At 40.9% G+C, this 144179-nt stretch overlaps 2 protein-coding genes across 2 annotated transcripts; both read right to left on the reverse strand.

Moving 5' to 3' along the window:
* Positions 1-48033: 48033 nt before the first annotated feature.
* Positions 48034-107940, reverse strand: LOC100862202 (PRAME family member 8-like). Its single transcript, XM_006542771.2, has 4 exons — positions 107902-107940; positions 50876-51189; positions 49623-50213; positions 48034-48655 (listed from the first exon to the last, which is right to left on the reverse strand). Exons 2-4 carry the CDS (start codon positions 51160-51162, stop codon positions 48088-48090), a joined length of 1446 nt encoding a protein of 481 aa, XP_006542834.1. The 5' UTR covers positions 51163-51189; positions 107902-107940; the 3' UTR covers positions 48034-48087.
* Positions 107941-137413: 29473 nt separating this feature from the next.
* LOC100862180 (PRAME family member 8-like) lies at positions 137414-140166 on the reverse strand. The gene is made up of 3 exons (XM_011251125.2): positions 139861-140166; positions 138805-139395; positions 137414-137981 (listed from the first exon to the last, which is right to left on the reverse strand). Exons 1-3 carry the CDS (start codon positions 140145-140147, stop codon positions 137414-137416), a joined length of 1446 nt encoding a protein of 481 aa, XP_011249427.2. The 5' UTR covers positions 140148-140166.
* Positions 140167-144179: the final 4013 nt, after the last annotated feature.

Raw genomic sequence — 144179 nt, forward strand, 5'->3', positions numbered from 1 at the left:
GCTACAGGGTGTGGCCTTGGGGGTCTCAGATCAGGGGCTGCCCCTTCTCCATCCCCTGCTAACTGGGACAGAAGCTATGCTCACCCAGGGCCAAGTGGAAAGTGTCCAGCAGCCCTCCAGTGCCTGCGTCCTGCCCAGAGCACAGGAACTCTGGCCAGATATGGGCCCCTTTTCCCTTCCCCCTCCTCCCAGGGCCTTCCCCTGCGCCCCCCCCCCATTTTTTTTGATCCCAACATGTCCCTAGCTGAAATAAGGAACAAAGGAGAGATAGAACCTTAAGAGACTACCCACAGTGCATAGGCATGGCTCTCAGTTGAGCGAAGCAGCCAGTCAACCATCTCGAAATTTTAACCCTGAGCTGGGCAGTGGTGGCACACACCTTTAATCCCAGCACTTGAGAGGCAGAGGCAGGTGGGTTTCTGAGTTCGAAGCCAGCCTAGTCTACAAAGTGAGTTCCAGGACAGCCAGGGCTATACAGAGAAACCCCATCTCTTGAAAAAATGCTCAGCATCCTTAATCATCAGGGAATAGCAAATCAAAACAAACCTGAGATGCCACGTCACAACAGTCAGAATGGCTAAGGTAAAAAATTCATGTGACAGTAGATGCTGGAAAGGATGTGGAAAAAGAGGAACACTCCTCCATTGTTGGTGGGATTGTAAACTTGTACAATCACTCTGGAAATCAGTCTGGTGGTTCCTCAGAAAATTGGACATAGTACTATCGGAGGATCCAGTAATACCCCTCCTGGGCATATATCCAGAAGATGTTCCAACTAGCAATAAGAACACATGCTCCACTATGTTCATAGCAGCTTTATTTATAATAGCCAGAAGCTGGAAAGAACCCAGATGTCCCTCAATAGAAGAATGGATACAGAATATGTAGTATATTTACAGAACGGAGTACTTCTCAGCTATTAAAAACAATAATTTTATGAAATTCCTAGTCAAATAGATGGATCTGGAGGGCATCATCCTGAGTGAGGTAACCCAATCACAAATAACTCACGTGATATGTACTCAGTGGTAAGTGGATATTAGCCCAGAAACTTAGAATACCCAAGACACAATTTGTGAAACACATGAAACTCAAGAAGAACAACAACCAAAGTGTGGATACTTTGCCCCTTCTTAGAATTGGGAACAAAACACCCATGGAAGGAGTTATGGAGCTGAGATGAAAGAATGGACCATCCAGTTACTGCCCCATCTGGGGGTCCATCCCATAATCAGACACCAAACGCAGACACTATTGCATACGCCAGCAAGATTTTGCTGAAAGGACCATGATATAGCTGTCTCTTGTGAGGCTATTCCAGTGCCTGACTAACACAGAATTGGATTCTCATAGTCAGCTATTGGATGGAACATAGGGCCACCAATGGAGGAGCTAGAGGAAGTATCCAAGGAGCTGAAGGTGTCTGCAATCCTATAGGTGGAACAACAATATGAACTAACAAGTGGCCCCAGAACTTTTGTCTCTAGCTGCATATGTATCAGAAGATGGCCTAGTTGGCCATCATTGGGAAGAGAGGCCTCTTGGTCTTGAAAACTTTATATGCCCCAGTACAGGGGAAACACCAGTTCCAAGCAGTGGGAGTGTGTGGGTAGGGGAACAGGGGTGGAGGGAGGGTATAGAGGACTTTTAGGATAGTATTTGAAATGTAAATGAAGTAAATACCTAATTTTAAAAAATGGAAAAAAAACCCTCTCTCGAAAAACAAAACAAAACAAAACATAAAAATTTAACCCTGAATTGTTCCTGTATAAATGAAAAATAGTTACAAAAAAATGGAGCAGAGATTGAAAGAAAGGCCATCCAGAGACTGGGATCTTGGGATCCATTCAAATAGCAGACAGGAAACCCCAACACTGTTGATGATGCCAAGATATGGCTGTCCTCTGAGGGGCTATGTCAGCATCTGTCTAAGACAATTGCAGACACTCACATCCAGCTAATGGATTGACCTTGGGGACCCTAATGAAGTAGATCTGGAAGGACTAAAGGAGCTGAAAGGGATTGTAACCCCATAGGAAGCAAACAACATCAACTGACTGGACTCCTCAGATTTCCCAGGGACTAAGTCACCAGCCAAAGAGTATACATGAATTGGTCTATGGTTCATGATACATATGTAACAAAGGATTGCTTTATCTTGCATCAATGTGAGAGGAGCCCTTTGTCCTTTGGAGGCTTGTTTCCCCAGTTAAGGGGGATGCTAGTGGGGATGAGACTGGAGTGAGTGGGTAGGGTACACCCTCTTAGAGGTAAAGGGGAAGAGAATGGAAGGGGGTTTGAAGGTGAAAACTGGAAGTGAGAAAACTCCAGCTGCATATGTAGCAGAGGATGGCCTCTGGGGAATCAATGGCAAGGAGGTGGGAGTGGGTGGCTGGGTAGAGGAACACCCTCATAGAAGCAGGGGGAGGGAGGATATGATAGGGTGTTTCCTGGAGGGAGGAAAACTGGGAAAGGGGATGGATAAAATTTGAAATGTAACTAAAGAAAACATCCCCGAAAATGAAAATTAATATAATATTCAATAAAAAAAGGAAAAAAATGGCGAGGAATTATGGGATGAGGAACAATAAGAGCTCAGACCAGCATTGGGATAAGGACTGTACTGTAAATAAAGAATTTAAGGAATATTAAATTTATTAATAAAGAAAAAGAAAAAACGTAAAATAAGAAAAAAACAAAGCAAGCAACCAACAAAATCAATAAATCCAAACCAAACAAGCTAACATACAATAAAACAAACAAATACATCCTGTGTTGAGGATCAGTATTGAATTCCCATAAGCAGGTTGATGACAATGGGTTTCTACAATTTTCAGGCATTCCTGGGTCGCAAAAGCATATCATATCCAAAAAAGAAAACTTTGTTTAAATGATGCAAAGACAAAGGTAAGACACATGAGTAACACGCAAGTTTCATTCTAGCTATTGGGAATGGAAGGAGATCAAAGATGCATGGTCTACAATGTGAGTAAGGGTCTCACAAAAACAAATAAAGACAATTACTTCAGTGAAAGGAAACAGGAGGGCACATGTTAGTCATAATGATCTGATTTCTACCTTACCAAGACTCACATGGTTAACAACATAGAGCATACTTGTCTCAAAAAATTATATGGAGAACACCAATGAAATATACATGCTATCATAGAAATATATTGGTGATGAGGCTAAAACTTTATTTGGAATGAAAGCCAACATCTTCAATGTGTTCTTCTAAAGAAATGGAAATTAAAATTTGGAATCCTATCCTGGAGTCTAAATTTCTCTACTTCAAACTGCATGACTGAAGGGAAAATCATGACATGCCTATTGTAAGCACAGCAGATCAGTCTCTGAGTCTCAGATGAACCAGGCAGCTATCCAGGCTCCAGGTCTCTGAATATTATCTATGTCTCCACTGAAGCCTTTATAAAACTCTCTGCCTACTCCTCCCTGTTGCAGCCATGCCTCCAAACACAAACTGGAATTGAATTAGATCTTTAAACTTCACCCTTTAAATTGTATTCATAACATCCATTACACGGATTGATTCAGAGTTCATTGTGAGTATATCTCCATGTTGCCCCGCCCCTCAAACATTTCACTTATTAATTAACATCACATCACTTAATTTGTGATATTTTTCCTTCATTTGCTTAATTATTATGTAGTTTTGAGTTTGATATGACAGGTCTGTGTCTTGCTCTGAAGCTATGATTTTATAAATCTAAGTTCTAGCAATCCTCCTGCCTCAGCATCCTTTTTCCTGCTAGTATTACTGTTTTGAATCACTGTACCTAGGTGAATGTTGTTCATATGATTAAATCAGTCTGATTTGCCTCAGAACAGTGTTTAGTCTGTTGCTGATAATAGACATAAAATAATTCATAGATATTACTGTCACTTGATTTGAGAAAAACAATTTTCTAATAGTCAGGAATATGTTCTGGAGCTCAAGGACTGAATTAGATGCTTTTGCAATAAACTTCAGTAATACCTGCACAAAAGTTAGAGGACAGGGCAAGGCTTGATTCCATTAACATTGTCCCAGGATTCTGGGTGTGTATTCAGTTTGTAAAGAGTTATCCAGCATACAGGAAGTCCTCTCTCCAGCACCGCATGCAGCAAACAATATGGCCATGCCTAGAACATCACAATTCAAAAGTTGGAAGCAAGAGGATCAATTCAAGGCCATCCTCAGCCATATTGTTAAGAGAAGGATAGCCTGAGCCTTATAATTGGGCCCACTTCTTAACAGAGCCAAACACAGTCAGAAAATGGTAGGTCTGAGAGAGATGCTACCCTTAGCAGACAGAAAACAGATAATGTGCCAGGAAGGATCAGGCCAGCACGCTTGCTCAAGATGAAATCAGGTGTGGGATCGGTGCTGTGGAGTTAGCTGCCCAATAATGAGCACCTGTTAATCTTCTATTCCCAGCACCTACTTGATGATGTGACTCCAGTTTTTTGAAATCTGAAGCCTACTTCTGACCTTCTTGGGCACTTTCTTGGCATACATGTGGTGCACATTCATATATTCAGGGAAAACACCAAAACAAAGAGAACAAGTCATTAATAAAATAAATCTGTAAGTAGAACAGTGGCAAACCCCTTTAATCTCTCAAATCTGGAGGCAAAGGTAGCCTGGGTTCGATGAGTTTGAGACTAGCCTTATGTAAGTAGATATGTATTAACTAGTGAAGCCTATGGAGTAAGCATCTGTTTTAGAATTTAACTAGAGCTGGCTGGGCTGGCACATAATTCTAATCCCAGCTCCCTACAGACAGAAGGAGGTGGACCTTTAGAGCCCAGACCGATCTACAGAAGGAAATGTGAGATGGGGAAACTCTAAAATAGAGAAATACACTCTCAAAAACCAAACCAAAACAAACAACACAAAAATCTAATTTAGCTGGGAGGTGCTACTACAGGCCTTTAATTCCAGCATTTGCGAGGCAGAGGTAGGTGGACTTCTGAGTTTGAGCTAGCCTGGTCTACCAAGTGAGATCTGGGACAGCCAGTCCTGTTAAACAGAATGCCTGTCTCAAAAGTGTAAAAACAAAAAATGAAAATTAAATGTTTTCTAAAAAAAAAAAACCAAAAACTTTAAGAGATCTTAGTAGGCTGTGAGATGGCTCAGTGATCAATGGTACTTCCTACCAAGCCTGAATGCAACAATGGGACCACAGGTGTAAGGAGAGAAAGCACTACAGGTTCTAGTGCTCCCAAGTCTACATGTAAAGTCCTCTGCCAACACACCAACACATTCCTCACACCCAGGTAAAATATGAAGGCCTAGATGGAATTTAAGGCCTAGGTAACTGTTTCCTGTCTGCCAAGTATAAGGAAACTTTCTCATATGTTCCTGCTCCCACTAGTAAAATTTCTAATCCCAAAATCAATTACATATTCTGTTATGTACTGTGCCAATAGAAATGGATCATGATAGAAGTCAGTAGATCTGTTTTGTATAGTTACCCACAATAAACTAGAACCCAAACCAACCACCCAACAGCACTTCATGCACTTATGTATAAAATTTATAGTACTTTCCTCTGTAAGCTTGCCCTGGGATGGACCCCAACATAAGAGAAGCACTCATACTGATATAAAAATTATTTGGGATAAGATTTCCATTTTGAGTAGTGGCTCAGTTTAGTGTAAGTTCCCAGGACCTTCCTGGCAACTAACATCTTACTTGGCAGATGGAGACACGTACATGTATGTGGGTAACTGACATCCTGGTTGGCAAGTTAAGATATGAAGGTTAGAAAGTCCCATTCTGGAGTCCCATGCTACAGTTCAATACTCCAACCCATGGAGCAGGACAGCTGTATAACAAAGACATGTTCTTTTAGGAATCCTTTAACCCTAAATCTTGATTGGTGAAATATCTCGGCACAGATTGTTGTGGATTTTGTGCTTGAGAACCCTGTAGGATAGAAGAAAGCTCTGGCTGGCTTTAATGAGTGACAGGCCCTGTCATGGGTTCTTGCTCTCCCACAATCCTGAGTGTCACAGCTCTGATATTCAGTGCTTGTACTGTTTTGCCAGGGAAATGTTAGTGGTCCCCCAATGTACACACAGGAGCTGATCTGATAAAACTCACAGCTGGGCCATTATTCTATTCAATCTAGTTTGGCCCCTCCTTCACCCCCAACTAACTTCCATCATGCAGAACTGTTTTAGTGGTGGTTGAAGGCCTAATGTCTATTGAGGCAAGACTGTAATAGTAAGCAGTAAACAGGGAGTACATGTGCAAGCATCTAATTGAAAAGCTACTGTGGCCTTTAACATAATTGGCTGGTACTTGGAGTCATATCACACATAAACCTTCTGTTTCACTCTGCAGTAGTGGTTGTTAGGCAAAGTGTGGGCTTATAACCTGGGGTTCAGGATTTTGGGGGGAATGAACTGGAGACACTGGCCTTGTTGAGGGTGTAACCTGAAAACTCTGTTCTTGTTGGGAATTAGCCTAGAGATGGAAGCTAGACTCAGGTTTTGTTGAGGGCAACTTGGAAACTAATGCCAGGTAACATAAGTTTACCTGAGTTCAAACTTAGGTCAGGTTCTCTAAAATGAAGTCTGAACTTAAAATATTTGGCCTCTCATCCCCCTTTCTCTTGTGACTAGAAATCTCAATCATGGAACTTTCTGAAGCTTCATGAAATCAGTAATAGGGTTATGTCTTTTTTGGTGTCCCTGGGGCATGGGTAGGGGCCCATCTGTGGGAGATAGGAAAGAGTTTTGAGGCTGAATTCTCCTCCTGCTGGCCAGGGTCTTCTTCAAGTGCAAACAAATGCTTGGTGAATCCGTGCTCCAACTCTGTAGCACAGGGACCCTTTTAGGGAAGCTCTGGCAGTGTCTCTTGACCAAGGTACAATCTCTGGGTAAAGTTGGTGGAACTCTAGAGGTGGTCATGTTTTATGGGAAGCATAAAGGTTAAGCCAAACACATTTATGTACCCATTGGACACACTTTAAATTGTGTTACAATTAGCAATCATCTGTTTTTGTAATAATTTCTGTCAGTAAGTGAACTAAACATAACTTCAAAAGGGGGAAGCCCTATCAGGTACAGGAAGTTCTATACTCTATAAGGATGAAGGGGAGAATTGTCACCCAGTCACCATCAGTCTTTAAGGTTAATTTAGTTAGTGTCTCCTTTGGGGTTCTATTTATCTTCTCTACCTGGCCTGATTTCTGGTGTCTATAAGCACATGAAATTTCCAGTCAATCCCCAGAATATTAGCTAATCTCTAACTTACCTAGGACACAAATGTAGGTCCATTATCTGACCCTATAAACTTAAAAAATATATATCTTGGAAGAATTTCTTTGTTACCATCTGTATAGTTTCATGTTAATTGGGAAAGTCTCAATCTATCCTGGTAAGATATCTATAAATATCAGCAAATGTTTGTACCCAGATTTATTTGGTTTTATTTCTGTAGAGTCCATTCCCTGATAGACTCTTGGCTTGGTGATATGATATTGAGTATCAGGGTCTTTCTCATTGTCAACCACATTAGTTAATTGACAGGCCTCATAGTTCTTAACAATGTCAACTGGTTTCAAATTGGCATCCTCTATCATTAATTATGACACTGAGACATGGGCCAGTTTTGGCCTAGATCACATCTTCTGACTGGTCAGAGTGTGTGGGATCTCCTGGGTCTAGTGAAATCAAGGACATGAGAAGTCCAAATTCTAGGGCCATCCACTGGGCTGACTTCTTTCCCACTGGTTGGAATCTAGTCATTGACAGTGAATGATGGCCAGCTTTTTAGGCTCCTATAGAAGCCTTAGTATGAAGAGGATATCCTCTATATTTTTGATAATCCTTCCTGGGTTGGTGAGTAGGCCTCATTCTTATAAATAGGCCTACAGAAATGAGCAGTAGCAAAGGCACCCTGGCCGTCTGGGTCTCTTGTCTTTTCTCAACTCTAAAGCATTAGTCAGAGTTGCTAGTTCAAACTTCTGGGCTGAAATTCCTGCCAGGAGTGGCTCTTTCCATATGATCTTGGTGTCTGAGACAACTGCTGTTCCAGCATACCTCTGTTTATCTTGAATGAGGCTGTTGCCATTGGTGAACAATGCCATCACTGCATCCATCTGAGCAGTCATGCAGAGGCCCAACCACTGTGGTGAGGATCAGGCAATAGGCTAGCTGAAAAGTTATCCTGGGGACGCTCAAGAAAAGAGGCTGGTAAGGAGTCATTCTGGCATCTTCATTAACCAGGAGGTTGTTTCTGTACTGATGTGTAAACAGGGCAGGTTCCAGCTTCTGCCAGTTGGTGACACATTAGCCATTGGCTAATAGAGGGCCCGAATTTTGAATATGTATCCCCAGTTCTAGGGAGCTAACCTGTAGCTGACAGGGTAAATCCATTTTAGTGGAGGATTAATAGTCCAAATTTGTCAAGGTCTCTAAGAGGTCCTGGATTTTTGATTACTTCTGTTGTCACAAGAAAGTCATTTATACAGATGAAGAAACTTTATCTTCAGCCTTTAGAAGACAAAATGTTGAAACTTATTAATTATCAACAAAAAGCTAGTGGCTTTTCCTTTGACTTTAAGTTTACCCTGGGCTTACGGAGGGGGCACTTTTGATCTTTAGGGCCTCCTTGCCTTCTTTTTCTCAGGCTATTTGTTTTTGGCATCTCTTATGGTCTTCTGGTAAAAGCTAGAGTGATTGCTGTCTTGGCTTCTAATAATTTAGGGTACATGGATGTATATTATTGAAATGCTTCTATGACCCTCTCTAAAAGTCTTTTACTGTCTAATATCATACACTATGGCCAAATTTGGGGTCCATTTGTGGCTGCATTGAGACCTTCCAGTAGAGCCTATGGTAGACCAAGAGCCTCTCCCTTCCTTCAATGGTGTTAAAAAATCTCAATCTGGGCAAATAAGGGGAAAGTAAGCACATTGTGGGAGGCTCCCCTGTGGGGCCAGGAAGCTGGTTCCTGTCCCCTTCTGTGGTGGAGGGAACCTGTAGAATACACCCTGTAGAATATGATAGAGGTAATCTGTCTCATATTAATACATCAATCAAAGTAAAAAAAAAAATCAGTCACTTTGTCAAAGTCACCTGTCAAAGTCACCAGTCAAAGTTATCTCATCAAAGTCAGTTATTTTGTATCAAAAACCACAAATACAACACACAAAACCACAAAAACTTCACTGTCTACAGGGCAGTAATAATAATGACCAGAACTTAATACTTTTGAAAAACACCTCTTTATAACACCACAAACACAAATCCAATCGTCTCTCCTTATTAGGTAGGAAGGAAATATAACCAGAAGCAATGCACATTCACAAGAAAGAAACAGATTGGTGGGGATTTGAGCCCATGCCCACCCAAACCTAGGCTCAGAATGGTTCCTGGCCCTGCACCCAGATACATCTTTCCTCACCATAACAAACCACAAAAACAAATTCAAGGCCTTGTACCCAGAAGGATGTTACACCATTTATAGTCAGTGAACAAAGGAACCAGAAACAAAAATCAATCAAACTAGAAATAAATAAATAAATAAATAAATAAATAAATAAATAAATAAAATAGAGTCTGTAGTAACAAGAATGAACCAGAAGATGGCACTCACAGAGAGGGATGTGCTGCCACTCAATTGTGAACAGTCAGCCAGCAACAAAAACCAAAACCACGAGGGAAGTGGAAAACCCGGACCTGACCTGGGACACAAGCCCCTTCCGCTCCACTCGAGCCCCGAGGTACCTTGCCAGTGGAGTCTCGCACAACACCCGCAAGGGCACACACAGGATTCCCCACGGGATCCTAAGACCTCTGGTGAGTGGAACACAGAGCCCCTGCCCCAATCCAATCTCGCAGACCCTGAGACTGCGGTACATAGGGAAGCAGACTACCCGGGCCTGACCGGGGCACAAGCCCCTTCTGCTCCACTCGAGCCCCGGGGTACCTTGCCAGTGGAGTCACCCAACACCCGCAAGGGCCCACATAGGATTCCCCACGGGATCCTAAGACCTCTAGTGAGAGGAACACAACTCCTGCCAGGAATCCGGTTCGAACACCAGGTATTTGGGTACCTTCCCTGCAAGAAGAGAGCTTGCCTGCAGAGAATACTCTGCCCAATGAAACTATGGAGAGTGCTACCCTCCCAGGTCTGCTTATAGAGGCTAACAGAGTCACCTGAAGAACAAGCTCTTAACAGAGACAACTATAAGAGCTAGCTTCAGAGATTACCAGATGGTGAAAGGCAAACGTAAAAATCCTACTAACAGAAATCAAGACCACTCACCATCATCAGAACGCAGCACTCCCACCCCACCTAGTCCTGGGCACCCCAACACAACCAAAAATCTAGACCCAGATTTAAAAACATTTCTCATGATGATGATAGAGGACATCAAGAAGGACTTTCATAAGTCACTTAAAGAATCACAGGAGAGCACTGCTAAAGAGTTACAGGCCCTTAAAGAAAAGCAGGAAAACACAACCAAACAGGTAGAAGTCCTTAAAGAAAAACAGGAAAACACATCCAAACAGGTGATGGAAATGAACAAAACCGTACTAGAACTAAAAAGGGAAGTAGACACAATAAAGTAAACCCAAAGCGAGGCAACTCTGGAGATAGAAACTCTAGGAAAGAGATCTGGAACCATAGATGCGAGCATCAGCAACAGAATACAAGAAATGGAAGAGAGAATCTCAGGTGCAGAAGATTCCATAGAGAACATCGACACAACAGTCAAAGAAAATACAAAATGCAAAAGGATCCTAACTCAAAACATCCAGGAAATCCAGGACACAATGATAAGACCAAACCTACGGATATTAGGAATTGATGAGAATGAAGATTTTCAACTTAAAGGGCCAGCTAATATCTTCAACAAAATAGTTGAAGAAAACTTCCCAAACATAAAAAAGAGATGCCCATGATCATACAAGAAGCCTACAGAACTCCAAATAGACTGGACCAGAAAAGAAATTCCTCCCGACACATAATAATCAGAACAACAAATGCACTAAATAAAGATAGAATATTAAAAGCAGTAAGGGAGAAAGGTCAAGTAACATATAAAGGAAGGCCTATCAGAATTACACCAGACTTTTCACCAGAGACTATGAAAGCCAGAAGAGCCTGGACAGATGTTATACAGACACTAAGAGAACACAAATGCCAGCCCAGGCTAATATACCCGGCCAAACTCTTAATTACCATAGATGGAGAAACCAAAGTATTCCACGACAAAACCAAATTCACACAATATCTTTCCACGAATCCAGCCCTTCAAAGGATAATAACAGAAAAGAAGCAATACAAGGACAGAAATCACGCCCTAGAACAAACAAGAAAGTAATCCCTCAACAAACCAAAAAGAAGACAGCCACAAGAACAGAATGCCAACTCTAACAACAAAAATAATAGGAAGCAACAATTACTTTTCCTTAATATCTCTTAATATCAATGGACTCAATTCCCGAATAAAGAGACATAGACTAACAGACTGGCTACACAAACAGGACCCAACATTCTGCTGCTTACCGGAAACCCATCTCAGGAAAAAAGACAGACACTACCTCAGAGTGAAAGGCTGGAAAACAATTTTCCAAGCAAATGGTCTGAAGAAACAGGCTGGAGTAGCCATTCTAATATCGGATAAAATCAACTTGCAACCCAAAGTTATCAAAAAAGACAAAGAGGGACACTTCATACTCATCAAAGGTAAAATCCTCCAAGAGGAACTCTCAATTCTGAATATCTACGCTCCAAATGCAAGGGCAGCCACATTCATTAAAAACACTTTAGTAAAGCTCAAAGCACACATTGCACCTCACACAATAATAGTGGGAGACTTCAACACATCACTTTCATCAATGGACAGATCGTGGAAACAGAAACTAAACAGGGACACAGTGAAACTAACAGAAGTTATGAAACAAATGGACCTGACAGATATCTACAGAACATTTTATCCTAAAACAAAAGGATATACCTTATTCTCAGCACCTCACGGGACCTTCTCCAAAATTGACCATATAATTGGTCACAAAACAGGCCTCAACAGATACAAAAATATTGAAATTGTCCCATGTGTCCTATCAGACCACCATGGCCTAAGACTGATCTTCAATAACAACATTAATAATGGAAAGCCAACATTCACATGGAAAATGAACAACACTCTTCTCAATGATACCTTGGTCAAGGAAGGAATAAAGAAAGAAATTAAAGACTTTTTAGAGTTTAATGAAAATGAAGCCACAACGTACCCAAACCTATGGGACACAATGAAAGCATTTCTAAGAGGGAAACTCCTAGCTGTGAGTGCCTCCAAGAAGAAACGGGAGAGAGCACATACTTGCAGCTTGACAATACATCTAAAAGCTCTAGAAAAAAAGGAAGCAAATTCACCCAAGAGGAGTAGACGGCAGGAAATAATCAAACTCAGGGGTGAAATCAACCAAGTGGAAAAAAGAACTATTCAAAGAAGTAACCAAACGAGAAGTTGGTTCTTTGAGAAAATCAACAAGATAGATAAACCCTTAGCTAGAATCACTAAAGGGCACAGGGACAAAAATCCTAATTAACAAAATCAGAACTGAAAAGGGAGACATAACAACAGATCCTGAAGAAATCCAAAACACCATCAGATCCTTCTACAAAAGGCTATACTCAACAAAACTGGAAATCCTGGACGAAATGGACAAATTTCTATACAGATACCAGGTACCAAAGTTTAATCAGGATCAAGTTGACCTTCTAAACAGTCCCATATTCCCTAAAGAAATAGAAGCAGTCATTAAGTCTCCCAGCCAAAAAAGGCCCAGGACCAGACAGGTTTAGTGCAGAGTTCTATCAGACCTTCAAAGAAGATCTAATTCCAGTTCTGCACAAACTATTTCACAAGATAGAAGTAGAAGGTACTCTACCCAAATCATTTTATGAAGTCACTATGACTCTGATACCTAAACCACAGAAAGATCGAACAAATATAGAGAACTTCAGACCAATTTCTCTTATGAATATCGATGCAAAAATCCTTAATAAAATTCTTGCTAACCGAATCCAAGAACACATTAAAGCAATCATCCATCCTGACCAAGTAGATTTTATTCCAGGGATGCAGGGATGGTTTAATATACGAAAATCCATCAATGTAATCCATTATATAAACAAACTCAAAGACAAAAACCACATGATCATCTCGTTAGATGCAGAAAAAGCATTTGACAAGATCCAACACCCATTCATGATAAAAGTTCTGGAAATATCAGGAAGTCAAGGCCCATACCTAAACATAATAAAAGCAATCTACAGCAAACCAGTAGCCAACATCAAAGTAAATGGAGAGAAGCTGGAAGCAATCCCACTAAAATCAGGGACTAGACAAGGCTGCCCACTCTCTCCCTACTTTTTCAACATAGTACTTGAAGTATTAACTGGAGCTATTCCACAACAAAAGGAGATCAAGGGCATACAAATTGGGAAAGAGGAGGTCAAAATATCACTTTTTGCAGATGATATGATAGTATATATAAGTGACCCTAAAAATTCCACCAGAGAACTCCTAAACCTGATAAACAGCTTCGGTGAAGTAGCTGGCTATAAAATAAACTCAAACAATTCAATGGCCTTTCCCTATACAAAGAATAAACAGGCTGAGAAAGAAATTAGGGAAACAACACCCTTCTCAATAGTCACAAATAATATAAAATACCTTGGTGTGACTCTAACTAAGGAAGTGAAAGATCTGTATGATAAGAACTTCAAGTCTCTAAAGAAAGAAATTAAAGAAGATCTCAGAAGATGGAAAGATCTCCCATGCTCATGGATTGGCAGGATCAACATTGTAAAAATGGCTATCCTGCCAAAAGCAATCTACAGATTCAATGCAATCCCCATCAAAATTCCAACTCAATTCTTCAACGAATTAGAGGAGCAATTTGCAAATTCATCTGGAATAACAAAAAACCTAGGATAGCAAAAACTCTTCTCAAGGATAAAAGAACCTCTGGTGGAATCACCATGCCTGACCTAAAGCTTTACTACAGAGCATTGTGATAAAAACTGCATGGTACTGGTATAGAGACAGACAAGTAGACCAATGCAATAGAATTGAAGACCCAGAAATGAACCCACACACCTATGGTCACTTGATCTTCAACAAGGGAGCTAAAACCATCCAGTGGAAGAAAGACAACATTTTCAACAATTGGTGCTGGCACAACTGGTTGTTATCATGTAGAAGAATGCAAATCAATCCATACTTATCTCCTTGTACTAAGGTCAAATCTAAGTGGATCAAGGAACTTCACATAAAACCAGAGACACTGAAACTTATAGAGGAGAAAGTGGGGAAAAGCCTTGAAGATATGGGCACAGGGGAAAAATTCCTGAACAGAACAGCAATGGTTTGTGCTCTAAGATCAAGAATTGAAAAATGCGACCTAATGAAACTCCAAAGTTTCTGCAAGGCAAAAGACACCATCAATAAGACAAAAAGGCCACCAACAGATTGGGAAAGGATCTTTACCTATCCTAAATCAGATAGGGGACTAATATCCAACATATATAAAGAACTCAAGAAGGTGGACTTCAGAAAATCAAATAACCCCATTAAAAAATGGGGCTCAGAACTGAACAAAGAATTCTCACCTGAGGAATACCGAATGGCAGAGAAGCACCTGAAAAAATGTTCAACATCCTTAATCATCAGGGAAATGCAAATCAAAACAACCCTGAGATTCCACCTCACACCAGTCAGAATGGCTAAGATCAAAAATTCAGGTGACAGCAGATGCTGGCGTGGATGTGGAGATAGAGGAACACTCCTCCATTGTTGTGGGATTGCAGGCTTGTACAACCACTCTGGAAATCAGTCTGGCGGTTCCTCAGAAAATTGGACATAGTACTACCAGAGGATCCAGCAATACCTCTCCTGGGCATATATCCAGAAGATGCCCCAACTGGTAAGAAGGACACATGTTCCACTATGTTCATAGCAGCCTTATTTATAATAGCCAGAAGCTGGAAAGAACCCAGATGCCCCTCAAAAGAGGAATGGATACAGAAAATGTGGTACATCTACACAATGGGGTACTACTCAGCTATTAAAAAGAATGAATTTATGAAATTCCTAGCCAAATGGATGGACCTGGAGGGCATCATCCTTAGTGAGGTAACACATTCACAAAGGAACTCACACAATATGTACTCACTGATAAGTGGATATTAGCCCAAAACCTAGGATACCCAAGATATAAGATACAATTTTTTAAACACAGGAAACTCAAGAAAAATGAAGACTGAAGTGTGGACACTATGCCCCTCCTTAGAAGTGGGAACAAAACACCCTTGGAAGGAGTTACAGAGACAAAGTTTGGAGCTGAGATGAAAGGATGGACCATGTAGAGACTGCCATATCCAGGGATCCACCCCATAATCAGCATCCAAATGCTGACACCATTGCATACACTAGCAAGATTTTATCAAAAGGACCCAGATGTAGCTGTCTCTTGTGAGACTATGCCGGGGCCTAGCAAACACAGAAGTGGATGCTCACAGTCACCTAATGGATGGATCACAGGGCTACCAATGGAGGAGCTAGAGAAAGTACCCAAGGAGCTAAAGGGATCTGCAACCCTATAGGTGGAACAACATTATGAACTAACCAGTACCCCAGATTTCTTGACTCTAGCTGAATATGTATCAAAAGATGGCCTAGTCGGCCATCACTGGAAAGAGAGGCCCATTGGACACGCAAACTTTATATGCCCCAGTACAGGGGAACTCCAGGGCCAAAAATGGGGAGTGGGTGGGTAGGGGAGTGGGTGTGGGTGGCTATGGGGGACTTTTGGTATAGCATTGGAAATGTAAATGAGCTAAAAACCTAATAAAAAATGGGAAAAAAGAAAATATCTAATTAAAAAAAAAGAAAAAATAAATTAAAAAAGGTAAAAGAAAACAAAACAACATAAAATTTGGGGCAGTGGACTGTGTTTAACATGTACATTAATCCCTTCTTAAGGTGTGTGTGTGTGTGTGTACATACATATACATATAAATCATATACATCCCTGTGCAGATATTCCCCTGCTGCGATTCTGCTCCCCAGTTATGATTATTCTGCAGGTCTATCTCTACAAAAAGAAGAAGACAGCCCTGCATTCACAGGCTTGGCAGACACCGACCAGCCATCTCCTTGGACCTGCCTGGGGCCATGAACCTGACTTTGTCCAGACATATCATCAGACTGGAGACTTTTGAGACATGCAGAAGCTGAGATCCATAGATGACAGACAGTCTTGGGTCCTTCCAGCAACAGATAGAATCTCTTGCCAGAGCCTAATGGCTACTAGAATTGGGGGGGGGGGGGAACTTGCATGATAGTAAGGAAAAAGATCTCTACACAGATAAAGCAAATGTTGTCTGAGACCAATGTTAATACTCTAAAAAAAACTTGTACAGACTTACTCTTGATTTCAATCCACTGAGCAATTAAGTTGGTTCAATAGCCCCCTGTCTTCCCAGCCCCACCCGTTTCCCCTCTAGTTTATGTTGTGCTGTATTTTAATTGTTACATTCCACCCCATCCAAAATTTTAACTACAAATAACAGCCAACAGTTACTCCAACAACACCTCTCCTTTATAAAAAGGAAAAGGAGTTGTGAGTCAGTGGACCATGCCAACAGACAGAAGAACTTTTAAGGCAGTAGCAAAGTTCAGAATTCCCATAAAACTCATAATTAAGAGCAGCAGGAGTTTGAACTAGCTCCTGACCAGATTCCTGTCCTGGAGCACGAGATAATGACACCCCACTAAGGGACCATGATAACCTGTAATGTAGCATAGAACTTAGAGTTCTTGCAGCTAATGAGGTATCTAGATAGGCCCCAAGTGTTTAGCCAATGAGCACCACCCCTGAACACCCCTTCCTGCAAAAGGTATTTAATCTCTAGTTTGCATCCTCACCCACCATGAATAAAGCAGTTTGGACAAGCAAAAAAAAAAAACAAACAAAAAACAAAAACCACATGAGACACAATGAAATCAGTGGTAAGAGAAAAACTCATAGCTCTAAATGCCTCCAAAAAGTATATGAAGAGAGCTTACACTAACAGCTTGACAGCACCCCTAAAATCTCCATAATGAAAAGCAGCAAATAAACCCAAGAAGTGTAGATGGCAGGAAATAATCAAACTTAGGGCTGAAATCAACCAAATAGAAACAAAAAGAACTATACAAAGCAGCAACCAAACTAGGAGTTGGTTCTTTGAGGAAATCAACAAGATAGATAAACTTTTAGCCAGACTAACCAGAGGGGGCAGTGACAGTATGCAAATTAATAAATTCAGAAATGAAAAATGAGACATATCTTAAAATAATTATGTTTGTTGAATATTAACAGTTGAAAACTTTAAAATCATGTCCTACTAAAAAAAAAATACAGCAGCTGGAAATAACAAGAACCAACCAGAAAGTGTTGCTCACAGAAGGTGGAAGTGGCACCACTCAGATCTGGAAGAAAAAATATACAGCCCTCAGTAACAAGAACCAACCAGAAAGTGGTGCTAACACACAAATGGCACCCCTCAGTACTGCACAAATGTTTCCTCAGACCTGGAAAAATCACCATCGTAGTGTGAGTCAGTTATCTTTACACAGGTTTTCCTTACACTCTTGATCTCACAGAAAGTTTCTAACATTCAGACAAATTAGCTCTTGCACAATTCACAAGTTTTTGCTCCAACGAGCAAGTGCTCACCTGGTCAGAGCACACAGAAAACTTCTGACACTCAGGTTCCTCAGCATGGCTCAAACCTAGAAGTATTACCATGGCAACACAAGCCACCAGGTTCCACACAAATAAATTATCTCAGCTTGGTTGGAAACATTTATCTCCACACAAGCTGGCTTCTGTTCTGCTCTGTAGATCTCCCACAGAAAGCTCTGACAAATTCAGCACTCAGACAGGGAAAAAGCAGAAAGTTTAACACAATGTCACAAACATAAAATGCAAATACCTAGACTAGTTTGCCACCTTCAAGACCCTCTACATCAGTAGTCCTAGATGTCATGGGAAACTTCCCAACCAATGCACCAAAATGTTGTGCCAGGTATATGTTAGTGATCCCCCAACACATACCCAGGAGCCAGTAGGGTGCTACCCACAGTAGGGTTTTTATTCTATTCTAGGTAGCTCATGACCCCCAAAGCACCTTCATCATGCAGGACTGTTTTGGTAGTAGGGGAGCCCTGAATGTCTATGGGGCAAGGTTTTCTAGTAAGCAGCAAGCAGAGAGTATGTGTGCAAACATCTAATTGGAAAGAGTCTGTGGCCTTTAATAAAATTTGCTTGTGCTGGGTGTCATATCATAAACTTAACTTCTGTTCCCCTCTGCATTGGTGGTCATTAGGCAAGGGGTGAGCTTGCAACCTGTGAATGAACCCACGTCCTCTGGAAGCACATCCAATGCTCATAACTGCTTAGCCATCTCTCCAGCTCCTATTATATGAATCTTAAGAAAACAATCAGAAAGAATCAGTAGGTGCAGGTTTGTTGGGGGGAATAACTTTTAGACACTGGTCTTGTTGAGGGTTTAACCTGGAAACTGGTATTGTTGTGGATTAGCCAAGAGACTGGAGCTAGACTCAGGTTTTGTTGGGGAGCAACTTAGAAACTAATGAGGGGTGCTAGCCTATAATTTTACCTGATTTGAAACTTAGGCCAGTGTGACTATAATGAGCCAAGGTCCCTGTCTATGTTGCTTGCTCTTCCCCAATCCGGAGTGCCAGAGCTCCAACATTCAGAGCTTGTATACTTGTACTATCTCACATTTCAAGTCTGGATATTGAGATGCTCAACCCAGTACATATTATTTAAAGGTGTCTAGGTGAAATACTTCCAGTCTATACCACAGGCTAGACTCAAACTAGATAGGATCTTGTTTCTGCCTCCTTGTGTAGTATGAGCCTTAAGCCTGTCTAGATCCCATATTTGGTACCACCAGCTCTAGACAATGTGCCAAGCTGATTCTTTCTGGTGGTTTTCTTAAGATTCATATAGTAGGAGCTGGAGAGACAGCTAAGCAGTAATGAGCATGGGATGTGCTTGCAGAGGACATGGGTTCATTCATAACACACTTATCATGGCTCACAACTGTTTATGATTCCAGTTCCAGGGCTTCCAATGCCTTCACACAAACATACTTGCAGGCAACATACAAACGCAGGTAAAATAAAAGATAATAAAGGACATAAAAGTCAAAAGCAGATTTACATAATTTTTAAACTTCTTATTTTAATTTATTTATCTTTGCACTATGTAGTACTATGTGTATTTTATGGATATCAGTAGTTAGGCTCATAAATGGGGTTACAGATATTTGGGAGCTTCTTTGTTGGACACTGGAAAATGACCTTTGGTTCTCTGTAAGAGCAGCCAGTGCTCTTGACTCCTTAGACATCTCCCAACCCCCACTTTGTGTTCTCCATATGTCGAAAATAGACTTTTAATACAGTATGCTCTGATTATATTTGTTCCACCCTCAACTCTTCTTAGATCCTCTCCTACTTCTCCTTTATCTCAATTTATGCCCTTGCTGTCTCTTCTCAAAACAAACAGGTAGCTAAAGAATACAAGAAGGAGCCAAGTGTGGTAGAACACACCTTTAATCCTAGTATTTAAGAGGAAGAGGCAGGCAGATCTCCATGAGGCGGTCTAGCCTAATCTACAAAGTGAGTTCCAGGACAGCCAGAGTTACACAGGGAAAGCATGTCTTAAAAAACAAACAATCACACTTCCGGTCCGAGCAACACCAGGGTAGCTAGGGTGCACAGTCGGCTGACTACCGCCAGCTACCCACAACACCCGCCAAGCGATCTTAAGACTTCTGGTTGCTATTAAAAAGAATGAATTTATGAAATTCCTAGGCAAATGGATGGACCTGGAGGGCATCATCCTGAGTGAGGTAACACATTCACAAAGGAACTCACACAATATGTACTCACTGATAAGTGGATATTAGCCCAAAACCTAGGATACCCAAGATATAAGATACAATTTTTTAAACACAGGAAACTCAAGAAAAATGAAGACTGAAGTGTGGACACTATGCCACTCCTTAGAAGTGGGAACAAAACATCCTTGGAAGGAGTTACAGAGACAAAGTTTGGAGCTGAGATGAAAGGATGGACCATGTAGAGACTGCCATATCCAGGGATCCACCCCATAATCAGCATCCAAATGCTGACACCATTGCATACACTAGCAAGATTTTATCAAAAGGACCCAGATGTAGCTGTCTCTTGTGAGACTATGCCGGGGCCTAGCAAACACAGAAGTGGATGCTCACAGTCACCTAATGGATGGATCACAGGGCTACCAATGGAGGAGCTAGAGAAAGTACCCAAGGAGCTAAAGGGATCTGCAACCCTATAGGTGGAACAACATTATGAACTAACCAGTACCCCGGAGCTCTTGACTCTAGCTACATATGTATCAAAAGATGGCCTAGTCAGCCATCACTGGAAAGAGAGGCCCATTGGACACGCAAACTTTATATGCCCCAGTACAGGGGAACGCCAGGGCCAAAAAGGGGGAGTGGGTGGGTAGGGGAGTGGGGGTGGGTGGGTATGGGGGACTTTTGGTATAGCATTGGAAATGTAAATGAGCTAAATACCTAATAAAAAAGAAAAAAAAAAAAACAATTGGAGGACAGATTAAAAAAAAAGGGGGGGGGGACGTAGCATTAGGAAGGTTGAGAACCAACGGTTTAGAGAGTATTTCCTTCCTGCTCGGCATAGTCTAAGCTGTTTTACAAATGAGGACATAGACTTAGGGCCAGACCTGGCTACCTGACCTCCAGAGCTTGAAGTGTTATATCTATCAGATTGTACACTGAAACCCACAAGTAGGTAGTTAAACCAGCTAGGGATATAGCCACTGACCATGTTTCATTGTTTGGGTTTGGCTTTTTTTCTACTAACAGGAAGAATTTGGCAAATTTCCAACCCATCTGCCCATAACTCCACTTTATCTAATAAAACAGAAATAATACTCTGAAGATTGAATGAAATACATGCTTATAACAGTGTCTAGCCTGTGCTACAATTTGCTGCGAATTTCCATTGTATGTTACCATCAATAAATGCGGTACTTACTGTTTCTTTGGGAAACAAAAAAAAAAAAAAAAACAAAAAACAAACAAACAAAAAAAAAGACTTCTGGTGAGTGGAACACAGCATCTGCTCCAATCCAATCGCGCGGGACCTAAGACTGCATTAGTTAGGAAAGCAGAAAACCCGGTCTGAGTAGGGGCACAAGCCCCCTCCGGTCTGAGCAGCACCAGGGTAGCTAAGGCACACAGTCGGCTGACTACCACCAGATACCCACAACACCAGCCACGCCATCTTAAGAATTCTGAGGATTGGGATCTGCCCGGAGCAGGAGGGCTTTGCCTGAGCATCAGCAGCAGACATCTTGGTTCCTCGACCCTGCCGAGTGTATCCTGCCCAGACAGCTGGCCATTTTCCTGGCCAGAGGATAGGGATCTGCCCGACGTGGGAGCATTTTGCCTGAGCATCAGCAGCAGACATCTTGGTTCCGGGATCCTGCCGAGTGTACCCTGCACAGACATCTTGGTTCCAGGACCCCGCTGAGTGTATCCTGCACAGCTCCAGAGAATACCAGATGGTGAAAGGCAAACGTAAAAATCCTACTAACAGAAATCAAGACCACTCACCATCATCAGAATGCAGCACTCCCACCCCAACTAGTCCTGGGCACCCCAACACAACCGAAAAGCTAGACCCGGATTTAAAAGCATATCTCATGATGATGGTAGAGGACATCAAGAAGGACTTTAATAACTCACTTAAAGAAATACAGGAGAACACTGCTAAAGAGTTACAAGTCCTTAAAGAAAAACAGGAAAACACAACCAACATATCAAAATTTATGGGACACAGAGAATACAGTTCTCAGAGGTAAATTCATAACACTAAGTATCTTTATAAAGAATTAGATTTCTCATACTAGCAATTTAATACTACACCAGAAAGCCCTAGAAAGAAAAGAAGTAAACACATCCAATAGTTGTAGACAATAGAGCTGAAACCAATCAATTAGAAACAAAAAGAACAGTACAAAGAATCAAGCTAACAATTTGGTTTTTTGAGAAGACCAACAAGACAGACAAATCTTTAGTCAAACTAACAAAAGGCAGAGAGACACTACCCAAATTAACAAATTCAGAAGTGCAAATAATGACAACAGGCACCAAAGAAATCATTAGGTTTTACTTCAAGAACTTGTACTCCTCAAAACTGGAAAATCTAAATGAAATGGAAGATTTTCAAGACAAATGCAACTTACAAAAGTTAAAACTCAATGTCAGGTTAACTGTCTAGTCGTATAACGCCTAGGGATATAGTAGTAGTCATTAAAAATCACTCATCTGCATATGTATCAAAAATGGCCTAATCGGCCATCACTGCAAAGAGAGGCCCATTGGACTTGCAAACATTATATGCCCCAGTACATGGGAAAGCCAGGGCCAAAAAGGGGGAGTGGGTGGGTAGGGGAGTGGGGGTGGGTGGGTATGGGGGACTTTTGGTATAGCATTGGAAATGTAAATGAGCTAAATACCTATTAAAAATGGAAAAAAAATCACTCATCCAAAAAATTCTTATGGTCAGATGGCTTTAGTATAGAACTTTACCATACTTCGAAAGAAGAGCTTATGCCAATAATCCTCAAATTATTCCATATAATAGAAACAAAAGGAACACTGACAAACTCATTCTAAGGCCAGAGTCTCCCTGCTGCCTAACTTATATAAAGCCTCAACATAAAAGGAGAACTTCAAACTAACATCCCTTATGAATATTTATACAAAAATACTCAATAAAATATAGGAAACTGAATCCAAGAACACAACAAAGACATAATTCACCATAATCAAGTAGGCTTCATCCCAGGGATGCAAGGAGAGTTCAACATATGAAAATTCACCAATGTATTTCACCATAAATACAAACTTAAAGAAAAAATATCACATGACCATCTATATCACTATATGCTGAGAAAGCCTTTGACAAAAACTAACAGCCTATTATGTTAAAAGTCTTAAGGTTATCAGGATTCATGTTGGATATGTAAACATAAGAGAAGCAACATACAACAAACCAATAGGCAATATCAAATTAAAAAGAGAAACCTAAAGCAATCTCAGTAAAACCAGCAACAAGTCTTCCCACTCTCTCCCTATCTACTCAGCACAGTACTTGAAATTCTAGCTAGAGCAAAAACCAAAGGATTTCAAGGGGACAAAAATTGGGAAGAAAGAAATTAAAGTATCACTAGTCACAGATCATATCGTAGTATAGATAAGAGATCTACAAAATTATATCAGAGAATCCCTACAGCTGATAAACACCTTCAGCAAAATGGCTAGATAACCAAACTCACTGTAAAAAAAAAAAAAAAAAAAAAAAAAAAAAAAAAAAAAAACCTTTTTTAGACAAATGATAAACTGACTTAGAAAGAAATTAGGGAAACATCACCGTTTATAATACTTACAAAATATCTTGGTGTAACTCTACTCAAGCAAGTGTAAGACATGAATGACAAGAACTTCAAGTTTTTGAAGAAAGAAACTTGAAAGAAATTGGAGGAAGAAATTTAGGAAGATATCAGAACATAGAAAAATCTCCACATACATCGATTCATGGCCTCAATCTAGTGAAAATAGCTGTAATACCAAAAGCAATCTACAGATTCAATGCAATTTCCGTCAAAATTCCAACACAATTATTTACAGATATGGAAAGAACTATTATAATCTTCATATGGAAAAATAAACAAGATAATTAAAACAATCCTGTATAATAAAAGTTCTGGAGTCATCACCATCTTTGACTTCAAGTGGCTCTAGAGAGTAATAGTAATAAACCTTGAATCATTGGTATCAAGACAGAGAGGTTGAATCAAATTGAGGACCCAGAAATAAACCACTATAATTATGGACAATGGTTTTTCACAAGGAACTCAAAAGCATACAATAAAAAAAGAAAAGATCGCCGGGTGTGGTGGCACACGCCTTTAATCCCAGCACTCGGGAGGCAGAGGCAGGTGGATTTCTGAGTTCGAGGCCAGCCTGGTCTACAAAGTGAGTTCCAGGACAGCCAGAGCTATAAAGAGAAACCCTGTCTCGAAAAAACAAAAAAACAAAACAAAACAAAAAGAAAAGATCTTCAACAAATGGTGCTGGTCTAACTGGATGTCTGCAAGTAAAAGAATTCAAATAGTTCCATATCTATCACCATACAGAACACTGCAGTCCAAGTGGACCAAAAACCTCAACCTAAACCTAGATATATTAAATATAATTAAAAAGTGGGTAATAGCTTTGAAACCATTATTACAGGAGCCATCTTCCTGAAAGATCCAACATCTCAGTCGCTAAGATCAAAAAGTAATAAATGGGACCTCATGAAACTAAAAAAAATCTCCTGTATGGAAAAGGAGATTTTGTCAAGGACAATGGTCAAAAGGACAAAACAGTAGCCTAGAGATTGGGAAAAGATCTCCACCAACCTTCCATCTGAAAGAGGGATGATATACAAATTACCTAAAGAACTAAAAAAAGTAGACACTAACAAACCAAGTAGCCCAAATTTTTAAAATGGGGTAGACAGCTAAATAGAATTTTCAACAGAGGAATATTTAATGACCAAGAAGCACTTACAGAAATGCTCAACATCCTTAGTCATCAGGGAAATCCAAATCAAAAATGACTCTGGAATTTCATTTTACACCCTTTAGAAGGGCAACAGTTCATGCTAGCTAGAGTGTGGAGCATGGGGAACACTCTCTTTCTTTGCTGGTAGGAGTACAAACTTGTACAACCAGTCTGAAAATAAATTCAGTGCTTTCTCAAATAATTGGAAATAATTCTCTCAGAAATGATTATACCACTCCTGGCCATATACTCAAAAGATGCTGCATCATACCACAAGAATAGTGTTTTAACTATGTGCACAGTTTTTTTTTTTTTTTTTTTTTGGAAATAGCCAGAAACTTGAAACAACTCAAATGTCCCTCAACTGAAGAATGGAAAATGAATATATGGTACATTTACACAACAGAATACTACTCAGCTGTTAAAAACAATGACATCATGAAATTTGCAGGCTAAACCGAGACTCAGAAAGGCAAATGTGGCATGTACTCACGAGTGAATATTAACCATAAAGTACAGGATAACCTTGTTATCCAGAGACCTAAAGGAACTAAGAAGGAAGGCCCCGCAGAGGATATTTGGATCTTACTAAGAACATAAATAAAGTATACATCAGGAGTAGATGGATGGAGGGAACTATGTGTAAGGGAAATTCTGGAATGTAACCAGAGTTGTCACATGTGGTGAAGATGAGGTGATAGAGAAGTGGAATCTGTGACTTTGGAGAATCTCTGAGATGAGCTAGATAACTAGGACAATGGAAACTCCCTTGAATCTATGAGAGTGACCCTAGCTATCTATGACTTCTTGCAATAGGACCTATGGAACATGAACCAGTCACCTCTTGTAATTAGGCAAATCTTCTGATGGAGACAACAACTCACCCACAAACTTTTTTTTTCCTGCTTATAAATATGCATGGATAAAGAAGGAGCAGAAATTGAGGGAATGCCTAACGAACGACTGGCCCAATGTGAGACCCATGCCATGAGAGAAACACGACCCCTGATGTTATAGTAACAATAGTGTGGATATTTACAGACAGGAGCCTAGCATACATGCCATTTGAGAGGCTTCATCCATCAACTCATGGAAACACATGCAGAGACCCACTGCAAAACATTAGGCAGAGCTTGAAGAATCTGTGGAAAAGGGGGAGGTAACATTGAAGAATCAGATAAGCCAAGGATACAAGAAAACCTACAGATTCAACCAACCTTGCCCTATAGGGTCTCACTGAGACTGAATTACCAACATAGGATAGAAATAGGCTCCCTACACAGATGTAACAGATATGCACCTTGTTCTTTCCATGGGATCCCTAATAGCAGGACCAGGGGCTAACTGCCTTTGGATCCCTTTCCCCTAACTTGGCTGCCTTTTCTTACCTTAATAGAAAAGGATGCAACTAGTCCACTGAAACTTGATATACCAAGGCAAATCCATGGGAGGCCTCCACTTCTCTGGAGAGAAACTTTGGGAGTGGAGGGAAGGGAGGTGAAAGGGAGTGACTGGGAAGACAGGGAGGGGAAGCTTCACTCTGGATGTAAAATAAATAACTTAATACATTAATGAAAATCATCCAGTCTCTCCTCCTTTTGGGTTCCCTTGTACAGCCTTGATATGGGGGCCTTTGTCTCCCCTTGCTTTGTTGTCTCTGGCTTTCATCCCTTGGAAACCTGCTTTTTTTCTGAAGAGAAAACAAAGGGGGATTGGATCTGGGGAGGGAGGTATATGTTGACAGTGAGTTGGGCAGAGTAGAGGAAGAGGGAAATGTGCTTTAGATGTGTCATATATATTAGAGAAGAATATTGTAAACAAAATATCCATTCGCTTTTAAAATACAAAATCTCCTTTCAAAGTTCAAAGTCTCTCAAGTTTGGACTCCTGTGAAAATCAAATGTCAATTAAATTCTTACTTCAAGAGGAGAGAAACAGGGCACAGTCACAATCAGATTAGAGTCAACCTCAATGACAAGAGTATAATGTACTCAATGTCCAATGTCTGGGTACTACCCCGTCTTTTCTGGGTTCCTTCAAAGGGCTTGGGTCACTTCTCTACTCTGCCCTGTATAGCACACAGAGCTTGTCTTCTAGACTCAGGCTGGCTCCATTCCATACCTGCTGTTCTTGGTGCTCATGCCTAGGTACTGTATCTCCAAATGCCGGGGTCTCTCAACTGGGTAGCACTTTCACCCATAGCCTTTCCTAGACTCCAAGACTCCAAGACTCCAGCACTGCTTTCCAGTGCCAAGCTTCACCTGTTCTCCCCTTAGTAACTTCAAAACCAGCACCACCAGGGTGATTCTTTCACTACCTAGTTCAGCTGTCAACCTTGAAATAAAGCTTCTTTGGATTCTGAAAGAACACTTTCCAGATGACCTCACCTCAATAATGCTGGTCTGTTATCTCAGCTGATTCTTCAGCCCCAGCTGACCTGTTGATATTTCAGGAAATCAAAGGTTTCACTTTACTTGTTCTGGTGACTTGTTAATCAAGAGCTGATTCTTAAGCTAAAATCTGAACTATGAAGTCTTAACTCAAATGACTCAGTAGTGTCTTGGCTTCCCTCTGAAACATCACAAGCCAGGCCTCCATCATCTGTACTGCTCTCATTGCTCTTACCTTCCAACATCCTACAGAACATCTAACTGAGATCTCCTCACTCTATGGATTTTCGAGTCCAAATTTCCAAAGTCCTTCCACAATCCTCCCTAAAACATGACCAGGTGTGTCAAAACAACAGCCCACTATGCCAGTACCAGGTTATGTCTTTGGGATTGTTTGCTGTGATGAACCAGGTCCACGAGCCCAGGGGTGGAACTACCCACAATGGGCTGTGCCCTTCCTCATTAATCACTAATTAAGAAAATGCTCCACAGGCTTGCCTATAGCACAGTCTTATGGAGGCATATTCCCTCCTCTCAGATGACTCTAGCCAGTGTCAGGTTGTCACAAAACACACCACTCCCTCTCCCTCTCCCTCCACACACACACTTACACACACACTTATACACAATCACACACAAATTCCAACCCAACAGAGTTTTCTCTTATTAGCAACAGAGGTAAACTCCTCTTCAAGATATTTAATGTATTTTTCTATATATTTCTCTTAACCATGAGAATTTCACTTTTCTTTAATGAGTCTATGTTTCCTGAATGCTGACAAGAAGTAAATGAAATAAAAGTTTAAATGTAGATACTAGACATGTAGTGAGTTTCAGGAAGGCTTGTCTAGCATGATTTGAGCACTCTTCATCACCACATGCTGTTAAGACACTTGTGTCCCACCACTTAGGAGGTAGAGGCAGAAGGTCTCTGCTGCTCAAACTCATCTAAGATACATATATATTTCTGGGGTAGCCTGGACTATAGGAGACCATGTTTCAGCTTAACAAAAAACTAACCAAGCAATCAAACTAGCCAGAAACACTAAAATGAAAGAGAAGATTCTTGAGTAATAGCCTGTAATGTCAGCTCCTGGGAGCTGTGGCTGGATTTGGTGACACATGCCAATGACTCAAGTATTCAGGAGACAGGGACAGAAGGACTGCAGGTTCCAACCACTCTTAGCTACATGGTCAGTTCCAGTCCAATCTGGGCAACATAGCAAAATGCTGTCTCAAAAATTAAAAGACTTACAAATTATCAAAGAAAACACTCTTTCAGTTAAAGCTAAAACTGAATTTGTCTTGCGCGCACTCAACTGGCCAGGAAGAATGATGCTGCAACAGGATCCTTCTGCACACGTTTATTCAGTCCTGTTTCTTCTTGTTTAGATCTCCCTTGTTTATATCTCCCTTGTTTAGATCTCCTCCAAACCCTAGGCCTCTCACTCTTTTATACTCTCAGTTCCCATCCATGCATAGCAGGCCATGCCACCTCACCAGGCATGCAGCTTCAGCTAATCAGGGCAGCAGGGGCATATCTCCATCAAAATGGATTCACCGGTATCCTGGAACACCTGTGCAGCTCTCAAGATGTTTGTGGCTTATATGAGGAAGTCAGGGGCAAATCATACGACTTAGCTGCAGTCCCTGGCGCCGGTGGGACTGCCGCCACACCCGCTCCTCACAAATTTGGGTTTGAATTCAATATCTAATCTGCAAATTTGGGGTTAGAAATTACAGTGCCTGTTGCCGCCTAATGTCCTCAGCATGGAGTGAAAGGGTGGGCTGCAGAATGCAGGGGTTTAACTTACCTGAGGTGACAGTGTCCCTAGTTCAAGCAAGGACAGGCTGAAGTTTTAGGTTCTACAACTCTGAAAGTTTTCCTGACTCCTCTGGAGCAAAAAGCCACTTTCCTCCTCACTCCTCCTCTTTGCCACCCCAGATCCACCAACAAGCTACAATTTGATTCGATGGGAAGGGGTAAATCTCAGAGAGCCCCACCTCTAGTTCAAAAATTGCAGTTAACTAACGGCTGCTGAGAGAAGGGGGAATTATTACAAAAACCCGAGCCTCCTAATTGCTGTGCAGTTCCAGGTGGTTGGACTTGAAAACACATATACACAGTAAAGAGTAAATAAGACTCAGCAGGTTGTAGGTATATATATTAGGCATTTAAGTAATTTCATGTGTGTATGTGTAATTGTGTATGTGTATTGTTACTGGAAGTGATCCATGATGTCTCACAATGCAAAGCTCATGTTCTTTGCGTCATGAACAAAGAGTAAGATTGACACATCAATCCAGGGGAGAAGTGGAGTTCCTCTTGTTGATGAGAAAACAATAACAACAACCACCACCCCCCCAAAACCAAGCAAACAAAATAACAACAACAAAAATAAAACAAAAGAAAACAAGACAAACCAGCTCTGATCTCCAAGGGAATAAAACATACTTTATTCTGGTGTCAAATAGGAGTAGCCATGTTCTGAAAAAGGATTTACTTTACACCAAATTTCATATTTGAACATAAAAGCAGGTTTATGAAGTTCTTATGGTAGCAACTCAAAAAAGAAATCATAAAGCAATTCTTAGATATATCGGTAAAAATTTAAAAATATTTACATCGGATGGATCTCCAGGTATGGCAGTCTGTAGATGGTCTATCCTTTCGTCTCAGCCCCAAACTTTGTCTCTGTATCTCCTTCCATGGGTGTTTTCTTCCCGATTCTAAGATGGGCCAAAGTGTCCACATTTTCGTCTTCGTTCTTCTTGTGTTTCATGTGTTTTGCAAATTGTATCTTATATCTTGGGTACCCTAAGTTTCTGGGCTAATATCCACTTATCAGTGAGTACATATCATGTCAGTTCCTTTGTGATTGGGTTACCTCACTCAGGATGATACCCTCCAGGTCCATCCATTTGCCTAGGAATTTCATAAATTCATTCTTTTTAATAGTTGACTAGTATTCCATTGTGTAAATGTACCACATTTTCTGTATCCATTCCTCTGTTGAGGGACATCTGGGTTCTTTCCAGCTTCCGGCTATTATAAATAAGGCTATGAACATAGTGGAGCGCTGAAAAGACCCTGATATAGCTGTCTCTTGTGAGGCTATGCCAGTACCTGGCAAACACAGAAGTGGATGCTCACAGTCAGCTATTGGATGGAACACAGGGCTCCCAATGGAGGAGCTAGAGAAAGTACCCAAGGAGCTAAAGGGATCTGCAACCATATAGGTGGAACAACAATATGAACTAACCAGTACCCTTCAGAGCTCATGTCTCTAGCTGCATATGTATCAGAAGATGGCCTAGTTGGCCATCATTGAGAAGAGAGGCCCCTTGGTCTTGCAAACTTTATATGCCCCAGTATAGGGGAACATCAGGGCAAAGAAGTGGGAGTGAGTGGGTACGGGAGAAGGATTGGGGGAGGGTTGTGGGGATTTTTGGGATTGCATTTGAAATGTAAATGAAGAAAATATCTAATAAAAAATTAAAGGAGCTAATGAGGAAGAGTCATGTCTTTAGAGTTAGGGGCAGCAGTGGAGGTCTGCAAACACAATAGAAAAAGATCGTCTACAGAAGAAAATGGCAAAAAGCCCAGAATAGTTCAGCAGGCATGTTTAGAATTTACACAGGTATTGGAAGGAGAAAGACTGTATTCACAGCTTTGAGTTGGAACCAGGGCAACAGGCTAGTTTGGCAGTGAAAATGACTGACCAACTGGTAGTAGGGAAGTGTAAGAACAGCGGCTCATTATGGGGTTGATCATTCCTCCCATGTCCTTGGAATATCTTCAGGTGAACCAGCCTTCTTGTGGGATGGTCTCCTTTGTGGGATTAACTCACAAGATAAAGGGATAATATAATGTAATGTTCTAATCTTTGGTGCAGGTTAAAATGACAGGTTCTCTCAAGGTCAGGTGTATAACTCAACTCTCACATTCTATGCCCAAGAGAAAGTAGATTTCCTTTAGCATCTGTTAAAAAAATCCAATACCTCTGCCTGATTCCTAGTAAGACCAGTGACACTTGCTGTGAAGAAATTCCCAAAAGAAGCATTTTTCCTGGAAAAGGGTCTTCGTTGTCTCAAAGTTCAAGGGAATACTGTCCATCACAGCAAAGAAGACATCATGGCAAGAGTGAGAGGCAAGTGGTCAGGATGTGCACAGTCGGGAGCAGAGAGAAGGCAAGGGTCATAGTAAATTTACACTCCCTTTCTTATTCTCTCATGACACCAGCAAATGGGGTCAGCCTATGAAACAGTACCTCCACATTCAGATTGGAGCATCGGCCCAAAGCCTCTTTTCACAATGCCATCAGGTATGTTTGCTTGATGTATCTAAAGTGCACCAAGGTGACAAAGTTAACCATTTTATAAATGCTTTTTATGTTGTAGTTTGATTGGTTTTGGTTTTGGACAGTTTGTCTGTATAGCTTTGGCTGTGCTTGAACTCTGCAGACAAGGTGAGCATACAAGGCTCAGAGCTCTTTTTACCTCTCTGTTTTATGATGCTGGTATTGAAGGTAAGCTCCACTAGACCCAGCCCCATAAATGACTCTGAGCACCCAGAGTAGAAAACTAGAAGTTTTCACTGAAGTTGGAGAAAAGGTACAAGACTGTGGCTAAAGACATTAAATACTTCCAAGGATTTGCTCTTTGAGCCCTAGCAAGTCAGCAAATGGAATCCTCAAAGGTGAGAGCAAGTTGTGCTTTCTAGTAACAAACATTCAAACTACCACACCTTCAAACTTTAACTGAATTCAGAAACTAACTCTCCTGAATTCCCAGAAACCTCTTATTTAGGTGATTAGACCCTGTCTAGTTGAGAGATGATCTCTTTTGCCAAAACCTTATACCTCATCCCAATGCCAATCAAAATATCTACTTATCTGATTTTGGTGTTTGGGTTCTGTATTAGTCAGGGTTCTCAAGAGTCACAGAACTTATGGATAGTCTCTATATAGTAAAGGAATTTATTGATGACTTACAGTCTGCAGTCCAATTCCCAACAATGGTTCAGTAGTAGTGAAAGATCCTGGCAGAATGTAAAAGGACACAGAAGTCCTGAAATTGGCAAGATAGACGTCAGTGTTAGCAGAACTAGCTTCACTGATTTAGAAAAATAGAGGTGCACAATGCTCTGGCCACTCCTTGAACCTGTGTGTCTGCCAATGTTCTGACCAGGTGTGTGTCCATTGCTGCACCTTCATTAGACTCTTTCCTTGTACCCCTCCCATACCCATTTCTTGAGAATAGACATTGTTTAGATCTGGAAATCACCTACTCTCCCTCTTCTCCTTTCCCCCCTGAGGGCCTATAAAAACTGGGAACTCTTTCCCCTCGAGGATGACTCCTCTACCCCTGTGTGGGATATGAGTCGTCCCCAGAGCTCTGGCTTTCCCCGAATAAAACCTCATGTGGTTTGCAACAAGCTCGGTCTGTCGTGAGTTCTTGGGTGTCCACTATTGTCCTGAGGCCTGAGCGAGGGGCTCCTCTCAGAGTCTTTCAGTAGCTGTGAATGGAAGTCCAAGGATCTAGCAGTTACTAAGTCCCACAGGGCAAGCAGGCAAAGGAGAGAGAGTGAGAATCCCTTCTTCCAATGTCCTTATCTGGTCTCCAGCAGAAGGTGTAGCCCAGATTAAAGGTGTGTTCTACCACACCTTTAATCCCAGATGACCTTGAACTCTGAGATCTCCCTGTCTTAATCTTCTGGAATCCATAGCCACTATGCCTTAAGATCCAGATCAGAAATTTCTATCTCCCAGCCTCCAGATTAGGGTCACTGGTGAGCCTTCCAATTCAGGATTGTAGTTCATTCCAAATATAGTCAAGTTGACAACCAGGAATAGCCACTACAGGTTCCAAGTGATGGCTAAGCATGTTTATGGATTTAGAATCTGTATGGAAATCCACCTGAGAATATTTCCTAAAACCTGCAACTGAGAAGAAAGGTAAAACCAACTAAAATGGGAGTGGTACCATCTAATGGACTAGAGGCCAGAACTGAATGTGTGAGGAGCAGGTGTGGCAGTAGTCCCAAGATGATGCCTGGGACTGCTGCTAAATCTTATGACTTGCACCTGACTTCCTCATACACCTGAAAATAAGCCACGACCATCGTGAGAACTGCGCAGGTGCACCATGATGCTGGCGGTGTAAACAAGTCCATATTTGGTGGAGATGTGCCCCTGCTGGCCTGATTGACTGAAGCTGCGTGCCTGGTGAGGTGACGCAGCCTGTTGTGAGTGGATGGGGGCTGAGAGTATATAAGAGTGAGAGGCCCGGGGTTCAGGGAAAAAGAGAGATGAAGAGGGAGAGAGATGTAGACTGAAGCTTGCTGAATAAATTGCTGTTAGAAGAACTGGTGGCCCTGTAGTTCTTTCTGGTCGAGAGCAGATGCGACATGAATTAAAGAGAGAAATCAAGCTGAGCACCACATACTCTCTGCTTCCTGTTAGGATACACTGTGACCAGGCCTCTCCTCTTTCCACAAGTCCTTTCCCACAATACCATGCTGTAGCATCCCAAGAACAGCAGGCAAAGTAAACTCCTTTCTCTCTTAAGTTGTTTCTTGTGAGGGTTCTGACGACAGCATTTGTTTTTGCAGCTACTAATGTTCAGAGCCTGAGGCTTGATAGACCTAAAAAGTCAGATGTGGTCACTCTTCCCCAGTAAGTCAATTATCAAGTAAGTCATCAGGACCTTGGGCCCAAACTCAGCGGACTGTCTTACAGTCCCCAGAGGACTCTCTACCCCCACCCCAGGTACCCTAGCATGCCCAGGATCTTAGGATCACTGGTGAGTAGGACACAACATCTTTTCAAAGAGAACCAGGAGTGCCTGGGCCCAGCTGGAGCACAGACACAGGAACCCCACTGACCAGTGTCTCAGGTTCCTTCAGGTTAGCTGTGGTCTACATTTGTTTTGAACTCAGCAGACAGTTCCCCAGTCCCCAGAGGAGGTACAACTTCCAGGCACTCTAACACCCAGGATCCCAGGAGCTTGGTCACATCAGGATCTCAGGGTCTCAGCATCACATGATCCCACAATCACAGGATTACAAAGAAAGCTGGACTTTGAGAAGTTCTGACGCAACTGGGGTTAGAGGAAACACAGGCTCCAATCAAAAAATCAAGGGCAGGGAGCACTTGAAATAATCAAATGGCAAGAGCAAGCATAAGAATAGAAGCAACACAAACTGAATCTTGCTTTTTGGGTGTGTTGGGTTATCCAGGACTCACTGTGGTGGGTGTACTGTGTTCTGATGATGTCCAGTGGTCCTGGTTACTGTTCATAAGATTCTTTTTGCCTTTCGGCATCTGGTAATCTCTAGTGTTAGATATTCTACCTGTCTCTGGCTGGAGCTTGTTCCTCCTGTGATTCTTTAGCCTCTGTCATCACTCATGGGTGACCAACTCTCTCCTGTGTCCCAGTGGTTAGAACATTTTCTGCAGGGAAGCTCTCCTCTTGCAGGGAAGGTGCACAGAAGTTTGGAGCTCAGATCCACCTCCTGATTCCTGGAGTCAGAGCCCTCCCTGGAGGCCGACTCTCCTCTGGCAGGGAAGGTGTCCATGGGTCTGGGTCTCAGCTCTGTCTCCTGGCTAAGGATGAAGGACCGAAGGGACCCTGTTCACGAAGCTCTCTTGCTTCTGCTGCCCCCATGCTCTCCTGCTTAGATTGGTGTTAGTGATCCCAAGATTCTGGGTTTGCTAGGGCCTGCCTTTGTCCTTTGACCCTGTTGCTGCTAGCACAAGACCCTCTGTGTATTTTGGAACTGATGTTGCCGAACTCACCAGTGATCTCAGGGTCCTTGGTGTGCTAGGGTGCCTGCAGCATGGAGAGACATCTGGGGACCTTGGGGCCCTCCGTGGAGATCGCACAGAAGATGGCATGGGGGTGGTGCAGACCAGAATGAACCCCAGCCAGCAGCCGTCCTTTGTCCCTGTTGCTGCTAGCACAAGACCCTCTGGGTTTTTTGGAACTGATGTTGTGTTCCACTCACCAGTGATCTCAAGGACCTGGGTGTGCTAGGGTGCCTGCAGCATGGAGAGTCCTCTGGGGACCTTCAGGCCCTCTGACTAGATCACACCCAAGATAGCGCAGGGCTCTTTACTTCTTCTTGTGTCTCCCTATCTCTCCCATCTCTAATACTGTCAGACTGCCTTCTTTATCCACTACCCAATAATAGGCTCTAGTGATTGCTGGTTATGCCCTATTATCTTGTGCCTGCCTTCACCTGCATATAGACAACAATCCATATTTCTCCTTTTTTGTCCAGTTAAAAGGCTCTTTCCTCTCCAAAATAAATTGAACACCACTATTACCATTTTGTAATTTATAAACTGTATCTTACACCTAATATAGAGTTCATCATTTTTGCCATTTAAATAGAGGCTTATAATTCCATATCTGTTATGTCCTAGTTTAGCTTGCATATTATTTGAACACTATCCTCTCAAATATATACTCTCTATACTAAATAGCCTGGGTTGACTATGAGACTATAACTAGTCTTCAATCCTGTCAGAAATCCAAGAAGGAACAATATTATCTGAAAATATAGGAAACCTAATACAGCTTCCAGAACTGAGACAAGTTGTAGAGACAGCTGCTTACCTATACCACCCCTGTGTGTCAGGAAGTTGGAGTATCAATCTTCAGCCTTCTGGCACAGGATCATCTGACAGTCCTTTGAAACAGGAAATATTAAGGACTAGCTTATTCTGTCTTAGCAGAACTAAGCTGTGCTATCCTGTAACGTGTGTCCTCTCATGAACAATATGAGACTATAGATGAACTGAGGCAACTCTTGCCTAGTGGTTGTCTCTCCACAACTAGAACAACTCCACTGATGCTTACTTTCTTCTTTGAATCCAGAAATGATGATGTCAGGAACAGATGTGTCTCAACAATAAATGAATAAATATCATTAAATGTCACATGATGTTGATTTCTGATGTTTTTGAAAACTACCTATTTATGTAAAATAATCTGGACTGTTTTCCATTAACTCAGCTATTTCTAAACAAAATATCTTGCAAATAATATATCTAAATTAACTAAGAGCCAAGAATTTGTTATCTGGACCTTATTTCATAATGTATAAGCATTTTAGATCAGTTTGTAATGACATTTATCGAAGAAGTGGATCTAGCTCTGTATTTTCAAAAATTTTGTATCAATAGAAGAAATTTATACTAATAAAAACCTTGATTCTGCATCAAAATAAATTCTGTACCCGTGTAAGAAATTATAACTTCGAGTTGGTAACAATTATAAAGATTTCTACCAAATGAGATTATGGCCACATAATCAATTCTATCTATATCCTGTTAAAGTCTGACCATTACTAAATTCCCCAGAAAGACAACCTCAGAATGATCACTGCCAGCCCCCAAGCCCAGGGAAGTGGGATGACTCTTCATAACTTTTCCCAGCCTAATATGGGCATTAAGAGATATTGAATGGGCAGGGTTAGGGAAAATGACAGAGTTGGTTGGTCTTAAAAAGGCTACATCAATGGTTGCTGTAGCCTCTGGTGTCCCTGTCCTGACTGGATCCAGCTGAAAGTCTATGAGATCAGGAGATCAGTTCATCATGTCTGGCAAAGAAACTCACCAAGCTGTGCATTCTGTAATACAGAAATCTCAAAACAAAATTTTAGTTCTATCAATATATCTGTATGGATTGTTTTAGTCTGGGTAGGGTGTTCAGACTAGTTAGGATGAAATTCTGTGGCAATCATAAGTCTTTGTTTGTGCCACATGAAGGATGGCATAAAAAGTCTTTACCTTTTTTGTTTGATTGTCTTGACTCTAGTTCTTCAGGGGGTCCCCCCTCTGTCACAGCTGATCCATATAGCTCTGGAAGGTGTCCAGAGTCTAATAACCTTCTCTAAAAATGCAAAGACAAAACCTTTCTCCCAAGTCAGCATATCCTCTAGTTGGCAACCAGGAAATCTTGTCGCTCTCCTTCTCTTCCAGAGGAATAATAAAACAACCACAAAATTCATAACCCTACCAATTTTGATAATAATACCTATTCAAAACAAATGAAGGAAACTAAACCAATACTGTATAAACCTATTTCTAGGCCTATTCTAATGTGACACACCAGGATATTAACACAAAATTCCCATGGAACCCACAAAGAATATGAGTATCCTGTAGACTATATATATTAGACCATCTATCCATTATGCTCTCTGCCCAGAGCTACAGAAATTTGTTGTATTAATACCTGTTCATAGCTGGCAATTATCACTGCTCTCTGATTGGAGTCAGTGAGTAAGTTTTCCCTATACTAGTTCTGAACCACTGGCAAAATTCCCCATATGATTCGGTCAAAATCTGTATATAAATCTATCCTAAAAGCAAATAATCCCAATGTTATAAATTCATAGTTCAATCGATATCTGCTCCAAGAAGTAGGCAGCTTCCAATCTCTGCCTCTCTGTGACTCAGAGCAGCCTGCACTCCCCAGAGCAGGGGTCCTCAGAGCCTGCAAGCAGGAATCTGTCCATTTTCTGTTTTAAGGTTCGCACCCTTGAGTCATCGTGTTACTTGTCCCTGTGAGGCTTGCCCAGACTAAATGACTGACTCACGGGCTAAGAATCTTAAATTTCTAGTGGATTATGGCTTCAATTGTTAGATCGCCACCATTGCATGAAATATTAAATAAGGCACCCACACTATTGTTGATTATGTTATATTCTCGAGGTCTCCGTGCCCTCAAGGTTTCCATGGTACTCATGGTGTGGCTGCCCAACTCCCAGTTCTCTTGCTGTGGGTCCTGCTTGCATTCCCAGCTATATGTCCCCTGTTGTTAGCTGACACAAATCCCCACAACCCGGTAAAATCAAAACTCTGGAGGCTTGTGATTTATCAGTCAGATTTATATCAGAAAATTCTCAACCAACAAAATGCCCACACAATAAACTGAGAGCCCATAGATACTGATATAAACTGTTCACCCAGACTAGTCAAATTATCCTGTCATTATCTATCCCTTATATGACATTTATAGCTACCTGTGGCTATTTAAAGCCACTCAGATCTTATTAGATCTTATTAGTCTTTCTCCTCCTCCATCTTTCTTCCTTCTCCTTGTGTCTCCCCATCTCTCCAGTCTCTAAAACTCTCAGCCTGCTCTCTTTATCCTCTGCCCAATTGCAGGCTCTAGACTTAAAGTGTTCCTGCCCTCACCTGCAAATAGACATCAATCCACACTCAAGCACAAAAACAAACAAATAAATAAGCAAATAACAAAAACAACGAAACCTGCCAAGATCTCCAACCTTCTATACACAGTTTATAGTAAATAAGACTCGACAGGTTGTATTTATATATTAGGCATCTATACATACACTCGTGTATTCATGTTTGTATGTGTAATTGTTTGTGCCTGTGTGAGTGTGTGTGTGTGTATTTGTAACAAAGAAATAGAAGTCGTGCATTTGGGGTAGATCAGGGAGGGATACATACATGAAAAGAGTTGCAGTGAGATAAAAGAAATCGTATAAACATATTTTAATATAAAATTATTTTAAAAACAAAAATATGGGATAAGTAGATGACTGTACAATAAAGAGCACCGCCTGCTCTTTTAGGGTACCATACTTGGGTTCCCAGGACCCCCTTCTGCTAGATCACAACCCTCTGTAACTCTAGATGCAGGAGGATCCATTATATTCTTCTGGCCGCCCTTGGGACTCCCACTCACCCACAGATACAAATGTTTAATTAAACGTTTTAAACCAAATTATTAACAGAAAATTAAAAGACAACTTTAAAATTATTATGTAGCTTAACTCCACAGTGGAGTGTTTTTCTTCTTCTACCTAACCAAAGTACTTTTATTTTGATTATCTTGAGTTTTCTGTTTCATGAGCCTGATCCTAGAGGTCTGTTTGCAAGCAAGATGTAGTTTCCTTATGGCTTAAGGATCATTAGTGGAAGTGATCCTATGATGTCCCACAATGCAATGCTCAGGTTCTTTGTGTCATCAACAAAGAGTTAAGATTGACACCTATTAGTGGAGAAGTGGAGTTCGTCTTGTTGATACAAAATCACGGCTCTGATCTCAAAGGAAAGAAAAAAAATAGTTTCTTCTGGGCCCAATTATGAGTAGCCATGTACTGAAAACAGATCTAGGTTACTTCAAATATCATCTTTCAACATGGAAACAGTTTCATGGAGTTCTTATGGTTACAACTCAAAAAAAGTCTTAAGTTAAAGCAGTTCTTAGGTATATCAGTACAAAATTAAAAATATTTCCATTGCTGCAAACATTAGTGTGTGGGTTTAACAAAGTTGAGATATTCATATTGGTCTCAGATGGCATCTGAGAATATTCTAAAGCCCTTTGGTGGGACTTGGGTTCTTTAACATAATACATTATAAGTTCTTAAAAGATCTATTAGGCTATTAGGTCCTGTTTTTTTTTTTTTTTTTTTTTTTTGTTAGTGACAGGATGTTCAGTGGGACCTGTAGGAAGAAACAAGGCATGGCTATTTAATACACAAAAGCTTCCCCAAGTAACTGTGTTGGGAACCCAAATAAACATCCCCAAATTGTTTTGATCATGATTTTTCATTGCAGCAATAGAAACCCTAAGTAAGATAATTAATTTGGTTTGTAGGATCTTCTCAAATCTATAGAATGCAGCTATTAATGGATTGTGACTTTTCTGTCTCAGGTAATACATATTTTGAAGAATGATCCTTACTGGCTCTGAAGCAATACTGTGATTCAGATCAACCTGTTGGCCAGTAGAGGGCAGCACAGACACACACTAAAAGTGCTTGGGGGTAGTGTGTTCTCACCAAGGCCTAGGCTAAGAAGGTTCCCATCACCACCAACCCCTCCCCAACACGTGCAAGTATGATTTATTTGTATTTGAAAATATAACTAGATAGAAACTCATTAAAAATGTAGCTAACAAAAGCTGAGCTTGTACTGATCCTTCTGGCAGTAGAATATGGGCTACAATGTCCTCACGTGTCTTCAAGGTTGTTTCGCTCACCTGGGCCTCAGAGTGATTTTATTCCACATTTTTTCTTCTTTTGATTCTTCTGCCTTTCCTACCAGCAGACTTTGCTCCTTCAGGAAACCATTGATAAGAAATGCCAGTCTCTCTTCCTCACCCTTGCTCAGGTGTTTCCAGAGCACTGTAATGTATACTTCCTCTTTAAGCTGCAGCTCCTGGTGGCTCTTGGGTATGGGAAGGTAAAAATAACATAGACTACCTCCTCCTTCGGCTCTTGCAAACAAGAGGCCATGTGTGGCACTTCCCACACCAATTCTGTGGACAAAGGGTGTTTGAAGTTAGGTATTTACACAGTCTCTCTATTGTGGGCTCCTGTGAAAATAAAAATTAAATGAAATACTTTCTTACTATAGAGAAAAGGACCAGGGTACAGTGCCAATGATACTAGAGCAAAATCAAACTGCAATAGTGTAAATAGTTCAATGTCCTCCACTCCTACTAACTTCTCCAGATACACAGAAACACTCCTCCCCAGAGATGACAGCCAGACAGGACAAAACAAGATGCTCTAAGTCAAGGCAAACATCTCCATGTCAAGGATGTAGAAGGGAACCCAACAAGAGGAAAACGGTATGTTTTCAGTCATTCTCTAATTTAATTTCCACCCTATATTATGTTAGTTTACAGATCATAGCTTCCCCTCCCTCCTGTCCTCTCAATCATTCCCTCTCCTCTCCCTTCTCCCAACTCCCCTCCCCTTCTCAGAGAAGGTGAGGCCTCCCATGAATATATGTTGGCTGACCTAGGTGCATCTTTTTCTATTGAGGCTAGATAAGGCAGCCCACTTAGGGGAAAGGGATCCCAAGGCAGGCAACAGTCAGAGAGAGCCCTTGCTCCTATTGTTCCAGGTGCCACATGAAGACCAAGCTGCAGAACTGTTACATTTCTGGGTGGCTCATGTCTATCCTATGCAAGCACTCTGGTTGTTGGTTCAGTCTCAGTGAGCACCTATGGGGCTAGGTTGGTTGATTCTGTTAGTGTGTGTGTGTGTGTGTGTGTGTGTGGTGTGCTTGACCTCTTTGGCTCCTTCAATCCTTCTTTCCCTCCTCCAGAAGATTCCCCAAACTCTGTCTAATATTTGGATGTAGGTCTCTGCATCTGTTTCCATCAGTAGCTGGGTGAAATCTTCAAAGAACACTTATGCAGGTCTCCTCTTTGTAGAATATTATAGTGTCAGGGCTATTGAACTAATTGAGAAAGGTCACCACCTCCTGAACAGAACACCCATATTTCAGGTGCTAAGATCAACAATAAATGGGGCCTCATGAAACTGAAAATCCTCTGTAAGGCAAAGGACAGCATCAATAGGACAAAATGTCAGTCTAAACGAATGGGGGTATGGATTCTCTTAAACTGCTTCCTGCTGTCTAGGGTGGTCATTAATTTTGGGGTGTAGCCAACATTCACTATTGGGGTCTACTTGGTAAATGTTCACACCAGGTTCATCTGTTGACAGCAGCTCCTCTGTAGACAGTGTCTAGTAATCCTGTAACAGGAACTGATTAATAGTTTGTTTATAAATTTTTTGTATTTGCCATTGAAGGAATGTAGAAGATTAATGAGGCAGGGTGTGAATAATAAAACCAGGAAGATGGCTAGGAGAGGCGTTACAAAAGGGAGTATCCACTTGGGTTGGGGGTATCCATGTTGGGTTCTGGAAAATCCCAGAACTGGAGGTCTTGGGTTCCCTGAAATTCTGTATGTCTGATTCTAGCTACTGGATTTTATTTCTCACTATCTTGGATTGGTTGACTTAGAAACAGCATTCTTCTTGGAGGAATAAGCAAAGACTACCTTCTTTAGCTGTCAGGACATCTAGCACCCATCAGTTCTGAAGCACCACAGCTGTCAAAGAATTGGTCTGTTTCTGGATAGTAAGAATAGTTTCAGACATTTTTTGAAAACTGCTTTCAAATTTAGAAGTGCACTTATTATATTGGGAAATGGAAGTCATTATCCCTGTGATTCAAGTTTCAGCTCCTATGGCTATTCCTGCAGTGACTTAGAGTGGCACAACCTGAATTGCCCTCTTATGTTGAGCAGCTGTCTACAACTGGGATTGCAAGGGTTCATTTCCATGGATTACTCCTAATTCAGGGAAAAGGAGTACCAACATGCAAATTCCTTACCAGCCAGCAGGTAGGTACTGGCCTCAGTGGGAAAGGATGCATTTAGTCCTGATGGAACTTGGGTGTGCCAGGGTGGTATGGTACCTGGTGGGGGTGAGGAGTAGGTGTTGAAGTCTTACTCACAAAGACCACAGAGATCGCCATCACTGCAAACCGCATGAGGATTTTTATTGATCCAATATGTTGGGGACTCCCCTCTCTGTATGCAGGCCAGAGGAGAGACCCAGAACAAAAAAGAACACACTTTTTATACCTTGTAAGGAGCAGATTTAAGCAACAGGGTTCTCATTGGTGTAGCAAGTAACCCTTTCAGACATTGGTTGGTTTGTATAGTGACTACCTCTGACCTAGTGACTCACTTTGGTTGCCCCCATGGTGGGTTATTATGATTTGGTCAGCAAAGCAATAGTACATTTTGAACTTATGGGTCAGTCACAGCTACTAACGTCACAGGGAATCCTAGCAAGGTCAGTGCGGTTTGTGGTCTTTCTCAGAATTTAGTGTGGGGCGGGGTAGGGGATTTCTCTGGGAGCTGCTATCCTGTTATGGTTATTTCTCTGAGAACGGCTAATATTGTTTTGGCAGCTTGTAGGCTTAATCATTTTGAACACCCAAACTAAGTTTTTACATTTGTTTAGTCATCCAGCTTCCTTATCTGGCTCTGCACTTGGCCTGCTAGTACAGTTTGGAAAGTCCTTTTTGAAGGCGGAAGGTACTGGTGGTCTTGGATTCATTTTGGATATTCTGTTAGTAACTCTCCTTTTCTGGGGAGAATGGGAGAAGGAAATGAGGAGAAAAGACAGAGGGTAGGTAGGACTGGAGGGCAAAGAAAGGCATGATGTGATCACCTGGTAAAGAGAATAAATGAGTTAATGGAAACCAAAAGAAACGATAAAGAAGGAGGTAGATAATTTAAACAATTAAACTTTGTCCACTGCAAACAGAAATGAAACATGTTTTCCTTGAAACATGTTAGCAACATATGTTTTCATGGGCCACTTTTAATTACACTAAAAAACCTCATGAAATATGCAAGTACTTTGGTAGAAAATAAAGTTCTAAAGATTGCTTTGAAGCTTGATGGCTGTCATTAGTATGTACTTATAACTGATAATTAGCATATGCCAATTATACAAAGAATCTTGTTTCAGTCAGCCCTTTCCCTACAGACATAAATAGATAAAGTTATATTTATTCTTAGTTTTGTATCTCCCTCCCTCTTTCCTTTTTTCCTTTCTCCTCTCTTGTTAATATGTGCTTAAGATTTATACTATAAAAATCATTAAGGTTGTTTTTTTCTGTTTTTTTTTTTTTTTTGGTTTTTCGAGACAAGGTTTCTCTGTGCAGTCCTGGCTGTCCTGGAACTCACTCTGTAGACCAGGCTGGCCTTGAACTCAGAAATCCACCTGCCTCTGCCTCCCAAGTGCTGGGATTAAAGGCAGGCGCCACCACCGCCCAGCTAGGGTTTTGTATTATTTTGATTTTTATTTACTTATTTTTCACAGCTTTTATTCCATTCCTGAGCAGGAATAAGATAAAGTCAAGAGAGACCAGAAGGAAAGTGCAGAGGGACACTAGCTCCATGTCAAAAAGAGGTTTCTTGAATTTTCCTAGTAGGTATTTATAAAAGTAGATAGAATGATACTGAATTTCTGCTCTGAAGTCTCAACCTGTATGGTGCTGAGAAAACAGTTATGAACACCCTGTTTAATGGGGTTCACAGATCCAGTGAATGGATAGATAAACACTCTAGGAAGTGCACTACATCCAGACCTTTCTTGGACTGACCCCGGCCGGATATTGCAATTGCTTTGGCAGACCTACATAGTGAATATGTAAGAAACCAACAAGGAAACCTGCAACACACACGTACAAAAAACGTTTGATAGACACTATTGCATACACCAGAAAGATTTTGCTGAAAGGACCCTGATATAGCTGTCCCTTTTGAGGCTATGTCAGTGCCTGGCAAACACAGAAGTGGATGCTTACAGTCACCTATTGGATGGAACACAAGGCCCCCAATGGAGGAGCTAGAGAAAGTACCCAAGGAGCTGAAGGAGTCTGCAACCCTATAGGTGGAACAACAATATGAATTAACCAGTACCCCCAGAGCTCGTGTCTCTGTAACAGAAGATGGCCTAGTCAGCCATCATTGGGAAGAGAGGCCCCTTGGTCTTGCAAACTTTATATGCCCCAGTACAGGGGAATGCCAGGGCCAAGAAGTGGGAGTTGGTAGGTAGGGAAGCAGGGTGGAGGGGAGGGTATAGGGTACTTTCAGGATAACATTTGAAATGTAAATGAAGAAAACACCTAATAAAAAAATTGGAAAAAGAAAAAAAAACATTTGAAATATAATGAATTAACAATAATGCCAAACTGGTAAGTTTTTATGTAAAATAGACACCTCATTCCTTGTGATTGTGTATCCACAAGTACTTCTTGCATTGTCAAACATGGGCCGGGAGAGAAGATGGCTCAGTAGTAAGAGTCCTGGCTGCTCTTCCAGACAACCAGAGTTCAATTCTACACAACCACCTGGCTAGTTTACAACCATCTATATAGGGTTCTGATGCCTTTTCCTGACATGTAAGCATACATGCAGCTAGAACAGGAATATACTTAAAGAACATACAGAAATAAATATTGAACATTGACAACCTCCTAATTTCTTCTCACTCACCCCTGGTGCAGGATGTCAAACTCTGGAGCCCAGAGCACCCTACACTATTGCTCACCAACAGAGGTCAAAGGACACACCTGAAACTCCACATGCTCTCTTCACTGAGCCATACAACTGCTGTCACCTCCCCAGCCTGAAACCTGTTTGCTCAGGTTTCAGTGTTAGCTAGAAGAGAGCATCAGGGCGGAGCTTGCAGCCCCATCATTTTGCCACTCCCACTGCCGCTTACTGTTCTGGAGTAAGTAACACTTGGTCACTTGCAACTTTACTCCAGGATGATTTGGCAGGAAAAGGCCCCTTCCCCTGCTTCATAACCGAGTGTCAGAAATAGTAAAATCGAACCTTGATCAGACTGGCTGTCTTGTTTCCATCTTTATCGCACCGCCTAGCCCCCCACTCCTTCTCTTGCAGATTCCAAGATGCCTTTGCAGACTAGAACCCACACATGTGAGCCGCTGGCCAGCCACAACAAACTGCTACTGATCAACATCACCATTTTAATTAATTGAGCCATTTTTTATTTGTTTGTGAAATTGAGTCTTTATTATTTTATTTTTTTTTTATTTAAAGACTTCTTTGGCTAGGCCTATAGCTAAATGAGTATTATGTGGATTTGTGCTTGTGAAAGCCAGGGTCCACATAACCCAGAAAAGAGGGTCCTATCACCTGAAGACTGAGTACCTGTAAAGAACAACCTGATTATTTCCACTGAAATCAAACTTTGGTCCTCTGCAAAAGCAGCACATACTCTTAAGCTGTGAGCAATCTCTCTCAATATATGGCTTTCCAGTTTTGTTGAGTATAACCTTTTGTAGAAGGATCTGATGGTGTTTTGGATTTCTTCAGGATCTGTTGTTATGTCTCCCTTTTCAGTTCTGATTTTGTTAATTTGGATTTTGTTCCTGTGCCCTCTAGTAAGTCTAGCTAAGGGTTTATCTATCTTGTTGATTTTCTCAAAGAACCAAATCCTCGTTTGGTTAATTCTTTGAATAGTTCTTCTTGTTTCCACTTGGTTGATTTCACCCCGGAGTTTGATTATTTCCTGCCATCTACTCCTCTTGGGTGAATTTTCTTCCTTCTTTTCTAGAGCTTTTAGATGTGTTGTCAAGCTGCTAGCATGTGCTCTCTCCCGTTTCTTGTGGAGGCACTCAGAGCTATGAGTTTCCCTCTTAGAAATGCTTTGTGTCCCAAAGGTTTGGGTACGTTGTGGCTTCATATTCATTAAACTCTAAAAAGTCTTTAATTTCTTTCTTTATTCCTTCCTTGACCAGGGTATCATTGAGAAGAGTGTTGTTCAGTTTCCACGTGAATGTTGGCTTTCTGTTATTTATTTTGTTATTGAAGATCAGCCTTAGTGCATGGTGATCTGATAGGATACATGGGACAATTTCAATATTTTTGAATCTGTTGAGGCCTGTTTTGTGACTTATTATGTGGTCAATTTTGGAGAAGGTACCATGAGGTGCTGAGAACAAGGTATATCCTTTTGTTTTAGGATAAAATGTTCTGTAGATATCTGTCAGAACCATTTGTTTCATAACTTCTGTTAGTTTCACTGTGTCCCTGTTTAGTTTCTGTTTCCATGATCTGTCCATTGGTGAAAGTGGTGTGTTGAAGTCTCCCACTATTATTGTGTGAGGTGCAACGTGTGCTTTGAGCTTTACTAAAGTTTCTTTAATGAATGTGGCTGCCCTTGTATTTGGAGCATTTAAAAAAATATATATGGCTTTCTTGTTTAAGGAACTTGAATGCATGTTTATTATTAGCAAATCTCAGGTGAGTTCACTGGTCCGAAGGAACAAGGCCAGAGAACTGGACATTCAGACAGGGAGTCAGGTTGTGGGGAAAGACAGAAAAGAGCCTGAGAGAGGTTTGTTGTTTCTTTGTCTTCTTCTATCCCTTAAGCCAGCCTAAAAGTCCATGTGTCCAACAATAGCTGATTCCTTTATCCACCTTTTGAATTGTGACAAGCCTTGCATCAATGTGTACATTTTGACTTATCTCCAGAGGGCATCTGTTGCCGAGGCCTTAAGTTTAGCTATGCTATTCAATGCAGAAAATAACAATGATATTTAAACAGAGAACTCATGTTCTAAGTGTTCCGTAAATACAGAGTAACGATAAATTGTTTTATTGATAGTTTACCATACAGAAAGGGTTAATGACTAGGCAAAGGAGATTTTTCTATTGCTTTTAATAAAATTGAAGACTTAAAATACACGTCTTTTTGAAAGTAAATACTTTATGTAGCAAAGGTACCTGCATAATAGTGGGCACCTTTTTATACACTATGGTTACTTCATAGAGTTTGGGACTCCATAGGAATAGAGCTCTAGAGACATGTGGCATAGACTGTATATAGAGGTTCTTTTTAGTAAGCTCACTAAGGCATGACAAAAAGTTCAGGAGTTCAAAGCTAGAATGGAAAGCCTGTTTACTTTGCTCTATGTTGTCTTCTTACCTTTAGGCATCTTTGAGGGGTCCAAGGTGCCTTGTGGTCTCAACATACTGGATATTAACCATCTGTGATCATTTTAATCCCTCTTCACAAGATTTATGTCTATGTTGCTCACATTAATGTAAATGTTTTGTGCACATAACTGATCAGCCACCCAAAAGTGTTATACGTGTAGCCCAGGCAAGAGACTAGGGAAAGATGTGTCAAGAAAACTTTTATTTTATACATGCCATATTCACCTGGAACTTTGCTTCCTTCATAAAACAACAGTGTCTTTCCAAACCTGGACCTATTCTATCATCCTGACACTGAACCTGGTAGTAAGGTTGGAAAAAGTCCAAGACCCCGGGGAGACATCATCCAGGTTGATAGGTACACAAAAAGCATCTATATATACTGTCTGGGCAGAAGCCACATATAAATGCCAAACTGTTTTTCTGACTCCATCATGCCCCTGGTCCAACAGTCTATTGGAATAGTCCACATTTCAATCTAAGCATTCAGGGTCCCAGTCACTACCCATCTCTTTACTTCTAACCATATGGGAAGTGTCTGAAGTCACAGTCTCTGAGCACCTTGGATGAGAGATGTGTCCAAAGCATGTCATTTATTCATAGTCAGAAGTCCTGTATCCATGTTTACTGCAAACAGGAACAAAGCCTTGCCCCCTGGCCATAGACACAGGTCTTGCCACAGTTTTGGCAGACATTTGTTGCAAAAGATATGCTCTTAGGCTCTCTTTTGGCCCTGAGGGTATCCATGAGCTCCTGACAAAGTTCCACAAATCTTTCTCTGGAGACATGACCCAATGCATCATAGCACTCCAGAGGGACAGGGTATTGTTCCACATTCATCTTGCTCCAGGTGGCTGTGTGCTGCAAAAGGTCCTTCAGGATGGCCATGGAGAAGTCATTGCTGTAGAAGTTGATCTGGTTGAGCTGAGAGCATTGACTGAGGGCAGGTAAGAGGACAATGAGCTGGGAGTCCTTCATGCTACACCACTGAAAATCCAGAGACTTAAGAGTACCTGCCAGTTTTCCTAGGAGACCTCTCAGAGGCATAAGATCGAGAGCAAATAGTGTCACTCCTCTGATTTCCAGATTTTTTAACTTAAAAAGGTTGTGACAGCAGGAAAAGGAATCCAAGTCTGTCTGTGAAATTAGGCAGTGAGTGATGGAGAGGGTCTGCAAGGGCGTCCTCAGGCACCTAGGGATAGAGGAGACCAGAGGGTTAGTTCTGGCAAGTGGTGTTGTAAAGGTTTGGCTGGGATGTACACAGTGGTAGAATGAACCAAGTGCCCCAAGGTCAGTTTAAGTAAATGATCAAGGACAACATCTGTGATGCTTCCTGTTGGAAACTGCTCAGTCATGACAATCTCGCAATTCACCCTTGGGCCTCACCCTCAAGCCGAAAACCAGTTCATCACTTAAGCTAAGAAGGCACACAGAAGCTGGGCTTGATGGCACATGCCTTTAATGCCAGCACTCAGGAGGAAGAGGCAGGAGGGTTTCTGAGTTCCAGGACTACACAGAGAAACCCTGTCTCCAAAAGACCAAAAAAAAAAAAAAAAAAAAAAAAAAGCAAGCAAGCAAGCAAGCACACAGAAGATTGAGCTTCCAACCCAAGAAACCCCTGACAGGATTTTGATAAACTCATTGAATCTGCATTCTATCATTCCCTCTGCAGTCATGCTGGCTCTAAGTTTCAGTCCAAGTTATACTCCTTGTCCCATGCACTCAGTGCTGCTTGGGCTCGCTCAAAACATTTCATCCAAGGGAACTGGGCAGAGATAGAAGGCTGTTCCCACAGATCTGAGCATATAGTTCATGTTCACACTGAGCTGATGTGTACCCTGACACCTTACTACACACTCCCCTGCTGGTCCCTTTCCATTTGATTGAGTGGGCATGATTGACGAAGAATTACAACCCATGCTTACTAGAACTGACCTCCCCTTAGATCAAATCACTTCTGTACTCCATGAGTGCTTATTTCAGTTGACTGAATTAACTTGTAAAATTTCCCTTGCATATCTCAGTATACATGGAAACAAGACATAACTTTCAGAGTGTTATGAGTATCTAAATTTTGTTCCTAGTGAGTGGCAGGCATTATGTACCACTAATCCTTAAGAGAAGAGAGACAGATTTGCTTTGGTAGCTGACTTGCTTACCCTAGGATCTGATGCAGGTGGTCTCTGAGAAAATGGACACGTTTCATGAAGACATGTTGGAGACAGTTGAATTTGGAAAACTGAGAAATAATCTTTTTGATACACTTGACTTTTGAGGCCCCTGTTATATTCATAATAGGGGAGGTATTCTTGTGGAGTGGTGCCAGGAAGACTTTTTCAAGATTTTTCATCTGCCCAAAGTAGGGAGCAAAATGTGCCAGCCGCAACAGAGTCCAGTCGGTATACAGTTCTAATTCTGTAATGTGCTCTGGATGAAAAACATTCATGATTTCTCTGATAACTTTGTCTGGTGCATCCCAGATCTTCATCTTTGTACAGCAGAAATTTATGGACCCCTTTCTCTGCTTGGCCCAATTCAAGAAATATGCTTTTTCTTCATTGAGCTGAGAACTGATTGACAGATCAACTATGATCTTCAGACGCTGCCTCAGTGCATATCTGGGAAGGGCCTTCACTACTTGCTTTTCATCCAAGGTCTCTGCATCAGAGTCACTGTCATTTGCATCGCTCCCTATGTTCCAGAAGACATGGTGCACATTTCTCATGTCGAGAACCTGAAGTTTTGGCCTCCTGTGGGTGAAACTTATGAATGTCAGCAGTCTTCTTGATACATATGTCTAAACTCAGGTCTCCTCCCTGCTAAAGCTTTTTTTTTTTTTTTTGAGACAGGGTTTATCTGTTTAGCCCTGGCTGTCCTGGAACTCACTCTGTAGACAAGGCAGGCCTCAAACTCATAAATCCGACTGCCTCTGCCTCCCAAGTGCTGGGATTAAAGGCGTGTGCTACCATGCCCCACACTGCTACAGTCTTTGTTTTTAAGCACTTTGATATCCAAGGTGGACTCAGGCATGCTACAAAAGCTTTCCTGGGCTTCTGTACACTTGAATACTTTTCTTTCACTAAGGTATACATCATTTCTATTACTATTTCTACTACTATTATTATTACTATAATAATAATAATAATAATAGTAATTATTATTATTATTATTACTGTGAAGGCCAGGGATAGGCTCATTCTACTGTGAGGCTAAGTCTACTCTAGTCCATATTCAAGTCTAATCCATATCCAAATGTGCTCTCTACAAGTAAAGAGTAGATTTCAAGAACCTTGTATCTCTGCTTGTTTATGCAATCAGAAGCATCTAATAGACTTAGGACAAAGCCATTCTCCCTGGCAATGTCTACTGTGTACTCTTTACGCTCCCATATACAATACTTGGATATGCTTACCCGGGGGGAAATTTTCTTGTCAGTCTCCTGTCTACACCATCTAGCAGAGCTTGCAAGGTTTCCAGGTTATGCATATTTATCAATGACCCCACAGGGAGATATTGGAAAGGCCAGGCTGCCACCATTGTCTTTATGAGCGAGTTGTGTCTGCCAGCAAAGGCCTCTTGGAACAGCCATGGGACGTACACAGCTGGCACGTTCTCCAGAGGGGATATGGCCAAAGCCTCATCTCTCAGCTGTGTCTGCCTTGCTCGCTTCTGGAGTGTGGGTGGGGTCTGACCACTCATCCTCTCAGGTCTTCAGGAAGAAGGCTCCTGGGGAAGCATTTAGAAAAGAATACATATTCAAGACAACTTTATACTGCTTCCTCACCACCACATTAACCATTTAGTTTCTGAATTACTGCTCTAGAGTTACAGTGCTAGAGACATCAATTTATTTCTGTATCCTAAACTGGTGGTGTAAAGACAGACTCCCACACTGGCATCATGGGAGCCTCTCTAGTACTCTAATGGACACATAATTTTGGGGTCAAAATATTTTTATGTGTTTCCCTTTCTTTACAAAGGAAAGAATGAAAGGAAGCTGACCTGTCCAACACGTCCAGTTATTTGAGGATCTCGAGGGGACCTCCTCCTAATAACTTAATGGGAGGTAGAGAGAGACGAGGGCCTTGTACGAGTAAGGACACGGAAACCGTTCTGAAGTTGTATCAAGACCCCAATGTATTGAGAAAGATCCAAGGCTTAAATGCACAAGCAAAAGGGGAAGTACAGACACTTATCAGTGGGAGGGGGTGGGCCAATACAGGCAAAAGGAGAAGTACTTATGGGAGGGGGGCAATAGAAATTCTTTCTTTTGGCAGCTACACAGGGAAGCAGGAAGCTTGGTGGTATCAGGGTGTGGTCAGGACATCAGTGATGACCTAGGGCTAGAACATCCCATGGTTCTCAGAATCCATGTGTCCCTGGCCCGCTCTTGACCCCTTTTTCTTCTCAGTGGGAGAGGCCCAATTCAGAGATCAAGAGTTGTCTTAATAGCTCCCAACAGGAAGCAAAATGGAAGAGATTCCCAGGACCCAGTACAGATGATCCTAGCTGAAATATGGAACATAGAGGAGATAGAACTTGAAGAGGACACCCCAGTCGATATGCATGGCTCCCTAATGAGGGAAGGGGCCACTCATCCATCTCAAAAATTTTAACCTAGAATTGTTCCTGACTAAAGGAAAAACAGGGAAAAGAGATAGTTCAGAGACTGAAGATTAGGCGCTTGAGAGACTGGGATCTTGGGATGTATAAAATCAGCAGACACCAAACCTAAACACTATTGCTGTTGTCAACATATGACTGTCCTCTGAGAGGCTGTGCCACCACCTGTCTAAGGACAACTGCAGATACTCACAGGCAACCTTTGCATTGAGCATGTGGACCCCAATGGAAGAGATAGGGAAGGATTTAAGGAGATATAGGGGATTACAACCTCATAGGAAGAAAAACAACATCAACTAAGTGGACCTCTCAGATTTCCCAGGGACTAAGTCTCCAAACAAGGAGCATACATGAGTGGGTCTATGGTTCCTGATAACATATGTAGCAAATGGCTTATTTCAGAGAGGAGGCTCCTTGTCCTTTGGAGGCCTACTGTCATAGTGAAGGGTGAGGCAGGAGTGTGTGGGTAGGTGGGGGAGTAATGTTTTAGAGGTAAAGGGAAAGTATCATGGGAGGGGGTTTGTGAGGTGAAGCCTGGAAGAGAGATAACATTTTAAATGTAAATATGTAAAATTATCAAAAGGGTGGGGTGATGAGAAGGAAGAATGTGATGAGGAACAAATGGCAGACCAGGAAGGAAATAATGACTGGACTGTAAAACTAAGTTGAAGAGAAATTGAATTTAGTAGTAAAAAAGAAAAAAAAAAGGACAAACAACACAAAACAACAAAGACAGACCAGCAATCAAACAACAACAACAACAACAAAAACAAACAAGGAAAGAAACAATAATACAACCAAAAAGTTCCTGTGTTGTATAACAATATTGAATTTCCAGTAAGGAGGATAACATCTGTGGGTTCCTACCAAGACTGTCAGGCTCACCTTGGTTCCAAAAGCAGACGTTATCCAAAAACCACAGCTATGTGAAAATGATCTAAAGCAAAGACTAAGGTAAGACATTTGAGTAACTTACAAATGTAATTCCAGCTACCAGGATGATCAGAGTTAAAGATGATCAAAGTTACATGAGCTAGGGACTCACAAAAAAAAAAAAATCATCATTTCAGTGAAAGGAAATATGAAAGACCACATTAGTCAGAATGATCTGATTTCAGCTAACCCAGAGCAACACGCCCAACATCTAAGAAAATTCTTGTGTCAAAAAATATATATCAAGCACAGTAATGAAATATACAAGTTATCTTAGAGATATAGTGGAGATGAGGCTAAAACGTCATCGGGAATAAAATCCAAGGTCTTCAATGTGTTTTACTAAAGAGACAGAAAATGAAATTTCCTGTACTACCCCGGAATCTAAAGGGTTTCAAATCAAACTGCTTGACCCTAGGGAAACCAATTACATACCAGTTCTGAGTACTGCAGATAGGTCTCTGAGTCCTAGACAACCCTGGTAGTTACCCAATCTCCAGATCTGAATATTTTCTGTCTCCACTGAAGCCTCTCTGAATAACCCTTCCTATTGCAGCCATGTAATTCAACTTCAAACTAGAATTAGATTGGATGGTTAAACTCTGCCCTTTTAATTCTATATGTAACATCCAGCCATTTCATTGATTGCACCAGAGCTCTCAATGAGAATACCTCCATAGCATACCATACCACTCAAACATTTCACTTGTTACTTAATAAAACATCGCTGAATTTGTAGATTTTCTCCTTCATTTGCCTTATGATTACATAGTTTTGAGGTTGCTACAGGATTGGGTCTTGCTGTGAAGCCAGGGTTGTTTCTAAACTCTAAGTTCTAGCAATCCTCCTGCCTCAGCATAGTTCTTGCTGCTAGGATTAATGTTGAGAAACACCACACCTGGGCCAATTTTATTCATGTGCACAAAGTCAGTCTGATTTGCCTCAGATCAGGGTTTAATCTATTGATGATCATAGACAGAAAATAATTCATCGATATTATTGTAACTGGATCTGGGACAAAGAGTTTTTAATAGACAGGAGTATGTTCTGGAGCTCAAGGCCTGAATTGGATGTTTTTTCAATAAACTGCAGTAGCACCTACATAAATGTTAGAGGAAGGAGCATTGTCTGATTCCATTAACATTGTCCAAGTGTGCTGGGTGTGCACTCAGTGTGTAAGGAGCTACCCAGCATACAGCCATTCCTCTCTCCAGCACTGTATGCAGCAGACATAATGGCTATGCCTGGAAACTCAACAGTTCAAGAGTTGAACTGTTGAAGCCGGGGAATCAATTCAAAGCTGTCCTCAGCCTTATGGTAAATAGAAGGACAGCTTGAGCTTACATTTGAGTCTACTTCTAAATAGACCTAAAGGCAAACAGAAATTGGAGGGTCTGAGGGAGATGTTGCCTTTGGCTGACAGAAAACAGATAATGTGTCAGGTTTGATATGACCAGAATGATTTGCCCAAGATGAAATCAGGAGTGGGACATGTGCCAAAGAGTCTGCTCCACAATAATGAGCACCTATTAATACTCTATTCTGAACACCTACGTGGTGGCTTGAAATGATCTGTAACTCCAGTGTCCGGAAACCTGAAAACTCCATCTGACCTTCTTGGACATCAGGCGTTCATTTGCTGAACATTCATACATTCAGGAAAAACACCAAAACATGGAGAACAAAACGTTTTTTGTTTTGTTTTGTTTTGTTTTGTTTCAAGACAGGGTTTCTCTGTGTAGGTCTGGCTGTCCTGGAACTCACTGTGTATACCAGACTGGCCTCGAACTCAGAAATCTGCCTGCCTTTGCCTTTCAAGTGTTGGGTTGGGAATAAAGGTGTGTGCCACCACTGCCAGGCTAAATCTTTAAGAGAATTAAATTTGTAAAAGGAATGGTGGCAAACACCTTTAATCCCTGTACTCTGTAGGTAAAGGTAAACTGGGCACAGTGAGTTCAAGGCTAGTTTTATCTAAGCAGATAATTCTTAACCAGTGAAGCCTAAGGACTAAGGGTCTGTTTTACAATTAAGGCAGAGCAGGGTGGGGTAGCACCTGACTTTAATCCCAGCACCCTGGAGGCAAGGGGAGGAGCTGGATCTTTAGACCCCAGACTGATCTACAGATTAAAGTGTGGGACAGGGAGGGCTCCAAAATAGAGAAACACTCTCTCAAAACCCAAACCAAACCAAATAAAAACAAAATCTAGTTAGGTGAGAGATGCTACAATAGGCCTTTAATCTCAGAAGTAAGGAGGCAGATGTAGGTGGACCTTGGAGTTTCAGCTAGTCTGGTCTACAATTTGAGTTCTGGGTCAGCCATGTCTGTTAAACAGAAACTCTGTCTGAAAAAAACTAAAAACAAAAAATGGAACAAAAAAGTGTTTTCTAAGAAAAAACTTTAAGGGAGCTTACTTAGTAGGCTGTGAGTTCCTCAGTGATCAATGGCACTTGTTACCAAGCCTGAATTCAGCAATGGGACCCACAGGTTTAAGGAGAGAAACCACTTCAGGGTCTAGTGGTTTCTAGACCACCAACACATTTTTGGGATCCAGCAAAAATATGAAGACATTGATGAAATATAAGTCCTAGGTAACTGTTACATATTGTAGTATGACAAAACAAAGAAATGGAGGATAAAGAACCAATGAAAAACCACAAGGAATACATATAGATACAGGACAGGATCTCACACACACAAGAATCCAATAAAAATACAAAATTGGTAGCCCTAATATATGAGCAAAGGTCCCAAAGGGGATAAAAACTCTGTAGAAGTCCAACAGCGTAAATTAACCGGGACCTTTGGGGCTCTCAGAAACTGAAACCCCAACCAAAGAGAACATGGGCTGGGCATAGGCCTCCCCACACAGATGTAGGAGATTTTTAGCTTGGTCTTCACGTCGGTCCCCTAACAACTGGACTGAAGGCCACTTCAGAAGCCATTGCCTGTTTGTGGGGTGTGTTCTTCTAGCTGAGCTGCTTTGCCTGGCCTCAGTGGGAGAGGATATGCCCTGCCTTAAAAATACTAAAAGTACCAGGGTGTGGGGATACCCAGGGAACTTCCACCTACTCAGAGAACATGGTAAGAAGGTACCTAGAAGTAGTGTACTAGGGTCTGACCTGGAAAAGAACAGTTAGTGGGGGATTTAAGGTAAATTAAAAAAAAAAAAAAGAATTGGGCTGGTGAGATGGCTCAGTGGGTAAGAGCACCCGACTGCTCTTCCGAAGGTCCAGAGTTCAAATCCCAGCAACCACATGGTGGCTCACAACCATCCGTAACGAGATCTGACTCCCTCTTCTGGAGTCTCTGAAGACAGCTACAGTGTACTTACATATAATAAATAAATCTTAAAAAAAAAAAAAAAAAAGAATTAAATTAAAAAGCAAATCCACAAAAACCCAAAAGAGGCCTGTCAAAACATTATGAGACCTAGGACCTCCAAAGAGGCCTCTGAGTTCTTCACTTTGTGTTGGCCAGTAGACCTGCCCATATGAATGAGACTTGTACCCTCAAGGAGAGTCCATTTGAGAAAACTAATTTTTCATTTGTAAATGGTTTTCAGTAATTTCTGGGTTTGGGATAGGAGCTTGTGTCAGTCTACTTTTTTCTCAACACTGATACCCCATGTGGAATAGACCCACACAAGCCCTGAGAATTCTACTTTAGTCTACTTTAGTCTCTCTCTGTGTGTGTTAGTTCTCCTGTGTTTGTTTAAGAAGCTCTGGCTTCCTTGATGTCCACCATTTCCTCTGACTCTATTCCTCTTTCTTTGTTCTCTTCTACAGGATTCCCTGAGCCTTTCCCCTTTAGGTCTGAATCATCCAAGGTCTCTGTGTGAGTGTGTGTGTGTGTGTCTGCATGTTGTCATAGTGCTTATTAAGTCTAGGAAAGGGAAGAGGATTCCAGAAACACTGAAGCTAAAGGTAGTTCGAAGCCACAATCACACTTGTTGGGCATTGAATTTATGTGTTCTGCAAATATCAGGTATTCTGAAAATCTCCTAATCCTAGAGATTTTATCTCTGCCCAGGAAACCCTGATCATCTCTCCATGTCCACTGATCCTTCCTTTCTCAAACCTGCTCCGACTTTTTAGAATCATTGATGTTATGCCTCGCCCTGACACACTTTTTAACTTGTTTTGAAAATATTTTAATATAGAAAAGGTTTGCCTCACACTATCTATTACAGCAAAGATACCATTGGATTTCTGAGCCTCTATTCAGACTCACGTGTTCTGGGAACACAGGCATGCCCCATTTGTCTAGATCATGCAGTGATTTATAACCTTAATTGTGAATGCCAAGCAAGGACTGTACTACTGGAGTCACACCACAGAATTCCCTCCAAGGTGGATGAAGCCATCCTCCTGGCTCTGCTTTCTGAGTACTACCATAGTAGACGATTGGCAAAGCATAAAGCTCACCTCTTTATTCCAGAACTGATAAATAACTGTAAAATGTGATCAAGCCAGCTCTGTCAGGCAACAGGGTCTCAAGGTTGGGAATGATGATTGAAAAGACAATGACCATTAGACAACATTATTCCATGACTCCAGCCAGTGCTACGTCCTAAGCAGATTCACTTTTCTCTAGTCTGCTTTTATACCAGTCTAAATACATGCAAAGGATAAAGTCAGTTTTAGGTCAAAGAACAAACAAGGCAATAAACAATGTACCGAGTAAGGGGTCCCCAATGGAGATGTTAGTAAAAGGACTGGAGGAGCTGAAAGGGTTTGCAGCCCCATAGGAAGAGCAACACAACCCAAGAGCTCCCAGAGACTGAAACACCAACCAAAGTGTACACACATAGGGACCCATTGCTCTAGCTGCATGTATGTCAGTGGATGGCCTTGTTGGGCATCAATGGGAGGAGAGGCCCTCAGTCCTGTGAAGGCTTGATGCTCCAGTGTAGGGGATGCCAGGTTGGAGAGTCAGTAGTGGGTGGGTATGGGATCACGTTTATAGAAACAAGGAGAAAGGGGTTTGGATGAGGGTTTCCAGAGGACAAAATGGGGAAGGGGAGAACATTGAAATGCAAATAAATAAAAACCAATAAAAAGTCTATTGACAAAAACAAACAAACAAACAAAGTCCCCTGGTCACTATTTCTCTGGGCTTATCAAGATGAACAAGGTAAAACAAATGCCACACATTCCTCTGCCGAGTTTTCCTTGAGCTTTGCATTAGCCCAAGATAAATATTCTTATATGAGCCTACTGCACTGTCCTAGCCCAATGTCAAATTCTTGCCCAATTCCTACAAGTAGGCCCCAAAGGTTCTGCACAAGGGTATTTGTCATGTCCTCTTACAATGGTATTTTATGGTTTTGTGCATGTATTTTCAAGGACATATTATGGCTCCCAGGTGAATTTCCCTCTGGCCCATGCTGGTCACAAATGAGGAAAACATAACCAGGTGTCTTGGCTCACATAGTAATCCTTCCAGCCGGAAGACCAAGGCAAGAAGATCCCTGGGAATTGAAATTCTAAATTATCCCTAGGTAAAGAACAACCATGTTGTCTCAGAATATTATTTGAACCAAGAAGATCAAGAGCAAAAAGGAGAATAAAGAAATCGTTCAAACAATAAATAACCAAGCAAGCAAACAATAAAGTTCAATATGAAATATGCAACAGAGGGGAGACAGAACCTTAAGAGACCACCTCCAGTGGCTAGGAATGGCTTCCAGTTGAGGGAAAGTACCACACACCCATCTAAAAAAAATTTTTTTTTTGAGACAGGGTTGCTCTGTGTAACCCTGGCTGTTCTGGAACCCACTTTGTATACCAGTCTGGCCTTGAACTCAGAAATCTGATTGTCTCTACATCCCAAGACCTGAGATTAAAGGTTTGTACCACCACCGCCCAGCTACCGATCTCAAAAATTTTAACCTAGAATTGTTCCTGTCTAAAGGAAGAACAGGGACAAAAACTGGAGCAGAGACTGAAGAAAGAGCCACCCAGGAACAGGCATCCTTAGATCCATCCCATCAGCAGACATCAAAAACCTATAGTATTGTTGATGACAAGATGTGCTTATATAAAGGAGCCTGGTGTGGCTGTCCTCTGAGAGGTTCTAATAGCACCTAAGATAATTGCAGACATTCACAGGCAACCATTGGACTGAGACCAAGGACCACAATCCTCTACAACAAATGTATTCCTAGAAGTATCACCTTCTCTGATCTGAAGTAGTATTACATGCCCATAGTATAACGAAAACTGTGTGGTATTGGCAGTAAAACAGATAAATTGATCAATGGAATTTAACTGAAGACCCAGAAATAAACCCACATAGCTATCAAGCATGGACGCTAGACTTTTAACAGAGAATGCTAAAGAGACATTGTAAAAAAGAAATCATCCCTATCCAATTGTGCCTGTCTAACTGGGCATCTGCATGTATAAGAAAGCAAACTGCTCTGTATTTATTATCCTCCAATACTCTCAAGTCTAACTGATCAAAACCTCAACATAAAAATGGATACACAGCATGTAACACAGGAGGAAGTGGATGTACTTGTCAAGGTTTTCTAGAGTTAGAGAACTTACTGGTAGTCACTGTATAGTAAGGGAACTGATGATGACTCACAGTCTGTAGTCCAACTCCCCAACAATGGTCAGCAGCAGATGTGAATGGAAGTCCAAGGATCTAGCAGTTGCTGAGTCCCACACACACAGAGAAGAGAGAGTCTTTCTTCTTCCACTTTTGTGTAAGTCTCCAGTAGAAGGTGTGGCCCAGATTAAAGGTGTGTACCACCACACCTAAATCTGGAACTTACTTTGCCCCAGATGACCTTGAATTTATAGATCTCCTTGCTTTAGTCTCCTGAGATTCATAGCCACAAGGCCTCGAGATCTCCATGCCAAGATCCAGGGCAGAATCTTGTATCTCTCAGTCTCAAGATCAGGATCACAGGTGAGCCTTCCAATTCTGGATTGCAGTTCATTCCAGATATAGTCAAGTTGAAAACCAGAAATATCCACTACAGTGGGGGATTAGCCTTGAACACACTGACACAGGAGATAAATTTCTGAACAGAAACCCATAGCTCAGGCAATAAGATCAGCAATGAATAATGGCACTTGATGAAACTGAAAAGCTTCTATTTGTCAAAGGAGTTCATCAGCAGGCCAAAATTGCAGCCTAAAGATTGGAAGAACATCCTCACCAACCCACATCTGACAGAGGGGTGATATCACTATAAATGGTGATAACCCTATAAATACACAAAGCATTGGATATCCACAAACCAAATACCTCAATTTAAAAATGGGGTACTATAGAATTATACAGAATATTTCAACAGAGGATTCTCTACATGCTGAGAAGCACCTAAATAAATGTTCAACATTCCAAATCATCTGACAGATGCAAATCCCAATGACTGTGAGATTCCATTATGCATATATCATTATGGCTAGGATCAAAACCACCACTGACAGTTCATGTTGGGGAGTTTATGGAAAGAGGGGAACACTTTCCCATTGCTGGTGAGAGTACAAACTTGGACAACCACTTGTGAAATAAATCTGACACTTTCTCAGAAATGTGAGAAACTGTCTACCTTCTAGACCAGTTTTACCACTCCTAGACATATAACCAAAGAGGACCCACAATACCAAAAAGACACTTGCTCAACTCTGTTCATAGCAACTCTCCCTCAACTGAAGACACCAGGCCTTCTGATGCTCATATGAACTCAGAGAGGCTGAAGCAGCATGCATATGGCTTGCACAAGCTTGTACCACATCTCATAACAGCCTTGAGAGAAGAAGTAGATACACGTTCCCATTCCCAACACAGAAGCTATCTCCAATCCATGAAGAATTGCAGATGAAACTCTGCTCCAGTCAATTGGAGTCTCCACGTGGAAGCAAATCCCACTATTAAGGAGAGGCTGAATGTCCAGCAGTTGGTGCCAAAACAAAGAAACTCAAAGGCATTTTAAAGCTTTTGTCTGAGAAGAATGTATCAGGCCCCTTTGTTTATTTATTTTGTTTGGCTTTTAAATTACAGTTCCTTTGTTTTTATAGTCAGGCTGCAAATTTCCTGTTTTTACTGGATTCCTCTGTCTTTGATTGTGCTCTTTATCTGTAAGGGATAGTTTTAGTTGTTGTGTTTGTTTGTTTGTTTGTTTGTTTGTTTCTTCTTTTTGGGTCTCTCTCTCTCTCTCTTTTTTTCTGTTGGTTTATTTTGTCCTGTTTCAACTAGTGTGTTTTTCTTTTGTCTTTGGTTTCTGTTTTGTTTATTTGCTTATTTTTTGTTTTTTTTTTGTTTTGTTTTTTTCAAGAAATGGTCTCATTGTAAGTCAGACTGTTCTGTACTCGCATAGTAGACCAGGCTGGAGGTTTTCCTGCCTCCTCCCAAGTGCTGGGATTACACTTGTGTTCTACTGCACCTGGCTTTGTCTCAGGATTCTGTAAGTGACTGTTTCTTTTCTTAGGAGAGGCACAAAGGGTGTGGATTGAGATGGAAGAGAAGTTAGAGAAGATGTCAGAGGAGTTGGGGGAGGAGAAGCCTTAATAATAACACACTGTATAAAAAATACTTTGAGTAAAGGAAAAGCAAAGAAAGGGGTCTGGAGCTATCTCTGAGCACTTAGCAGCACTGGCTGCTCTGACACACAGCTCTGGTTTATTTCCCAACATTCACATGGCAACTTATGTGTGCTGTATCCCTAGTGCTCTTAACTCCTGAACCATTTCTTCAGCCCGTACTAGGGAAACCTCAAGAAGGGACAACTTTGGATATTGTGTACACATGATGCCACTCGAGCTAGCCAAGCTAAAGGATCATACTACACATGGAGGTAGAGACAGGATCTTCTTTAGTTTGAGTGTAGCCTGGGTTATAGATGGAAACAGTTTCACAGAGACAACCATAAAGAATGGGTGCTGGGGTTCAATACAGGAACGGTTTTCAATATTTAGACTTGATAAGAGAGAGAGTACAATTCTAGAAGCTTGGAAGTAGGGAGCTGTAGTTCCCTGGATTATGAGAGAATCAGGAACATGGAGAAGGCCTTTGTCTCCTTAAAGTCAGCTTTAGTCTTAAGAACAGGTTGTTTTCTTTTTTTCTTAGATATTTTCTTTATATACATTTCAAACGCTATCCCTAAAGTTCCCTACAGCCTCCCTCCACCCTGCTCCCCTCCCTACCCACTCCCACTTCTTGGCCCTGGCATTCCCCTGTACTGGGCATATAAAGTTTGCAATACCAGCCGGGCATGATGGTGAAGCCTTTAATCCCAGCACTTGGGAGGCAGAGGCAGGCAGATTTCTGAGTTATAGGCCAGCCTGGTCTACAGAGTGAGTTCCAGGACAGCCGGGGCTACACAGAGAAACCCTGTCTCAAAAAATCAAAAAAAGAAAAAAAAAAACAGTTTGCAATACCAAGGGTCCTCTGTCCCCAGTGATGACCGACTAGACCATCTTCTGCTACATATGCAGCTAGAGATATGAGCTCTGGGGGTACTGGTTAGTTCATATTGTTGTTCCACCTATAGGGTTGCAGACCCCTTCACCTCCTTGGGTGCTTTCTCTAGCTTCTCCACTGGGGGCCCTGTGTTCCATCTTATAGATGACTGTGAGCATCCATTTCTGTATTTGCCAGGCACTGGCAGAGACTCACACGAGGCAGCTATATCAGGGTCCCTTCAGCAAAATCTTTCTGGCATATGCAATAGTGTCTGGGTTTGGTGGCTGATAATGGGATGGATCCCCCGGTGGGGTAGTCTCTGGATAGTCCATCCTTTCATCTTTGCTCCAAACTTTGTCTTTGTAACTCCTTTCATGAGTATTTTATTCCCTATATTAAGGAGGAATAAAGTATCCACCCATTGGTCTTCCCTCTTCTTGATTTTCTTGTGTTTTGCAAATTGTATCTTGGTTGTTCTATGTTTCTAGGCTAATATCCACTTATCAGTGAGTGCATATCTAATGACTTCTTTTGTGATTGGGTTATCTCACTAAGGATGATAATCTCCAGATACATACATTTGTCCAAGAATTTCATAAATCCATTCTTTTTAAAAGCTGAGTAGTACTCCATTGTGTAAATGTACCACAATTTCTGTATCCATTCCTCTGTTGAGGGACATCTGGGTTCTTTCTAGCTTCTGGCGATTATAAATAAAGCTGTTCTGAACATAGTGGAACATGTGTTCTTATTACCAGTTGGAACTTCTGGGTATATCCCCAGGAGAGGTATTGCTGGATCTTCCGGTAGAATGTCCAATTTTTCAAGGAACCTCCAGACTGACTTCCAGAGTGGTTGTACAAGATTGCAGTTCCACCAGCAGTGGAGGCGTGTTCATCTTTTTTTTTTTTTTTTTTTTTTTTTTGGTATTTTTGAGACAGGGTTTTTCTGTGTAGTCCTGGCTGTCCTGGAACTCACTCTGTAGAACAGGCTGGCCTTGAACTCAGAAATCTGCCTGCCTCTGCCTCCTGAGTACTGGGATTAAAGGTATGTGCCACCATGCCTGGCTTTTGTTGTTTTGTTTTGTTTTTGTTTTTTTTTTCTCTCTCTCTCTGTCTCTCTCTCCCTCTCTCTCCTTTCTTTATTTCTTTTTTTTTTTTTTTAATTTTTTGAGACAGGGTTTCTCTGTATAGCCCTGGCTATCCTGGAACTCACTTTGTAGACCAGGCTGGCCTCAAACTCAGAAATCCACCTGCCTCTGCCTCCCGAGTGCTGGGATTAAAGGCGTGTGCCACCACCACGCCTGGCTCTGATTTTGTTTTTCAAAACAGGGATATTCTGTGTAACCCTGGCTGTCCTGGAACTCACTTTGTAGAACAGGCTGATCTCTTACTCAGAAATCTTCCTGCCTCTGCCTCCTGAGAGCTGGAATTAAAGGCATGTGCCACCATGCCTGGCTAGTGTTTCTCTTTCTCCACATCCTCGCCAGCGTCTGCTGTCACCTGAATTTTTGATTTTAGCCATTCTGACTGGTGTGAGGTGGAATCTCAAGGTTGTTTTGATTTGCATGTCCCTGATGATTAAGGATGTTGAACATTTTTTCAGGGGCTTCTCGGTCATTCTGTATTCCTCAGTTGAGAATTCTTTGCTTAGCTCTGAACCCCATTTTTAAATGGGGTTATTTGATTTTCTGGAGTCCAGCTTCTTGAGCTCTTTGTATATATTGAATATTTGTCCCCTATCAGATTTAGGATTGGTAAAAATTCTTTCCCAATCTGTTGGTGGCCTATTTTTTTCTTATTGACAATGTCTTTTGCCTTACAGAAGCTTTGCAATATTATGAGGTCCCTTTTGTCAATTCTTGATCTTACAGCACAAGCCATTGCTGTTCTGTTTAGGAATTTTTCCCCTGTGCCCATATCTTCGAGGCTTTTCCCCACTTTCTCCTCTATTAATTTTAGTGTCTCTGGTCTTATGTAGAGGCCTTTGATCCACTTAGACTTGAGCTTTGTACAAGGAGATAAGAATGGATCAATTCACATTCTTCTACTGAAAGACCCTCGAGGGGAGACCCTCACTCAGACACTCAAGTCCCGGGACAGCCGCGTACCCAAGAAGACACTGAGACCATACATAAAATGTAGAAGGCAAGATTTAATAAAGCAGCGACATGAAAGCACACAGACCAGAGCTCTGGGGTCGAAATAAAGCAGCAACATGAAAGCACAGAGCTCTGGGGTCGAAACTCATACACCTTAGCACAGGGTAGAGGAGTCTCGACGACCAGCCAAAATTTTTCACAGGCTTATATAGTAAAACTCAAAGGGGGGAGAACTGGGCAGGGAAAGTACAAGTTTACATCACTAGGGAGTTCTGCCAAGGGAATCTACGTAACTAAGGAGTCATGTCCTATCAAGGAATCTACGTAACTAAGGAGTCATGTCCTATCAAGGAATCTACGTAACTAAGGAGTCATGTCCTATCATTTGGCAATGTACCCGGTTCATTTTGAGGTTGTTTCAGGAGGCCTTTATCTCAAAAATGTTCCTGGAACAGTTTTTAGTTGGGAGGGTTCGAACTTTAGGGTGAGGAGTTTTGGGGTGAAAAGTTTAGGAGTGTTCTGGGAACAATCTCTAGATGGGAGGGGGTGGGCTCCGAGGTAAAAAATTCATGTTCTCACAAGAGGCCAGTAATTTTTCATTCTTCATTCCCCACTTCTTCTTGTAAGTAATTCTAATCTTAGAATTTCAGAAGTCTATATCTCTATGTGGAGAATACTGCATTTACTCTATCTTTAACATGGGAACAAAAACAGAATAAGGCAGATTAGTAAACAGAACTAGGCAGGGACCCTTCTAGTGAGGCTTGAGGGTCTCAGCATGACGCAGATGTACGTAGATCAGATCTCTGGCTGGAACTGGTAAGATGTCCTTGGGGTACCCAGCTCGTTCACTGTAGTCAGTTGTGACCAGACCTCTTTCTGCACCACCTGTAAGCCTTATAACTTAGTATACAGATCATTATTATAACAACATAGGTTTAAACACATTATTTAAGACAGTGATGGGCACAGGAGCCTCATAAAGGATCTCAAAAAGAGTAAAACAAAACTGAATCAAGAGGGAGTATTCTCAGTTTTAAATAGGGCAAGGGGAAGGGGCACCAAGTAAGTCTGTGCCAGTCTCTAGGATTAATTTTGTCAAGGTCTCTTTAGAGTTTTATTTATTCTTTTTTATCTTTTCTGAGCTCTGAGGTCTGTACACACAATGGAATTTTCATTTGACCTCTAAATACTTGGCCACACCCTGACTTACCTGGGCAACAAAGGCAGGACCATTATCTGACACTATTGCTTTTGGCACTCCGAACCTTGGAAAATTTTCTTTAACAATCTTCTTGATGACTATCTGATCAGTCTCAGTTTTACAAGGAAAAGCTTTTATCCATCTTGAGAACGTTTACAAAAACCAGAAGGTATTCATACACATATTTTTTTCAGTAAAGTCTATTTTTCAGTAGATGTCAGGTCTGTCTTCTCATGAGAGGACTAGTTTTCTTTTTTCAGTTTTTACTATTTTATACAGGGTTTCTTTTACCAGTCTTAATTTGTCTATAACTTGATAGTCTTCAGACTGTCAGGATCATTGCTCTTTAGGATGCCTGGGCGGTTAGATTTGCCATCTGATTTCTTTTAGCCACAGCATCTTAGGTCTTTCTCTGCAGATGTCAACAGCTCTCTTTGTCTGTATATATAGAGCTTGTATTAAAGCCACAAGTTTAGCTTTCTGGGCTGAAGTCCCTTTAGGGAGGCTGCTGGCCTAGATCACTTGCTTTCTGTCCACCACTGCACTGCTGTCCCCGCCTTCCGCTTACCCTCAACCTCCAGGCTACTGCCATCCGTGTACCAGCTCAAACTCTCAGGCCAAGGCTGATCTGATCCTTCAGATCATTTCGAGTATGAGTTCCTTCTGCCAGAATGTCAGCACAATGATGAGTAGGTGAAGTCTCAGGCAGTAGTGAGATCGAGGATAGCAGGGGGAGCGAAGGTCACTCGTTCAGTCAAAGCTCTGACAATGTGTCCATCGGTCAGGGGAACAGTTGGATAATGCTTTTAAGAGCGTTAGTCAGCCATCGGTCATGGGGGCTGAACCACACTTTCTAGGACATGTGCCAAGTTTTGTCTCAGAGTCAATTTATCTGCGTCCTTGACCAGAAGCCACTATGTGCAGACAAGCAGGCCATCTTACAGCCACCAGGTCTAATTTCTTACAAGTATGCCACAGGTCTTTTTCAGGGTCCCAATCTCTGAGTAAGAACTTCTTTGGCAATACCTTTGTTCTCAGTCACATCTAGGAGTCCCAAAGCTGGGGATAACATCAGGGCAGTCTCAAGAGCATTTAAGGCCATCTAAGATTGTTCTTTATTTTTCTATACGAAGGGCTGTTTATCTCTTTAACTCAGCAAAACCTGGAATCCACAATCTGCAAAAGCCCGCAGTGCCCAGGAACTTTTTAGCTTGTTTTGCACTGGTCGGTGGAGGAGTATGAAACACAGTCTCTTTTTTAGCTGCTTCAACAGGTAGGCCACCGGCCTCTTCTAAGGACTCAGCTTCTGTATTAGCACCCCTTTTGTTATCTCTTAAACACATTGATCTTTAGCCAAAAGCTTTCGTTTGTTGCCAGGTACTATCTAAGTTTTCTAATTTTCCTGACTTTTGTGACCAGCATTTTACTTCTCTTATCTTTTTGTCTCACAGCACAGCTCTGATTCTGACTCTGGTCTCTGTCTTTGTCAGCCTCATGTTTCTTTAACTCTTTTTCTTGTCTGACTCTTATTACCTTGGTCAGATTGTTGGGACTTTCTAGTCCCACAGAGACGAGACCCCCATCAGAGCCTGGCAGTTAGACTCACAGGTGCTCCTTACCTTGGACAGAAGCCCCAAGTGGGTGGATGCCTCCCTCACTGGAACTTGGAACAGACTCACTGCCAGCAACTCAGGGTGGTGCCACCCTCTGAGAAGAGGGAACTTTAGAGCAGAGACGGGAGTGCAGCTCTCACAGCTGGCTGCAACCAGCACTTATCTTAAAGTGAAAGCAGTTTTTCTGTTAACAAGAGACGGGATGGGAGGGACAGGGGAATGAGAAGCTGCCTGGGAACCTGCAGCGCTCTTGGCCGGCTACTCGAACAGCCTCCTCTTCTTTTTTTCTTCAGCAGCCACAACATCCAGGGCCACTGACTTCTCAGGGACCACTCCTCATTTGCTCCGGATTTCCGAGCTCATTTTTCCCTAGGCTCCAGGTCCATGGGCGGGACCACTGTGACCCGCTGGCTGCTCTCTGGAGTTGGAGTGGGAGGCAGGGCAGCTGAGGATCTGAAAGGAAGTGGTCAGCATAGGGATCTGACAGGATTCTTAGGCTTATTTCAGAAGGCATAACTTAAAAACAGTCGTCAGTCATCAGTCCAAGTCCGAACACAAAGAGACAAAAAAGACACACACAGAAACCGTTTTTCAGGCAACCACTATAGAATCACAGTACCACAGAAATGACAAACACAAGCAAGACCAATACAGGGCATCTTACATGCGATTTCCAGAGAAGCTTACTGTCACTATGACCAACCCAAATGGACCTGTCTCCATGGGAAGGCCCCAGAACCTGAGACCGGCCTAAAACCAAACCAAGATAATCAGTCAACTCCTTGGGACCAAAACCAGACCTGAAACCAGACAAATCAAAAACAAAACAGAATCAGAAGGTGGTCCAATGGAGGACACACAAGTGAACAAGACACACAGACACACAGACATACAGACAGGGAGGGATCTCACTTTACCTCTGACGTACAGTGTCTGTGTCTCATGACAAAAACCACAAACAAAAACAAGATAGCAACAGAGAAAAAGAAGACACCAGTATCTCTAAGCACACTCGTCCACGCCTGGACTTGTACAACCAGCCAAGCCAAACGCTATTTCCTGACAGGGTCGGATTTCACATCGACTCCCTTCCTCCTGAAAAACAATTTTCCTGACGATTAGTGACAAGTCAAAAGCACCCTTAGGTGGCCAGCCTACTCCAAACGTTGGCCACTCGGAGGCGCAAAAGGTCTGCCACTGACCCTTTCTGACCTCCACCGACTGGTTGTGGGCTCTGACCCGCACCTCCTTCCAATGCTCCAGAGTCAGAGAAAGGGGAGTGGACACAGATTGTCCCATTTCTAGAAAAACAGTAGTCACAACAAGAGCGGACACGAGACTAAGACAAAAAAGAAACCAGAAGAATCAGATGGCCTCTCTAAGGCCGGCCGATTGAGACCCTCTGCACGAGGTGGGACTCGAACCCACGATCCCGTGACCAGACGCGAGGTGGGACTCGAACCCACGGTCTCGCAACAAGGTGCGAGGTGGGACTCAAACCCACGATCTCGCAACAAAACGCGAGGTGGGACTCGAACCCACGATCTCGCAACTGGGCACGAGGTGGGACTCTAACCCACGATCTCGCAACCCCAAATGGTCTCTTGGCCTTCAAAGGGGTCCACCAGGCGTCCCTGATCCTCCCCTGTTCCTCCTGGGACGTCTCCCAGGGTGAACGGACGGTGGACACCTGGACACGTCTATCCTTATCCACCCCGCACTCCCTCTCGGAGCGCGGTCTCACTGAGCGTCCGCAAAACTGAAACTGCGATCGCACCAGACTTAGAAACAGAACACAGACATCAGAACACAGACATCAGACCAAAACAGAACAAAGAATCTTACCTCTAAGTGGGTCTAGGACCTCTGGGTGGTCGCGCTGTTTCCCGGCCAATGCACCAAATGAAAGACCCTCGAGGGGAGACCCTCACTCAGACACTCAAGTCCCGGGACAGCCGCGTACCCAAGAAGACACTGAGACCATACATAAAATGTAGAAGGCAAGATTTAATAAAGCAGCGACATGAAAGCACACAGACCAGAGCTCTGGGGTCGAAATAAAGCAGCAACATGAAAGCACAGAGCTCTGGGGTCGAAACTCATACACCTTAGCACAGGGTAGAGGAGTCTCGACGACCAGCCAAAATTTTTCACAGGCTTATATAGTAAAACTCAAAGGGGGGAGAACTGGGCAGGGAAAGTACAAGTTTACATCACTAGGGAGTTCTGCCAAGGGAATCTACGTAACTAAGGAGTCATGTCCTATCAAGGAATCTACGTAACTAAGGAGTCATGTCCTATCAAGGAATCTACGTAACTAAGGAGTCATGTCCTATCATTTGGCAATGTACCCGGTTCATTTTGAGGTTGTTTCAGGAGGCCTTTATCTCAAAAATGTTCCTGGAACAGTTTTTAGTTGGGAGGGTTCGAACTTTAGGGTGAGGAGTTTTGGGGTGAAAAGTTTAGGAGTGTTCTGGGAACAATCTCTAGATGGGAGGGGGTGGGCTCCGAGGTAAAAAATTCATGTTCTCACAAGAGGCCAGTAATTTTTCATTCTTCACTACAAGATACCACCAGTTGTGCCAGCACCATTTGTTGAAAATGCTGTCTTTTTTTCCACCGGATGGTTTTATTTCCCTTCTCAAAGATCAAGTGACCATAGGTGTGTGGATTCATATCTGGTTCTTCAATTCTATTCCATTGCTCTACCTGTCTGTCACTGTACCAGTACCATGAAATTTTTATCACAATTGCTCTGTAGTACAGCTTTAGTTAAGGCACGGTATGGTGATTCCACCAGAGGTTCTTTTATCATTGAGAAGAGATTTTCCTATCCTAGTTTTTTTGTTATTCCAGATGAATTTGCAGATTGCCCTGTCTAATTCGTTGAAGAATTGAGTTGAAAGTGGATGGAGATTGAATTGAATCTGTAGATAGCTTTTGGCAAGATAGTCATTTTTACTGTATTCATGCTGCCAGTCCATGAGCATGGGAGATCTTTCCATCTTCTGAGATCTTCCTCATTTTGTTTCTTCAGAGACTTGAAGTTCTTATCATACAGATCTTTCACTTCCTTAGTTAGAGTCACACCAAGGTATTTTATATTACTTGTGACTATTGTGAAGGGTGCTTTTCCCTAATTTCTTTCTCATCCTATTTATACTTTGTGTAGAAATAGGCCATTGATTTGTTTGAGTTAATTTTATATCCAGCCTTCGCACTGAGGCTGCTTATCAGGTTTAGGAATTCTCTGGTGGAATCTTTAGGATCATATATATATATACATACTATCATATCATCTGCAAATAGTGGTATTTTTACTTCTTCCTTTTCAATTGGTATCCCCTTGACCTACTTTTGTTGTCTAATTGCTCTGGGGAGGACTTTGAGTACTATACTGAATAGGTAGGGAGAAAGTGGGCAGCTTTGTCTAATCCCTGATTTTAGTGGGATTGCTCCATTTAGTTTGATGGTGGCTACTAGTTTGCTATAGATTGCTTTTATTATGTTTAGGTATGGGCCTTGAATTCCTGATCTTTCCAAGACTTTTGTCATGAAGGGGTATTGGATTTTGTCAAATGCTTTCTCAGCATCTAACGAGATGATCATGTGTATTTTGTCTTTGAGTTTGTTTATATAGTGGATTACATTGATGGATTTCCATATATTAAACCATCCCTGCATGCATCCCTAGGATGAAACCTAGTTGATCATAATGGATGATTGTTTTGATGTATTCTTGAATTCAGTTAGTGAGGATTTTATTGAGTATTTTTGAAGCAATATACATAAGGGAAATTGGTCTGAAGTTCTGTCTCTTTGTTGGGTCTTTATGTGGTTTAGGTATCAGAGTAATTGTGGCTTCATAGAATGAATTGGGTAGAGTATCTTCTGTTTCTGTATTGTGTAATAGTTTGAGGAGAGTCAGAATCAGGTTTTCTTTGAACTTCTGATAGAATACTGCACCAAACCCATCTGGTTCTGGGCTTTTTTTCTTTTTTTTTGGTTGGGAGACTGTCAATGAATGCTTCTACTTCTTTGGGGGTTATAGGACTGTTTAGGTCATTAACCTGATCCTGATTTAACTTTGGTACCTGGTATCTCCCTAGAAATTTGTCCATTTCATCCAGGTTTTCCAGTTGTGTTAAGTATAGCTTTTTGTAATAGGATCTGATGGTGTTTTGAATTTCCTCAGGTTCTCTAGTTATGTCTCCCTTTTCATTTCTGATTTTGATAATTAGGATACCGTCCCAGAGGCCTGTAGTGAGCCTGCCTAAGGGTTTATCTATCTTGTTGATTTTCTCAAAGAACCAGCTAGTGGTTTGGTTAATTCTTTGAATAGTTCTTTTTGGTTCCACTTGGTTGATTCTGCCCCTGAGTTTTGTTATTTCCTGGCTTCTACTCCTCTTGGGTAAATTTGCTCCCTTTTGTTCTAGAGCTTTTAGGTATGCTGTCAAGCTGCTAGTGTATGCTCTCTCTAGTTTCTTTTTGGGGGCACTCAGAGCTATGAGTTTTCCTCTTAGGAATCCTTTCATTGTGTCCCGTAAGTTTGGGTATGTTGTGGCTTCATTTTCATTAAACTCTAAAAAGTCTTTAATTTCTTCATTCCTTCATTGACCGGAGGAATCATTGAGTAGAGTGTTGTTAAGCTTCCATGTGAATGTTGGCTTTCTATTATTCATGCTGTTATTGAAGATCAGCCTTAGTCCGTGGTGATCTGAAAGGATGCATGGGACAATTTCAATATTTTTGTATCTGTTGAGGCCTGTTTTGTTGACAATTATATTTTTGATTTTTGAGAAGGTGCCATGAGGTACTGAGAAGAAGGCATATCCTTTTTGTTTTAGGATAAAATGTTCTGTAGATATCTGTTAAATCCATTTGTTTCATATCCTCTGTTAGTTTCACTGTGTCTCTGCTTAGTTTCTGTTTCCATGATCTGTCCATTGGTGAAAGTAGTCTGTTGAAGTCTCCCACTACTCTTGTGTGAGGTGTAATATGTTCTTTGAGCTTTACTATAGTTTCTTTAATGAATGTGGATGCCCTTGCATTTGGAGCTAGATATTTGGAATTGAGAGTTCATCTTGGAAGATTTTACCTTTGATGAGTATGAAGTGTCCCTCCTTGTCTTTTTTGATAAGTTTGGGTTGGAAGTCAATTTTATTCGATATTAGAATGGCTACTCCAGCTCTTTTCTTCAGATCATTTGTTTGAAAAATTGTCTTCCACCCTTTTACCCTGAGGTAGTGTCTGTCTTTTTCCCTGAGGTGGGTTTGCTGTAAGCAGCAAAAAGTTGGGTCCTGTTGGTTTAGCCAGTCTCTTAGTCTATGTCTTTTTGTTGGGGAATTGAGTCCACTGATATTAATAGATATTAAGGAAAAGTAATTTTTGCTTCCTGTTATTTTGTTGTTAGAGTTGGGATTCTGTTCTTGCTGCTGTCTTCTTTTAGGTTTGTTGAAGTGTTATTTTTTTGCTTTTTCTAGGGTGTAGTTTCCATCATTGTGTTAGTGTTTTCCATCATTATCCTCTGAAGGGCTGGATTTGTGGACAGGTATTATGTGAATCTGGTTTTGGCATGGAATACTTTGGTTTCTCCATCTATGGTAATTGAGAGTTTTACTGGGTGTAGTAGCCTGGGCTGGCATTTGTGTTCTCTTAGGATCTGTATAACATCTGTCCAGGATTGTCTGGCTTTCATAGTCTCTGGTGAGAAGTCTGGTGTAATTCTAATAGGTCTGCTTTTATATGGTACTTGACCTTTTTTCCTTACTGCTTTTAATATTCTATCTTTAATTAGTGCATTTGTTGTTCTGATTATTATGTGTTGGGAGGACTTTCTTTCTGGTCCAGTCTATTTGGAGTTCTGTCAGGCTTCTTGTATGTTCATGGGTATCTCTTTCTTTACGTTAGGGAAGTTTTCTTCTATAATTTTGGTGAAGATATTTATTGACCGTTTAATTTGAAAATCTTCATTCTCATCTATACCTATAACCATAGGTTTGGTCTTCTCATTGGACACATCCTGGATTTCCTGGATATGCTGGGTTAGGATCTTTTTGCATTTTGCATTTTCTTTGATTGTTGTGTCCATGTTATCTATGGAATCTTCTGCATCTGAGATTCTCTCTTCCATCTCTTGTATTCCTTTGCTGATGCTCGCATTTATGGTTCCTGATTTACTTTATAGTGTTTCTCTCTCCAGTGCTGTCTCCCTTTGGGTTTTCTTCATTTTTTTTTTCCATTTTTAGATCTTGGATGGTTTTGTTCAATTCCTGGACGTGTTTGGTTGTGTTTTCCTGTAATTTTTTAAGTTTTTTTTTGTGTGTGTGTGTGTGTGTGTGTGTGTGTGTGTGTGTGTGTGTGTGTGTTTGTGTGTTTGTCTTTTCTCTTTAAGGTCCTTTACCTGTTTAGCAGTTTTTTCCTGTATTTCCATCAGGGATTTTTGTTCTTCCTCTTTAAGGGTTTCTACCTGATTAGCAGTGGTCTCCTGTATTTCTTTAAGTTAGTTATTAATTTCCTTCTTAAATTCCTCTACCAGCATCATGAGATATGATTTTCAATCTGAATCTTGCTTTTTGTGTGTGTAGGGGTATCCAGGACTCGCTGTGGAGGGCATACTAGATTCTGATACTGCCCAGTGTCCTGGTTTTTTTACTAGGATTTGCCTCTTGCCATCTGGTAATCTCCGGTGTTAGATATTCCAGGTGTCTCTGGCTGGAGCTTGTTCCTCCTGTGATTTTTTAGCCTCTGTCAGCACTCCTGGGAGTCCCACTCTCTTTTGTGTCCCAGTGGTCAGAACACTCTCTGCAGGCAAAAGCTTCTCTTGCAGGAAAGGTACACAGAAGTGTCGAGCTTATATCCCCCTCCTAAATCCTGGGGTCAAAGCCCTACCTGGAGGCTGACTTGCCTCTAGCAGGGAAGGTGTTCAGGGGTCTGGGTCTCAGCTCTGTCTCCTGTGTAAGGATGAAGGCCCAAAGGGACCCTCTCCAAGAAGCTCTGTCGCTTCTGCTGTACACAGGCTCTCCTGTATAGTCTGGTGTCAGTGATACCAAGATTCTGAGTGTGCTAGGGCCTGCTTTTGTCCTTTGACCCTGTTGCTGCTAGCATAAGACCCTCTGGGTTTTTTGGAACTGATGTTGAATTCCACTTACCAGTGACCTCAAGGACCTGGTTGTGCTAGGGTGCCTGCAGCATGGAGAGTCCTCTGGGGACCTTAGGGCCCTCTGCTGAGATTGCACCGAAAATCGCTGAACGCTGGTAGAGGATTTTAAGAAGGGTATTAATAACTCACTTAAAGGGCTGGTAAGATGGCTTAGTGGTTAAGAGTACCGACTGCTCTTCCAAAGGTCCTGAGTTAAAATCCAGCAACCACATGGTGGCTCACAACCATCTGTAACAAGATCTAACTCCCTTCTGGAGTGTCTACAGCCATATATAATAAATAAATAAATCTTTAAAAAAATAACTCACTTAAAGAAATATAGAACTTGGGAGGCAGAGGTGGGCACATTTCTGAGTTTGAGGCAAGACTAGTCTACAAAGTGAGTTCCAGGACAGCAAGGGCCATACCGAAAAACCCTGTCTCAAAAAACAAAAGCAAAAACAAAAACAAAAACAAAAACAAAACAACAACAAAAGAAATACAGGAGACCACTGCTATACAGGTAGAAGCCCTTAGGGAGGAAACACAAAAATCCCTTAAAGAAATACAGGAAAACACAATCAAACAGGTGATGGAATTGAACAAAATCATCCAAGATCTTAAAATGGAAGTGGAAACAATAAAAAAACCCAATGGAGGCAACTCTGGAGAAAGAAATCCTAGGAAAGAAATCAGGAAACATAGATGCAAGTATCAGCAACAGAATACAAGAGATGGAAGAGAGAATCTCAGGCCTCCAATGAGGACCTATTATCAATACTCCTCAAACTTTTCCACAAAAATAGAAACAGAAAGTACTCTGCAAAATTCATTCTATGAAGCCACAATTACTCTCATACCTGAACCACAAAAAGACCCAACAAAGAAAGAGAACTTCACAACAACTTCCCTTATGAATATCAATACAAAAATACTCCATAAAATTCTTGCAAACCGAATCCAAGAACACATCATGATTAAGTAGGCTTCATCCCAGAAATGTAGGGATGGTTTAATATATGGAAATCCATCATTGTAATTCACTATATAAACAAACTCAAAGAAAATAAAAGAGGACAATCATTTTATCAGATGCTGAGAAAGCATTTGACAAAATCCAACACACTTTCAAGATAAAAGTCTTGGAATTCAAAACCCCTACATAAAAATAGTAAAAGCAATATACAGTAAATCTGTAAGCAACATCAAGCTAAATGGAGAGAAACTTGAAGCAATCCCACTAAAATCAAGGACTAGACAAGGCTGCCCACTCTCTCCCTACCTATTCAAGGTAGTACTCCAAGCCCTAGTCAGAGAAATTAGTCAACAAAAGTAATCAAAGTGATACAAATTAGAAAGGAAGAAGTCAAACTAAAACTATTTGCAGATGATTTGATAATATAATTAAGAGACACCCAAAATTCTACCAGAGAACTCCTAAACCTGATAAACAACTTCAGCAAAGTAGATGGATATAAAATTAACTCAAATCTGTAATAGGCTCTGAAGCCCTCTTCTTGTGTGTCTAAAGACATCTTCAATGTTTTCATATAAAGAAAATTAATTCAAAGAAATCAGTGGCCTTCCTCTACACAAAGGATAAGCAGGCTGAAAAAGAAATTAGGGAAACAACCCCCTTCACATTAGTCACAAATAATTTAAAATTTCTTGGTGTGACACTAATAAGCAAGTGAAAGATCTTTATGATATGAACTTCAAGTCTCTGAAGAAAGAAATGGAAGAAGATCTCAGAAGATGATAAGATCTCCCATGCTCATGGATTGGCAGGATTAATATAGTAAAAAATGGCCATCTGGCCAAAAGCAATCTTCAGATTCAGTACAATCCCCATCAAAATTCCAACTTAATTCTTCACAGAGTTAGAAAGAGCAATTTGCATATTCATCTGGAATAACAAAAAATCTAGGATAGCAAAAACTATTCTCAACAATAAAAGAACTTGTGGTGGAATCACTATTTCTGACCTCAATCTGGACTAATAGCAATTGTGATAAAAACAAAACAAAAAACAAAACAGAACAAAACAAAACAAAGCAAAATGACTTGATGGTATTGGTACACTGACAGGCAGGTAGATGAATAGAAGAGAATAGAAGAGTCAGTAATACTCCCACACTCCTATGGTCACTTGATCTTTCATAAAGGATCTATAATCATCCAGTGGAAAAATGATAGCATTTTCAACAAGTGGTTCTGGCTCAACTGGAGGTTAGAATGGAGAAGAATGTATATTGATCCATTCTTATCTCCTTGTACAAAACTCAATTCCAAAATACACTGAAATTTATGGAGGAGAAAGTACGGAACAGCCTTGAACATATGGGCACAGGTAAAAATTCCTGAACAAACATCAATGGCTTATGCTGTAAGATCAAGAATCTACAAATGGGAGGCTGGGCGTGGTGGTGCACACCTTTAATCCCAGCACTTGAGAGGCAGAGGCAGGTGAATTTCTCTGTTTGAAGCCAGCCTGGTCTACAGAGTGAGTTCCAAGACAGCCAGGGCTCCACAGAGAAACCCTATCACGAAAAAACAAAAACAAAAACAAAAACAAAAAACAAACAAAAACAAACAAACAAACCAAAAAAGAATCTACAAATGGGACCTCATAAAACTACAAAGCTTCTGTAATGCCAAGGACACTGTCAATAAGCCAAAAAGGCAACGAACAGATTGCAAAAAGATCTTTACTAATCCTACATCTGATAGAGGGCTAATATCCAATATATACAAAGAACTCAAGAAGCTAGACTCCTCAGAACCAAATATTGGGATACAGAGCTAAACAAAGAATTCTCAACTGAAGAATACCAAATGTCTGAGAAGCACCTAAAAAAATGTTCAACATCCTTAGTTATCAGGAAAGTGCAAATTAAAACAGCTCTGAGATTCTACCTCACACAGGTCAGAATGGCTTAGATCATAAACTCAGGTGACAGCAGATGCTGGCAAGGATGTGGAGAAAGAGGAACACTCCTCCATTGCTGGTGGGATTGCAAGCTGTTACAACTACTCTGAAAATCAGTTTGGTGGTTCCTCCCAAAATTGGACATAATACTACTTGAGGACCTAATAATACGACTTTGGGCATACACCCAGAAGATGTTTGAACAAGTAATTAGGACACATGCTCCACTATGTTCATGGCAGCCTTATTTATTTATTTATTTACTTATTATTTTATTTTATTTTTTAATTAGGTATTTATTTCATTTACATTTCCAATGCTATCCCAAAAGTCTCCCCCACGCTCCCCCACCCACTCCTACTTCTTGGCCCTGGCGTTCCCCTGTACTGAGGAAGATAAAGTTTGCACGACCAATGGGTCTCTCTTTCCACTGATGGCCGACTAGGCCATCTTCTGATGCATATAGCAGCCTTATTTATAATAGCCAGGTGCTGGAAAGAACATTGATGTCCCTTAGCAGAGTAGTGGATTCAGAAAATGTTGTATATTTACACAATGGATTTCTACTCAGCTATTAAAACCAACACATTTATGGAATAGGCAATTTATGATATAGGCAAATGGATGGGTCTAGGAAATACTATTCTGAGTGAGATAACACAATCACAAAAGAACACACATGGTATGTACTTACTGATAAGTGGATATTAACCCAGAAGCTTGGAATACGCAAAATATAATTCACAAACCACCAAGAAACAGGAAGACCAAAGTGTGGATACTTCAATCCTTCTTAGAAGGGGGGACAAAATACCGATGAATGGAGTAACAGAGACAAAGTGTGGAGCAGAAACTGAAGGAATGCTTGTCCAGAGACTCCCCCACCTGGGGATCAATCCCATATTATATCACCAAATCCAGATACTTTTGTGGATGCCAACAAGTGCTTCCTGACAGAGGCTGTTATAGCTGTCTCCAGAGAGGCTCCACCAGTGCCTGACAAATACAGACATGGATCCTCACAAGCTACCATTGGACTGAGCAGAGGATCCCCAATGAAGGAGCTAGAGAAAGGACCCAAGGAACTGAAGGGGGTGGCAACCACATAGGAGGAACAACAATATGAACTAACCATTAACCCCAGAGCTCCCAGGGACTAAATAACCAACCAAAGAGCACATATGGTGGGACTCATGGCTCAAGGTGCATATGTAGCAGAGGATGGCCTAGTCAGTCATCAATGGGAGGAGAGGCCCTTGGTCCTGTAAGTGCTGTATTCTCCAGTGTAGGGAATGCCAGGGCCAGGACGCACATGTGGGTGGGATGGTGAGCATGGGGAGGAGGGAGGGGATAGTGGGTTTTCGTAGGGGAAACCTGAAAAGGGGACAACTTTTGAAATGTAAATAAAGTAAATATCTAATAAAAATCTAAATAAACTGAACTAATTTATTGAAATGGAGATGTTAAGCAGCAGCGAGCTTGCCTGACTTTTGTGTGGCTCCAGTGTTGTTCCCTAATGCCACACAATGAAGAGAGGATGTGGAGTATCAGGTGTGTCCATTGAGCTCAGTTAGTGAGCATAGCCTTGACTGCTTTGGCGTCCAGTTTCAGGCCTACAACATGGATGTGTAAAAGTATACAAGGGGTTTGTATTAGGACACTGTTCATCAGACTATCTGTTTGTCTGTCCATCTAACTAGGTATCTATGCATCCATCCATCCATCCATCCATCCATCCATCCATCCATCTATCTATCTATCTATCTATCTATCTATCTATCTATCTATCTATCTATCTATCCTATGAGGTCACAGCCATGTTGATACACAGACCACACAACAATGACTCTACAAATAAATTTGATAGAATTTAGACAAGTTTGCCATATGAATATTGATACCAAATACTAAATAACACAAGTGGAATCAAAATTGAAGAAGATGTGATAAGAATCATCAATCATGATCCTGTAGGCTTTATTCCAGGGATGCAGGAATGGTTCATTTTAGGAAAATACAGCAGCATATTTCCACCATATAAACAAGTGGAAAGTAAAAGGATACATGGTCATCTCATCAGATGCTGAAAATTTTTTGACAAAATCCAGCACTCTTTCATGATAAAAGTGCTATAGACACCAGGGATAAAAGGCGTACACATAAACACAATAAAAGCAATATACAGCAAGCTGATAACCAACCTCAGATTAAGGGAGAGAAAGGTGGAGCAGTTCCATTAATGAATCAATGACATGGTGAACACAATGCAGTCAAATAACTGCCTATATATGCAATATAGAATTTGGTGGTCTAGCTAGAGCTATAGAGAACTGATGCCAATTGAAGGGCACAGTTTGGGAAGGAAGAAGTCACAGTGTCTCTATTCACAGATGCATTTATACTATATATGAAAGACACTTCAGATTCTTCCAGAGCAATGCTAGAGATGGAAAATGCCTTTTTCAAAGTGGTAGATAGAGAGTTAATTCAAGATAACCAGGATGAGGAAGAAATTAGGGCAACAACACCCTACAAAAGAGAAAAATACCAAATTTATTGGTATAACTCTATCTGAGCAAGCAAAATACCTGCATGAAGAGAACTCCAAGTTTCTGAAGAATTAAATAGAAGAAGCCATTAGAAGATGCAAAGGTCTCTCATGATCCTGCAATCAGGTGATTAATGTAATACAAAATGTCATCATACCAACAGTAATTTACTGATTCAAAGGAATTCCCATTAAATTCCAACACAATTCTTACAGACCTTGAAGGCTCAATTCTCTATTCCATATGGAAAACTAAAAATAAAAAATACAGGATAGCTAAAACAATCCCATCCAATAAAAGAACTTCTAAAAAGAATCACCGTCCCTGATCTCATGTTGTACTACATAACCATAGTAAAATGAAAACTGCCTAGTATTGACTGAAAAACAGAAAAGTTGATCAACGGAATACCCCTGAATGTGCACAAATAAACCAATACAACTATCAACCATCAACACTTCATTTTTAACAGAGAAGGCAAAAGAGACATTGGAAAAAAGAAAGCATCTTCATCAATGGGTGGCTGTCTAACTGGATATCTGCATGTAGAAGAAAGCTAGTTGCTCTATATTTTTCATCCTCCAGTACTCTCAAGTCCAACTGATCAAAGACCTCAAAGTAAAAATGGATGCACAACACCTAATACAAGAGAAAGTAGGGGATTAGTCTGGAACACATTGCCCCAGGAGATAACTTCCTGAAGAGAAACCCATAGCTCAGACCATGAGATCAACAATTAATAATGGGACTTGGTGAAACTGAAAAGCTTCTATACAGCAAAAGAGAACATCAGTATGCCAAAACGACAGCCTAAAGATTGGAAGAAGATCCTCACTAACACTACATCTGACAGAAGGATGATATCCAAAAACTATAAATATAACAAAATATTAGTTATCCACAAGCCAAATCCTCCAATTTAAAAATCAAGCACTAAATTACACAGAATATTTCAACAGAGGAATCTCTACAGGCTGAGAAGCACCTAAATAAATGTTCAACATTCCAAATCATTTAAGAAATGCAAATTGCAATGACTCTTGAGATTCCATCTTACACACTTCAGAATGGCTAAGATCACAACCTCAAGTGACAGCTCATGTTGGGGAGGTTATACAACAAGGGGAACACTCCTCAATTGTTTCTGAGAGTGAAAACTTGGACAACCACTTTTGAAATCAATCTTGCAGTATATTCAGAAATTTGAGAATGCTTCTAGTTCCAGCTTTACCTCTCCTAGAGAGGACTTTTAATACCAAAAAGACACTTGCTCAACTATGTTCATAGCAGCGGTCCCTCAACTGAAGACACCGTGCTTTCTAAAACACAGCAGAACTGATGCACATATAAACTCAGTCTGAAGTAGAGTGCAGAGGGCATGTATGAGTTTATATTACATGACATGACTATGTTGAGAGAAGTAGACACATAATTTCCATTTTTAACACAGAAGCTATCTCCAATCCATAGAGACTTGCAAATGAAACACTACTTCAGTCAAATGGAGTCTACATGTGGAAGGAGATTCCACATTAAGGAGAGGCTGAGTGACCAGCAGTAGATGCCAACACAAAGCAAACTCAAGTGCGTTTAGGCAGCTCTTTGTGAAATAGCATGCATCAGGCCCTTTTCTTTATTTAATTTTCCTTTTATATAGTAGGTCCTTTGGTTGTATATGATAGCTAAAAATTTCCTATTTTTATAAGATTTCTCTGTTGTTGAATGTGCTCTGTATCTCTAAGGGCATTTAATTGTTGTTTTTATTTTTTTAAATTAAAATTTTTTCTTTCTTTTTGTTTGTTTGTTATTTTCAAGACAGAGTTTCTCTGTGTAGTCCTGGCTGACCTGGGGCTCACTCTGTAGACCAGGCTGGCCTAAAACTCAGAAACCCACCTGCCTCTGCCTCTGCCTCTGCCTCTGCCTCTGCCTCTGCCTCTGCCTCTGCCTCTGCCTCTGCCTCTGCCTCTGCCTCTGCCTGCCTCTGCCTCTGCCTCTGCCTCTGCCTCTGCCTCCCAAGTGCTGGGATTAAAGGCATGCACTGCCATGCCTGGCTTGACTTTTTTCTGTTGGTTTATTTATTTTGTCCTGGTCCAACTTGCATTTTTCTTTTGCTTTGGCTTTTTTATTTGCTTTTCTTTGTTTTTCAAGACAGGGTCTCTGAGTAACTCTGGCTATTCTATAACTCACTTAGTAGATCAGGCTGGAGGGTACCCTGTGTCTTCCTCTCAAGTGCTGGGATTACACTTCTGTACCATCACACCTGGTTTTGTCTCATCATTCTTAGAGTGGCTGTTTCGTTTCTTCGGAGAAACACCAGGGGTGTGGATTGAGATGAAGAGAAGGCAGGGATGATTTCAGAGAGGTTGAGGGAGGAGAAGACATAATCACAACTCAATGTATGAAAAAATATTTTTAGTAAAATAAAAGCAAAGGGAAGGGAAGGAAGATATGGCTGAGCAGTTAAGAGCACTGACTGGCTGCTCACATTTTCCTTGAATCTAGAAATGGGTGATTCAAGAACAGATGTGTCTCAACAACAAATGAATAAATATTAAGTGTCACATGCTGTGGATTTCTGATGTCTTTGAAACTATCTATGTAAAGTAATCTGGACTGTTGTCCATTAACTAATCTCAGCTATTTCTAAACAAAATATATTGAAAATAACCTAGCAATTAACTAAGAGCCAAGAATTTGTTACCTGGGTTCTGGTGCCTTTTATGATATGTAAGCATACATGGAATTGAACAGTAACATACATTAAAATATATAGAGAAAAAATGGTCAACATTGACAAACTCCTAATTTCCTCTTCCTCACTCTTGGAACAGTAGTTCAAACTCTGGAGTCCAGAGCACCCTATACAGCTCACCAACTGAGGTCAATGCACACACCTGAAACTCCATGTGCTCTCTTGAGCCATGCAATCAACATCCCCATTTTAAATAATTGAGCCATTTTTAATTTCTTCGTGAAATTGAGTCATTACTTTTTTATTTAAAGACTTCTTTGGATTGGTGTGTAGCTTCATGTATATTATGTGGATCTGTGCTTGTGAAAGCCAGGATCCACACAACCCAGAAAAGAGGGTCCTATCACCTGAAGACTGAGTACCTGTCAAGTGCAACCTGATTATTAGCACTGAAATCAAACTTTGCTCCTATGCAAAATCAGCATGTATCCTTAAGCTGTGAGCAATCTCTTCATATATGGCTTGTTTCTTTAAAGAACTTAAATGCATTATTATGAGCAAACCTCAGATGAGTTCACTGGTCCCAAGGAACAAGGCCAGAGAACTGAACATTCAGACAGGGAGACAGGTTGTGGGGAAAGACAGAAAGAAGGAACCTGAGAGAGGTGTGTTGTTTGTTTTTTAGTCTTCTTCTATCCCTTAAGCTGGCCTAGATGTCCATGTGTACCACCATAGCTGATAACTTTACCCACCTTCCAAAGATTGAATTGTGACAGGCCTGGCATCAATGTGTACATTTTGACTTATCTCCAGAGGGCATCTGTTTAGATATGCTATTCAATTCAGACAGTAATACTTTACCATACAGAAAGGGGTATAATGACTAGGCAGAGGGAGATTTTTGTTTCTTTTATTTTTATTGCAACTGAAGACTTAAAATACAAGTCTTTTTGAAAGTAAATACTTTATGTAGCAAAGGTACCTGCATAATAGTGGGCACCTTTTTATACACTATGGTTACTTCATAGAGTTTGGGACTCCATAGGAATAGATCTCTAGAGACATGTGGCATAGACTGTATATAGAGGTTCTTTTTAGTAAGCTCATTAAGGCATGACAAAAAGTTCAGGAGTTCAATGCTAGAATGGAAAGCCTGTTTACTTTGCTCTATGTTGTCTTCTTACCTTTAGGCATCTTTGAGGGGTCCAAGGTGCCTTGTGGTCTCAACATACTGGATATTAACCATCTGTGATCATTTTAATCCCTCTTCACAAGATTTGTGTCTATGTTGCTCACATTAATGTAAATGTTTTGTGCACATAACTGATCAGCCACCCAAAAGTGTTATACATGTAGCCCAGGCAAGAGACTAGGGAAAGATGTGTCAAGAAAACTTTTATTTTATACATGCCATATTCACCTGGAACTTTGCTTCCTTCATAAAATAACAGTGTCTTTCCAATCCTGGACCTATTCTATCATCCTGACACTGAACCTGGTAGTAAGGTTGGAAAAAGTCCAAGACCCCAGGGAGACATCATCTAGGTTGATAGGTACACAAAAAGCATCTATATATACTGTCTGGGCAGAAGCCACAAACTGTTTTTCTGACTCCATCATGCCCCTGGTCCAACAGTCTATTGGAATAGTCCACATCTCAATCTAAGCATTCAGGGTCCCAGTCACCACACATCTCTTTACTTCTAACCATATGGGAAGTGTCTGAAGTCACAGTCTCTGAGCACCCTGGATGAGAGATGTGTCCCAAGCATGTCATTTATTCATAGTCAGAAGTCCTGTATCCATGTTTACTGCAAACAGGAACAAAGTATTGCCCCTTGGCCATAGACACAGGTCTTGCCACAATTTTGGCAGTCATTTGTTGCAAAAAATATGCTCTACTCGAGCACTGGGGTGCCTTGCCAGCAGAGTCGTCCGACACCCACAAGGGCCCACACAGGATTCCCCACGGGATCCTAAGTCCTCTGGTGAGTGGAACACAGTGTCTGCCCCAATCCAATCTCGCGGAACCTGAGATTGTGGTAACTAGGGAAGCAGTGGACCTGGGCCTGACCTGGGGCAGGAGTCCCTTCCGCTCCACTTGAGCACTGGGGTGCCTTGCCAGCGGAGTCGCCCGACACCTGCAAGGGCCCACACAGGATTCCCCCATGGGATCCTAAGACCTCTGGTGAGTGGAACACAGTGTCTGCCCCAATCCAATCTAGCGGAACCTGAGACTGCAGTAACTAGGGAAGCAGTGGACCTGGGCCTGACCTGGGGCATGAGTCCCTTCTGCTCCACTTGAGCACTGGGGTGCCTTGCCAGCAGAGTCGCCCAATATTCGCAAGGGCCCACACAGGATTCCCCACGGGATCCTAAGACCTCTGGTGAGTGGAACACAACTTCTGCAAGGAGGCAGGTTCGAACACCAGATATCTGAGTACCTTCCCTTTAAGAAGAGAGCTTGCCTGTAGAAAATACTCTGCCCACTGAAACTAAGGAGAGAGCTAGCCTCCCAGGTCTGTTTATAGAGGCTAACAGAGTCACCTGAGGAACAAGCTCTAACCAGAGACAACTATAACAGCTAGCTTCAGAGATTACCAGATGTCGAAAGGCAAAATTAAGAATCCTACTAACAGAAATCAAGACCACTCACTATCATCAGAGGGCAGCACTCCCACCCCACCTAGTCCTGGGCACCCCAATACAACCGAAAATCTAGACCCAGATTTAAAAACATTTCTCATGATGATGATAGAGGACATCAAGAAGAACTTTCATAAGTCACTTAAAGAATTACAGGAGAGCACTGCTAAAGAGTTACAGGCCCTTAAAGAAAAGCAGGAAAACACAACAAAACAGGTAGAAATCCTTAAAGAAAAACAGGAAAACACATCCAAACAGGTGATGGAAATGAACAAAACCATACTAGAACTAAAAAGGGAAGTAGACACAATAAAGAAAACCCAAAGTGAGGCAACGCTGGAGATAGTAACCCTAGGAAAGAGATCTGGAACCATAGATGCGAGCATCAGCAACAGAATACAAGAAATGGAAGAGAGAATCTCAGGTGCAGAAGATTCCATAGAGAACATCGTCACAACAATCAAAGAAAATACAAAATGCAAAAGGATCCTAAATCAAAACATCCAGGAAATCCAGGACACAATGAGAAGACCAAACCTACGGATAATAGGAGTTGATGAGAATGAAGATTTTCAACTTAAAAGGCCAGCAAATATATTCAACAAAATAATAGAAGAAAACTTCCCAAACCTAAAGAAAGAGATGCCCATGAACATATAAGAAGCCTACAGAACTCCAAATAGACTGGACCAGAAAAGAAATTCCTCCCGACACATAATAATCAGAACAACAAATGCACTAAATGAAGATAGAATATTAAAAGCAGTAAGGGAGAAAGGTCAAGTAACATAGAAAGGCAGGCCTATCAGAATTACACCAGACTTTTCACCAGAGACTATGAAAGCCAGAAGAGCCTGGACAGATGTTATACAGACACTAAGAGAACACAAATGCCAGCCCAGGCTACTATACCCGGCCAAACTCTCAATTTCCATAGATGGAGAAACCAAAGTATTCCACGACAAAACCAAATTCACACATTATCTTTCCACGAATCCAGCCCTTCAAAGGATAATAACAGAAAAGAAGCAATACAAGGACGGAAATCACACCCTACAACAAGCAAGAAAGTAATCCCTCAACAAACCAAAAAGAAGACAGCCACAAGAACAGAATGCCAACTCTAACAACAAAAATAACAGGAAGCAACAATTACTTTTCCTTAATATCTCTTAATATCAATGGACTCAATTCCCCAACAAAAAGACATAGACTAAGAGACTGGATACACAAACAGGACCCAACATTCTGCTGCTTACAGGCAACCCATCTCAGGGAAAAAGACAGACACTACCTCAGACTGAAAGGGTGGAAAACAATTTTCCAAGCAAATGGTCTGAAGAAACAAGCTGGAGTAGCCATTCTAATATCGGATAAAATTGACTTCCAACCCAAAGTTATCAAAAAAAAAAGACAAGGAGGGACACTTCATACTCATCAAAGGTAAAATCCTCCAAGAGGAACTCTCAATTCTGAATATCTACGCTCCAAATGCAAGGGCAGCCACATTCATTAAAGAAACTTTAGTAAAGCTCAAAGCACACATTGTACCTCACACAATAATAGTGGGAGACTTCAACACACCACTTTCATCAATGGACAGATCGTGGAAACAGAAACTAAACAGGGACACAGTGAAACTAACAGAAGTTATGAAACAAATGGATCTGACAGATATCTACAGAACATTTTATCCTAAAACAAAAGGATATACCTTCCTCTCAGCACCTCACGGGACCTTCTCCAAAATTGACCATATAATTGGCCACAAACCAGGCCTCAACAGATACAAAAATATTGAAATTGTACCATGTATCCTATCAGACCACCATGGCCTAAGACTGATCTTCAATAACAACATAAATAATGGAAAGACAACATTCACGTGGAAAATGAACAACACTCTTCTCAATGATACCTTGGTCAAGAAAGAAATAAAGAAATTAAAGACTTTTTATAGTTTAATGAAAATGAAGCCACAACACACTCAAACTTATGGGACACAATGAAAGCATTCCTAAGATGAAAACTCATAGTCCTGAGTGCCTCCAAAAAAGAGCATACACTTGCATCTTGACAGCAGACCTAAAAGCTCTAGAACAAAAGGAAGCAAATTCACCCAAGTGGAGTAGAAGACAGGAAATAATGACACTCAGTGGCGAAATCAGCCAAGTAGAACCAAAAAGAAATATTCAAAGAATCAACCAAACCACTAGCTGATTCTTTGAGAAAATCAACAAGATAGATAAACTCTTATTCACTAGAGGGCACAGGGACAGCATCCTAATTATCAAAATCAGAAATGAAAAGGGAGACCTAACAACAGAGCCTGAGGAAATCCAAAATACCATCAAATCCTTCTACAAAAGGCTATACTCAACAAAACTGGAAAACCTGGAGGAAATGAACAAATTTCTAGACAGACACCAGGTACCAAAATTAAATCAGTATCAGATTAATGACCTAAACAGTCCTATATCCACTAAAGAAATAGAAGATGTCATTAATAGTCTCCCAACCAAAAAAAGCTCAGGACCAGATGGGTTTAGTTCAGAGTTCTATCAGACCTTCAAAGAAGACCTAATTCCAACTCTCCTCAAACTATTCCACAAAATAGAAGTAGAAGGTACTCTACCCAATTCATTCTATGAAGCCACCTTTACTCTGGTACCTAAACCACATAAAGACTCAACAAAGATAGAGAACTTTAGACCAGTTTCCCTTAAGAATATTGATGCAAAAATACTCAATAAAATTCTCACTAACTGAATCACAGAACATATCAAAACAATTATCCACCATGACCAAGTAGGCTTCATCCCAGGGATGCAGGGATCATTTAATAAATGGAAATCCATCAATGTAATCCACTATATAAGCAAACTCAAAGACAAAAACCACATGATCATCACATTAGATACTGAGAAACCATTTTAAAAAATCCAACACCCCTTGATGATAAAAGTCTTGGAAAAATCAGGAATTCAAGACCCGTACCTAAACAAATTAAAAGCAATTTACAGCAAACCAGTAGCCAACATCAAACTAAATGGAGAGAACCTGGAAGCAATCCCACTAAAATCAGGGACTAGACAAGGCTACCCATGCTTTCAGTACCTATTCAATGTAGGGCTCAAAGTTTTAGCCAGAGCTATTGGACAATGGAAGGAGGTAAAAGGGATACAAATTGGAAAGGAAGATGTCAAAATATCGCCATTTGCAGATGATATGATAGTATACTGAAGTGATCAAATAGGGAAAACTATTTTCAACAATAAAATAACTTCTGGCGGAATCACTATCTCTTACCTCAAGCTTCATTACAGATCAATAGTAATAAAAATATATTGTATTCATACAGAAGAATGGCACAAAGATCAATAGAATAGAATTGAAGTCACGGAAATGAACCGATGCACCTAAGATCACTTGATTTTTGGGAAAGGATCTAAAACTATTCAGTGGAAAAAGGACAACATTTTCGACAAATGGTGCTGGTTCAACTGGCAGTCAGGATGTAAGAGAATACAAATTGATCCATTCTTATCTCCTTGTACAAAGCTCAAGTCCAAGTGGATAAAGGACCTCCACATAAAACATGATACACTGAACCTCATAGAGGAAAAAGTAGGGAACACATAGGCATAGGGGAAATTTTCCTGCACAGAATACCAGTGGCTTATACTTTAAGATCAAGAATGGACAAATGGGTACTCATAAAATTGCAAAGCTCTGAAAGGCAAAGGACACTTTAGGACAAAATGGCAAACAACAGATTAGGATAAAAATGTTTACCAATCCTACATCTGATAGAGGGCTAATATCCAATATATACAAAGGACTCAAGAAGTTTGACTCCAGAGAATTAAATAACCCTATTAAAAATGGGTAATAGTCTCTAGATGATCCATCCTTTTATCTCAGCTCCAAACTTTGTCTCTGTAACTCCTGCCATGGGTGTTTTGTTCCCAATTCTAAGAAGGCGCAAAGTGTCCACACTTTGGTCTTCGTTCTTCTTGAGTTTCATGTGTTTTGCAAACTGTAACTTATATCTTGGATATTCTAATTTTCTGGGCTAATATCCACTTATCATTGAGTACATATCATTTGAGTTCTTTTGTGATTGGGTTACCTCACTCAGGATAAGGCCCTCCAGGTCCAACCATTTGCCTAGGAATTTCATAAATTCATTCGTTTTAAAGGCTGAGTAGTACTCCATTGTGTAAATGTACCACATTTTTTTTTTTATCCATTCCTCTGTTGAGGGACATCTGGGTTCTTTCCAGCTTCTGGCTATTATAAATAAGGCTGCTATGAACATAGTGGAGCATGTTTCTTTCTTAGTAGTTAGAACATCTTCTGGATATATGCCCAGGAGAGGTACTGTGGGATCTTCTGGTAGTACCATGTCCAATTTTCTGAGAAACTACCAGACTGATTTCCAGAGTGGTTGTACAAGCTTGCAATCCCACCAACAGTGGAGGAATGTTCCTCTTTCTCCACATCCTTGCCAGCATCTGCTGTCACCTGAATTTTTTGATCTTAGCCATTCTGACTGCTGTGAGATGGAATCTCATGGTTGTTTTGATTTGCATTTCCCTGATGATTAAGGATGCTGAACATTTTTTCAGGTGTTTCTTGGCCATTCAGTATTCCTCAGGTGAGAATTCTTTGTTTGGCTCTGAGCCCCATTTTTAATGGGGTTATTTGATTTTCTGGAGTCCACCTTCTTGAGTTCTTTATATATATATTGGATATTAGTCTTCTATCTGGTTTAGGATAGGTAAAGATACTTTCCCAATCTGTTGATGGTCTTTTTGTCTTATTGACGGTGTCTTTTGCCTTACAGAAGCTTTGCAGTTTCATGAGGTCCCATTTGTCAATTCTCGTTCTTACAGCACAAGCCATTGCTGTTCTATTCAGGAATTTTCCCCCTGTGCCAATATCTTCGAGGCTTCTCTCCACTTTCACCTCTATAAGTTTCAGTGTCTCTGGTTTTATGTGGAGCTCCTTGATCCACTTAGATTTGACCTTAGGATCCATCGCATAATCAGCCTCCAAACACTGACACCATTGCATACACTAGCAAGATTGTGCTGATAGTACCCTGATATAACAGTCTCTAGTGAGACTATGCAGGACCTAGCAAACACATAAGTGGATGCTCACAGTCAGCTATTGGACGGATCACAGGGCCCCCAATGGAGGAGCTAGAGAAAATACCCAAGAAGCTAAAGGGATCTGCAACCCATATAGGTGGAACAACATTATGCACTAACCAGTACCATGGAGCTCTTGACTCTAGCTGCATATGTATCAAAAGATGGCCTAGTTGGCCATCACTGGAAAGAGAGGCCCATTGGACTTGGAAACTTTATATTCCCCTGTACAGGGGAATGCCAGGGCCAAAAAGTGGGAGTGGGTGGGTAGGGGGTTTGGGGGAGGGTATGGGGGACTTTTGGGATAGCATTGGAAATATAAATGAGGAAAATATCTAATTTAAAAAATGGGTAACAGATTAAACAGAATTCTCAACAGAGGAAATTCAAAATGCCAAGAAGCACCTAAAGAAATGGTTCAACACCCTTAGTCATCCGGGAAATGAAAATCAAAACAACCCTGAGATTCCACCTCACACCAGTCAGAATGGCTAAGATCAAAAACTCAGGTGACAGCAAATGCTGATGAGGATGTGGAAAAAGAGGAAAACCCCTCCACTGCTGGTGGGATTGCAGGCTGGTACAATTATTTTGGAAATAAGTCTCTCTCTGTTCCTCAGAAAATTTGACATAGTCCTACCAGAGTATCCAGCTATACCACACATGGGCATATATTCAGAAGATGCTCCACCACGTAATAAGGATACTTTCTCTACTATGTTCATAGTAGCCTTATTTATAATAGCCAGAAGCTGGAAAGAACCTTGATGCTCTTCAACAGAGGAATGGATACAAAACATGTGGTACATTTACACAGTGGAGTATTACTCAGCCTTTAAAAAGAATGAATTTATGAAATTCCTAGGCAAATGGTTGGACCTGGAGGGCCTTATCCTGAGTGAGGTAACCCAATAACAAAAGAACACACATGGTCCGCAATCACTGATTTGTTGACATTAGGCCAAAACCTAGGAATAACCAAGATACAATTCACAGACTACATGAAGCTCAAGAAGAAGAAAAACCAAAGTGTGGGTACTTTGGCCCTTCTTAGATAGGGGAACTAAATATTCACAGGAGCAAATATGGAGACAAAGTATGGAGCAGAGACTGAAAGAAAGTCTACCTAGAAACTGCACCACCTGGTTATCCATGCCATATACAGTCACCAAACCCAGACACTATTGTGGATGCCAAAAAGTGCAAGCTGACAGGAACCTGATATAGCTCTCCTGAGAGGCTCTGCCAGAACCTGAGAAATACAGAGCCAGATGCTCACATCCAACCATTGGGCTAAGCATAGGCTCCCCAATGGAAGAGTTAGGGAAAGGACTGAAGGAGCTGAAGGGGTTTAAAATCCCATAGGAAGAACAGCAATATCAACCAACAAGAACCCCCAGAGTTCCAAGGGACTAAACTACCAAACGAAGACATGGAGGGACCCATGTCTCTCCACCATATATAGCCAAAGATGGCATTATTGGGCATCAATAGGAGAAGAGGCCCTTGATCTTCTGAAGGCTCTATGTCCCAGTATAGGGAGAATTCAATGGCAGGGAGGAAAGGAGGTAACATTTGAAATGTAAATAAAGAAAATGTCAAGAAAGAAAGAAAGAAAGAAAGAAAGAAAGAAAGAAAGAAAGAGCAAACGAACATGGTTCCCTTCTTTAGATGACATTATTGTTGTTTAAGTAGAATAAAGTATCTAAATTGAAGGATTCTGCAACAAATGCCCTCTGAGATGAGTTAAAATGAACACATGGATGCCAGACGTGTCAGGATTCAAAATCTTGAGTAGGTGGATAAAGTTATCAGCTAAGGTAGTTCACATATGGATATCTAGGTTGGCCTTTTGCCACATCACCTCCAGTAAAGATCTGTGTGACAATTTCCACAGACTAAGGCATTTGACTTCAAAAGGGGGAGGCCTCCTGGAACCAGTTGTGAAATTCCTCACAGGAGAAAAATTAATGAGCCATAGTTCTCGTATCAGTTTTATGTTTTCTATTCCTTTTCCTATATACAAGATGTTCCTAATAGCCCAGGCCAAGATCTTAAGTATTTTTTTTAAGATTTTTTATTTATTTATTATTATAGTAAGTACACTGTAGCTATCTTCAGACACACCAGAAGAGGGAGTCAGATCTTGTTACAGATGGTTGTGAGCCACCATGTGGTTGCTGGGATTTGAACTCTGGACCTTTGGAAGAGCAGTCAGGTGCTCTTACCCACTGAGCCATCTCACCAGCCCAAGATCTTAAGTATTATGGTTACAAAACCATCTCTTGAAATGGAATCACTAAACATGACCTCATCTCTTGGAAAACCAGGACTTCACTTTATAAATCACGTATAAGATAGTAGTGATAAATATAAACTTTCCCAACAATAATATTATATGTGTCTGCATGTGTGTCATCAGAAGTAGGTTTTGGAATCTTGTTTAAGAAAGTCTTAAATAGAATTAAAACAGTTTATGTTTTGAAGAATTACAGAAGAACAGGAACTAGAGGTTAACAGTACCTGATCATAAAAACTCATTAGCTTGTTCTTGGGAATTTGCCAGTATCCCTAGATGATTTTGTATTTTGATGTATAAAATGATTATTGTACATGATTATGATTATTGTAAATGATTATGTCTGTTCTATTTTGCTGCTTCACTGAATACAGCTTTTCAGAGCTGTAACACCAGTTTCTCTGTTGATTGAGAGCTGCAGAATACAGTCAGATTCAAACTGCCTCTGTGTTTGTTTCTGTTTGTCACCACCAAATCCTTACCCACCTGACTTTGAGAATCCAATCCCAGGGACTCTCCTACCCAGCTGTAGTGGTTTGTGGCAGCCTGTGGTAAAGAAAAGTCATAAAAACAATATCTATGTCTCTCAGCTCCTTTTATCTTCCTCCACCCATACCTTCTCCCAGTTTGTCAACTTGACAGGCCTTCTTACTTGGAATCTGTCAACCTGCTTTTTGCACTTTCTTTGACTGCTGTGTCAATGTTTTCTATGGTATCTTCTGCACCTGAGATTCTCTCTTCTATCTCTTGTATTCTGTTGGTGATGCCTGATCTCTTTCCTAGGTTTTTAAACGCCAGGGTTGTCTCCCTTTGTGATTTCTTTCTTGCTTCTATATCCATTTTTATATCTGGGATGGATTTGTTCATTTCCTCCACCTATTTGATTGTGTTTTCCTGTATTTCTTTAAGGGGTGTATGTTTCCTCTTTAGGGGCTTCTGGCTATTTACCTGTATTCTCCTGTATTTAAGGGAGTTATTTATGTCCTTCTTACCCGGGCCTAGCAAACACAGAAGTGGAAGCTCACAGTCAACTATTGGATGGATCACAGGGACCCCATTGGAGGAGCTAGAGAAAGTATCCAAGGAGCTAAAGAGATCTGCAACCCTATCGGTGGAACAACATTATGAACTAACCAGTACCCCAGAGCTCTTGACTCTAGCTGCATATGTGTCAAAAGATGGCCTAGTCGGCCATCACTGGAAAGAGAGGCCGATAGGTCAGGCAAACTTTATATGCCCCAGTACAGGGGAACGCCAGGGCCAAAAAATGGGAATGGGTGGGTAGGGGAGGGGGGGAGAGGGTGTGGGGGACTTTTGGGATAGCATTGGAAATGTAATTGAGGAAAATACGTAATTAAAAAAAAAGTTCTTTATCATCACCCTGAGAAGCGATTTTAGATTTGAATTTTGCTCTATCAGATGTGATGGTATATCCCAGACTTGCTATTGTGGGAGAATTGGGTTCTGATGATGCCAAGTAACCTTGGTTTGTGTTGCTTATGTTTTTATAGCCTCCAGCTATCTGATTATATCTAGAGCTACCTGCCCTTGCTATTTACTGGAGCTTGTCCTTCTTGTGATCCTAGTTGTGTCAGAACTCCTCAGAGTTCAGCTTTCTCTGTGATCCTGTGATTCTGGGTTCCTGAAGTCCTAGGATCCTGAATTCCTGAGGTCCTGTGTGTGTCAGAACTCCTGGAAGTCAAGCTCTCTCTGGAACCATGCGATCATGGTGTGACCAAGCTCCTGGGACCCTGAGGACCTGGGCATGTTAGAGCGTCTGGGAGTGGATTTTTTTCTGGGTATTGTGGGGCTGGCTTCTGAGTTCACACCCAAGGTCTGCTCAGGGCACACTGGCCCAGATTGGAAGAAATCCATGCCACTGGTCAGATGGAGTTCCTGGGTTCCCCGGGTCCCATTCGTCTCAGTTACTTCAGGTGTTGGGGCAGATTTTGTGTCCTCCTCTATGATCCCGGGAGTGTTAACACCTTGGAGTGGATCTTCTCTGGGTGTTGTGGGTTTGGCTGTGGAGTTCACACCCCAGTTCTGCTCAGGACATTGGCCCAGACTGGAAGGAACTGGTGCCACTGGTCAGGCAGAGCTCTACATTTGACTTTTCAACAGAGACTCTAAAATATAGAAGGGCCTGAACTGAACAGATGTCTTGCATCTTTTATGAGACCACAGATGCCAATGTAGACTACTATCCCTAGCAGAACTCTCAGTCACCATAGATGGAAAAGATATTCCAAGTCAAAAGCAAACTTTAAAAATATCTATTCAACAAATCTAGACCTACAGAAAATTTTAGATGAAAAACTTCAGCCCAACAGGTTAACTACAACTTTAAAAACTACAGGGGGGCTAAAGAGATGGCTCAGCAGTTAAGAGCACTGGCTGCTCTTCCAGAGGTTCTGAGTTCAATTTCCATCAACCACTTGGTAGTTCACAATGATCTATAAGGGGCTCTTATGCCCTCTTCTGGCATGTCGGTGCAAACGCATCAGAGCACTCATACATAAAAAAAATAATAACAAAATACAATAAAATCATCCATTTCATGTAGATTAAAAAAAACAAACGGAAAATAATTCCATTACAGAATAACCAAAATAAGGGAAGTCCACACAATCACAACCTCTAACACACCAGAGAGAGAGAGAGAGAGAGAGAGAGAGAGAGAGAGAGAGAGAGAGAGAGAGAAAGAGAAAGTAAGTTGATTGCTGAACTTTACCAGGTCCAAGGGGGGCAAGTTCTTCATACTTCCTGCTTCTCAAAAATTTATATCATACTGGTCAGAAGACTTAAGTTGGATAGTCCAATTTTATATAGAAAATTTGGGTAGTTCTCCATGTAGACTGCTGTCTGTTTTTTTTTTTTTTTTTTTTCAATAATTTTAGAAGTTGCTTACTGTGCAAGCACACTAAAGTTATGTTCCTTATCAAATCTCGAATGAGGTGGAGCACTAGATGCTTTTAATCTCACAATTAACCTGAAGATATTTTAGATTAAGCAAAATGCTTTAAAAAGATAATTTTAGGTCTAAGTAGATTTTTTTTCACGATGACAACTGCAAGCTATGATAGAAAATGACTTAAGTACAGGACTCTGAACTCAAGGAGAGAGCATAGATAGTACAGTACATTCTCCAATGTTGGATAATACAAGTGGACTGGATATTATGCCTAATTCTTACCTGATACGTTTTGATAACTTTTTCATCATTGTTCCTATTGTATAGTTTGTTATATGGATAAAGCCTTTTTTTGGACTAAAGGTGGGAGATTTTGGAGGAGGATATTGTGCTTTGTGTACTCAGATGATGATTTCTGTATCCTGAGAACTGGGTACAGTCTAGGCACAGGCATTGTCAAGAGTATTTATCCATCTCCTGTATCTTTGTGGTGTAAAAATGCTCCCCAATTATCCCTGGTTGGTTAATGAAAAGCTGACTTGATGAAGACTTGCCTTAGTCATGCTATCTCTTCAAAGCAATGGAAACCCTAAGATAATGATATTTAAAATGTTTATGTTTGGGCCTCAGAGATGACTTGGAGGTTAAGAGCATTGTTTGCTCTACTAGAGGTCCTATGTTCAATTCCCCACAAGCATATGGTGGCTTACAACCATCTATAATGAGATCTGGTGCCCTCTTCTGCCCTGCAGGATACATGCAGACAGAATGCTGTACACATTATAAATAAATAAATCTAAAAAAAAGTTTAAGTTTTCTATTACTCCTAATAGTAACATGTGAGGTCTCTGTGGTAATACTAACTACTGGGTCGAACTGACTGATGCCTCTATGCCAGGAGATTCTCCACAAACAGTGGACAATTTCAGTTGACAGCTGTGTTCTACCTAGCCAGGGTTGCCACTAAACAGACAACTATTACCCCAAATTACCTTTGGACTACAAACCTCTCAGGATATACAAGTTCTGAGTGCATATACTGACATGATCATTTTAAAGAGGTCAAAAATAATACTAACACTGCCACCTAAAACCAAGCTGGACAATTGTGGAAAGCTTGGCTAAATTAGATTCATTATTGTAAAGGGTCTCTATCATTTCTAACCAGATTTATAGGGCATGCCTATACTAATTTTCCCAGAGTTAGAGCCTCAGTCAACTAAGACATCTGGACATGATTTGTGTCCAATTCCCTTTATATATGAAGCTTCTTCAAGCATTTAGAGAATGTAGTAGATACTCTGCAGCCCCTGGACTTTCTGGAATGTGAGATGACAGACTCAGATCAATGTCCTCCTACTTGTCCTCAGCCAATGCTCCTAACTTACCAATGGCAAATTCTATGACAAGGAAATAAAATATGGACAAAAATGAATGTTAGAGCTGAACTAGAGGATCAAGAAAAAACTTTAGAATCCATGGAATTTCACATTTGGCACAATCACAATGGGTGTGCCTTGGAGAGGCAGAGCCCTGAAGGCTGTGTCCTGTGGACTTCATGCTGTTATGGAGTTTTGCTCTGCTTCTTGCTCTCATGCCCCTCCTAATCTATGAGTTCTATGAAATCTCTAAGGAAGCTTCCAGCCCCTTGCCTGGTAGTATCATTGGCACATACATTAATAGTGAATGATCTTTTCCAAACATGGCTTCACAGCAGATTAATGGTTTAACCACCACCCTCAGAAAGGACTTAGAGCTGTAGATTTTTATTAATGTCAACCAACCTTAGAAAGAGTTGAAATGGTGGTTGTTAATAAAGTTAGCTTAAGATGTTTTGCTAGTGGCTTTGATGTATAAAATATTACTGAGCACTATCACAATTCCCTGCCTCCTGGCCCCTCTGAGCAAACTCAGTGTTAGGGAGTTCTGACACTGCAATCCCTGAACCTTCTGCTGTCTATTTCTTGGTCCACAGCTAGCTCCTCCTGCATTCTTGGAGGCCTGGCACAACCAGGCTATATTCATAAGCCTCAAGCCCCACCTCAGAGGCTGACATTATATCTTTAACAAAATTATAGAAGAAAATTTATTTCCCCTAAAGGAAAGGATGCCTATAAACATACAAGAATCTTAAAGAACAAGTAGTAGATTGGAAAAAAAAATCCTTCTGCCACATAATAATCAAACACTAAACATATAGAACAAAGAAAAGAATAGTAAAAGGTGATAGGGATGAAGGCCAAGTAACATAAAAATATAGAATTACAGGAGAATTCTTAGAGGAGACTTTAAAAGCCATAATGGACTGGGGAGATGTCTTACAGTCTCTAAGAGATCACAGGTACCAACCCAGAGTATTATACCCAGCAAAACTTTCAATCATCATGGACAGAGAAGACAAGATACTCCATTACAAAACCCAATTTAAACAATACGTTCTACTTATCCTGCAAGCTAGTCTTCCACTAGCAGCCTTCATATAAAGATGTAAAATTCTCAGCTCTGTCTGGATGCTACCATGCTCCTGCCTTGATGACAATGGTTTGAACTTCTGAATCTCTATACCAACCTCAACCAAAACTTTGCCAGGGGCAGATGGTTTTTAGTGCATAATTTTACCAGACTTTCCCAGAACAGATAATATCATTACTTGTGTGCTCTTTCCCCAGCCTTGAGCAGGATAAACAGATCTTGAGTGCTTGCCACAATGGGTTTTACAACCTAGGTGGACTTGTCTGCACCTGCAATTTCCTACAGGAACTTAGAGGAATAGACTGCCTTCTGTGCTTTCTTTGCAACATATTCCAGCTGAAACAAAGAATGAGGTCTGTGGGCTTTCCCTGTATAAACAAAATGCTGAATATTAAACTTGGAGCCTTGATCAGAAACTTTATCTTCGCTTCATCCTTCTCTTGCATTCCATCCATTATCATTTCCAGGCAACCCAGTTCTTCCATGGCTACTGGACAACTACAAATACCCCTCATGCTATTCCACAATGTAGAAACAGAATGAATATTGCCAAACCTAATCTATGAAGGAAGAGTCACCTTGATACCTAAACAACACAAAGCCTCAACAAACAAAGAAAATTTCAGACACCTTTCCCTTATGAACACTGATGCAAAAATACTCGATATGATATTAGCAAACAGAACCCAAGAAGACATCAAAGTCACAATCCACTATGATAAAGTAGGCTTCATACCAAGGAAGCAGGGTTGGGTTAAAATACAAAAATGCAGCCAGGCATGGTTGCACACACCTTTAATCCTAGCACTTGGGAGGCAGAGGCAGGCAATTTTCTGTGTTCGAGGCCAACCTGGTCTACAGAGTGAGTTCCAGGGCTACACAGAGAAACACTGTCTTGACGCACCCCCCACCCCCAAAAAATATACATCAATGTAATCTACCATATAAACACACCAAGGGAAAAAATTACATGCTATTGAGAAAGACTTTGACAAAATCCAACATATTATATTGAAAGACTTGGAGAGATCAGGGATACAAGGCATAGAAAAAAAAATAGGATATAAATTGGAAAAGAGGAAGCCAAAGTATTGCTATTCACAGATTATATAATAACATATGTTTATGAGTCCAAATATTTTTCAGAGAAATCTGATAGCTGATAAACATCTTTAGTAAAGTGGCTGGATAGAAAACTAATTTAAAAAATCAGTATCCTGCCTTTATACAAATGATAAATGGGATGAAAAAGGAATTAGGCAAACAATGCCCTTCACAACAATCACAAATAATATATCTTTGTATAACCAAGCAAGTGAAAGACCTGTATGACAAGAACTTCAAGTCCTTGAAGAAAGAAAATGAGGAAGACATCAGAACATGGAAAGATCTTCCAGGCTCACAGATTGGTATCAATGTCTAACTCATTGGGTACCAAGGGTAGAGTTGCATTAATCAGTACACAGGGGATGCATAGTAACAGTGTGCCAATGCATAGTTTATTGAGCATTCAATCATCTTTATAGGCAAGCAGAATAAAGTTTTCCTACAGCTTCTAATTCTCAACAGCTTCCATATTCCAAGCAATAACTTATCTAGGTTCATGGTGACCCAAACCTCCTTGCTGTGTGAGAAGTCTTTCAGTGGCCCACCTCTTTTAAGTGTTGCTTAGTTTAATTAAAAACAAAGTACATTTCTAATGAGATAATAATGGCCATGAAGGCTACTTCCTCAGGCACACAGCTAAATTGGCTGAACATCAGGGTTCTCTGCTGAGAAAGAATGTCTTTCCCATGTTCCAGTATGCTGAGATTAACAGAAATCCTTAAGTCACCTTGCAGATAGCAGGCTGGGAGTCATACCATTTTTCTACAGATCAGTAGGATTAACATAGTGAAAATGGCTACCTTATCAAAAGCAATCTACAGATTCAATGCAATTCCCATCAAACTCCAACACAATTATTTACAGACCTTGAAAGAGCAATTCTCAATTTCATATGAATAAACAAAAAACTTAAGATAGTTAAAACAATCCTGGACAATGAAAGAACTTCTGGAGTTATCACCATCCCTTATTTCAAGTGGTATTACTGGTACTACAGAGCAGTAGTTATATAAACTGCATGGTGGTATTGAGACAAACAGGTTGATCAATGGAAGTGAATTGATTATCCACACCCATGGTCCCTTGATTTTTGACAAAGCCAAGACCAGACAATGGAAAAAAGGATCTTTAACAAATGGTACTTGTCTAACTCAATGCCTGCATGTAGAAGAATGTAAATAGATCCATATTTATCACCCTGCAAAATACTCAGTCCAAGTGGGTCAAAGTTCCAGTATGTTGCTTCCCTGAATCCCAGTGTCCTCCACTTGATGCTACATGGGTCATGTTACATATAAAGGGAGACCTATTGAAATTACACCCAACTTCTCAAAGGAGACTTTATATCCAGAAGGGCCTTGGCAAATGTCTTACAGCAGAAACTACGAATGGCTGGCCCAGACAAATATACCCAGGTAAAACTTTGCATCACTGTCGATGGTGAAAACAAGACTTTCCATGAGAAAACAAAATTTAAACAATATTTATCTCGAAATACAGCCCTACAGAAGATACTAGAAGGAACACTTCAACCCAAATACAGTAATTCCACACCAGCAAAACCAAAAGCATGGGAACACACACACACACACACACACACACACGTGCACACACACCCATCACCGACATCAAAATAGGAATTACCAATCATTAGTCATCAATATCTCTCAACATCAAGGACTCAATTTTCAAGTAAAAAGACACAGACAGAATGGATGTGAAAAGAACATCCTGCATTCTACTCCATATAATAAACAGACTTCAACAACAAAGATAGACATTACATTAGAGTAAAGGTCTCGAAAAAGATTTTCCAAGCAAACAAACCAAAAAAGCAAGTTAGTGTAGCCATCTTGATATTTTTACAGATTTTCAATGAAAATTATTGTAGGACACTTCATAGTAAAAAAAAAATCCATTAAGAGAATGTTTCAAGTATGATCATTTATGCTCCAAATGCAAAGCACACACAAACATAAAACAAACTTTTCTAAAGTTAAATTCAAACCTGGAGTATCACACATTAATAGTGTGATACATCAATACCCCACTTTCACTAAAAGACAAGTCATTGAGACAAACAGTAAACAGAGAAATAATGAAAGAGATGTATGTTTCAAGTGGACATAACAGATATCTACAGACCCCTTCACCCAATTACAAAGGATATGCCTTCTGCTCAGCACCTCATGGAACATTCACCAAATTAAACATGTAATTGGTTACAGGGAAAACCTAAAAAGATATAAGAAAGTTGAAATAAATTTCTGTGTCTTATCAATTACTATAACAATAGAAACAACAGAAAACTAACAACCTCATACGAGCTGAACAACTCTCTACTCAATGATCACTGGGTCAAAGAAGAACTAAATTAAAATCTTTTGATAATTCAGTAAAAATGAAGGCTGAACATATCGAAACTTATGGGACACAGAGAATACAGTTCTCAGAGGTAAATTCATAACACTAAGTATCTTTATAAAGAATTAGATTTCTCATACTAGCAATTTAATACTACACCTGAAAGCCCTAGAAAGAAAAGAAGCAAACACATCCAATAGTTGTAGACAATAGAGCTGAAACCAATCAATTAGAAACAAAAAGAACAGTACAAAGAATCAAGCAAACAAGTTGGTTTTTTGAGAAGACCAACAAGACAGACAAATCTTTAGTCAAACTAACAAAAGGCAGAGAGACACTACCCAAATTAACAAAATCAGAAATGAAAATAATGACAACAGGCACCAAAGAAATCATTAGGTTTTACTTCAAGAACTTGTACTCCTTAAAACTGGAAAATCTAAATGAAATGGATGATTTTCAAGGCAAATGCAACTTACAAAAGTTAAAACTCAATGTCAAGTTAAATGTCTAGTCCTATAACCCCTAGGGATATAGTAGTAGTCATTAAAAATCACTCATCCAAAAAATTCTTAGGGTCAGATGGCTTTAGTGCAGAACTTTACCATACTTCCAAAGAAGAGCTTATGCCAATAATCCTCAAATTATTCCATATAATAGAAACAAAAGGAACACTGACAAACTCATTCTAAGACCAGAGTCTCCCTGTTACTTAACTTATAAAAAGCCTCAACATAAAGGAGAACTTCAGATTAACATCCCTTATGAACATTTATACAAAAATACTCAATAAAATATAGGAAACTGAATCCAAGAACACATCAAAGACATAATCCACCATAATTAAATAGGCTTCATCCCAGGGATGCAAGGAGAGTTCAACATATGAAAATTCACCAATGTATTTCACCATAAATACAACCTTAAAAATATCACAGGACCATCTATATCACTGTATGATAAGAAAGCCTTTGACAAAAACAGCCTATTATGTTAAAAGTCTTAAGGTTATCAGGATACATGTTGGATATGTAAACATAGTAGAAGCAACATACAACAAACCAATAGGCAACATCAAATTAAAAAGAGAAACCTAAAGCAATCTCAGTAAAACCAGCAACAAGTCTTCCCACTCTCTCCCTATCTACTCAACACAGTACTTGAAATTCTAGCTAGAGCAAAAACTAAAGGATTTCAAGGGGACAAAATTGGAAACGAAGAAAAAGTATCACTAGTCACAGATCATATGATAGTATAGATAAGAGATCTCCAAAATTCTATCAGAGAATTCCTACAACTGATAAACACCTTCAGCAAAATGGCTAGATAACAAAACTCACTGTAAAAAAAAATAACCCTTTTTTAGACAAATGATAAACTGACTTAGAAAGAAATTATAGAAACATTACCCTTTATAATACTTACAAAATATCTTGGTGTAACTCTACTCAAGCAAGTGTAAGACACCAATGACAAGAACTTCAAGTTTTTGAAGAAAGAAAATTGAAAGAAATTGGATAAAGAAATTGAGGAAGATATCAGAACATGGAAAAATCTCCACATACATGGATTGGTAGCCTCAATCTAGTGAAAATAGCTGTAATACCAAAAGCAATCTACAGATTCAATGCAATTCCTGTCAAAATCCCAACACAATTATTTACAGACATGGAAAGAACTATTATAATCTTCATATGGAAAAATAAACAAGATAATTAAAGCAGTCCTGTATAATAAAAGTTCTGGAGTCATCACCATCTCTGACTTCAAGTGGTAGTAGAGAGTAATAGTAATAAACCTTGAATCATTGGTATCAAGACAGAGAGGTTGATCCAAATTGAGGACCCAGAAATAAACCACTACAATTATTGATATTGGTTTTTGACAAAGAAGGCAAAACCATACAACAAAAAAGAAAAGATCTTCAACAAATGGTGCTGTTCTAACTGGATGTCTGCATGTAGAAGAATTCAAATAGGTCCATATCTATCACCCTACAGAACACTCCAGTCCAAGCGGACCAAAAACCTCAACCTAAACCTAGATACATTAAATATAATTAAAAAGTGGGTAATAGCTTTGAATCCATTAGTACAGGAGACATCTTCCTGAAAGATCCAACATCTCAGTCACTAAGATCAAAAAGTAATAAATGGAACCTCATGAAACTAAAACATCTCCTGTATGGAAAAGGAGATTTTTGTCAAGGACAGTGGTCAAAAGGATAAAACAGTAGCCTAGAGATTGGGAAAATATCTCCACCAACCTTCCATCTGAAAGAGGGCTGATATCCAAAGTACCTAAAGAACTAAAAAAGGTAGACACTAACAAACCAAATAGCCTAAATTTTAAAAAGGGGTACATAGCTAAATAGAATTTTCAACAGAGGAATATTTAATGACCAAGAAGCACTTACAGAAATGCTCAACATCCTTAGTCATCAGGGAAATCCAAATCAAAATGACTCTGGGATTTCATTTTACACCCTTTAGAAGGGCAACAGTTCATGCTAGCTAGGGTGTGGAGCATGGGAAACACTCTCTTCCTTTGCTGATAGGAGTGCAAACTTGTACAACCAGTCTGAAAATAAATTCAGTGCTTTCTCAAATAATTGGAAATAATTATCTCTGAAATGCTTATACCACTCCTGGTCGTATACTCAAAAGATGCTGCGTCATACCACAAGAATAGTGTTTTAACTATGTGCAGTTTTATTGGAAATAGCCAGAAACTTGAAACAACCCAAATGTCCCTCAACTGAAGAATGGAAAATGAATATATGCTACATTTACACAACAGAATACTACTCAGCTGTTAAATCAATGACATCATGAAACTTGCAGGCTAAACCCAGACTCATAAAGACAAATGTGGCATGTACTCAGGAGTGAATTGTAACCATAAAGTACAGGATAACCTTGTTATCCAGAGGCTTAAAGAAACTAAGAAGAAAGGTCCAGCAGAAGATATTTGAATCTAAATAAGAACATAAATAAAGTACACTTCAGGAGTAGATGGATGGAGGGAACTATATGTAAGGGAAATTCTGGACAGTAACCAGAGTCGTCACATATGGTGAAGATGAAGCGAGAGAGAAGTGGAATCTGTGACTGCGGAGAATATCTGAGATGAGCTAGATAACTAGGACAATGGAAACTCCCTGGAATCTATGAGAGTGAGTGACCCTAGCTATGACTTCTTGCAATAGGACCTATGGAACATGAACCAGTCACTTCTTGTAATTAGGCAAGTCTTCTGATGGAGACAACAACTCACCCACAAACTTTTGACACACAAATTTTCCTGCTTATAAATATGCATGGATAAAGAAGCAGCAGAAATTGTGGGAATGCCTAATGAATGACTGGCCCAATGTGAGACCCATGCCATGAGAGAAACACCACCCCTGATGTTATAGTAACAATAGTGTGGATATTTACAGACAGGAGCCTAGCTTACATGCCATCTGAGAGGCTTCATCCAGCACCACATAGAAACAGATGCAGAGACCCACTGCAAAACATTAGGCAGAGCTTGAAGAATATGTGGAAGAGGGGGAGGTAAGATTGAAGAATCAGATAAGTCAAGGATACAAGAAAACCTACAAATTCAACCAACCTTGCCCCATAGGGGCTCACTGAGACTGAATTACCAACCGAAATGCATCCATAGGATAGAAATAGGCTCCCTACACAGATGTAAGAGATGTGCACCTTGTTCTTTCCATGGGATCCCTAATAGCAGGGCCAGGGGCTAACTGCCTTTGGATCCCTTTCCCCTAACTTGGCTGCCTTTTCTTGCCTTAATAGAAAAGGATGCAACTAGTCCAGTGAAACTTGATATACCAAGGCAAATCCATTGGAGGCCTCCACTTCTCTCGGGAGAAATGAAGGGGAGTGGAGGGAAGGGAGGTGAGAGGGAGTGACTGGGAAGACAGGGAGGGAAAGCTGCATTCTGGATGTAAAATAAATAAATTAATACATTAATGGAAATCATCTAGTCTCTTTTCTCCTATTGGGTTCCCTTGTACAGCCTTGGGGCCTTTGTCTTGCCTTGTTTTGTTGTCTCTGGCTTTCATCCCTTTGAAACCTGCTTTTTTTCTGAAGAGAAAACAAAGGGGGATAGGATATGGGGAGGGAGGTATATATTGACAGGGAGTTGGGAGGAGTAGAAGAGGAAAATGTGCTTTAGATGTGTCATATATATTATAGAAGAATATTCTAAAAAAAATCCATTCCCTTTTAAAATACAAAAATCTCCTTTCAAAATTCAAAGTCTCTCAAGTTTGGGCTCTTGTGAAAATCAAATGTCAAAAAAGGAGAGAACCAGGGCACAGTCACAATCAGATTAGAGCCAACCTCAATGGCAAGAGTATAATGTACTCAATGTCCAATGTCTGGGTACTACCCTGTCTCTTCTTGGTTCCTTCAAAGGGCTTGGATCACTTCTCCACTCTGTCCTGTATAGCACACAGAGCTTGTCTTCTAGGCTCAGGCTGGCTCCATTCCATATCTGCTGTTCTTGTTACTTATGCCTAGGTACTGCATCTCCAACTCAACTGGGTCTCTCAACTGGGTAGCACTTTCACCCATAGCCTTTCCTAGACCCTAAGACTCCAAGACTCCAGCACTGCTTTCCAGTGCCAAGCTTCACCTGTTCTCCCCTTAGTAACTTCAAAAACAGCACCACCAGGGTGATTCTTTCACTACCGAGTTCACCTGTCAACCTTGGAATAAAGCTTCTTTGGATTCTGAAAGAACACTTTCCAGATGACCTTACCTCAATAATGCTGGTCTATTATCTCAGCTGATTCTTCAGCCCCAGCTGACCTGTTGATATTTCAGGAAATCAAAGGTTTCACTTTACTTGTTCTGGTGACTTGTTAATCAAGAGCTGATTCTTAAGCTAAAATCTGAACTATGAAGACTTAACTCAAATGACTCAGTAGTGTCTTGGCTTCCCTCTGAAGCATTTCAAGCCATGCCTCAATCATCTGTACTGCTCTCAATGCTCTTACCTTCCAACATCCTACAGAACACCTAGCTCAGATCTCCTCACTCAATGGATTTTCTAGTCCAAATTTCCAAAGTCCTTCCACAATCCTCCCTAAAACATGATCAGGTGTGTCAAAACAACAGCCCACTATGCCAGTACCAGGTTATGTCTTTGGGATTGTTTGCTGTGATGAACCAGGTCCATGAGCCCAGGTGTGGAACTACCCACAATGGGCTGTGCCCTTCCCCATTAATCACTAATTACGAAAATGCTCCACAGGCTTACCTATAGCACAGTCTTATGGAGGCATATTCCCTCCTCTCAGATGACTCTAGCCAGTGTCAGGTTGTCACAAAACACACACACATCTCTCTCCCTCCCTCCCTCCCTCCCCCCCCCCTCTCTCTCTCTCTCTCTCTCTCTCTCTCTCTCTCTCTCTCTCCACACACACACACACACACACACACACACACACACTTATACACAATCACACACAAATTCCAACCCAACAGAATTTTCTCTTATTGGCAACAGAGGAAAACCCCTCTTCAAGATATTTAATGTATTTTTCTATAAATTTCTCTTATCTATGAGAATTTCACTTTTCTCTAATGAGTCTATGTTTCCTGAATGCTGACAAAAAGTAATTGAAATAAAAGTTTAAATGTAGATACTAGACATGTAGTGAGTTTCAGGAAGGCTTGTCTAGCATGCTTTGAGCACTCTTCATCACCACACGCTGTTAAGAGGATACGGTTCTTGGACTTGTGTCCCACCACTTAGGAGGTAGAGGCAGAAGGTCTCTGCTGCTCAAACTAATCTAAGATACATATATATTTCTGGGGTAGCCTGGAGACCATGTTTCAGCTTAGCAAAAACTAACTAAGTAATCAAACTAGCCAGAAACACTAAAATGAAACAGAAGATTCTTGAGTAACAGCCTGTAATGTGAGCCCCTGGGAGCTGAGGCTGGATTTGGTGACACATGCCAATGACTCAAGTATTCAGGAGACAGGGACAGGTGGATTTCAGGTTCCAACCACTCTTAGCTACATGGTCTGTTCCAGGCCAATCTGGGCAACATAGCAAAATGCTGTCTCAAAAATTAAGACTTACAAATTATCAAAGAAAACACTCAGTTAAAGATAAAACTGAATTTGGGTTTGAAACAAATCTCTAATCTGCAAATCTTGGGTCAGAAATTACAGTACTTTGTGCCACCTAATGTCCTCAGCATGGAGTGGCAGGGTGGGCTGCAGAATGCAGGTGTTTAACTTACCTGAGGTGACAGTGTTCCTATTGCAAGCAAGGACAGGCTGAAGTTTTAGGTTCTAGAACTCTGAAAGTTTTCCTGACTCCTCTGGAGCAAAAAGCCACTTTCCTCCTCACTTCTCCTCTTCACCACCACAGATCCCCCCACAATCTACAATTTGATTTGATGGGAAGGGGTAAATCTCAGAGAACCCCACCTCTAGTTCAAAAATTGCAGTTAACTAAGGGCTGCTGAGTGAGGGGGGAATTATTACAAAAACCTGAGCCTCCTAATTGCTGTGCAGTTCCAGGTGGTTGTACTTGAAAACACATATACAAAGTAAAGAGTAAATAAGACTCAGCACGTTGTAGTTATATATATTAGGCATCTATACACACACCCGTAAGTTCATGTGTGTATGTGTAATTTTGTATGTGTATTGTTACTGGAAGTGATCCCATGATGTCTCACAATGCAATGCTCAGGTTCTTTGTGTCATGAACAAAGAGTTAACATTGACACATCAATCCAGGGGAGAAGTGGAGTTCCTCTTGTTGATAAGAAAACAATAAGAACAACCACCCCCCCCAATACCAAGCAAACAATACAATAACAACAACAACAACAAAACAAAACAAAAGAAAACCAGACAAACCATCTCTGATCTTTAAGGGAATAAAACATACTTTATTCTTGTGCCAAATAGGAGTAGCAATGTTCTGAAAAAAGATTTACTTTACACGAAATTTCATATTTGAACATAAAAGCAGTTTCATGAAGTTCTTATGGTAGCAACTCAAAAAAGAAATCTTAAATCAATTCTTAGATATATCGGTAAAAATGTAAAAATATTTACATTGGATGGATCCCCGGGTATGGCAGTCTGTAGATGGTCCATCCTTTCATCCCAGCTCCAAACTTTGTCTCTGTAACTCCTTCCATGGGTGTTTTGCTCCCAATTCTAAGAAGGGGCAAAGTGTCCACACTTTGGTCTTCATTCTTCTTGAGTTTCATATGATTTGCAAATTGTATCTTATATCTTGGGTACCCTAAGTTTCTGGGCTAATATCCACTTATCAGTGAGTACATATCATGTGAGTTCTTTTGTGATTGGGTTACCTCACTCATGATTATGCCCTCCAGGTCCATCCATTTGCCTAGGAATTTCATAAATTCATTCTTTTTAATAGCTGAGTAGTACTCCATTGTGTAAATGTACCACATTTTCTGTATCCATTCCTTTGTTGAGGGGCATCTGTGTTCTTTCCAGCTTCTGGCTATTATAAATAAGGCTGCTATGATCATAGTGGAGCGCAAAAAGGACCCTTATATAGCTGTCTCTTGTGAGGCTATGCCAGGGCCTGGCAAACACAAAAGTGGATGCTCAAAGTCAGCTATTGGATGGAACACAGGGCCCCCAATGCAGGAGCTAGAGAAAGTACCCAAGGAGCTAAAGGGGTCTGCAACCATATAGGCGAAACAACAATATGAACTAACCAGTACCCCTGGAGCTCATATTTCTAGCTGCATATGTATCAGAAGATGGCCTAGTTGGCCATCATTGGGAAGAGAGGCCACTTGGTCTTGCAAATTTTATATGCCTCAGTACGGGAGAACGCCAGGGCCAAGAAGTAGGAGTGGAGGGGGAGGGGAGAGTGGGGGGAGGGTCTGGGGAACTTTTTGGATAGCATTTGTAATGTAAATAAAGAAAATACCTAATTAAAAACTAAATTAAAAAATATTTACATTGCTGGAAATGTTATTGTGTATGGTTTAAAAAGCTGAAAAATCTCTCATATCAGCCTCAAATTCCATCTGAGAACATTCTAAAGTTTTTGATTGGTGGGACTGGTGTTTTTAATTTAATATACTATAAGATTTTAAAAAATCTATTACGGTATTAGGTCCTGTTTTATTTGTTAGTGACAGGATGTTAAGTGGGACATGTTGGGAGAGCAAGGCATGGCTATTTAATATACTAATGCTTCCCCAAGTCTACTGCATCTAGTTTCCTGCCTGAAGCATTCCATCTTCCCTATGTCAGTGAATGCCAGTCAGCCAGTCAGCCTCTGAAGACTCAGCAGCTTCCTGGGAATCCCTTCGTGGCCCTTCTTACTGAGATGAATTACATTAAAAAGAATTGAAAATGAAATTCAGAAGGAAGTGTCTATATCATCTTATTAGAGTCTGAGAAGAAGAGAAGCCAGCAGTAAATCCAAGAAGGTACCAGATAAGATGAAAACCAGTCTGGCAGTTCCTCAGAAAACTGGACATAGTACTTGTTGCAGACCCAGTAGATCCAGCAATACCTCTCCTGGGCATATACCCAGAAGATATTCCAACTGGTAATAAGGACACATGCTCCACTATGTTCATAGCAGCGTTATTTATAATAGCCAGAAGCTGGAAACAACCCAGATGTCCCTCAACAGAGGAATGGATATAGAAAATGTGGTACATTTACACAATGGACTACTACTCAGCTATTAAAAACAATGAATTTACGAAATTCTTGGGCAAATGGATGTATCTGGAGGATATCATCCTGAGTGAGGTAACCCAATCACAAAAGAAATCACTTGATATGTACTCACTGATAAGTGGATATTAGCCCAGAAACCTAGAATACCCAAGATACATTTGCCAAAATACAAAAAAAAAAATCAATAAGAAGGAAGACCAATGCATGGATACTTCATTCCTCCTTAGAATAGGGAACAAAATACCCATGGAAGGAGTTGCAGAGACAAGGTTTGGAGCTAATATGAAAGGATGGACCATCCAGAGACTGCCCCACCCAGGAGTCCATCCCATAATTAGCCACCAAATGCAGACACTGTTGCATATGCCAGCAGGTTTTTACTGAAAAGACCCTGATATAGCGGTCCCTTTTGAGGCTATGCCAGTGCCTGGAAAATATAGAAGTGGTTGCTCACAGTCATCTATAGGATGCAACACAGGGCCCCCAATGAAGGAACTAGAGAAAGTACCCAAGGAGTTAAAGAGGTCTGCAACCCTATAGGTGGAACAACAATATGAACTAACCAGTATCCCCATAGCTCGTGTCTCTACGGCATATGTATCAGAAGATGGACTAGTCGGCCATCACTGGGAAGAGAGGCCCTTTGGTCTTGCAAACTTTATATGCCCCAGTACAGGGGAATGCCAGGGCAATGAAGTGGGAGTGGAGTGGGTAGGGGAGCAGGGTCAGGGGAGGTTTAGGGGACTTTTGGGATAGTATTTGAAATGTAAATGAAGAAAATATCTAATAATTCTTTTTTTAAAAAAGAAATTAATGAGGAAGAGTCATGTCTTTACAGTTAGGGGCAGCAGTGGAGGTTTGCAATAGAAAAAGAATAGAAAAAGGCTGTCTACAGAAGAAAATGGCAAAAGGCCCAGAATATTTCAGCAGGCATGTTTAGAATTTACACAGGTCTTGGGAGGGAGAAAGACTACATTTACAACTTTGAGTTGGAACCAAGGCAACAGGCTAGTTTGGCAGTGAAGATGACTGACCAACTGGTAGTAGGGAAGTGTAAGAACAGGCGCTCATTATGAGGTTGATCATTCTTCCCATGTCCTTGGAATATCTTCAGGTGAACCAGCCCTCCTGTGGGATGGTCTCCTTTGTGGGATTAACTCATAAGATAAAGGGATAATATAATGTAATGTTCTAATCTTTGGTGCAGATTAAAATGACAGGTTCTTTCAGGGTCAGGTGTATAACTCAACTCTCATATTCTATGCCCAAGAGAAAGTAACTTTCCTTTAACATCTGTTAAGAAACCCAATACCTCTGCCTGATTCCTAGTAAGACCAGTGACACTTGCTGTGAAGAAATTCCCAAAGGAAGCAGTTTTACCTGGAAAAGGATCTTCGTTGTCTCAAAGTTCAAGGGAATACTGTCCATCATTGAAAGGAGGACATGGTGTCAAGAGTGAGAGGTAAGTGGTTAGGATATGTGCACCGTCAGGAGCAGAGAGTCATAGTCAGTTTGCACTCCCTTTCTTATTCTCTTATGACACCAGCACATGGGATGATGATCTCAGCCTATGAAACAGCACCTCCACATTCAGATTGGAGCATCTGCAAAAACCTCTTTACACAACGCCATCAGGTATATTTCCTTGATGGGTCTAAACTGCACCATAGTGACAAAGTTAACCATTATGTAAATGTTTTTTTTCTGTTGTTGTTTGATTGGTTTTGGTTTTGGACAGTTTCTCTGTGTAGCTTTGGCTGTGCTTGAAACCTGCAGACAAGGTTACCCTACAATACTCAGAGCTCTTTTTACCTCTCTGCCTTATGATGCTGGTATTGAAGGTATGATCCACCAGGCCCAGCCCCATAAATGGCTCTTAGCACCCAGAGTAGAACACTACAAGTTTTCAGTGAAGTTGGCGAAAAGGTACAAAACTGTGGCTAAAGGCATTAAATATGTCCAAGAATTTGCTCTTTGAGCCCTAGTGAGTCAGCAAATGGAATCCTCAAAGGTGAGAGCAAGTTGTGCTTTCTAGTAACAAATATTCAAACTACCACACCTTCAACTTTAACTCAATTCAGAAACTAACTCTCCTGAATTCCCAGGGACCTCTTTCTTAGGTGGTTAGAGCCTGTCTAGTTGAGAGATGATCTCTTTTGCCAAAACCTTATACCTCATCCCAATGCCAAAATATCTACTTATCTAATTTTGGTGTTTAGGTTCTGTATTAGTCAGGGTTCTCAAGAGTCACAGAACTTATGGATAGTCTCTATATAGTAAAGGAATTTATTGATGACTTACAGTCTGCAGTCCAATTCCCAACAATGGTTCAGTAGTCGCTGTAAAAGGTAGCCCAAGGATCTAGCAGTTACTCAGTCCCACAGGGCAAGCAGGCAAAGGAGCGAGAGCGAGAATCCCTTCTTCCAATGTCCTTATATGGTCTCCAGCAGAAGGTGTAGTCCAGGTTAAAGGTGTGTTCCACCACACCTTTAATCCCAGATGAGCTTGAACTCTGAGATCTCCCTGTCTTATTCTTCTGGAATCCATAGCCACTATGCCTCAAGATCTCCATACCAACATCCAGATAAAAAATTTCTATCTCCCAGCCTCCAGATTAGGGTCACTGGTGAGCCTTCCAATTCTGGATTGTAGTTCATTCCAAATATAGTCAAGTTGACAACCAGGAATAGCCACTACAGGTTCCAAGTGATGGCTAAGCATGTTTATGGATTTAGAATCTGTATGGAAATCCACCTGAGAATGTTTCCTAAAACCTGTGACTGAGTAGAAAGGTGAACCAACTTAAATGGGAGTGGCACCATAAATGGACTAAAGGCCAGAACTGAATTTGTGAGGAGTGGGTGTGGCAGCAGTCCCAAGATGGTGCCCGGGACTTCTGTCAAGTCTTATGAACTTTCTCATACACCTGAAAATAAGCCACGACCATCGTGAGAACTGCACACGTGCACTAAGATGCTGCGGGTGTAAACAAGTCCATATTTGGTGGAGACGTGCCCCTGCCACCCTAATTGGCTGAAGCTGCGTGCCTGGTGAGGTGATGCAGCCTGCCGTGAGTGGATGGGGGCTGAGAGTATATAAGAGTGAGAGGCCCGGGGTTTGGGGGAGAGAGATGAAGAGGGAGAGAGATGAAGACTGAAGCTTGCTGAATAAACTGCTGTGAGAAGAACTGGTGGCCATGTCGTTTTTGCTGGTTGAGGGCAGATGCGACATGAATTAAAGAGAGAAATCAAGCTGAATACCACATTCTCTCTTCTTCCTGTTAGGATACACTGTGACCAGGCCTCTCCTCTTTCCAGAAGTCTTTTCCCACAATACCATGCTGCAGCATCCCAAGAACAGTAGGTGAAGGAAACTCCTTTCTCTCTTGTTTCTTGTGAGCGTTCTGATGACAGCATTTGTTTTTGCAGCTACTAATGTTCAGAGCCTGAGGCTTGATAGACCTAAAAAGTCAGATGTGGTCACTCTTCCCCAGTAAGTCAGTTATCAAGTAAGTCATCAGGACCTTGGGCCCGAACTCAGTGGACAGTCTTACCAACTGTCCGATTCTCTACCCCCACCCCAGGTACCCTAGCATGCCCAGGATCTTAGGATCACTGGTGAGTAGGACACAACATCTGTTCAAAGAGAACCGGGAGTGCCTGGTCCCAGCTGGAGCACAGACACAGGAACCCCACTGACCAGTGTCTCAGGTTCCTTCAGGTCAGCTGTGGTCTATATTGGTTTTGAACTCAGCAGACAGCCCCACTGTCCCCAGAGGAGGTACAACTTCCAGGCACTCTAACACCCAGGATCCCAGGATCTCAGGAGCTTGGTCATATCAGGATCTCAGGGTCACAGGATCACAAAGAAAGCTGGACTCTGAGAAGTTCTGACTCAACTGGGATTAGAGGAAAGACAGGCTCCAATCAGATAATTGAGGGCAGGAGCACTTGAAATAATCAAATGGCAAGAGGCAAGCATAAGAATAGAAGCAACAGAAACCAAGGTTACTTGTCATCATCAGAACCCAACTCTTCCACCATAGCAAGTCCTGGATATACCATCACACCAGAAAAGCAATATATGGATCTAAAGCCACTTCTCACAATGAAAATGAAGTACATAAATACATAAGTACATAAATAGCTCCCTTAAAGAAATACAGGAGAGGGCTGGAGAGATGGCTCAGCAGTTAAGAGCACTGATTGCTCTTCCAGAGGTGAGTTCAATTCACAGCAACCACATGGTGGCTCACAACCATCTGTAATGCAATCTGATGCCCTGTTCTGGTATGTCTGAAGACAGCTACAGTGTACTCATATAAATAAAATAAATCTTAAAAAAAAGAAATAGAGGAGAACAATATCCAAACAGGTAAAAGAATTAAACAAAACCATCCAGGATCTAAAAATGGAAGTAGAAAAAATAAAGAAATCACAAAAGAAGACAACTCTGGAAATAGAAAACCTAGGAAAGAAGTCAGGAGCCATAGATGCAAGCATAACAAACAGAATACAAAAGATAGAAGAGAGAATCTCAAATACAGAAGATACCATAGAAAACATTGACACAACAATCAAAGAAAATGAGAAATCAAAAGAGATCCTAACCTAAAACATCCAAGAAATCCAGGACACAATGACAAGATCAATCCTAAGGATAAAAAGTACAGACGAGAAGGAAGTTTTCCAACTTAAAGGGCCAGTAAATATCATCAACAAAATTGTTGAAGAAAACTTTCCCACCCTAAATAAGAGATGTCCATGAACATACAAGAAGCCTACAGAACTCCAAATAGTTTTGGACCAGAAAAGAAATTCCTCCTGTCACATAATAATCAAAACACCAAATGCACAAAACAAAGAAAGAATATTAAAAGCAATAAGGGGGAAAGATCAAGTACCATATAAAGGCAGACCTCTTAGAATTACACCAGACTTCTCACCAGAGACTATGAAAGCCAGATGATCTTGGACAAATGTTATGCAGACACTAAGAAAAAACAAATGCCAGCCCAGGCTACTACATCCAGCAAAACTCTCAATTACCGTAGGTGGAGAAACCAAAGTATTCCATGCCAAAACCAGATTCACACAATACCTTTTGACAAATCCAGCCCTTCAGAGGATAATAATGGGAAAACACCAACACAAGGATGGAAACTACATGCCTTTAATCCCAGCACTTGGGAGGCAGAGGCAGGCAAAATACCCAAGGTACAATTTGCAAAACATGAAATTCAAGAAGAAGGAAGACCAAAGTGTGTATACTTCTTCTTAGAAGGGAGAACAAAATTAACATGGAAGGAGTTACAGAGACAAAGTTCAGAGCTGAGACTGAAGGAATGACCATCCAGAAACTACCGCATCTGGGAATCCATCCAATAAACAACCACCAAACCCATACACTATTGCAGATGCCAACAAGAGCTTGCTGATAGGAGCCTGATATTGCTGTCTCCTGCGAGGCTCTGCCAGTGCCTAACTAATACAGAAGTAGATGCTCACAGTCATCCATTAGAAGTAGCACAGTGTCCCCAATGAAGGATCTAGAAAAAGGACCCAAGAAGTTGAAGGGGTTAGCAATCCCCTTGGAGGAACAACAATATAAACTAACCAGTAACCCCGGAGTCCCCTGGCACTAAACCACCAATCAAAGAAAATACATTGAGGGACTCATGGCTCTAGCTGCATATGTATCATAGGATGGCTTAGTTGGTCATCAATAGGAGGAGAGGTCCTTGGTCCTGTAAAGGTTCTATTCCCCAGTATAGGGGCATGCCTGGGTCAGGAAGTGGGAGTGGGTAGGTTGGGAAGCAGATGTAGGGGGAGAGGATAGGGGTCTTTTTGGGGGGGAAAATAGGAAAGGGGATAACATTTGAAATGTAAATAAAGAAAGTATCTAAAAAAAAAAGTAAGTCTTCAGAACAGCAGATATGAGTTGACTGAGCATTTATTTGGTGGGCAGGGGTCTAGAACAACGTTTTTATAATATCCCTGGTTATCAGGGCAGAAATGCCAAAAGGAAGCATTGGTTCTTTATCTCCTGGGTGAACATTGTTGCCTGAGGACCATATGGGAGAATGTGATCAAAAACACAGTGCAGACACAAATCCCTTCTGGTGAAGAGATTTTAGAATCAGATACTAAAATTTTAATGAGTTTAAAATGAGTTTTATCAATTGCACTATTTTCTTCAGTGCATCTACTAAATCAGTGGTTCTCAACCTGTGTGACAGGACACCTTTGATATACCATATTAAATATCCTGCATATCAGATATTTATACTACAATTCATAACCATGGAAAATTACAGTTAAAAAGTAACCATGAAATAATTTTTTTGGTCGGGGTTCCCACAACATAAGCAAGTACATTGAAGGGTCACAGCATTAAGAAGATTGAGACCCACTGGTGTAGACTGTCTTCCCCTTTCATCCCTGCCAGGATAGTCACAGGGAAGAAGCTTCTAGGCTAGACAGGGAGGTGAGAAGAGAGTCTGTCCTGTGGACTGCATCACAGCTCTGGGAACTGTGAAGTGCAGGAGAAACACCAGGATCTAGGATAAAAAACAAAAAAGTCACAGAAATCGAAGTCATAGGGAAGGAAAGTGACTTTTCCAAACCACAACTTAGTTCTTATTGGGGTTGTCAGTCTGAAGATAACACACCTCAATTGGGGCTTGTAGCAGGAAGGAGGTTGTTGAAGTAAGGGTATTATCTCTGCTCAAGAACCCCGAAACCAGGGATTTCTGGACTTGTAGACATAAGATGGGAAGAGAATGTTAGCCAGTTTATTAACAATTGAAACGCTTTTTGTGGGAGATCTTGAGGTCACAGCCAGTCATAGGTTTGAACCAAGGAATTGATGCTGTAGAATTGTAACCTCATGTCTATAACAATCCTGAGGGCTGAAGGTTGGGTAAATTGAGGCTTATTCTTTTCTTTTATTAGATATTTTCTTCATTTACATTTCAAATGCTATCCCAAAAGTCCCCTATACCCTCCCCCGGCCCTCCTCCCCTACCCACAACTCCCACTTCTTGGCCCTGGCATTCCCCTGTACGGTGGAATATAAAATTTGCTAGAAAAGGGGCCTCTCTTCCCAATGATGGCCGACTAGTCTATCTTCTGCTACATATGTAGCTAGAGACACGAGTTCTGGGGGGTACTGACTAGATCATAATGTTGTTCCACCTATAGGGTTGCAGACAGCTTCAGCTCCTTGGGTACTTTCTCTAGATCCTCCATCAGGGACCCTGTGTTACATCCTATAGATGACTGTGAGCATCCACTTCTGTATTTGCCAAGTACTGGCATAGCCTCACAAGAGACAGCTATATCAGGGACCTTTCAGCAAAAACTTGCTGGCATATGCAATAGTGTCTGTGTTTGCTGGCTGATTATGGGATGGACTCCTGGGTGAGGCAGTCTCTGGATGGTCCATCCTTTCATTATTTGCTCCAAACTTTGTCTCTACAACTCCTTCCGTGGGTATTTTATTCCTTATTCTAGGGAGGAATGAAGTATTCATGCGTTGGTCTTCCTTCTTGATTTTCTTGTGTTTTGGAAAATGTATCTGGGGTATCCTAGGTTTCTGAGCTAAAATCCACTTATCAGTGAGTGCATACCACGTGACTTCTTTTGTGATTGGGTTACCTCATTCAGGATGATATCCTCCAGATACACCCATTTGCCCAAGAGTTTCATAAATTCATTGTTTTTGATAGCTGAGTAGTACTCCATTGTGTAAATGTACCACATTTTCTGTATCCATTCTTCTGTTGAGGGACATCTGGGTTGTTTCCATCTTTTGGCTATTATAAATAAGGCTGGTATGAACATAGTGGAGTATGTGTCCTTATTACCAGTTGGAACATCTTCTGGGTATATGCCCAGGAAAGATATTCCTGGATCTACTGGTAGTACTATGTTCAGTTTTCTGAGGAGCCACCAGACTGATTTCCAGTATGGTTGTACAAGCTTGCAATCCCACCTTCAATGGAGGAGTGTTCCTCTTTCTCCACATCCTCAGCAGCATCTGCTGTCACTTGAATTTTTGATCTTAGCCATTCTGACTGGTGTGAGGTGGAATCTCAGGTTTGTTTTGATTTGCATTTTCCTGATGATTAAGGATGTTGAACATTTTTTCAAGTGCTTCTCAGCCCTTTGGTTTTTCATAGCTTAGAATTTTTTGTTTAGCTCTGTACCCCATTTTTTAATGGGGTTATTTGAATTTCTGGAGTCCAGATTTTTGACCTCTTTGTATATATTGGATATTACTCCCCTATCAGATTTAGGATTGTTAAAAATCCTTTCCCAAATCTGTTGGTGGCCTTTTTGTCTTATTGACAGTGTCTTTTGCCTTACAGAAGCTTTGCAATTTCATGAGGTCCCATTTTTCAATTCTTGATCTATTTTTTTTAAATTAGGTATTTTCCTTGTTTACATTTTCAATGCTATCCCAAAAGTCCGCCATACCCACCTCCCCCAACCCCCTACCCACCCACTCCCCCTTTTTGGCCCTTTGGTTCCCCTGTACTGGGGCATATACAGTTTGCAAGTCCAATGGGCCTCTCTTTGCAGTGATGGCCGACTAGGCCATCTTTTGATACATATGCAGCTAGAGTCAAGAGCTCTGGGGTACTGGTTAGTTCATATTGTTGTTCCACCTATAGGGTTGCAGTTCCCTTTAGCTCCTTGGGTAATTTCTCTAGCTCCTCCATTGGGGGCCCTGTGACCCATCCATTAGCTGACTGTGATCATCCACTTCTGTGTTTGCTAGGCCCCGGCATAGTCTCACAAGAACTGACTGGAGTGAAGTGGAATCTCAGGGTTGTTTTGATTTGCATTTCCCTGATTATTAAGGATGTTGAACATTTTTTCAGGTGCTTCTCAGCCATTCGTTATTCCTCAGGTGAGAATTCTTTGTTCAGCTCTGAGCCCCATTTTTTAATGGGGTTATTTGATTTTCTGGAGTCCACCTTCTTGAGTTCTTTATATATATTGGATATTAGTCCCCTATCCGATTTGGGATAGGTAAATATCCTTTCCCAATCTGTTGGTGGCCTTTTTGTCTTATTGATGGTGTCTTTTGCCTTGCAGAAGCTTTGCAATTTTATGAGGTCCAATTTATCGATTCTCGATCTTACAGCACAAGCCATTGCTGTTCTATTCAGGAATTTTCCCCCTGTACCCATATCTTCGAGGCTTTTCCCTACTTTCTCCTCTATAAGTTTCAGTGTCTCTGGTTTCATGTGGAGCTCCTTAATCCACTTAGATTTGACCTTAGTACAAGGAGATAGGAATGGATCAATTCACATTCTTCTCCATGATAACCGCGTTGTGCCAGCACCATTTGTAGAAAATGCTGTCTTTTTTCCACTGGATGGTTTTAGCTCCCTTGTCAATGATCAAGTGACCATAGGTGTGTGGGTTCATCTCTGGGTCTTCAATTCTGTTCAATTGGTCTACTTGTCTGTAACTATACCAATACCATGCAGTTTTTATCACAATTGCTCTGTAGTACAGCTTTAGGTCAGGCATGGTGATTCCACCAGAGGTTCTTTTATCCTTGAGAAGAGTTTTTCTATCCTAACTCAATTTTTCAACGAATTAGAAAGGGCAATCAGCAGATTCATCTGGAATAACAATTCTTGATCTTAAAGCACAGGCCATTGCTGTTCTGTTTAGATTTTTTTCCCCTGTGCCCATATCTTCTTGGCTTTTCTCCAATTTCTCCTCTATAAATTTTAGTGTGTCTGGTTTTATGTGGAGTTCTTTGATCCACTTAGACTTGAGCTTTGTACAAGGAGATAAGAAAGATCAATTTGCATTCTTCTACATGATAACCACCAGTTGTACCAGCACCATTTGTTGAAAATGCTGTCTTTTACCCACTGGATGGTTTTAGCTCCCTTGTCAAAAATAAAGTAACCTTAGGTGTGTGGGTTCATTTCTGGGTTTTCAATTCTATTCCATTGATCTACCTGTTTGATGCTGTATCACAATTGCTCTGTAGTACAGCTTGAGGTCGGGCATGGTGATTCCCCCAGAGGTTCTTTTATTGTTGAGAATAGTATTTGCTCTTCCAGGTTTTTTGTTATTCCATTTGAAATTGCAAATTTCCCTTTCTAACTCCATGAAGAATTGAGTTGGAATTTTGATGGGGATTGCATTGTATCTGAAGATTTCTTTTAGCATGATAGCCCATTTTTACTATATTACCCCTGCCAGTCCATAAGCATGGAAGATCTTTCCATCTTCTGAGACTTTCTTCAATTTCTTTCTTCAGAGACTTGAAGTTCTTGTCATACAGATCTTTCACTTCCTTAGTTAGAGTCACAGCAAGGTATTTTATATTGTTTGTGACTATTGAGAAGGGTGTTGTTTCCCTAACTTCTTTCTCATCCTGTTTATCCTTTGTGTAGAGAAAGGCCACTGATTTGTTTGAGTTAATTTTATATCCATCTACTGCACTGAAGCTGTTTATCAGGATTAGGAGTTCTCTGGTGGAATCACTTTAGGGTCACTTATATATACTATCATATCATATGCAAATAGTGATATTTTGACTTCTTCCTTTCCAATTTGTATCCCCTTGATCTCCATTTGTTGTCGAATTGCTCTGGCTAGGACTTCAAGTACAATGTTGAATGTTAGGGAGAAAGTGGACAGCCTTGTCTAGTCCCTGATTTTAGTGGATTGCTTCTAGCTTCTCACCATTTACTTTGATGCTGGCTACTGTTTTGCTGTAGATTGCTTTTATTATGTTTATGTATGAGACTTGAATTCCTGATCTTTCCATAACTTTTATCATGAAGAGTTGTTTGATTTTGTCAAATGATTTCTCAACATCTAACAAGATGATAATGTGGTTTTTGTCTTTGAGTTTGTTTATATAGTGGATTATGTTGATGGATTTCCATATATTAAACCATCCCTGCATCCCTGGGATGAAACCTACCTGTTCAGGATGGATGATTGTTTTAATGTGTTCTGGGATTCCATTTGCGAGGATTTTAATATTTTTGAATCGATATTCCTAAGGGAAATTGGTCTGAAGTTCTCTTTCTTTGTTGGATCTTTGTATGGTTTAGGTATCAGAGTAATTGTGGCTTCATAGAATGAATTGGGTAGAGAATCTTCTGTTTCTATTTTGTGGAATAGTTTGAGGAGTGTTGGAATTAGGTCTTCTTTGAATGTCTGACAGAACTCTGCACTAAACCCATCTGGTCCTGGGATTTTATTTTTGATTGGGAGACTATTAATGACTGCTTCTATTTCCTTAGGAAAAATGGAACTGTTAAGATCGTGAATCTGATCCTGATTTAACATTGGTACCTGATATCTGTCTAGGAAGGAGTCCATTTCATCCAGGTTTTCCAGTTTTGTTGAGTATTGCCTTTTGTAGTAGGATCTGATGATGTTTGAGATTTCCTAAGGATCTGTTGTTATGTCTCCTCCTCATTTTTGATTTTGTTACGTAGGATACTGTCCCTGTGCCCTCTAGTTAGTCTGGCTAAGGGTTTATCTATCTTGTTGATTTTCTTAAAGAACCAGGTCCTGGTTTGGTTGATTCTTTGAATAGTTCTTTTTGTTTCCACTTGGTTGATTTCAGGCCTAAATTTGATTATTTCCTGCTGTCTACTCCTCTTGGGTGAAATTGATTCCTTTTTTTCTAGAGTTTCTGTGTGTGCTGTCAGACTGCTAGAGTATGGTCTTATAGTCTCTCTGGTTTCTTTTTGGAGGCACTCAGGGCTATGAGTTATCCTCTTAGGACTGCTTTCATTGTGTTCCATAAGTTTGGGTATGTTTTGGCTTCATTTTCATTAATGTCTAAAAAGTCTTTAATTTCTTTCTTCATTCCTTCCTTGACCAAGGCTTCATTGAGTAGAGTTTTGCTCAGTTTCCATGTGAATGTTGGCTTTCTATTATTTATGCTGTTACTGAAGATCATCCTTAGTCCATGGTGATCTGATAGGATGCATGGGATAATTTTAATATGCTTGTATATGTTAAGGCCTGTTTTGTGACTGATTATATGGTCAGTTTTGGAGGAGGTACCATAAGGTGCTGAGAAGAAGGTATATCCTTTTGTTTTAGGATAAAATGTTCTGTAAATGTCTGTTAAATCCATTTGTTTCATAACTTCTGTTAATGTCCATGTGTCTCTGTTTAGTATCTATTTCCAGGATCTGTTCATTGGTGGGATGGGTTGTTGAAGTCTCCCACTATTATTATCTGAGGTGCAATGTGTGCTTTGAGCTTTACTAAAGTTTCTTTAATGAATGGCTGCCCTTGCAGTTGGAGCATAGATATTTAGAATTTAGAGTACATCTTGGTAGATTTTACTTTTGATGTGTATGAAGTGCTCCTCCTTGTCTTTTTTGATATCTTTGGGTTGGAAGTCAATTTTATTCTTTATTAGAATGGCTACTCCAGCTTGTTTCTTCAGACCAAATACTTGGAAAATTGTTTTTCAGCCATTTACTCTGAGGTAGTGTCTGTCTATGTCCCTGAGGTGGGTTTCCTGTAAGCAGCAAAAAGTTGGGTCCAGATGGTGCAGCCAGTCTGTTACTCTATGTCTTTTTGTTGGGGAATTGAGTCCATTGATATTAAGAGATATTAAGGAAAAGTAATTGTTGCTTCCTGGTATTTTTGTTTTCAGAGTTGGGATTCTGTTCTTGCTGCTGTCTTCTTTTAGGTTAGTAGAAGGATTACTTTGTTGCTTTTTCTAGGGTGTAGTTACCATCCTTGTGTTGGTGTTTTCCCATCATTATCCTTTGAAGGGCTGGGTTTGTCTAAAGATACTGTGAATCTGGTTTCGTCATGGAATACTTTGGTTTATCCATCTATGGTAATTGAGAATTTTGCTGGGTGTAGTACCCTGGCCTGGCATTTGTGTTCTCTTAGGATCTGTATAACATCTATCCAGTCTTTCATAGTCTCTGGTTAGAAGTCTGGAGTAATTCTAATAGGCCTGCCTTTATATGTTACTTGACCTTGTTTCCCTTACTGCTTTTAATATTCTGTCTTTATTTAGTTCATTTGTTCTGATTATTATGTGTCAGGAGGAATTTCTTTTCTGCTCCAGTCTATTTGGAGTTCTGTAGGCTTCTTGTATGATCATGGGCATCTCTTTCTTTAGGTATGGGGAGTTTTCTTCTATAATTTTGTTGAAGATATTTGCTGGCCCTTTAAGTTGAAAATCTTCTTTCTCCTCTACTCCTATTATCAGCAAGTTTGGTCTTCTCATGGTATCCTGGATTTCCTGAATGTTTTGGGTTATGATCTTTTTCCATTATGCATTTTCTTTGATTGTTATGTCCATGTTCCCTATGGGATCTTCTGCACCTGAGATTCTCTCTTCCATCCCTTGCATTCTGTTGCTGATGCTCACATCTATGGTTCCTAATTTCTTTCCTAGGGTTTCTATTTCCAGAGTTGTTTTCCTTTGGCTTTTCTTCATTGTTTCTACTTTCATTTTTAGATGTTGGGTGGTTTTGTTCAAATCCATCCCCTGTTTGGTTGTTTTTTCCTGTTTTTCTTTAAGGGATTTTTGTGAATCTTCTACCTGTTTAGCAGTGTTTGCCTGTAGTTCTTTTAAGACTTCTACCTGTTTAATAATGTTCTCCTGTATTTCTTTAATGGAGTTATTAATGTCCTTCTTAAATCTTCTACCACCATCATGAGACATGAGATATGAGTTTAAATCTGCATCTTGCTTTTCGGGTGTGTTGGGGCATCCAGGACTTGCTGTGGTGGGTGTACTAGGTTCTGATGATGCCCAGTGTTCTTGGTTTCTGTTAGTAAGATTCTTACGTTTGCCTTTCACCATCTGGAAATTTCTGGTGTTAATGTTCAAGCTGTCTCTGGGTGGAGCTTGATCCTCCTGTGATTTTGTTAGCCTCTGTCTGCACTCTCCAACTCTCACCTGAGTTCCAGTGGTCAGAGTACTCTCTGCAGGCAAGCTCTCCTCTTGCAGGGCAGGTGTCCAGAAGTGTGGGGCTCTGATCCATATCCTGAGTTCTGGGGTCAGAGTCATCCATGTAGGCTGACTCTCCTCTGGCAAGGAACGTGCCCAGGGATCTGGGTCTCAGCTCAGCCTTCTGGCTGAGGATGAAGGCCCAATGGGACCCTGACTAAGATGCTCTGTTGCTTCTATTGCCCAACTGCTCTCAGATGATCATAAGGTCCTGGGTATGGTAGGGGTCCTGCGGTGTGGATCATCCTCTGGTGCCCTAGATGCCCTTGGCCTGGTTCATGGAGAAGATGGCCGGGCTGCCCCTGACCTGAATGGGTCCCAGCCTCTGGTCGGGTGGGGTTCCTCTGTCCCTGTTCCTGCTGGCACAAGACCCCCTGCCATTCTCTGGAGCTGATGTTGCTTTCCACTCACCCATGATCCCAAGGTCATCCCAAGGTCCTGCAGTGTGGAGAGCACTCTGGTACCCTTAGTGGCCTCCGCAGGGCTCAGAAGGAAGATGGCATGTATGTCCCCGACCAGAATGAGGATCATTGAGGCTTATTCTTAAGTTACTACTTTTAATATGAACTGGTGGAACTTTGTGTGTGTGTGTGTGTGTGTGTGTGTGTGTGTGTGTGTGTGTGTGTTGGTTGGGAGGGTTATATTGGAGAGTTTGAAAGGAGGAAAAGGAAGAGAGAGATGTTGTAATCATAATCTCAAAAATAAAATTTTATAGTGTTTATTATAAGAACTTTGCCAATAAAATCTCACATCAAAGTCAACCAGACTCAAAGTCTGTATATCTTTATAAACTTCTACACATTAAAAACAGTATTCTGATCTGTGGAACTTCACAATTGATTCTATAATTTCAATAAGGAATATATTCTAGTGCACCTATCTACCACAAAGCCTGAAAATCCCATGACATTTGAATGAGAAAACCATGTGATATATATCCTCTTTACAATGTACAACTCATGTCAGTCAGCACTTCTGTCCTCCCTGGTCCTCTAGTATTTAGTCCTTTTGTCTTCTTTCTGACTCTTTCTATTGTAACCAAATGACTACTCATGTACATATATGGACAGATACTGCATAGGAGAGAGAACATGCATTTTTCTTTCTGATATTGGGTGATCTCACTTGGTGTTAATCATTTTATGTCTATGCCTTTTCTGCATATTTTATAACTTTGTTCTTCTTTAGATCTGAATAGTAATCAATGTTACATATATATCAGCCTTTCATTTTTATTCTGTCTGTTGATGAACTACTAGTTGTAATGTAATTCAGTGCTCTAGTGAACACAGCAGCAGCAAACATTGGGGTGTGAAGTACCTCTGTAGTAGGGTATATAATCCTCTTTGCATATGCCCAGAAGTGAAAAAGCAAGGTCAGATACTATTGTTAGTTTTAGTTCATTCTGAGACATCTCCAGACACTTTCTTACAATTCTTGTATAATTTGCAGTACAGGCAACCATGACTAGTGCTCCATTCAATCTGCATACTTACCAACACTTCCTGTCAGAGTTTTTTTTTTTTTTTTTTTTTTTTTTTTTTTGGTTTTCTAAGACAGGGTTTCTCTGTATAGCCCTGGCTATCCTGGAACTCACTTTGTAGACCAGGCTGGCCTCGAACTTAGAAATCCACCTGGCAAAGGCTACAAAAAGGGACTTGTGTTTCTTTCATCAGTGACTGGGCACAAAACAAATCGACCTGTACGAAGTACCAGGACACCACAGAAAAGGGAAAACTTGGCTAAATTGTGAAACCAGCTTTACTTTCACAAGCCAATCTGACAACAGTGTTACAGGAGTGAATGCTCTCACAGTGAAATGTGCAGGTGGTTCTTATGTGTGAGGAGGGGATACATTTGTAACTAGAAAGGAAAAGTGGTTCTCAATTTCAGATTCAACACAAGTGAGTTGGGCTTATCAGCTAAGCTGGTGGAAAACACACTGAGCTCTTCCAGCCCTTCTTCCAAGGACCAGCTCCTCATCCCAGCTGGCATGCCTGCATGCTGAGTCCTAAGACCCCTTGAAGCCTTTTCAGAGTGTCCAAGGAGTCTCATCACCACAGTCATCATTCTCTAAGAGAATAATTCTGTGCTGAGTCACATGACTTGTAATTGCCTAATGAGAACACCAGAGGGACAGATTCAGAAAGGAACATGAGGAATTGATGACTTCAGTCTGTTCATCTGCTTCACAGTTGTCAGGTCTAATGATGTCCCCTCATACAGAAAGTTACTGGTCCTCGTATTGTTTACAATCTAGAAGACAAGTCACAAGAAAAAACAATGTTACCTTAGGAAAGTCTACATTTTATTAAAGACTATACTCAACAACTGAGTGCCTTATTCCCTCCTTCTTTTTGTAATAATTTACATCAAGAAAATAAATTATAAGCTGATGCTGAGTTTTGTGAATGAACAATCTCTGGTGGGATGTATATGATGCTGTTTCTAGTCGTGGGGGTATCTTAATACCTGCTCTCAAGTTGGTGGCATTGTTTGGGAATACTCAGTCACTATGATCCTGCTGGGGGATATTTGCCACTAGGGATGGGTTTGAATTTTTAAAAAAATGGGGGTGTTTTGGAGAGACCACACAGTGGTTAAGAGGCTGCTCTTTCAGACTACTGGGATCATTTCCCATCACCCACATGAAAACTTTGGGACATGCTGTCTTAACCAGTTTTCTGCTGTGTGACAAAACATTCTGACCAAAAGCAACTTGAGGAGTCAGGATTTCTTTCCTCTTACAGCCTTCAGGTCCCAGTCCTTAACTGAGGGGCATCAGGGGAGGAAGTCAAGCAGGAACCTGGAGGGGAATACTGGAGAAACCTCCTGCACTGGCAGCCAGTCTTTGTTGTTTAAGAGTCATCAAGGCTATACTGGTTTAGAAGGCATGAAGGGTAAAGGAGAGCATCTGAAGTTTGTCCCTGTGAGAAGCCAGGAGAGGACATTGGTGAAGTTAAAGCCTCAGTAACAGTTGAAGGCACATGTTTATAGGGGTGATGGAGAGAAGATGAAGCTTCGACCCTGAGAGAGCCTATGAGATCCTATTGCTAAAAGTGCAATCTTGACACAGCAGAAGACTCCAGTGTGTTGGAGCTGCCAGTATCATGTGATGACCCCAAGAACAACAGCAGCATTGAGTGTAGCAAGCCAGTAAGCAGCACCTTTCAAGGCCTCTGTGTAGGCTTCTGCCTCCAGGTTCCTGCCCTGTTTTAGTTCCCGATCTGAAGTCCTCTAGTGTTGCGTGCCTTCCAGCAGCTCACAAGGACAGGTACACCTGAATGACAGGCAGGCGCTGAAAGAGAGGGAAACTAGGTGACGAGAGAGATGAAACCAAGACAGTGTTCTGATCAAGGTTCAAATTTTTAATGGCAGACACGCTGTATAAAGGAGAGAGGAAGCCCATTCCCACCAAATCATCCTTGGAGTCCAGCTGCAGGTGACCACCTGTAGGATCAGATGTAGACTCCTGAATATCTAGGCCAACTCCCAGTAGGTAGCAGCGGACAGGGGCTGAACAATAGAGTGATCTATGGAGGCAGGATCCACCCTAGATAATCTCCTTAGTGGCAACAAAGTTGAGGAGGTCTGATTCAGTGAACTTCAGGTTGGGTGGGAGTGGGGGGGTGTTACACTCTAGTGACTCCTCTGACTATTGCCTGCCTTTGGCCCCTTTTCTCTAACTGGAAAACCTTGTCTAGCCTCAATAAAAACAGATGCACCTTGGTAAGCTAATGTGCATTTGTGTGAGGACTCCTCTTCTCTGAGGGGAAGTCAAATAAACCTCCCCAATTTGTTTTGGTCATGATTTTATCACAGCAATAGAAACCTTAAGTAAGATAATGATTTTGGTCTGTAAGCTCTGCTCAATTCCATAGAATGCAGTTATTAATGGATTGTGACTTTTCTGTCTCAAAAAATACATGTGATTTTGAAGAATGATCCTTACGGGCTGGGAGTGCAGGTAGTAGGATCCTTGAATCTCTGAAGCAATCCTGTGGCCAAGATCAACCTGGTTTCCAGTAGGGGGCAGCACTGACACAGAGTATAAATGGTGCCTCGGGTAGTTGTGTGTTCTCACCAAGGGCTAGGCTGAGAAGCTTCCATACACCAACACCCTCTCCCCAGCTCTTGCAACCATGATTAATTTGTACTTGAAAATATAACTATATATAAATTATATGGAGTATATGGAATATATATGGAAATATATGATGTATGGAGATATAGATATATAGATAGAGATAGAGATATGGAAATATAACTAAATGGGCCTCTGAATGATTTTATTCTATTTGTTTTCTTCTTTTGGTTCTTCTGCTTTCCTGGTAGCAGAGTTTTGTCCTTCAGGAAATCATTGATAAGAAATGCCAGTCCCTTAGAATACCCAAAATACAATTTGCAAAACACATGAAACTCAAGAAGAAGGAAGACCAAAGTGTGGATACTTTGTTCCTTCTTAGAATGGGGAACAAAATACTCATGGAGGAAGTTACAGAGACAAAGTTCGGAGCAGAGCCTGAAGGAATGACCAACCAGAGACTGTCCCACTTGGGGATCTACCCCATAAACAACCACCAAACCCAGACACTGGGCAGATGCCAACAAGAGTCTGCTGACAGGAATCTGATATAGCTGTCTCCTGCGAGGCTCTGCCAGTGCCTGGCAAATACAGAAGTGAATGCTCATAGTTGTCCATTGGATGGAGCACAAGGTCCCCAATGGATGTGCCAGAGAAATACCCAGGGAGCTGAAGGAGACTGAAGCCTCATAGAAGGAACATCAATATGAACTAATCAGTACACTCAGAGCTCCTTGGAGCTATACCACCAACCAAAGAAAACACATGGTGGAAGTTGAGGCTTTAGCTATATTTGTAGCAGAGGATGGCCTAGTTGGTCATCAATGGGAGGAGAGTCCCTTGGTCCTGCTAAGACTCTCTGCCTCAATATAGGGGATTGCCAGGACAAGCAATGGGAGTGGGTGGGCTCGTGAACATGGGGAGGGGTAGGAGATAGGGGATTTTTGGAGGGGAAACTAGGAAAGGGGGTAACATTTGAAATATAAATAAAGAAAATATCTAATAAATATAATATCAAAAAAGGAAACGAAGAGGAAAGAAAGGAAAAGAAAGAAATGCCAGTCACTCTCCCTCACTCTTGCTCAGTGATCCCGAGTTTCGAGTAACAGGAGCTTCCTTTTTAGGCTATATCTCATGGTGGCCCTTGCATATGAAATACTATTTACTTCAAGAGAAAAGAAAAGGGGCACAGTCACAATCAGATTAGAGGAAAACAAAACAGTAGTAGTGTAAATAGTTTTATATCCTCCACTCCTAATTGCTACTGGTTGAAGAATATCATTAATGGTGTCAGGGCTCTCAAACTTATAGTAAAAGTTGACTAATTACTGCACAGAACAACCATAGCTCATGCATTAAGATCAACAATAAATGGGCTTCATGAAACTGAATATCCTCTGTAAGGCAAAAGACAGCATCAATAGGACAAAATGGCAGCATAAAGAATGGAAAATGAATTTTTGATCTTAGCCATTCTGACTGGTGTGAGGTGGAATCTCAGGGTTGTTTTGATTTGCATTTCCCTGATGATTAAGGATGTTGAACATTTTTTCAGGTGCTTCTCTGCCATTCGGTATTCCTCAGGTGAGAATTCTTTGTTCAGCTCTGAGCCCCATTTTTTAATGGGGTTATTTGTTTTTCTGGAGCCCACCTTCTTGAATTCTTTATATATATATATTGGATATTAGTCCTCTATCTGATTTAGGATAGGTAAAGATCCTTTGCCAATCTGTTGATGGTCTTTTTGTCTTGTTGATGGTGTCTTTTGCCTTGCAGAAGCTTTGCAACTTTATGAGGTCCCATTTATTGATTCTCGATCTTAACGGCACAAGCTGTTGCTGTTTTTTCCGGAACATTTCCCCTGTACCCATATCTTTGAGGCTTTTCTCTACTTTCTCCTCTATAAGTTTCAGTGTCTCTGGTTTTATGTGGAGTTCCTTAATCCACTTAGATTTGACCTTAGTATAAGGAGATAGGAATGGATCAATTCACATTCTTCTCCATGATAACCGCCAGTTGTGCCAGCACCATTTGTTGAAAATGCTGTCTTTTTTCCACTGGATGCTTTTAGCTCCCTTGTCAAAGATCAAGTGACCATAGGTGTGTGGGATCAGGTGACAGCAGATGCTGGCGAGGATATGGATAAAGAGGAACACTCCTCCAAGGTTGGTGGGATTTCAAGCTTGAACAACCACTCTGGAAATCAGTCTGGCAGTTTCTCAGAAAACTGGATATAGTACTACCGGAGGATCCTGCAATACCTCTCTTGGGCATATATCCAGAAGATGTTCCAACCGGTAAGAAGGACACATGCTCCACTATGTTCATAGCAGCCTTATTTATTATAGCCAGAAGCTGGAAAGAACCCAGATGTCCCTTAACAGAGGAATGGATACAGAAAATGTGGCACATTTACACAATGGAGTACTACTCCGCTATTAAAAAGAATGAATTTATGAAATTCCTAGGCAAATGGATGTACCTGGAGGGCATCATATTGAATGAGGTAACCCAATAACAAAGGAACTCACACAATATGTACTCACTGATAAGAGGATATTAGCCCAGAAACTTAGGATACCCAAGATATAAGATACAATTTGCTAGACGCATGAAACTCAAGAAGAACGAAGACTAAAGTGTGGACACTTTGCTCCTTCTTAGAATTGGGAACAATACACCCATGGAAGGAGTTACAGAGACAAAGTTTGGAGCTGTGAGGAAAGGATGGACCATCTAGAGCCTGCATATCCACGGTTCCATCCCATAATCAGCTTCCAAACGCTGACACCATTGCATATACTAGCAAGATCTTGCTGAAAGGACCCAGATATAGCTGTCTCTTGTCAGACTATGCCGGGGCCTAGCAAACACATGAGTGGATTGTCACAGTCAGCTATTGGATGGATCACAGGGCCCCCAATGGAGGAGCTAGAGAAAGTACACAAGGAGCTAAAATGATCTGCAACCCTATAGGTAGAACAACATTATGAACTAACCAGTACCCCGGAGCTCTTGACTCTAGCTGCATATGTATCAAAGGATGGCCTAGTCAGCCATCACTGGAAAGAGAGGCCCATTGGACTTGCAAACTTTATATGCCCCAGTACAAGGGAACACCAGGGCCAAAAAGTGGGAGTGGGTGGATAGGGGAGTGAGGGGTGGGTAGGGTATGGTGGACTTTTGGGATAGCATTGGAAATGTAAATGAGGAAAATACTTAACAAAAATATACAAATAAATAAATAAATGAATAAAATTTATAACGCAAAAAAAAGAAACTTTGCAGTTTCATGAGGTCACATTTGCCAATTCTCAATCTTACAGCACAAGCCATTGCTGTTCTATTCAGTAATTTTTCCCCTGTGCCCATATCTTTGAGGCTTTTCCCCACTTTCTCCTCTATAAGTTTCAGTGTCTCTGGTTTTATGTGGAGCTCCTTGATCCACTTAGATTTGACCTTAGTACAGGGAGATAGAAATGGATCAATTCACATTCTTCTACATGATAACCACCAGTTGTGCCAGCACCATTTGTTGAAAATTCTGTCTTTTTTCCACTAGATGCTTTTAGCTCCCTTGTAGAAGATCAAGTGACCATAGATGTGTACGTTCATTTCTGGGTCTTCAATTCTATTCTATTGGTCTACATGTCTGTCACAACTCTGACACTCTTCATGATACTTTGCTATGCTTAAGGACAGAAGCCAGCAGCAGGGTCATATGATTAGTTTACAGTTCATAGCATACCCTCAGTCACTTCCACTCCTCTCAATCACTCCCTATTCTCTTCCACACCTTGCCTCCCATTCTCCTCAGAAAAGGGGAAACCTCCCATGGATAAATATTAGCTTATCAATGTGCATCTTTTTCAATTAAGGCTAGACAATGGTGCCCAAATAAGGGAAAGTGATCAAAAGTTAGGCAACAGTCAGTAATCACCCCTTGTCCTGTCATTTCTGTTCCATATGAAAGCCAAGCTTCAGAACTGTTAAATATGTGTAAGGGGCCTAGGTCTGTCTCATGAAAGTTCTCTGGTCGGTAGTTCAATCTCAATGATCCCAACTGTGGCTAGGTAGCTTGATTCTGTAGGTTTTTCTTGTGCTGTCTTTGATCTCTCTGGCTCCTTCAATCCTCCCCACCGCCTACAAAATTCCCTGAACTTCGTTTGCCTGGGGTCTCTGCATGTGATTCTATTTATGGCCATGTGATTCCTCTCCAAGGACAGTTGTGCTAGGCTCCTGTCTGCAGAATATCATTAGTAATGTCAGGGCTCTTGAACAGATTGGAAAAGGTGATGACTTCTTGAAATGAACACCCATGGCTCAGGCACTCAGTTCAACAGTTAATTAAAGGGACCCCATTAAATGGAATATCCTCTGGAAGACAAGGGACAGAATTAGTATGTCAAAACAGAAGCCTATAGAATGAAAAAACAAACAAACAAACAAACATCTTTACCATCTATTCATTTGTCAGAGGGCTGATATCCAAACAAAATATATATCTCAAGGAACCAGACATCTACAAACCAAATACCCCATTTAAAAATAGGGTACAGAGGTCAACAGAGAATTTTCAACAGAGGAATCTCTAATGGTCAAGAAGCAATTCACGACATATTCTACTTTCCTAGTCAAATGCATATTGAAAGTACTTTGAGGGTCCATCCTATAACCATCAGCATGGTAAAAAAATGGGAATGGGTGGGTAAGAAAGTCGGGGGGAGGGTATGGGGGACTTTTGGGATAGCATTCTAAATGTAATTGAGGAAATATGTTATAATAAAAAATATATATATAAAAAAAGATTTCCACTTTAAAAAAAAAGACTAAAAACTCAAGATGCAGTACATGCTGGTGAGGATGTGGAGTAAGGGAGACAGTCTTCAAATTCTGGTGAGTGTGTCAACTTTTATACTACATTTGTAAATCAATCTTGATATTTCTCACAAATAATTCTACCTCAAAACCCAGTTATATCACTCCTGGGCAAATACTCAAAACATGTTTCCCCATAATACAAGGATACTTGCTCAACTACATTCATAGCACCTTTATTCATAATAGGCAGAAAGTGGAAACAACCCACCTGTCCCTCTACCATAGAATGGATAAGGAATATTTTGTACATTTATGCCATGGAATCGTGGTCATCTACTAAAAATATGGAATATTATGTGATTTTCAGGCAGATGGATGAAACTGGAAAAGATCATTCTGAGTGAGGTAACTCAGACCCAGAAGGAATTGCGTGTTATGTAGTCACTGTTAATGCATTATTACTTATAGAGTATAAGATGACCATGCTACAATCCAAATCCGCGAACAAGCTAAGTAACAATTGGGAACAAGGTAGAGTGATTGAATCTCACTCAGAAGAGGAAATAAAATCGGTATCAGTGGTGATTTCTTAGGGAGAACTATATAGGAGAGGGTACAGGGACAGGAACATTTTGGGGTATCAGGTATGGTGGGAAGGGCCAAGGGATTTAGAGATTTGGGAGATAGAAAAGCAATCCATGTGGGGGCATTTCAGGGAAAAGCAAGAGACCTTGGATGGAGCAGGCTGCTGGGAGTATATGGGAGGGACCTTGGCTGAGAGCCCAGCAGATGGGTATAAAGAGATGAAGTAGCCACCTCCTCTAGCTAGGCAAGATTTCCAATGGAGGGAGGGGGACACCAATCCACCAATTCCTATCCAAAAATTTCCCTGCCTACAAGATATGTAGGTATAAAGATAGAGCAGAGATTGAAGGAATAAACAACCAATGATTAACCAAACTTGAGATCTACCCCATGGAAGAGAGCCAAACTCTGACACTCTTAATGATACTTGGTTATACTTAAGGACAGAAGCCTTGCATAACTGTCTTGGGAGTGGCTTCATCCAGCACCTGATGGCAGCAGATGGATACCCACAGCCAAACATTAGACAGAATTTGGGGAGTCTTGTGGAAAAGTCAGAGGAAGGATAGAGGGAGCCAGATGGTGAAAAGATCAGCCCAGGGCTTTTTACCAAATTTGACCAAACAGCAGAGCTTAAGGACCCAGCCATTCCTGGAAGACAGAGGAGGTCATGAAGCATGTAGGCACCCTCCCTTCCTGGATTACATTTCTCAGGAATACCCATGGGCACAGCGTCCATTTGCCACCTACAGACAAGAGAAGTCCTTGCCACCTCATTCCCTAAAGACCAATCAGTTTAAAATTCATACTGTGCCTAGTTGCTGTATAAAAACTGGCCAAATGGGCCATGTGGGTTTGGGGCCTCTTCTTGAGGTGCATGACGATCCTAGCATACTGGAACAATAAATTTCTCTTGACTTTGAAATCATCACCTTCTACGAGTTCTTCACTCGAGGGTCCCCATTAGCTAAGGGTCATCAGAGCTTTACAACAGAGTCAAGCATTCCAGAAGGAGACCTACATAACTAAGTCATGTGGACCCATTGGGAGTTCACACAGACTGAACTACCGATCAAAGAGCATGCATGGTCTAGACCTAGGCCTCCTACTCATATGGAACAGATGTGAAATTTGGTCTTAAATGAGGGTCTCCTAAAAATCAGACTGGGTGTTTTCTCCTTTTAAACTTTGTTCTCTGCATTTGGAACCTTTTCCCCTTGATGGGCTGACTTGTCTGGCTTCAGTGGGTGAGGATGCATTTAGTCCTGATGCAACTTGGTGTGTCAAAGTGGTGTGGAACCTGGTAGGGGTGGGGAGTGTGTGCCTCTCCTTTGCTGAGGAGAATGGCAGAAGGAAATAAGATGAAAAGGTCAGAGGGTAGAACTGGGAGGAAAAGACAGGCAGGAAGTGATCAGGTGGTAAAGTGAATACATAAATGAATTAATGAAAGCAAAAAGAAATGAGAAACAGGGAGCTAGACATGTTAGCATTTAAACTTTGCCCACAACAAACTGAACAGAAACAAGTTTTTCCTGAAACATGTTAGCAACATATATTCTCATGAGCCACTTATAATTACACTAAATAGTCATGAAATATGCAATTATTTTGATATAAGACAAAGTTCTGAACATTGGATTGAAGCTTGGTGCCTTTAGTTAGTATGTACTTATAACTGATAATTAGTATATGTCAATTACACAAAGAATGTTGTTTCAGTCAGACATTTCCCTAAGACATAAATAGGTAAGGTTATATTTAGTTCTTATTTCCCTCCCTCTGTACATTGTTTCTTTCTCTTCTCTGATCAAGATATGCGTAAAGACTATACTATAGAAATTGTTCAGGTTTTTTTATTATTTTGATTTTTATTTACTTATTTTGAACAGTTTTGTTCCTTTCCTGATCAGGGATAAGATGAGTTCAAGAGACATCAAAAGGAAAGTGCTCAGGGACTCTGGCTCCCTATCAAGAGGAAGTTTTTTGAATTTTTATATTAGGTATTAGATAAGTAGATAGAATGCTACTGAATTCCTGCTCTGAATTCTCAACCTAGAGGGTGCTGAGATAATTGTTACATATTATCACACCCTGTTAATTTGGTTCATAGATCCTGTGAATGGCTAGGTAAACATTCTATGAAATGAAGCTCATCCTGACCATTCTTAGAATGACTCAGGATATTGCTATATCATTGGCTGATCTACATAGTGACTATCTAAAAAAAGGAAACAATCAAGCATACCAGCAACACACACATGTACACAAAATGTTTGAATTGTAATGAATTAAAGATAATGCCAAAGTCGTAAGCTTTTGTGCAAAATAAATTCCTGATTCCTTTTGATTCTCTATCCATGAGTATGTTTACCATTCTCAAACATGGGCCTTTAAGGATCAAAAATTATGAATCCTGGTTGCTCTTTCAGACAACTGGAGTTCAGTTCTAGACAAGCACCTGGTAGCTGACAACCATCTATACAACGTTCTGATGCCTTTTTCTATCATGCAAGGATACATGCAAATAAAAGAGGAATATACATAAAATACATACAGAAATAAATATTGCAGAGTGACAAACTACTAATTTCTTCTCACTCACCCATAGTGAAAGAGTTCAAACTCTGGAGCTCAGAGCATCTTACAATATTGCTCACCAATGGAGCTCAAAGGATATGCCTAAAACTCCACATGCTCCCTTCACAGACACACAAGTGCTACTGAACAACATCACCATTTTAATTAATTGGGCCATTTTTTATTCCCTTGTGAAATTGAGTCCTTTTTTATTTAAAGAGTTCTTCAGCTGGTTGAATAGCTACCTGTGTATTATGTGGATTTGTGCATGTGAAAGGTGGGATCCACAGAGGACAGAAAGGAGGGTCCTAGCACCTGAAGCCTGAGTTCCATTTGACAGCCACGTGGTTATTAGCTCTGAAACAGAACTTTGGTTCTCTGCAAAAGCAGCATGTGCTCTTCACTGGTGAAGAGTCTCTCTCAATCTACATGTTGTTTGTTTTAAGAATATGAAAGCATGTTAATTGTGGGAAAATATCAGGTGAGTTCACTGGTCTTAAGGAACAAGTTCAGGGAATTGGACATTCAGACAGGGAGAAAGGGTGTGAGGGAAGACAGAAAGAACGAGTCTGAGAGAGGTATGTTCTTTATTTTTTTTTCTTCCTCTGTACTTTAGGCCAGCCTAGAAGTTCATATATTTCCCACCATAACTGATAACTTTATCCACCTTCCCAAGATTGTGAATTTTGACATGCCTGGCTTCAATGTGTACTTTTTTACTTCTTTCCAGAGGGTGATTGTTGTAGTCTTTTAATTTAGATGCTTTATTCAATTCAGACAATAACAATGATGTTTAAACAAAGAAATCATGTTCTAAGTTTTCAATAAATACAGAGTAACAAATTATTTTATTGATAGTTTACAGAAAGGGGGTATAATGACTAGGCTGAGTGAGATTTTTTTCTCTGTTCTTTTTATTACAACTGAAGATGGAAAATACATTTTTTTTTGGTAAGACATGTGTCCCAAACCTTATTTTTATTCCAATCCAGAATGTTCCCATTTTACTGCCAGCAACGACAAAGGTTGGCCACCTGGTCAAAGACCCAGCGCTCCCCACATGTGTGGCAGATATCTGTAGCAAAGGAGGTGTTCTTGGGCTGCCTTATTGCCCTCAGTGTATCCATGAGATCCTGACAAAGTCGCACAAATCTTTCTACAGAGACTTGAGCAAATTCATCATAGCACTCCAGAGGGGCAGGGTATTGTTCCACATTCATCTTGCTCCAGTTGGCTGTGTGCTGCAAAAGGTCCTTCAGGAAGGGCATGGAGAATTCATTGTTGTAGAAGTTGATATTGGAGATCTGAGAGCATTGTTTGAATGCAGGTAGGAGGACACTGAGCTGGGAGTCCTTCATCCTACACCCCTGCAAATCCAGAGTCTCAAGAGTGCCTGCCACTTTCATGAGGAGACCTCTCAGAGGCATAAGATCCAAATCCAGTAAGACCACACCTCTCAATTCCAGATGTTTTAGCTGAAAGAGGCTCTGACAGCAGGCAAAGGAATCCAAATCTCTCTGTGAAATCAGGGAGTAAGTAATGGAGAAGGTCTTCAAGGGTGTCATCAAGCACCTAGAGGTAAAGGAGACAGATGGTTAGTTATGGCAAATGGGCTTGTAGATGTTTGGCAGGGATATACAGAGTGGTAGCAGGAATCAGGTGCCCCAAGATCAGTTTTACTAAGTGATTAAGGACATCATCTATGATGCTTTCTGTTGGAAACTGCTCAGTCATTTCAACCTCTTAATTTATCTCCTGGCCTCACTCTAAACCTGAAAACCAGTTCATCCCCTAATCCCAGAAAGCAACAGAAGAAATCCCATCCCAATAGAATTCTGACAGGATCTCAATATTTGCTGTGTGTTCACTGAATCTGCATTCTATCATTCCCTCTGCAGTCATGCTTGCTCTCATTTACAGCCCAAGCTCTACCTCCTGCCCCATGTATTCAGCACTACTGGGCTCAAAACATTTAACCCATGGGAAGTGGGTGATGATAGAAGGCTGTTCTAACAGATCTGAACATATAGCTCCTGTTTACCCTGTACTTGTGAGTCCCCTGACTTCTCACTACACACTTCCATTCCTCTTCAGTTTCCATTTGATTGGGCGGCCATGATTCTAGGAAGAAATACAACTGATCCTTACTAGATCTGACCTACTCTTTACCTCAAATCACTTTCCTACTTCATGAGTGTTCATTTGAGATACTGATTTATCTTGTAAAATTTCCCTTGTATAACTGAGTATTCATGGAAACAAGACATAACTTCCAGTCTTTGGAGTCTCTAAATATTTGTTCCTAGTGACTGGTTGGCATCATGTCCCCATAACCCTTAAGAAAAGAGAGACAGATTTGCTCTGATAGCTGAACCAGCTCTCCATCATGGCTTACCCTAGGACCTGATTCATCTGGGATCTGAGAAAATGGACACAGAACATGAAAAGATGCTGCAGACAGTTGAATTTGGAGAACTGAGAAACAAACTTGTTGATACACTTGACTTCGGTGACTCTTGTTCTATTGGGTAAATGGAAGTCGATTTTGTGGAGGGGTGCCAGGAATACTTTGCAAAGATTTCTCATCTGCCCAAAATAGGGGGCAAAATGTGTCAACTCTAAAAGAGTCCATTCAGTGTTTAGTTCTAACTCCATGATGTGCTCTGGATCAAAAATGTGGAAGATATGTCTGAGAGCTTTTACTGGCAGAGTCCAGATTTTCATCTTTGTACAGCAGAAATATAGGGAGCCCTTTCTCTCCTGGGCCCACTGCAAGAACCATGTTTGTGCTTCATCAAGGCAGGACCTGATGCACAGGTCAACTGTGACCTTCAGACGCTGCCTCAGTGCATATCTGGGACGGACCTGCAGGGCTTTCTTTTCATCCAAGATCTCTGCTGAATAGTCACTGTCCTCTGAATCAGTCCATATGTTCCAGAAGCTATGGTGCACATTCCTCAGGTCGAGATACTGTAGTTTTTTCCTCCTGCAGGTGAAACATAAGAATGATGACAGACCCTGAATTAGCTTTTACTACATATATCTAAACTCGTCTCTCTTCTGTGCTAAAGTGTACATTTTTTTTTCAGGACCTGATATCCAAGTTGGACTCAGGCTTGCTACTGAAGCTTTCCTGTGCTTCTGTACACATGAATACTTTTCTTTCAATAAGGTACACTTTACTTCTCCTTACTTATATTATTAGTTCTTGTGGGAATGTCAGGGATAGGCTCATTCCACTGTGAGGCCACATTTACTCTAGTCCATATTCAAGGTTAATCCATATCGAACTGTGCTCAGTACAAGTAAACAGTAGCTGTCAAGAACCCTGTATCCCTGCCTGATGATGCCATCAGAAGCATCTGATCCATTTATGACAGATCTAATCTCCCTGACAATGTCTAATGTGTACTCCTTCTGCTCCCTTCTACAGGACTTGGAAATTGCTTACCTGGGGTGAAACCCTATGGTTCGACGAATGTCTACTCCATCTAGCACAGCCTGCAATGTTTCCAGGTCAGTAGTCCTCATCAATGCCCCCACAGGGAGACAGTGGAAAGGCCAGGCTATCACCAATGCCTTTATGAGCTTGATATACCTGCCATCAATGGCCTCCTTGAAATGTGCTGGGAAGAGTCCATGGGCCATCTCCTCCAGATCAGACATGCCTAGAGCCTCCTCTCTCACCAGAGTCTGAATTGCCAGCTTCTGGAGTGTGGGTGGGGTATGAACATTCATCTTCTTAAGGTCTCCAATCAGAAGGATCCTGGGGAAGGAGTCAGAAATGCATATACGTTTAAGAGAATATTTATAAAACTTCCTCACCATCACATCAACCACTAAGCTTCTGAGTTACTGCTCATGCAATGGTAGAGACATCAATTTACCTCTTCATCCTAAGACGTCATAGAAAGACAGTCGCCCACACTGTCATCATGGCAGCCTCTCTATCACCCAAATGGGTATATAATTTTTGGATCAAAAATTTTGTTTGTGACACACTCTTTAAAAAAAGAAAGAATGAAAGTAATATTGAATTGACAAGACTCACAGGACTTAATGTGGATGGCCCAAGACAACATGTGCAGCACAAGCGAGATAGAACCTTAAGAGACCAGCCTCAGTGGATAGGCATGTTCCCCATGTGAGGGAAGGGCCCAGTCACCCATCTCAAAATTTTTAACTTAGAACTGTTCCCATCTAAAGAAAAACTTGGACAAAAAATGAATCAGAGATTGAAGGAAAGACCATCCAGAGACTGCATACCCTGGGATCAATCCCATCAGCAGACACTAATCCCCGACACTATAGTTGGTGCCAAGATGTGCTTACAGATAAGAGCCTGGTATAGCTGTTCTCTGAGAGGCTGTGCCAGCATGTAAGACAATTGCAGACACTTATAGGCAACCATTGGACTGAGCCAGGGGAACACAATGGAAGGCTTAGGGAAGAACAGAAGAGGTGAAAGAGATTAAAGCCCCATAGGAATAACAACAATATCCACTAACTTGACCCCTCAGAGCTCTGACGGATGAAACCACCACCCAAAGTTTGTACACGGGTGCATCCACGGCTCTGGATAAATATGTAGCTGATGATTGAATTATCTGATATCCATGGGAAGGGAGATGCTTGGTCCTGTGGAGGCTTGTTGGGGACTGGGTGTGTGTGTAAGGGAGTATTGTTTTAGAGTCAAAGTGGATAGATGATGGTCAGCGGCTGCCAAAGAAAAGACTGGGAAAAAGAACAACAATTCAAATGTAATTAAATAATCAACAAAAAAAAAAAAAGGAAAAAGAAAAAAGAAAAAAAAACCCAAAACAAAAATGCAACACACAACAATCATGGAAGCAGTAAACACACACACACACACACACACACACACACACACACACAACACCCTGTGTCTTGGATCAATATTGATCCACTAAGCATGATGATGACAATGGGTTCCTATAATTTTCAGGGTTTTCTGGGTCCCATATACAGACCATATAAAAAAATCAAAGCTGTGTGAAAGCGATATCAAGCAAAGCCTAATGTAAGACATTGAGTGAGACATTAAGACACTCCAAGTGTAACTCAAGCTATTGTGAGTTAAAGGTGTTCAAAGACACATGGTCCCCTGGTCTCCAGGTGAGCCAGTGACTCACAAAAACAAGCACAAACATTTGAGTGAATGGAAATGTGAGGGAACACACTAGTAATGTTAATACTGAGGAGTCTTATGAGTCAAAAGGTTATTGCTTTTCACCCTACCCAATGCCACATGGCCATTTGTAGGACAGCTTAAACAAAATAGAAAATCAACCATAATAATGAAATCACCTGGTTAACATATACGTTTGTGATGAAGCTAAAACTTCATTTGAAATTAAATCCCAGGTGTTCAATGTATTCCTCTAAGAAGAAAAAATTAACATGTTTTGTCCTAACTTGGAGTCTAAATGTCTCTACATCAAACCGCATGACCCAGGGGAATATCATTACCTACTAGTTCTGAACACTGTAGACTGGTCTCTGAGTGCTGGTCAAACAAGACGGTTATTCAGGCTGCAGTTCTCTGAATGTGTTCTCTGGCTCCAGTGAAGCCTTTATATACCTCTCTGCTCACCACTCCCTTTTGTAGCCACACCCACCAATCCCAAACTGGAATTGGAGTAAATGATTAAACTCCACCCTTTTAATCGTATTTGTAACATGCAACCTTTTCAGTGATTGAATCAGAGCTCTCAACCTCATTTCACAGCTCATGTGGGGAGGTTATGGAACAAGAGGAACACATCTCTATTGTTGAAGAGAGTGCAAACTTGCACAACCACTTGTAAGATCAATCTGGCAGTTTCTCAAATAACTGAGATTCAATCTACCTTGTAGACCCAGCTTTACCACTCACAGACAGAAAGCCAAAGAGGACCCACAATGCCACAAAGATACTTGCTTGACTATGTTCATAGTAGCCATCGTTCTACTGAAGATACCTTAAGGCCTTCTAAAACACAGCAGAACTGATGCACATATGAATTTAGAGAGCTTGAAGCAGCGGGCACAGGGCATGCACAAATTTGTACCACATGACAGTATTGAGAGAAGCTCCCATTCCGAACCCAGAAGCTGTCTCCAATCTATAAAGTAAAGTCTTCCAAATGAAACACTAAACTTGTTAAATGGAATTTTTTTTTTTTTTTGGTTTTTTGAGTCAGGGTTTTTCTGTGTAGGCCAGGCTGTCCTGGAATTCACTTTGTAGACCAGGCTGGCCTTGAACTCAGAAATCCGCCTGCCTCTGCCTCCCAAATGCTGGTATTAAAGATGTGCACCACCACTGCCTGGAGTTAAATGGAAATTTTCTGTTGGATACAAATCCTACTCTTAAAAGAAGACTAATTAACCAGTTGTAGGAGGGAAACAAAACAAACTCAAAGACAATTTAGCAGATCTGAGTGTTAGAAAGTTGTGTTATACACTTTTGTTTATTTATATTGTTCTGCTTTTAGATTATAAATTCTTTCTTTCTGTTTTTCTGGGATTTCTGTGTCTTTGAATGTATTCTGTATTTCTTTGGGATTTTTTTTTTTGCTGTTGTTGTTGATGATTCTACTTTATTTTTTTGATGGGGTGGGATTGGCTCTCTTTTTCTGTTGGCTTATTTATTTTGTCCTGTTCCAAGTTGTGTGTTCTTCTTTTCTTTTGATTTTCTGTTGCTCTTTTTGTTTATTTGTTCATTTCTCTGTTTGTTTTTCAAGCAGGGTCTCATTGTATGTTAAACTGTTCTGTACCTCACTTGCTAGGCCAGTCTGGAGGTGGTCCTGCCTCTTCCTCCCCTGTCCTGGCAGTACACTTGTGTTCTGCCACACATGTTTCTGGATTCTTTAAGTGCCTGTTTCTTTTCTCAGGAGAGATACAAAGGGTGTGGATTGAGATGGAAAATAATGTGGGAATGACCTCAGAGGAGTTGGGGGAGTTGAAACCATAATCATAACACGTTGTATGAAAAAAATATTTCAGTAAGGGAGACGCAAAGAAAAGGGGAGGGAGATATGACTGAGTAGTTAGAGCACTGGCTTCTCTAACAGATACCTCAGGTACATATCCTAGCTTTTGTGTGTCAGGTCCTGTGTTTTTGTCCCCCATGCTCCTAACTCCTGAACTATCTCTTTATCCCATATCTGATTAACATGAAGGAGTGCCAGCTTAGCACATTGTCTACAGATAATGCCACTGAGATAGGAACTAGGCAGGCTGAAGGCTCATACTACACAAAGAGGCAGAGATAGTATCTTCTTTAATTTGCGTGTAGACAGGGTTATAGATGAGGACTATTTCACCTAGGCAGCCATAACGAATAGCATGGGGGTTCATTACAGGAAAGGATCTCAGTATCCAGACTTGATAAGTGAGGTAGTACAGTTTTGGAAGCTTGAAAATTGGGAGCTATAGAACTCTTGATCATGAGAGAACCCACAACATGGAGAAGGCCAGTGGCTCCTTGAATGAGACCCAATCTTGAGGAAAGTGCCTCAAGAGAAGTTGTTCCAAGACTTGTAGCTAGCAAGCCTTTTCATTGTGTACACTGGACTGGAAGGAAACTGATCTATATTCTGTACTTTCATAGGAACCAGTGTCATTGATGCTCTCTCCCTGGAAGAAGCAATTCTGGAATGACCCCTGAGGTTACTCTCTAGGCACATCTGGTAGAGATTTTCAAGATATGCAAAGGTTGAGGATCAAGGCTAGATGTTACCATTGTCCTGTGACAGCCACATTTCTGGA

This window comes from Mus musculus (genome assembly GCF_000001635.26).
Source record: "Mus musculus strain C57BL/6J chromosome 5 unlocalized genomic contig, GRCm38.p6 C57BL/6J MMCHR5_RANDOM_CTG2".
NCBI lineage: Eukaryota > Metazoa > Chordata > Mammalia > Rodentia > Muridae > Mus > Mus musculus.

Coding starts and splice junctions, on each gene's coding strand:
- LOC100862202 (XM_006542771.2), bottom strand. CDS start 51,162: ATGAGTGGTCAGACCCCACCCACACTCCAGAAGCGAGCAAGGCAGACA. Junction 50,214..50,875: donor ACAAGAAAATTTCCCCCCGG/GTAAGCATATCC, acceptor TTTCACCCACAG/GAGGCCAAAACTTCAGGTTC. Junction 48,656..49,622: donor CACCTGCATCAGATCCTAGG/GTAAGCAAGTCA, acceptor CTCTATCCCTAG/GTGCCTGAGGACGCCCTTGC.
- LOC100862180 (XM_011251125.2), bottom strand. CDS start 140,147: ATGAATGTTCATACCCCACCCACACTCCAGAAGCTGGCAATTCAGACT. Junction 139,396..139,860: donor ACCATAGGGTTTCACCCCAG/GTAAGCAATTTC, acceptor TTTCACCTGCAG/GAGGAAAAAACTACAGTATC. Junction 137,982..138,804: donor CAGATGAATCAGGTCCTAGG/GTAAGCCATGAT, acceptor CTTTACCTCTAG/GTGCTTGATGACACCCTTGA.